The sequence below is a fragment of the Mauremys mutica genome, chromosome 11, assembly GCF_020497125.1.
Source record: "Mauremys mutica isolate MM-2020 ecotype Southern chromosome 11, ASM2049712v1, whole genome shotgun sequence".
Lineage (NCBI taxonomy): Eukaryota > Metazoa > Chordata > Testudines > Geoemydidae > Mauremys > Mauremys mutica.
The window spans coordinates 54,376,746-54,491,375 of NC_059082.1; the positions used below are offsets into that span (position 1 = coordinate 54,376,746).

Consider the following 114,630-nt stretch of genomic DNA (forward strand, 5'->3'; position numbering starts at 1 on the left):
CAAGCAGCCATACCCAGAACTGCTCTGAGGATTTGCCAGCTTGCTACGTCCTGGTCGTCTCCACTAAGAGAGGCCGATCGGTGGTTCTGTTTTTCATGTCCATGGCAGACAAGAGCAGGCAGCCCAACATGGGGCTGGTCACTGTCATGGATCTGTGTCTGGAGGAGACAAGGCAAAGGTCTTCTCTGGAGAGGCTGGTCCCGTCCTGTGCACTGAAGCTCTAAGGGTGATTGGGAGCTTTGAGTGGCAGCCTGCTCCTCCTGATTGTGAAAGCAAGTGGGCAAGAGTTGTGCCCTCTGCAGGCTGGATTGGTAATGCCTTCCTGTGCGGGGGAGGGAGGGAGGAAGGAGCCAGCCTCCTGCACAGCTCTGTTGTGTCAGTGGAGAGGGGAAACACATGGGCATGTTCTATATGGCAGAGCAGCGGTGTGAAGGCCCACCGGGCTGGCTAGCTCAGATTTCTCTGCCCATAACACCCCAGTGACCCACATGATGAAGCACCATTTATATGCATAAGTGAGGCCTTTGCATGTGGCCCAAGTTCTCTGAGACTGGTACAAACAGCAGAACACACCAGAGAAAGGCCCTGGAGCATCTTATACCAACAGCACAGGGGCAATGGAGGGCATCCGAAGGGAGGGGAAACAGATACACAGATTCTTAATAGTAACTAGAACTGGTGGGGAAAAAATCACCAACATATTGGAAAACGCTGTTTCATTTCAACTAAAATGTCATGGCTACATTTTGGCTACATTTTGTTTAGAAAAAAATGCCGGGGGGCAGGGGGACGAGTTCCTGCTTCAACACTTTTGGGAATGAAAAGTTTCAACTTTTCAGGTTAAATATGACTTTTTGTTTCAAAATGAGTGTATTAAAGACTTTAAAATCGAAACAAAACCAATGTATTTCATTCTGTGAACAATTTTGACGATTTTGTCCCAGATTTTGTGCCTGAGCCCAGCCTCCCCAGCACTTAGAGCAGAGCAGCTGCACCAGTGCTGAGCCAGAGTGTAGAAAAAACTAAAGCCAGAACAGTTTCTTTTGGGCTAGAGGAGCATCCTCATACAGTGCGGCATCCTCTCGGTGTGATCTGAGCTATGGTGCCTAGAACATGCCTCCCCATCCAGGGGCGGCTCTAGAAAATAGGCTGCCCCAAGCAGCCGTGCGCAGCGCCGCCCCTTCCCCGGTCCCGCGGCCGGTCCCCTCTTCGCGCGGCTCCGGCTGAGCTCCCGCAGGCATGCCTGCGGGAGCTCAACTGGAGCCGCGGGAAGAGGGGACCCGCCGCAGTCATGCCTGCGGCAGGTCCGCTCGTCCCGGGCTCCGGTGGACCTCCCGCAGGCATGCCTGCGGCAGGTCCACCGGAGCCAAATGCCGCCCCCCAGGGAAAGGGCCGCTCCACGCGCCTGCTTGGCGCGCTGGGGTCTAGAGCCGGCCCTGTCCCCATCGAGGTGTTGTCCCCCAGACCTCCCATGGGGCTCCACTTTGGAATCATAGAATATCAGGGTTGGAAGGGACCTCAGGAGGTCATCTAGTCCAACCCCCTGCTCAAAGCAAGACCAATCCCCCACTAAATCATCCCAGCCAGGGCTTTGTCAAGCCTGACCTTAAAAACCTCTAAGGATGGAGATTCCACTACCTCCCTAGGTAACCCATTCCAGTGCTTCACCACCCGCCTAGTGAAAAAGTTTTTCCTAATATCCAACCTAAACCTCCCCCACTGCAACTTGAGACCTTGTTGAACCTCATCAGATTTCTTTTGGCCGAATCCTCTAATTTGTGTAGGTCCCTCTGTATCCTATCCCTACCCTCCAGCGTATCTACCACGCCTCCCAGTTTAGTGTCATCTGCAAACTTGCTGAGGGTGCAGTCCACGCCATCCTCCAGATCATTAATGAAGATACTGAACAAAACCAGCCCCAGGACCAACCCTTGGGGCACTCCGCTTGATACCGGCTGCCAACTAGACATGGAGCCATTGATCACTACCCGTTGAGCCCGACAATCTAGCTAGCTTTCTATCCACCTTATAGTCCATTCATCCAGCCCATACTTCTTTAACTTGCCGGCAAGAATACTGTGGGAGACCGTATCAAAAGCTTTGCTAAAGTCAAAGAATAACATGTCCACTGCTTTCCCCTCATCCACCAAGTCTCTGTTATTCCAATCACATCATAATTCCCTGACTGTGCCAGGACTTCCAATTCTCCCTTCTTGTTTCCCAGGCTTCTTGCATTTGTGTATAGACCCTTAAAATAACTCACAGATCATCCTGCTTTCTCAGTCTGAGGCAGGAGTCCTCCCCTCTTGCACTCTCCTGCTCATGCTTCCTCCCGGTATCCTACTTCCCCACTTACGTCAGGGCTTTGGTCTCCTTCCCCCAGTGAACCTAGTTGAAAGCCCTCCTCACTAGGTTAGCCAGCCTGCTTGCGAAGATGCTCTTTCCTCTCTTGGTTAGGTGGAGCCTGTCTCTGCCTAGCACTCCTCCTTCTTGGAACATCATCCCATGGTCAAAGAATCCAAAGCCTTCTCTCCAACACCACCTGCGTAGCCATTCGTTGACTTCCACGATTCGATGGTCTCTACCCGAGCCTTTTCCTTGCACAGGGAGGATGGACGAGAACACCACTTGCGCCTCAAACTCCTTTATCCTTTTTCCCAGAGCCATGAGGTCTGCAGTGATCCGCTCAAGGTCATTCTTGGCAGTATCATTGGTGCCTATGTGGAGAAGCAGGAAGGGGTAGCGATCCGAGGGCTTGAGGAGTCTCGGCAGTCTCTCCGTCATATTGAGACCCCAACCCTCAAGATGGTAAGAAACGTGTGTGTGTGTGTGTGTGTGTGTACCTTGTACCTTGCCCCCGGTAAGCCTCAGCGTGTTTCGGTAGGATCTCCCCGCTGAGCCAGTGGCAAGGTCCTACGGTGCTGTAAGCCGGGGTAATCCTATGGACTCTGGCCACTAGACCATGCTGCCCTGTAACCAGGGGCAATTTTATGGACTCTGGCCACTAGGCCACTAGGCCATGCTGCCCAGCAACGAGGGGCAATTCTATAGACGCTGGTCACTAGGCCAGACTGCCCTGCAACGAGGGGCGTAAACCCTCACATGTAGTGGAGAATGTGGGCAGCGATTCAGGCCTATTGAAAGGTCCAGCGTAAGGGAGTTAAACCGGGGGAATCCCTCAAGCCTCACGATGGAGACGGAGAAGCTCCTAAAGCGGATGCTGGAAAAGCAGCAGGAGCAGGCAGCCCAACAGCAGCAGCAGAAGGTGCAGATGCTGCAGCAGATGGCCAGCCAGCAGCAGCTGCTGATAACCCAGCACCAAAAGCACCAGCAGCCACTCCTCCGGGAATTAGCGGCCCAGCAGCAGACGCAACAAGAGCGCCTGATGCAGCAGAAGGCCACGCTGTTACGCCCGGTGGGAGCCGCAGACGCCATACCTCCAGGGACCAGATCCAGGGAGACTCTGGGGGAACTGCCGGTACGTCTCACTAAGATGGGGCCAGAAGACGACCCAGAGGCGTTCTAAGTGATGTTCGAACAGGTAGCGACCGCCGCCAGGTGGCCCCCAGAACATTGGGCCACCCTACTAGCCCCCTATCTGACGGGACAGGCCCAGGCCTCCTATTGTAGCCTCGATCCCCGGGAGGCCCTAGAGTACCCCCGAGTAAGGCGGCCATATTGGACCATACCGGCATTAGTTTCACAGCTGTTATTCTCTGAATGTCAATTTCACTGAGCTGTTGCCAGGATTTCCCAGGGTCTGTGGCTCCAGGGCAGCCCTGCCATGTGGAATATCCCAGGGCTGGTGACCTCTGGGCTTCCAGACTTTTGGGCCAGCTGGCTCCCTGGGAATCGGATGGGCAACCTTAGGAGTCAGCTGATCTGGGAGTCTGAAGCCCTGGGTTCTTGGCACCACATGGTGGAGATGCCCTGGAGCCACGGCCCCTGTAAGCTGGTCCAAGACTTCCAGGCTCCCATCTCCATGGAGAACTGCAGAGCTGGGAGTCAAGCCCTGGCTAGTGTTGGGGCTCCCAAGGCTTCCTGGTGCCCTGTTCCATGGCAGGGAGCTTGATAGAGCTTTGCCAGCCCTGAGAGCCCTGGCTAGGACCCTGCCATGGAGAAAAGAGACCCATCCAGGGCTCTATGTGGCAGGGAGCCTTGGTAGCCGCAGGCTCCCCAGCCCTGTGGCAATCTTCACAGCAGGGCTGCTCCCAGCCGGAGCTGTGGACTCTGGAACCCAGAATGAAAGCAGGCTGCTAGGAAACCATCTGTAAACCTGACTGTGTTTTGGTGAAAGGTTTGTTGACCCTGTAATGAGTTTGACAGAACATTTTGCCCCCTCAGACTGGTTTTTTTCCTGACAAAACTGTTCTGAAAATTTCCAACTGTGCCTATTACCGAGTGCTAGAGGCTTTTTTGGAGCTAAAGATCCTGGTTTCCATCTCTGCTGATCATTGAAATGTCTGTGGCCATAGCTTGTTACAGTGTTTTCTCCCATCTGCCTTCCTGCCTGCACTTCTCAGTTTCTCTTCCTTGGCTGTTGTTTTGGTTTCTTGGACAGTGTATTAAGCTAAGATCAAGTGTAACTCTGCCAAGTGTTCAGGCTCAGTGAAGATACTGTGCAAAACACAGTTGTATTGAACTGTATTGCACAGATGATGCAGAAGAAAACTGTTGGGATAATTGATAACATTGCTGCTGGTGTGCGACCGGACTTGTACAGTAAGGCCGAGCAAAGGAGAATACGTCAAATGCCCTCAACTCTTCCAGCCAAGACATGAGCATTGTCTTTAGTCCTGGTTTTGTGTGTTCTGCTGGGCTCTTGACATGCCCTAACAATTACTTTCTGCTGGATTCAGTGAAGACCTGGTCTTGGGTTGCCGTACTGTACTAAAGGATCATGCACAACAATGGGACTGGAGTGTTGTTTAAGCACTGTAGACCTGGTTCTGAGCTGTTACACCAATATGAATCTGGAGTAACTCCACTGTCAGTGAAGTCCCTCCAGATTTACTTTCCGCCCCCTCGCAGGGGTGTTACTTTGGATTTACACCAATATAACAGATGTCAGAATCAGGCCCCCTATGTGTAGGATTTTCTGAAAGGTCTTGAAACTTGTTTTCATACTTTCAGAGACTGAAATGCCATTAGCTTTGTTTCTGGTGTAGTGTGATTAACGTCACTGAAATTACATCAGGAATGAATTTGGTCCATGATTATTTGAAGGAATTATGCCAGATATACACACAACACAAGCCACACATGAAGGAAGAAATTCTGTGCTCCTAAGTCAAGCAAACCTCCCGTTAACTCCAGCTAGAGGCCTGGTTGGGTAAGGCCTGCAGAAATGCACATGCACATCCCATAGGTGCGGTGTTCCACTTGATCTCCCTTGGGAACGTGTCCCTTTCATCTACCCCATGAAGCCCTTTGCTATACAGCCCTGTGTCAGGTGCGCTACTCTGGACCAGGCATTGCACGGCTCCCATTGACCCGAGTGCACACACACAACGAATGGAGGTTACACTGCATGAGACATGAGACACCGACCTGCATAAGACACGTACACTACAGGCACCCTCCCCGCGCGCCAGCAGGGGGAAGCCGCCAGACTACAACTCCCATGATGCAACGCTCCCGTGGGCTCGGCAGGCGCCGTAGCGCCTGTCACGTGAGCGGCGGCGCTGCCTGCCCCACGGGGTCACATGAGCAGCCCAGAGCCCGATGCGGAGCCGCCAGCGGCAGCTGCCCCTGCCGAGCGCCCCCGGCTCGGCCGCATGGCCAACGTCGCCAAGAAGGTGTCCTGGTCCGGCCGGGACCGCGACGAGGAGGACGAGCCCCCGGCCGCCGGGGAGGCCACCCCGCTGCTGAACGGCGCGGGCCCGGGGGCGGCGGGCGGCCCCCCGCACTCCCGGCCGGTGAGCGAGCGGGAACGGGGGCTTCGGGTCGTGGGGCTGGTGTCAGGGGCCGGGCGTTGTGGGGGGGCTGCCGGGGGCCTCGCTGAGGGGCGGGGAACAGGCAAGTCCAGGTCCGGTGCGGCCCTGGGGAGGCTGGGCTCGCTCTAGCTGGTGCCCCGCATCCTGCCGAGCTCGCCTGCGAGCAGGGAATGTCCAGTGAGCGCCAAGCTGAACTGTGTCTCTGCCTCTTGCCCCCGACCCATCCTTGCCTATTGGCTTCACCCAACCTATTGCCCGAGCTGTGCTCGGCTTATAAACCTCCGCGGTCTAGCCCTGCAGCCCCAGCCACACTTGTTGCAGCTACTTCTCCTCGGTTCTGGGAGCTGCTGTACATCGCAGAGCCTGCCGGAGCTCTGGCTAGGCTTCCTTCCCTGGAGTTCAGCCAGGGCCTGCACCGATCCCTCCTGGTGTAACCGAATGGAAGCACCTATAAATGGGTGAAATCTGGCAGAGCCCTGAGATGGGCCTTGAGCTGTACAGGCAGGGCTTGGACAAATGCTGGACCGTTGCAAAGACAGTGTAGATGGTGAAGTGACAAGGGTCCAGGGTGAAATAAATTCTCCTGGTGGCTTGTTTGGAGAACAGATGGTTGCTACAGGATCTATGCAGCCCTGAGGGTGGGGGAGCTTTACATCCTTAAGAGGGGATTTTGTGTTGAGTGAGTTTAGGGTGCAGAGAATTCATATGGGGAAGGAGGAAGGGTTAGCGATTGGGTTCTGCCTCCTTTCGTCTTGTTGGATTTCACCTCATGCGGTCTCCCTGGAGAGAGCTCCTTGAAGGTTTCCTTTAGTATTGGAACGTGTCTCCACAGCCTTCAGTGGAATTGGAGAGACCGGGAAGTACTTGGAGCAAGCAGTGAGTAACTGGACAGCATCAGTTAGGTGTCAAAATGATTTGGTGGGTAGCTGAGGTGAGGGACTGGCTTACTGGTGGCATGCAAGGTGCCTCATTTTGGGTTTCCAGGACTCCTGAATGTGCACTGACCTCTGCAAATGGGTGGGGATCTGAGCTTTGCTTCCTTAAGGCGGGCAAACTTTTTGGCCTGAGGGCCACATCTCAGTATGGAAATTGTATGGAGGGCCAGCTGGGGCAGGGGATTGGGGCGCATGGGGGTGGATGAGGGTTCCGGCTGTTGGTGCAGACTCTGGGGTGGGGCTGGGGATGAGGAGTTTGGGGTGCAGAAGGGTGCTCTGGGCTGGGATCAAAGGGTTTTGAGGGTAATTAGGGCTAGAGCAGGGGCAGGGGGTTGAGGGGCAGGGGTAGTTTGGGGTGCAGAATCTGGGCAGCGCTTATCTGAAGTGGCTCCTGGAAACAGCCACCCGTCCCCGCTCCAGCTCCCACGTGGAGGCGAGGCCATGCTGCTCTGTGTACTGCCCCGTCCTCAGACACTGCTCCTGCAGTTCCCATTGGCCATGGTTGCCGGCCACTGGGAGATGCAGAGCCGGCACTTGGGACGAGGGGAGCATGCGGAGCCCCCTGTCTGTCCCTGCTTCCAGGAGCCACGCTGAGCTGCTGCATGCGTGGAGTGGAGCAAGGTAAGCCCCGATCCTGCTCCCTGGCTGGATCAGGGCTTGGGGAAAGCTCCCAACCCTGCTCCCCAGTGGGAGCTCGAGGGCCAGAGGTCCGATGGGCTGGATGCAGCCCGCGGGCCGTAGTTTGCCCACCCCTGTTTCAGGGTCACTCTCTGTCATCCTTGGGAGACTGTACTCGGATTATTATTTAAGAGGGGGTATAGAATTCCTCGCTGCCTAAGATTTGGATCCATGTTCTCATTAGGGGTGCTCAGCCAGCGACGGTCTGAGCAGGGGGTGGGGAAATCAAGCAGAAATTGTGGAAATATCATGGTAGACATTCTCTTCCTTCCTCAGAGAAGAGAAACATTATGCCTTCAGTTACAGCACAGTCCTGAGTGCCTGTCACTATTCACTGATCAGTCTTGGACAGGTCAGTCTTTCTTGTGTCTGAGTCAACCAAACTGGATTAAAAAGCAGAACTTTACAGGTCACCAGATAGTGATCTGAGATTTCCTATTGCAGAGCGATACTGGAACAGAGCTGTAGTCAGGCTACGGATGACTAGGACAAACAGCAAGGAAAAACACAGCACATGGATCTGATTCATACAATGTGTTTCTCGTGTCACTGTGACAAGTGCCTAGCTGATCGCTGTACTTGGTGAGCACAGCTGATGAGACAGGCTGCTGACCCCCCAACAGGAGCAGTGTTGCTCTGAGGGGTTGCTATGGCATGGCAATGAAACAGATGGGGTGGGTGGAAGAGGAATACTTTCAGGAGCTACTAACCATTTCGTAGTGATGATCTTTATTAAATATAATGGCTACAGGAAATCTTCATTTCAAAGTCATGGTCTCTGCTGATGGGTAACCTGGGAATCTTTTGGCTGATCAGGGTGTGACCAGTAAGAAGTAGCAGGGTCTATAAGAGGGATCGGCAACCTTTGGCATGCAGCCCATCGGGGAAATCCGCTGGCGGGCCAGGACGGTTTGTTTACCTGCAGCGTTTGCAGGTTCGCCTAATCGCAGCTCCCACTGGCCGCAGTTCGCCGTTCCAGGCTAATGGGGGCTGTGGGAAGTGGAGGCCAGCATGTCCCTCGGCCCGCGCTGCTTTCTGCAGCCCCCATTGGCCTAGAACAGCGAACCACGGCCAGTGGGAGCTGCAGTCAGTTGAACCTGCGGACGCTGCATGTAAACAAACTGTCCCAGCCCACCAGCAGATGTCTCTGACGGGCCGCGTGCCAAAGATTGCCGATCCCTGGTCTATAAGTATGGAGAGTGAGACCAGTACGTTATGTACGACCCTTTTAATGGACTCCTTATCCTCCCCATTTCTGTTGGGCCCTGCCAGCTTTCCACAGCACTCTCAGCTGCAGGCCAGGAGCAATGAACTGGGGAGATTACCCCAGTTCTTACCTAAAAGCATATGTTTGTGTGGGAGTGACCTAGCAGGCTGGTTCTGGGCCTGTTCTCCAGGGTGAGGCAAGGGCTTGAGCAGCTGAGCACAGGAAAATCGAACGCTTTAAATGGCGACTCATTTAATTTCATGCAGCACATGGGGTAAAGGAAATACTGTCGTTTACTAAAGACACAATTAACTCCCATAAGATCTCCCAGAGGCCAGGAGCTATGTGGGATTAAAAGGGATGAGCTGTTTAGGGATATGCTTATCCATATAGTTATAGAATGAATATGCACATGTTGAATTCAAAGGAGATGAAACTCTTCTGTTTCAGAGCAAGAGCCATTCACTGACTGGCAGGATTAGGAAGATACTCTGTGAGCTGATTATTTCATAACCATCTTCTATGAAGCTTCTTGCATTCTCTTGAGGGCCCTGGTACTGGCAACCATCAGGAGGATACTGGGTGAGGGGGCCCTGGGGTCTGAACTGGCATGGTGGTTCCTATGTTCTACATCTCTGAGCACGTGCACACAATTCAGATTATATGAATATGCTCACAACGCTGAAACACTTGAATCTTGGGCACATCTCATCAGTTTGGCATTTTCAAGATACCTGAGAAGTGCTTGGACAGTTCAGCTGGATGTGCTTAACACCTGATACTAGGATAAAGGGATCTTTTTATAAAACACTCCTCTTGTTTCTCCTTCCTTGCCATTCACCTGGATCGGCTCAGATCTTTTTCCAAGCTAGCTCACAAATTGAATATTAACTGTTCAAACACGCTGATGCTCAGGCAGGAAACAATGTTTTACGTCAGGGGTAGGCAACTTATGGCATGGGTGCCGAAGGCGACACGCGAGCTGATTTTTCAGTAGCACTCACACTGCCTGGGTCCTGGCCACTGGTCCGGGGGGCTCTGCATTTTAAATAATTTTAAATGAAGCTTCTTAAACATTTTAAAAACCTTATTTACTTTACATATAACAATAGTTTAGTTATATATTATAGACTTGTAGAAAGAGACCTTCTAAGAACATTAAAATGTATTACTGGCATGTGAAACCTTAAATCAGAGTGAATGAATGAAGACTCGGCACACCGCTTCTGAAAGGTTGCCAACCCCTGTTTTACGTATTCTGAGAAATGCAGATCAAGAGCCTGCCTTCTATCCCCCATGGATAAAAGCAAACTTTATGGTGGTGGTGATTTGTCATGTGCCTGCTGTACCTTTCATTTTGTCTTTTTGCTTTTCTTGAGAGTAACTTTTTTGGGGAGGGGAGAAGGGTAGGTTGGCAGAGGGATTTGTCAAATGATGTGGGGGATGCTTGGTCCCGAATACTCAGCCTACCATGCAACAGATACAAAATTGTTGTATGAGTCTGTAGGCTGGTGGGATGCTGACATCTGTAGTAATCCGTGTATGCTTATTTTGATTAGCTGCATGCTTGTTTAGAAGCTCAGATAGCAAGATGTAAAATGTTGCAATCAGGGAATAGCACCAGAGGTCTTCCTGATGGCTATAATTAGAGGCATCCTGGATGTGTCTCCTCCAGGGGGAAGGAAGAAAGGTCTGTACCTGTATTAGAGAAAACAAAAATTCCTGACGAGTCTTGGAGTAGTTCATGCCTCGGACTGTTAGTCGTTAGGGTCAGGGGGGCTGGATAGTATACCTGCCTACTCACCTGTTGGGAGTGAGCGCTTAGCCTTGAAGCTGACTTCTTGAGTCTGCAGACAGTTTCAGGGTTGCTGCACATAATTTCCCAAAGTGATAATAACAAGACTCTGGTCAGTTTCACTTCAGCCTTGTAGGCAGCAGTGAAACAGCCAGGACCACTTCAGGTTTATGCTTCTGCTGAGGAGCGCTTTGGGGAGCAGCAGAGGCAGAACCTGGAGTATTTCCAGAGAGAGGGGCCCCAAAACTGGAGGAGGGGTTGAGTTTCGGATGACTGATCTCTTCACCTCATGGGTAGTTCTCAGGAGGTTGTGGGATTGGGGGTGGTTAGGAAGAATATAAAAACTACCATACTGGCTCAGAACAATTGTCTGTCAAGCCCAGCATCCTGTCTCCAGCATGACTTCATGGGGAATGTACAGAACAGGGCAGTTGAAGTGATTGACCCTGTCTTCCCCTTCTGGCTTTTGGCAGTTAGAGGTTCAAGGTTGCCCGAGCATGGTGGTATATCCTTGACCATTTTGGCTAGTAGCTATCGATAGACCTATCCTCTGGGAACTTATGTCGTTATTTTTTTTGAACGGTTAAGTTTTGGCCATCACAACATCCCATAGCAAGGAGTTCCACAGGTTAATATTGTGTTCCATTGGGTGGAAAAAAGTACTTCCTCCTCTTTGTATTAAAACTGATGCCTATTAATTTCATCAGCTGGCCTCTGGCTTTTGTATTGTGGGAAAGGGTAAATGACACTTCTCTAGTCACTCTTCTCACATCATTTTGTGATTTTTTTTTTGATTTTTTTTTTTGGTAGACCTCTGTCATGTCCCATCCCGCCCTCCACCCCCTTAGTCCTTTTCTAGGCTGAACAGCTGTCATCCTTTTAAAGGGCGAGACCTTGCCTTCCAGCAGCCAGAACAGGAATGGATTTGTCAGCTGTTTGATAACCAGAGACTGGTACCAAAGATACAGGCCCCTAGCATGGTCCAGGGGTAGCACCTTGGTACGAATTTAAGCATCCTGGCCCATTCTCAGCAGTCGCGGATGGCAGGAGTACAGGGCATCTCACAAGGTGTTGTGCACGGAGGCTAGGGCCGGGGCAGATATTCTTTTCATGTTGGCCTGTGGGTGGTAGGTTTCCGCTAAAGTCACTTGGCCTTGGGATTTGATACAAACTTTGGGGCCTGTCAGGACTGTAGCTTTGGGCTGCCTGTGATAGAAGCCCGCTAGCAAATGAAATATGGGCATCGTTACTTTTTCAGCTCGTATTTCAGCAATGGTAACACACTTTCCTGTAAAAATCATACGATTTCATAACTGCAGCTTTGCAAGGCAATTGCCATTCTCCTGCCATACCCATTCAGCATCTGACTAGGAACTCTAACTTAGCCTGAGTTTACAGGAAGGGCCCTGACGACTGAATCTTTATCTTGTCTCTCATAGACTCCACCAGTCTGTATGATGTCTGTGTGGTCATTCAAATTGGTGTATGGGACCACAGCTTCTTTTTAATGTTCTGCGTGATCCAGAGCCAGGCTGTTGGCATGTGATGCTACCGAGGATAAGGAAAGGAAATAATTCATGTCCTGTGACCCTTCTCTGGAAATAAAAAAAAAAAAAAACCCTTCCAGTAACATTTCCCAGGCAGTGGCCTAGTTTACTCATCAACAACAGAAGTTGAGTCAAATGCTTCTTGTTTGTGGTTCTTCAAAGCAAAGTTGGGAGCCTATAAAAAGTTTGCTGTGTAAACAGTCGTAGTGTTTGTTCTGTCAATGTTTTTGTTCATTAGTTCTGATTGAAGTCATGCCATTATTCACAGGCAGAGATTGCTTCATGGCTAGTCAGCCTGGAAGGTAGAACACGGGTAGGGTACCTACCATGCATGGTGCATATAATATAGTTTGGCTGAATATAGGCCATTTACTTCTGCCTAAATTGAATCTTGTGGATTCTGATTGTTGAGGGTTGTAACCCGTCTGCAGAGCGTAGGCCTCGCTAGTCTGCTCCCGGGTGAGTCAGTCCTTGCCAGGCAAGATGCTACTAGCTGTGTTGGTCTCCTTGCCAAGCAATACCACACTGGTTCAACTGTACTGTAATAGTGGGCCCTTTGTCATTGCTCATATGTCACCATAGACTGACCCCTGCAGCACGGCCAGTAGGGTAGGAAATTATTTTTGTGTGCTATTTACTGTATATTATAAACTTTAGCCAAACTTTTCTTTCCAATTAAAATTGTTACTCTGGGTTTGCTACAGGCCCTTTCAGAGAGGTTGTTTTCATAGCAATCAGCCGTTGGACCATGTCCCAGAATGATGTCGCCTGAGTCAGCTCTTTCTAGAACTTGCAATTAGAAATGAATGAACTGGCCACTCCGCTAGAAACTAGCAGCACCTTACTTGGCAAAATCAGCCAACTTCAGAAGACTGTGTAGTGAGTGTCTTTGTACCACTGAGCTGTGGCAGGAACTATCCCAGCTCTTCAGAGATGGTTACCAGGTGCAGTTGCTACAGTTATAAGGTACCACCCAACACTTCCTATGCAAGCCTATTTTAAACATGCTACAGAGAAAACATTAAAAAGCCTACCTGCATGCTAATCACCTTCCCAGGGATCAGCCCAACCCCAGCACGGGCTCTGATAGGAACCGTCCATCAAACCCCCACTGAAGGGAGATTCCTTAAGGTTACCTGTTCATCACAGCTTCAGCTCAGAACAAGCCCAAAGTTTTATGAGGCCTCCATAGGGCCCAGTCCTTCCTACCCTTCCCTAAGGACTGGTGCTCTGTGGAGCAGAAGGCCTGTCCCTTTGCAGAAGGCCCTGAGCCAGTTTAACACCAGGCTATTTATCCAAGAGTCCTTTGTTTGTGGGTTGGTCCGTGGAGAATCCAGTGTGAACCAGTATATGCACCTTTCCTGGGGGTGGCTTCAGAGGGCTGGTAAGCAGGGAAATCACATTAGTATCCCCATCCCTGCTAGAGACGGCACATCCAGTGCCACAATAACACACACAGCGCAAACCCCAACTTAATTCCATAAGGTTTGCCTAGGATATTACAGAATAGTGTCAGTCTTTTGCAGTAACAACCAGTGGTGACATCATACCATCCAAGTCGGTCATATTTGCTCTCCCCCACCTCTCTTGCAAACCTCTGTCCACATGCTGTTCAGGCTGATGGAAAAAGTCCAGTCTGGGCTTAGCACCACTCTAAGCATTACACTGCGCCTAGGCTAACCCAGAGGAGAATTCTTCTTCAGAGGGATCCTTTGGCCTTGGAGCCCCAAATGCTGAAGGATCTTCTCTCAATCTTCATCTGGCCAACGTGCCAGCTTTCAGTTTACGGGTTCACGTGCCAGTCATACATTTTAATGTTTTTAGAAGGTTTCTTTCTAGAAGTCTATAATATAGAACTAAACTACTGTTGTATGTAAAGTAAATAAGGTTTTTAAAATGTTTAAGAAACTTCATTTAAAATTAAATTAAAATGCGCGCGCGCGCACACACCCACCCCCCGGACTGGTGGCCAGGACCCGGGCAGTGTGAGTGCCACTGAAAATCAGCTCGAATGCCGCAGGTTGCCTACCCCTGGCATAGTCTTTCTAACCTCCGCTAAAGCCCCCTCTCCTTTACACTGTAAGCTCTTTAAGGCAAGGATTGCGTTGCCCTCTCTCTGTTCAGCACCTAGCCCAACAAGGCCTCAGTCCAGATCAGGGGCCTCTAGGTGTGACACTGATGTAAATGCTGCCCACATGCAGCCCAGCATGTTTGTTCCAAAGTCAAGCACTTAAAATGCCATATTTATGGCTGCCTTTGCAACCTGAGTTCTGTTCCCTGGGGGAGTCTAGCCTGTGCACTGAGTGAGGCAGGAGTTCTGTTAAAGACAAAATAGTATGTGATCATGTAACTAAAGACAGTCATAATGCATACATAGTGGTGGGGGAGTGTCAAATTAAAGCTACATGAACAACCTTTGTTAAAAGTAGATCTTGCATAACTTCTCTTCCTTTAAAAGAAAAGCGTTAAAAACTAACAACCTCCCCCATCAAGCATCAGCAGCAGGTTTGATCTACAGGACTGACTATATTAGCAACCTTTTCCTGCTGGTAGCTGTCCCTGGGCTGGGCTGCTGGTGCCATGTGCTGGGTCTAGGGGAGCCCCCAGCCTGTCGTTCTTTCTCCCCTCTGGGAGGTGGAGGGGAGTTGCTGCCCCATGTGATGCCCCTGGTGGAAAGAGAGAATGGGCTGCTGGGAAGATGTGCCGAGTCCAGGGAGGCATGTGGGAGGCCAAGTCCAGGGAGGCATGTGGGAGGCCCAGCTCTCTCTTCTCCCCTCCCACTGCTACAGCTCCCAGATTCCAGCGTAGTGGTGGCGTGGGCCCAGCTGTAGAATGTTCACATTCAGTTATTTTGGTAGGTTGCCAACATTTCCCTGGGGAAGCAAGCGAGAGAAGGAAAGAGTGACTTCAGTTCGTATCAGTGAGCACAGTGTCTGTCTCAGCCAAACCCAATGGAATCAAGAGAGAAAGGAAAAGCACTTCTGTAGCCTAGGGATTTTCTTCCAGCCAAATTTCAGTTTAAATACAGTTCAATTTATATCCTGGAAAGCAGGGACTTGAAAAGGATTTAGAGGTCATGGCGGACAAGCAGCTCAACAGGCACTCCCATTGTGATGCTGTGGCAAAAAGGGCTAAGGGGATCCTTGGAGGAGGGGTAGATAAAAATTGACTTAAACACTGAATACTTTTCCTTTTAAGTAACCTGATTAAAATTAAATTTGAAATTGACAGCTGGTTTTAAGGACTACACTTCACTCTGTTAAAATCATTTAAATAAAAGTCAGAGTCCCCAAATTTTAATTTAGTAAATGGTGCTGCTTTTTTAATTGTTTACTGGTTCCCAGGGAAACCATCTCATTTTCTTTGTCAACTCAGGCTTTATAAATGTCACGTTCTACTGATGTATATCAATTAATTTGTCTGTAGAATGGAGAAATTCTGGTATTTACATTTTTCCAAATGGAAATGACTGTCAGTTTCTATTGCCCAGAAAAACTTTTGCCTGAATTGCTTTTGGTTTCAGTTTAGCTAGCAACTGCAGAGAGCGAACAAGAGCGTCATTTGGACTAGTAGTTCATTAAGAGCTGGCTAAAAACGAGAGGGAATTGAACTAGCAGGAAAACTTGTTTTCATCTTTCAATGTATGAATACCACCAGGTTGGAGAGGATGAGTGAGATCTATTCAGCATAAAAACACGAAGGGCGTGGGGCAGATATTTCAAAGTTATTTAAGCACCAAAACATTTTGAACAAGGTACCTGGTAGGAATATAATTTCTATACTGTATCCTCTTGGTTAACCAAAAGTACCAATTTTTTTTAATAAAGACAACGTTTGGTTTCAATTCAGCATGTTTTAATGGTTAACCACCAATAAAAATGCACCTTTCTTTAGGAAAATTAACAAAGTGCAAATAAGAACATAAGAACGGCCATACTGGGTCAGACCAATGGTCCATCTAGCCCAGAGTCCTGTCTTCTGACAGTGGCCAATGCCAGGTGCCCCAGAGAGAATGAACAGAACAGGTAATCATCAAGTGGTCCATTCCCTGTTGCCCGTTTCCAGCTTCTGGCAAATGAGGCTAGGGACAAAACAAAATTTTAAATTGATTATATAAATTCAGATCTCCTCCTTGAAGACTGAATCATGATTAAAATGGATTTGACTCAATCTGGTCCTGCAGGTATATAATGAGTAAGAGTATGAACGTGATTTTTACCTCTGTGTATGGCATTGGCCAGACAAATGCTGGAATATTGCTTACAGTCCTGGTGTTTGCATTTTTAAAAAGGTGTTGAAAATTGCAGAGGGTGCAGAAAAGAGCCACAAAAATGATTTGAGGTCTGGAGAAAATGTATTACAGTGAGTGACTTACAGCTCAGTCTGTTTAGTTTATTACCAAAAAACCCTCAAAAAACGGAGCTGGTTGATGATGGTGTGGAAGCACCTTCCTGGGGAGAAAACACCAGGTATTAAAGGGCTCGTGCATCTAGTGAAGAAAAACGTACCAAGAACTAATGGCTGGAAGCTGAAGCCAGACAAATTTAGATGGAAATAATGGACACATTTTTAACAGGTCTGACAAAGTTCCTCCTCTGCCTGGGTGAGTCCTGTGCTTATTGGCGGATTTGCTCGCCTCAGAGATCTTCCCCTCTGGTGGAACCCACAGTCCAGGTTAACTCCTCCTGTGTCTGATCAGGAGTTGGGAGGTTTGGGGGGAATCTGGGCCCGCCCTCTACTCCGGGTTCCAGCCCAGGGCCCTGTGGATTGCAGCTGTCTATAGTGCCTCCTGTAACAGCTACATGGCAGCTACAACTCCCTGGGCTACTTCCCCATGGCCTCCTCCCAACACCTTCTTTATCCTCACCACAGGACCTTCCTCCTGGTGTCTGATAACACTTGTACTCCTCAGTCCTCCAGCAGCACTCGCACTCTCAGCTCCTTGCGCCTCTTGCTCCTAGCTCCTCACACATGCACCACAAACTGAAGTGAGCTCCTTTTTAAACCCAGGTGCCCTGATTAGCCTGCCTTGATTGGCTGCAGGTGTTCTAATCAGCCTGTCTGCCTTAATTGGTTCTAGCAGGTTCCTGATTACTCTAGTGCAGCCCCTGCTCTGGTCTCTCAGGGAACAGAAAACTACTCATCCAGTGACCAGTATATTTGCCCTCTACCAGACTCCTGTACCCCACTGGCCTGGGTCTGTCACACAGGATGATTAACCATTGGAAGAAGTGACCAAGGGAAGTGGCAGATTCTCCATCTTTAGATGTCTTCAGATCAACATTGGATGCCTTTCTGGAAGAGGCTTTGGTCAAACAAGGTCTTGGGCTCAACACTGGGGTAACTGGGTGAAATTCTGTGCCCTGTGACTTACAGGAAGTTAGGCTAGATGATCTAATGATCCCTTTTGGCCTTTATCTAGTCATCAAAGGCCTCGACCAGCAATGGAGGTGAGAACTTTTGTAAAAAGGTGACAAACATTTCTTGCCGTGGAAAGTGTTAGGCAACTGAAGTACAGGGGTTGCTACTGGCTCCCATGACCTGTGTTTTGGAGCGCCAAATTGAGTAACCATTTGAGATGATATAGGGGAATAAGCTAAAACTGGCTAGTCTTGGCTTCCTCCTCAAGTTTATTAAAATATTTTTGCTTGTGATGAGGCTTCTTGTTAAGGTTTCAAAGGCTTAAATAAATCTAGGCTCAATGACTAGGTGGTACTGGTGTGTGCGTGTGTGTACACATACACACAAAACATATTTTTAATGTATCCTATTTACATTCTAGAGATACACAAGCCCAGGGCTGGAGGAGTCAGGGCCTGCAGAGTAAACTCTCCTGGTGTGCAGAAGTGCGCTCCTGCTTCAGGTTAACGCTCCAGGCCTAGTGCCAGTTGGAGCGGTTGTTTAGATCCAGCCTTGTGAGCCACTGCATTGGTTTGGAATCCAGATGGGCAATTGCTTTGCTGTGTCAATATTAGGATCTCAAGCAGCGCCCTTCGGCGGGGGGGAAGGTAGGGCAAGTCTACACAGCAGCAGGGCGTGATTCAAGCTAACATGCTATAAATAGCAGTGGGGATGCTGCGGCTCGGTTGGAGACTCGTGCTAGCCTTGCAGGTGGGGTGGCTAGTTTAAGTCTGTCGCTCTGGGTTGGGGGGCTTGCTCCCAGCTGCAGTGTAGATGTGCCCTTAGTGGCTGGCAAGGGAGCCTGAGCGTACAGTCTTGCGATCCTGCTAACGAGCTGATTGCATCTTGGTTCCTGTCTGCTTGCAAACATGACCACGTTGCTTGGAGATTGAAGAGAAGTGAGGGACCTGCTTCTATCTGATAATGTGCATTTTGCGTGGCCAGCACTCTAAACCGACTTTGTCCCCCTCCCAAAGCTCGCAGAGAGGAGTGAGTTTCGTGGTCTGGGAATCTGAGCACTTTCGTGGTAGCTCCTCCTGGAGTGGGTGTGAATGTTAAAGGAGTCTGGGGAGGGCTGTGAAGGGAAGCGAGGGTGGCTCTTATGGGAAAGGTAAATTACAGGTCTGTCGCATCTTACGCTGGGGTTATGTTCCGCAGTCAGCGCGTAAAGCAAAAATCGCGTATAGTCAAAATTACATTGAGTGTAATGGTGGGCGGAATCGCCCGCACTACAGGTACAGTATTAAAATTGTTGTTTTTTTGTGTTTTTTTGTTTTTGCTGACCATGTAAAGCTGCAATTGCGCATGTTAAATGCCCATAAGATGCGACAGACCTGTACAGCGGTGGTGGGACAGGTCTGGCCCTAAGTTGGGTCTGACGAAACCAGCGCACAAAGAGCTGTTTGTGAAGTCAGGCAGTGCCACTTTCCCAGTGGCCTCTCAAGAGCTCCTCATGCTGCCGCCTTCTAGCCATGGAGACTCATCGCCTCACAAGGGATGACTTGACATCTAGCCCTGTGGCGTCATATCCAAACCAGCAGGGCTGCGGGATCTGGAGATGTGGAGTCAGTCTGGGTCCTGTTTGAGAGCAAGCTCCGTTTTGGCCTAGTTACACTTGTCTGGGCACCTCTCCCCCTTCGGGCCCTCATCTGCCTCTGCTCCTTTTGCAGCCGCTCACTGTGACCTGGCTGTAAAACGGGCATCGCCTCCTCTGTTCTAAAATGGGATCTTGCATCTCCTCTTCAAATACTTCTGATATAGGCAGGGAGAGCTTGGCCTGAGACCTTCGGAGAAAGAAGAAAGTGTCTTGTAGCCCCCTGTTCCTGTAGTCTCTGAACACCTCGCTGTCTATACGGGTATCTTTATACTACGAAATTAGGTTGAATTTATAGAAGTAGATTTTTTAGAAATTAATTTTATACAGTCGATTGTGTGTATCCCCACTTAAAACCATTAACTCGGCAGAGTGCGTCCATGGTACCGAGGCTAGCGTCGACTTCCAGAGCATTGCACTGTGGTAGCTATCCTACAGTTCCCTCAGTCTCCGCCACCCATTGGAATTCTGGGTTGAGATCCCAGTGCCTGATGGGCCGCTCAGCTCACCATCACCGTATGTCTCCTGGGTTCTGGCAGATGTGGCGCTGCATTGCTACACAGCAACAGCTCATTGCCTTTTGGCAGCAGACGATGCATTACGATTGGTAGCCATCGTCGTCATCTCCTGGGTGCTCTTTTAGCTGACCTCGGTGAGGTCGGTCAGGGGCGCCTGGACATAAATGGGACTGACTCCAGGTCATTCTCTTTTTAAGTTTCATCTCATGGAGATTCAGGGTATGGCTACACTGGCGAGTTGCAGCGCTGGAAAGCCTCCACCAGCGCTGCAATTAGTAAGTGGCCACACCTGCAGGGCACTTCCAGCGCTGCAACTCCCTGGCTGCAGTGCTGGCCGTACACCTCACTCAGCATGGGGAATAAGGATTCCAGCGCTGGTGCTGCAGCGCTGGTCATCAAGTGTGGCCACACACCAGCGCTGTGATTGGCCTCCAGGGTATAAGGATGTATCCCAGAATGCTTTTATAAATTACTCTTTGTTTTGTTATGCAGCCTCTCTTTGTTTTGTTATGAACGAGCTCCGATTGGAGCTCCGTTGCTTATCTAAAAAACAAACAGAGCTCCTGTTTGCTGTGATCATCTGTACCTGGCTGTAAACAATCAAATGAGAGGCAGGGAGGGAGTGAAACAGCGGGGAGTCGTGTTGGCTGCAGGCTGTTTGCAATTAAGAGTTAAGACTAAGGGGTCGGAAACATGTTCTGATTTTTCAATGCAGGAAGCTAAACACACAGTGTTGGCTCCAAAAATCCCCTCTCTCTTTCCCCCTGCTCCCTGTCACACTAGACCCCACTCCACCCCCCCTCTTTTGAAAAGCACGTTGTGGCCACTTGAATGCTGGGATAGCTGCCCATAATGCATCACTCCCAACAGCGCTGCAAATACTGCAAATGTGGCCACACACCAGCGCTGGTAGCTGTGAGTGTGGCCACACACCAGCGCTGGCCCTGCACAGCTGGATGACCAGCGCTGCAAACCGTAAGTGTAGCCATACCCTGTGTCCTGCCTGCAGTCGTACTGCACCGTCTTCTGGCGAGCACCCAGGAGACGAGGATGGCTAGCAGTCGTACTGCACCATCTGCTGCCAGCCTAAGATGTATAAGAAAGATGGAGTGGATCAAAACAAGAAAGAGACCAGATTTGTATTCATTTGCTCCCCGCTCCCTCCCTCTGTGAATAGTGGTGGGAGGGGTAGCTCAGTGGTTTGAGCATTGGCCTGCAAAACCCAGGGTTTTGAGTTCAATCCTTTAGGGGGCCATTCTGTGTGACAGTTGTGTGTTTTTCTCCTTGATGCAAACCCATCCCCTTTGTTGATTTTAATTCCCTGTGAGCCAAGTCGCCCCTCCCTCCATCAGAGCAATGGCAGACAATCGTTTTGTGCCTTTTTTCAGCACAGATGCCATAAGCATGGAGCCCGCTCAGATCCCCGCAGCAATTATGAGCACTGCAAACACCACACACATTATCTTGCAGTATATTCAGAACCAGAACCTGCAAAAGCAAAACCAGGCGAGGAGGCGACGGCAGCTCAGTGACAAGAGTGATGAGGACATAGACATGGACACAGACTTCTCTCAAAGTACGGGCCCTGGCAATGTGGACATCATGGTGTTAATGGGGCAGGTTCATGCTGTGGAACGCCAATTCTGGGCCCGTGAAACAAGCACAGACTGGTGGGACCACATAGTGTTGCATGTCTGGGACGATTCCCAGTGGCTGCGAAACTTTCACATGCGTAAGGGCACTTTCATGGAACTTTGTAACTTGCTCTCCCCTGCCCTGAAGCGCAAGAATGAGAGCAGCCCTCACAGTTGAGAATCGAGTGGCGATAGCCCTGTGGAAGCTTGCAACGCCAGACAGCTACCGGTCAGTTGGGCATCAATTTGGAGTGGGCAAATCTACTGTGAGGGCTGCTGGGATCCAAGTAGCCAACGCAATCAAAGAGTTGCTGATATCAAGGGTAGTGACTCTGGGACGTGTGCAGGTCATAGTGGATGGCTCTGCTGCAATGGGATTCCCTAACTGTGGTGGGGCGATAGAACCCATATCCCTATCTTGGCACCGGAGCATCAAGGCAGCGAGTACATAAACCGAAAGGGGTACTTTTCAATGCTGCTGCAAGCACTGGTGGATCACAAGAGACGTTTCACCAACATCAACATGGGGTGGCAGGGAAAGGTACATGACGCTCACGTCTTCAGGAACTCTGGCCTGTTTCAAAAGCTGCAGCAAGGAACTTTCTTCCCAGACCAGAAAATAACCATTGGGGATGTTGAAATGCCTATAGTTATCCTTGGGGACCCAGCCTACTCCTTAATGTCATGGCTCATGAAGTGGTACACAGGCAGCCTGGACAGTAGTCAGGAGCTGTTCAACTCTAGTCTGAGCAAGTGCAGAATGGTGGTAGAATGTGCATTTGGACGTTTAAAAGCGCTCTGGCGCAGTTTACTGACTCAGATAGACCTCAGCGAAACCAATATTCCCATTGTTATTACTGCTTGCTGTGTGCTCCACAGTATCTGTGAGAGTAAGGGGGAGACGTTTATGGCGGGGTGGGACGTTGAGGCAAATCTCTTGGCCGCTGATTACGCGCAGCCAGACACCAAGGCAGTTAGCAGAGTACAGGAGGGCGGGGTGTGCATCAGAAGCTTTGAAAACCAGTTTCATGACTGGCCAGGCTATGGTGTGAAAGTTCCGTTTGTTTCTCCTTGATGAAGGCCCCCCCACCCCTCCCCCGGCCTTGGTTCACTCTACTCCTTGTAAGCTAACCACCCTCCCCCCCCCTTTGATCACCGCTTACAGAGGCAATAAAGTCAATGTTGCTTCACATTCATGCATTCTTTATTAATTCATCACACAAATAGGGGGATAACTGCCAAGGTAACCTGGGAGGGGTGGGGAGGAGGGAAGGACAAGGCCACACTGCACTTTAAAACGTATTGAATGACGGCTTTCTGTTGCTTGGGCAGTCCAATGGGATGGAGTGGTTGGGTGCCTGGAGGCCCCCCCACCGTGTTCTTGGGCGTCTGGGTGAGGAGGCTATGGAACTTGGGGAGGAGGGCGGTTGGTTACACAGGGGCTGAAGCGGCGGTCTGTGCTCAAGCTGCCTTTCCTGAACCTCAACATACCAGAGCATATTAGTTTGTTCCTCCAGTAGCCTCAGCATTGCCTCTTGCCTTCTGTCACCAAGCCGATGCCACTTATCTTCAGCCCGCCACCTGTCCTCGTGTTCATATTGTGCTCTCCTGGACTCTGACATTGTCTGCCTCCACGCATTCTGCTGGGCTCTTTCAGTGTGGGAGGACTGCATGAGCTCAGAACATTTCATCGCGAGTGCGGTTTTTTCCGCTTTCTAATCTTCACTAGCCTCTGGGAAGGAGAAAATAGTGTGAGCGTTGAAACATTTGTAGCTGGTGGAGGGGGAAAAAAAGGAAGAGTGGTAGTTAAAAAGACACATTTTAGAGAACAGTGGGTAGACTCTTTCATGGCAAACCTTGCTGTTAACATTACATAGCACACGTGCTTTTGGTACAAGGTCGCATTTTGCCTCTTATTGAGGGTATGCCAGTTTGGTGTGAGAGATCATTCCTGCAGGGCCGGGCAACAGAATTCGGCTTGCAGGCAGCCATGGTAAGACAGAGTCTTTTGGCTTTGTTAACCTTCATAACATGTGGGAATGGTTTCAAACAGCAGCGCCCTCATTTCCCATACCAAGCAGCCGTTGGGCTGGCCATTTAAAATGGGTTGGCAGTTTAAAAGGAGGGGCTGCAGTTTTTGGGTTAACGTGCAGCACAAACCCAACTAACTCCTCTCCCCCCACACGTGCACACACAATTCTCTGGGATGATAGCTTCACCCCTTCCCCCACCGTGTGGCTAACAATGGGGAACATTTCTGTTCAGCCACAGGCAAACAGCCCAGCAGGAACAGGCACCTCTAAATTTCCCCTTAATAAAATCACCCTATTTCAACCAGGTGACCATGGTAGGTAAAGTGTCCTACCATGGAGTCCCTCCGCAGAAACCTTTTGCAAAGGCTTTGGGAGTACATCCAGGAAAGCTTTATGGAGATGTCCCTGGGGGATTTCCGCTCTATCCCCAGACATGTTAACAGACTTTTCCGGTAGCTGTACTGGCCGCGAATGCCAGGGCAAATTAATCATTAAACACGCTTGCTTTTAAACTATAATATTTACTAAGGTACACTCACCAGAGGTCCCTTCTCTGCCTGGCAGGTCCGGGAGGCAGCCTTGGGTGGGCTTGGGAGGTACTGACTCCAGGTCCAGGGTGAGAAACAGTTCCTGGCTGTTGGGGGAAATGATTTCTCTGCTTGCTTGCTGTGAACTATCTTCAGCCTGCTCCTCCTCCTCATCTTTCTCATCCCCAAAACCCACATCCCTGTTGCATGCTACTCCATTTACGGCGTCAAAGCATGGGGTGGAGTAGTTGTAGGGGCACCTCCTAGAATGGCATGCTGCTCATCATAGAAGTGGCATGTTTGGGGCTCTGACCTGGAGCGGCCGTTTGCCTCTCTGGTTTTTTGGTAGGCTTGCCTCAGCTCCTTAAGTTTCACATGGCACTGCTGTGGGTCCCTGTTATAGCCTCTGTCCTTCATGCCGTTGGAGATTTTTTCAAATGTTTGGGCATTTCGTCTTTTGGAACAGAGTTCTTATAGCACGGATTCGTCTCCCCATACATCAAACAGATCCAGTACCTCCCGTTCGGTTCATGCTGGGGCTCTTTTGCGAATCTGGGACTCCATCATGGTCACCTTTGCTGATGAGATCTGCACTCACCTGCAGATTGCCATGCTGGCCAAACAGGAAATGACATTGAAAAATGTGCAGGCCTTTTCCTGTCTACCTGGCCAGTGGATTGGAGTTGAGAGCGCTGTCCAGAGCGGTCACAATGGAGCACTCTGGGATAGCTCCCGGAGGCAATACTGTCGAATTGCGACCACACTACCCCAAATTTGACCCGGCAAGGTCGATTTCAGCACTAATCCCCTCGTCAGGGGAGGAGTACAGAAATAGATTTTAAGAGCCCTTTAAGTCGAAAAAACTGGCTTCGTCGTGTGTATGGGTGCAGGGTTAAATCGATGTAACGCTTCTAAATTTGACCTAAACTAATAGTGTAGACCAGGGCTAATGGAGCTATACACCCAACGCCTCCCATTTTACAGCAGGAGAAGGGCCTTCAGTTCCCCATGACTTGATTGCCTGGGCTATTGCAGTGAATCCTTTGAGACGAGTTGGAAGTGGCTGCCTCCCTGCAGTGGCCAGTTGCATGAAGTGTACATAATGACTAGTACTAGCCCGTTCCTGGTGACTGGTTCTCTCAGTCCAGCCGGAAAGACTGAGAGAGTCCAGTGTGCCTGCAGGCCCCTGCAGCTGCCTCTCTTCCCGCGTTCCAGAGGCTCCTGGCTGGCACAGGGGATGGCAGTTTCTTTGTTTGTCTTTGCCAGGCCATGCTAGTCCCCTGACCACAGGGATGGCTCCATCCTATGCTGTGGCTCACAATAGGCCTCTTGGACCGTCAGGGACGAGGTGGTGTGTGGAAAGGGGCAGATGTCAGCTCTGAGAAACCTCATTTCCATTAAATGTAAATTAAAATAACTCCAGTGTCTGATTGGCTAGTGCCCCCCACCCCCCTGCCAGGGTAGTGCTCCCCTCTGCAGGGCAAGGACACTCCAGATGCCGGCGCAGATGCTTTCAGCCCCAGCAAAAACAACGAGGAGTCTGGTGGCACCTTAACGACTAACAGATTTATTTGGGCATAAGCTTTAGTGGGTATAAAACCCACTTCTTCACCAACAAAGTATCCGTCCCAGCTTGGGAGCAGGACACCGCCGTCTCTAGTACTGCGTGCTGGGGCCCTTGAACACTGCAGCACCACTGCAGGCTAGGTTATAGGCCCAGCCTTGGCTCATGTTGTGTGACTGGAAGAAGTGCCCAGAATAGCTCTCAAACTCCTGTATTAGGCAACTCTGCTGACAGTGCTTGGTTCTGGGAACTTGCCCTGCAGAAGAACCGGTCCTCCCAGCTCACTCTGTCTGCTGAGAACACAGTGCTGAGAACGCACTGTGGTTCATCCCCGCCTGAGACGTGCCTAGGCAGCAAAGCATGGCTGTGGCAAACGCTCCCTGGACCTGGCTTTCTGTAGCCACTCTGGGAAACACCTTGTGCAGCTTCGGTTGCGCTCGGGCTGCAGGCTCAGCGCTGTCTCCTGCCTCCAGCTTGCTTGCTTCTCTATGTTGCTGTTTGCAAATAGCAGCATGTCCTCCTGGGCCTGAGCCAGCTAAAAGCTTTGGTGGGGATGAGATTAAATAGACTAATGTGCTCATTTCCTCTGGCCAGGAGTGGGTCATGTGGAGTAGAGGACAGAGCAAAATGCACAACAAACTACCTGTTTGTTGTTAACTGATCTCTTATTCCAGGCCAGGAAATAACTATTTCCTGATCATGACCAGAAGGTGTTCCCTGCAGTGCAGCTGCAGATTTTGCCCGGGCAGGCAGGTGTGTTTAGTTATGAGCTATGCAATGCCATTGAATTAGGGAAATCTTGGGTGAGGTGAGACGTGATCGGTGCCAGCATTCAGGAGGGAGGGAAGGTGGATTTGGGGAGCGATCGGTTAACGGCCAGTCTCTCCAAAGTAACTCAGAGCCACGAGGCACAAGCAGGTTTCACGTGGCTGTGGCACTTCCTCATTGGAGAGCCCCAGCGCACTGAACAATGTGGGTAGAAAGGCCTGTCTCTCCATGGTGACTGGGGATGAGGCATACATGGTTGGAGCGGCCCTCCCAGCAGGGAAATGTGCAGGGCAGGGCTGCACCTGGGGTTGTGTGATGCATGGGGAGAAAAGCCTCTTGCGCAGTGTCAGGTGTGCTGGCCCCAGTTCACTGGGCCAGCTCAGTGCAGCACAGGGGAGCTGCTTTGTCGCAACTGATGCAAGGTGTCCCCCAAAGCAGGCAGAGAGCAGTGCCTCCTGCCTGGCTGGAGCTGGCTGAAGCCTCAGGTGACAGCTCCTCTTGCCCGAGCTCCAGGGAAAGGAGCTGGAGGTGACATAGCTCCAGCATCCCTCCCTTGTGCTGCTCCTGCCTCTGATCTCTAGGGGGACTGCTGGATTTACCCTGGGATTTAACCAGGAAGTCTCCAAGTCTGGCTGCAGAGGGCCTTGCAGTCTTGCTGGGAGTGGAACAAGGGGTGTCCAGCCCCGTACACAGTAAAGAGCAACTCCCAGCTTCTGTCCCTGTGCTTGGGCAGCATTCTGGCAGTGGTGTGGGTTAGGAGACTGGCTGCAATAGGCGAATGAAAGGTCGCATGGAGGGAGAGGCCCTAGCTAAGATCAGCCCCTTCGTGCTGGGCTCTAGGTATCATGAGAGATCCAGACAGATGGCCCCTAACTCTCTGGGCCTCGCCGGCTGGCTGGTGGGTTGGTTGCTGCCAATGGCAGCATGCTCTTTTCTGCTCCATGAGACAGGCCGAGAGCTCACTATCAAGAAGCGTGCACAGGAGGTAACCCCTCCGGGCCTCAGAGAGACCCTTTCACAGCATGATACGGTGCAGTGTAAAATTGAACGCCCCCTTGCTGCAGCAAGTGGGCCATTTCCAGCTCCGGGCTCGTCTGCAGAGCTTTATCCATGATGCAAGGAAATGACCCAAAAGCAGCTCAGTTGTTCCTCCAGCAAACACAGCCGAGGAGCATTTGGCTTGTGGAGGGGAGTAATTTATCCAGCCTCTTGCAAGGGTAGACTCTTGTTAATAGTATTAGTAACAGCTGCTGACAGGGCTTCAAATTGCCTCCTGGGCCTGTCACCGCTGGCTAAGTGAGCCTAGCCCTGGGATGACCAAACTTTGCCCACCAAAGGGTTGCAACCAACTTGCCTAAGCCAGAGCAGGTTGCAGCTGCCATGTGGTCACTTTGAGGCAAGTCCAGAACCTGGTGTACCGACTTCCATCTTGACTGGCGTGGCTTCTGCATCACAAACTAGTGGCCCCTGTCAATATAGAACTCCATGGGTTGCATTAGGCCTGGGTCCTGCATTTGGCCGCCGTTGACCTAGAGCACGGGATGCCCCAGCTGGGCTGAGTGCGGCATGAACTTGAGGGCAGGCAGCTATCAACCTCACTTCCCTCCCTGCCCTGCCCCCCTTGCGTATGAGAGTCAGGAGGGCAAAGCGGGGGCACCCAGATGTCTCCCTTCTAGTGTCAGGGCTTGCTGACCTGTGGCCATGTGGACTATTTGTGCATTGACCTAGTTTTCCATTCTCCTGTCAGATTACCCATTTACCCTTTCTACGCCTCGGGAAGCTGAGCAGTGTGGATCTCGACGATGATGTACGCGAACTGGTGAGTGGCACAGAAAGGAGCAAACGTTCCCCTTCCTGGTAACCAAGGCCAGGCTGCAGCAGATGGCTCCTCGCAAAGCAGCAGCATGGGCCGTGGGAGGCAAACCCATTGCCAAGGGTCTGTCTTTCCATTATAAGTCTGCCTAACTTCTTCCTCTTCCCCACCAAAACCAGCTGCCTACTTCTTCCTGGAAACTATCTTGTGTGAGCCCCTGCCCCAGGAGGCGCCTCTTGGAAAACTTGGGGTCAGCGGACGACGTGTCTTGGAGAAATTAGTCTGTGTCTTTGACTCCCTCCCTCCCTGCCCATACCCCCTCTGAGCTCCCACGTGGCCACAGCCGGTGCTCCGGGCTCTGTTCGGAGCACTCACTCGACGGGTATGCGTAATGGGGGAGGGGGTGTCCCAAAGAAGGGGATGGAAGTCGCACTTGGTGCCCATGCGTGGCATTACCGAGTTGGACCGAATGGTGAGCACAACTGCGTGGGAGAGGAGCTCACGGCTGGTCAGAGAGCACCCGAGGCTGGAGCTCCAATCCGGCTCCATGGAAAACTCACTTTTGCTGTCTGACCCAGATCTCTGGATTGTAGGGCTGCTGCTGGACAGGCCATTCACGTGCCATGCTGTCACCCCCGGACGTGGTCAGCCTCCTGCACTCCCCTCTCACTCGCTAACCTCCCTATTCCCCACTGCTGAGCCATGGTCTTGTGTTCTCTTCAGTGTGTCCTTGCAGCTTTGCCCCCAAGCAAGAGCCACAGGCAAGAGCCGCATCCTCTGGCTCAGAGCATCCCCCGGGTGTATATGCAGAAGGTCCCTTCCATAGGTGGATCTCCCCCTCCCCTCCGACATGTACTTTCCATTTGGGGGGTGGGGGATAGCTCAGTGGCTTGAGCATTGGCCTGCTAAACCCAGGGTTGTGAGTTCAATCCCTGAGGGGGCCATTTGGGGAACTGGGGTAAAAATCTGGGGATTGGTCCTGCTTTGAGCAGGGGGTTGGACTAGATGACCTCCTGAGGTCCCTTCCAACCCTAATATTCTATGAAGGGGGCATTCAGCTGTCTGCTGACCATTGTCCTCCAAGCCTGGTCCTATCAACCTGTTAGTCCGGAAACTGGAGTCCATGTGGAGGGCAGGGGATGGGCACTGGGGTGCCAGGATTGGGCTTTGGGGCCCATTGTGCTGGGGGGATGCTCTGTGTGACTGGATTCTCATGGAAAATTCCTGCCCCCGGCTTCACCTTTGTGAGGGGCCGATCCTGGGCCTGGGGGTGGAAATCCGGTTCAGAACATACCCTGCTAATGGGAAAACAGCCCTCTAGGGACAAGAGGCACCCAAGCCCTGGCTGGGAGGCCATGGTCCGTCCAAGCCCCTCTGGGATCACAGTTATTATGTCTCCTCTCAGAGCAGTGGGTGCTCGCCTGGTTTCCCTTCCCCTCTCACATCCTGTATCTGACTTTTGCCTCCCTCAGCTCCTGGGCTTCCCCCTCCATTTCCGTTGGGTTGCTGTTTGTTTGTGTTACGGTGGCGCCAAATGAGGTCCCTCACAGACACCACAGGACCAGGGGCCCTGCCTGAAGAGTGGACAGGCTGAGTGGGCACTGAGTGGTCATTCCTTTCTGGCAGGCGTAACCCTATGTCGTGGGAGAAGCCCTGTCACCAGTGGCTGAATCTCTATTCTCCAGATGGATTCTGCGCTCTCTGTCTCTCACCAGTCAGATCCCATGGGCCAGAGAAGTGTCCCCCATCCCCTACCCCTTCATAAGCTGCCCCCAAGCTCCTCCAGAACCGCACATACCCCAGAGGGTGGGGCTGGCCCTCAGGGAGATCGATCTAGAGTAACCCTTATGCACCATTTCACGTGGCACCTCTGAGTGGGAGCCACTGTGAGCAGGCCTGGGGAGCAGGAGTGGGTGGATTGTGTTCACACTGCTACTGGAGCCTGAAGTGCCTCTAGACTCACTGGTGTTCAGGTTTGCTGAGCTACAGTGATCTGACGCTCAAACCCTTTTGTCTTTCTAGCTGCAGTGGTATGAACTAGGACACACGTTCTGTCTTCACTTCGGACTAAGGCTGCCTCATAGCCATTCTCTTGTCCTGTAGAAGGGCCTTGGTCACTCTCTTATTAGTTGTATTGCTGGTCCTCACCTGACATCTGGGCCCAGTTGTACTAGATACTGTACCAACACCTGTCCCTGCCCGGCAGCACTTGCAAACTCCCTAGAGGCAGGATACAAGTGAATGTAACAAATGGGGCAGGCAGGAGGATCAGAGTAACAGAGCTACGGTTCCCCTATGAGGTAGCAATTTCTTGCTCTCTGCAGCCCCGTGCTCCCTGCTGTGCGCTCTGTGGGGATCTGTAGGGCCCAGGACAACAGTGGAGCACTGGTAAATGGACCCCACCCCTTCCCTATGCACGCAATCGCTGTATCAACGAAAAAAATTGGAGCTATACCTATCTCCTAGAACTGGAAGGGACCTTGGAAGGTCATTGAGTCCAGCCCCCTGCCTTCACTAGCAGGACCAAGTACTGATTTTTGCCCCAGATCCCTAAGTGGCCCCCTCAAGGATTGAACTCAAAACCCTGGGTTTAGCAGGGCAATGCTCAAACCATTGAGCTATCCCTCCCCACTTCTTTGTGCTTTCCTGCCTGACTTTTCTCCAAACCCTCTGAAGCAAATGGAGTTCAAGCGTCTGCTCCTGAATCCCCCCAGATCTCAGTGCCTGGGAACAATGACCATTTCCATGAAAACTGCTTTGCACACCGTTGGTAACTTGCCAGGGGTGTCAGAGTCCTTGGAAGCATATCATCCGGCTGCTCTGTTTCCTCTTGCCCCCTTGTTCCCCAGCTAAAGCAGATCTCCCCTTCCCAGTGGGCACTCTAATTGGGAGCCTGCTTTGCTCTGAGGTGGAGGGAGACTTTCCTTGCCCTGGGAATGTGCCTGCCCTGTGCCAAACATCACCAGTGACCCCTCCAGACTTCGCTCGCATAAGTATCTCAGGCAAAGGTCTCGGTCACTGAGACCTGAACAAACGACGACGCTAAAGGCTTGAACTGTTCCTAAGAAACACTCCTGAGGGACCAGGCTGCATCAATTGCTATGAATGTGTAGCTATAATAGTGCAGCTCCCTTACCACCTCCATATTCTGGGCAAAGGAGTATGTTGGAGTAGCTGTAGCACCTCCACATCCAACGTGCCGCCCTTCCCAGCGTGCGGCGGCTAGGGGCAGGCGGCGTTGTAGAGAGGAGGGAGTGCCCTTCCCTGCCACAGGGCGTCCAGCCTCGAATCTCACCACACCAGGGGTGGCTTTGGTGCTGAGCATTTGAAAAGTTCCCCCTCTGCCTTCCTGGGTTAAGGGCGTCTCATTACGGAGTTGCCTTGCTACCGAGGGGTTTAACTCACATTTCCCCTGTGCTTAATGGGCGACTGGGGGGAGGTACAGCAGGGGTCCCCCTCTGCCTGATGAGTTGAGCAATAAAAGCTGTCAGCTCACCCATCCTGGAGGGTGTTTCTGGCTGTGGCGTCGAGGCCGTTCTCATAGCTCCGTGGGCAGAGTGGTGTTGGTATTGGTACGCTCATGCGGAGCCAGTCCCGTCCTCTTTAGTTCTGCAGGAAATCCCCCGGGATCAGACAGCATCTGCGCTGCGTTCCCAGCTCTCTGCGCAGGACTCTCAGTGCCTGAGGCAGTGGTGTGTCCTGCTTCATTAAGTAGACTCTGTTTATAGCCCATCAGAGTCAACAGCTGTAAAGAGGCTGCTTCATGGTGACATCTAGGACACTGGCGTGAACAGCCAGAGCAGATGCTGTCCTACCCCTGTCTCTGCCTGAAGCCCCTAGCAGTGAACAAACCCCCCCGTTGTCTTTGTGAAAGCTTCCTTGCAGAAGTTGGTAGCGGGAGCTGCGTGAAAGCCAGCGATGCGACCTGTTGATGCCGCCAGCAAGCACGCGTGCTGCGAGCACCCCAGCTGGTCCTTCGGAAGAGTAGCTGGGGCTGCAGCTTGGGGGTAGCTGCTGCAAATGACAAACTCCAGCAGCCCTGCTTTGAGGCAATGTCTTGGCTGATCTAACGCCTGATCTTTGCCTCCCCCAGGAAACGGAGGCCACTAACCAGTTTCCCAGTGAGATTCCTCACAACGAGAAGCTGCTCTCACTCAAGTATGAGGTAGGCACCCCAGGTGACATCTAGTTAGTTGGGATTAGAAGATTCTGGTTCATACAGATTTGAAAACTGGTGGCGCTCAAGCCAGCGAACGAGTGGTGCTGGGTGGGGGAGGAGGCAGTGGGGTTGAGGGGTTATAACCTGGTGCATGGAAAACCTCAGCACTGAGGCTGTTCTGGTGCTGCAGGGCAGGAAAGTCCCTGCGGGACAGCAGGACACCAGTCTCCAGAGTAATCTGTGGGGTTCCAGACAGTGTGGGCGGGTTTCAGCGGAGAAGAGTGCTGGGACTGGGGGCATGAGCACAGTGGGGGTGAAGTAGGTTTCGTTGGGAAGGGGTGGAGCAGAGCTGAATCCCCTGCTGTGTTACCCAGTGAAAGCATTTCCCGCTCCCTTAATCTAGAGCCTGGACTACGACAACTGCGAAAACCAGCTGTTCTTGGAGGAGGAGAGGCGGATCAACCACACGGTGAGTCTGGCTGTGCCCATAGCACCGGCCTGCCAGCCTGAGCCCTGCCGAGACTCTAGCCACCCCTGTGGAAACTGGTCAAATGTCACTGTGGGCCAATGGTCAGAGATGCGGCTTCTCAGCAGCATAACCCATTGCTTCTGGGAACAGCTTGCCCCAGGCCCCCCAAGAGGAGAGACTCTGCTCACTTAGCTCATGAGCCCACTCCGCTAAGTTTGGGGCCACTTCTAGCTGTGACCATGGCCTAATTAATGCCAGCTTGCTTGGGGGAGACCTGGCGTGGGACCCTCTGTCAGCAAGGGGGATTTTAAGGAAGGAAGCTGATCCAAAGGCCCTAACATCCAAAGTGGTGACATTAAATTCTGCAGTCACTGCGCGGGGATGCTACTGTTGCCGTCCCAGAAGGCGACTCCCCCTAACAAAAATGAAAGCAGGAAGGCCAGGTAGCGTGGCTAAATGCCTCAAGATCCAAACCAGGTCTCCTCCCAGACAAGACCTTGAAACCAACAGGAAGGAGCATGTGCCATGGCTGGGGATGTGTGAGGAGGCCTAAGGCCATTGGAAGAGCAAATAGCCAAACAGGGAAGAACAAGAAAGTCTTTTAAGTATTTCAGCAAGGAAACCTGCCAGAGTGAGCGGGGGTCTGCTGGCCCCCCGGGGAGTGACAGAAGTAAGGATAAGGGTACTGCAGAAAGGCAAAACCACGTCTTTGCATCAGCCTCCACCACAGAGGATGTTGAGGAGATAAGTGTCAAAACAGGATGCGCTATGGTACCGGCTGATAAGTAGGGCGCAGTGCTGCAGAGTAGCTCCTGCCCGCACTCCTAGGGAAGACCCACTCTCAACCTTCTGGCCATCATAGTTTCTATCCCATTGCATTTCTATGATGATGCTGTTCCATGAGTCGATGGTACATCCTTAGAAACATCCTGTGCAGGAACGCAGTTCTAATCCTGTAAGCGAAGGGACTGGAGTGTCGACTCTTCAGCTCAAACATCCAAGGAACGCTTGGGAGAGAAAACGTCTTTGTTAATACCAGTTTAGTGAACACAGACCGTTTTCAACGGTCTGAATGAAAATCCTTTCCCCTTCAGTGAATCGGGTATAATCCTACCAGCTGTCACCAGACTGCCAGGAAAAAGAGTAGAACAGACCAGAGCTTGTAATGTTCAAAAGAATAAATAAAACCCTTCCAGGCTGTAATTGTCCAGTATCAGAAGAGGGCATGTATCTGATCAGCTTTTCTCTGGGAGCTGCCCTGCCCTGAGTACTTTGTGCAGAACTAAATCACTATGGGAACGGCACTACTGAGTAAGTCGCGTTTCTTGGGGAAGGGGTGTGTGTGTGTTAAGGTGCATGACACCATCCTTCACCTTGTGGGTGTGTTTGGATAGCTAGAGCATGCTGTGCTCAGGAGCAGCCGAGGTCCTGGGGTACAGGAGTCTGATCTCTCTCTCACAGGCGTTCCGAACGGTGGAGATCAAGCGCTGGGTCATCTGTGCCATGATTGGGATTCTCACTGGCCTCGTTGCCTGCTTCATTGACATCGTGGTGGAGAAACTGGCTGGGCTGAAGTTCAGAGTCGTGAAAGACAGTATCCTTCGGCTGTGCCGCAGCTGGGAGAGCAAGTGATGTGGGGCAGGTGCGGACAGGGTATTGCAGTGCTCTCTGGGCGATGGAACAAGGGGCCGTCAGCACAGAAGTGAGCAGAGGAATTTACCCACCAGGGAACTCCCAAAGGAAATGTCTGTGTAGGGTCGTGTGTGTGTGTGTTGGCACTGAGTGAACTAACCCTGCAAGAACTCTGTCTGTGGAGTAAGCTGAATCTTTGGTTAGATCTGTGAATGCCCTGGGCCAAGAGTAGTGGATGCACATGTGATCCGTGTCAGGAGGGGAGGTTTGATCTCACAGTGGCCGTACCATAAGGAGTCCAGTGTGCTGTGAGTCCTGTCTCATTAGCTCCCGAGAAGCGAGGTTTCCCATAACAGACAGGCCTGCTGAGGGGCTCCCAACCCTGATGGGATTTGTCAAAGGCAGAGAGGTGCCTGACGGAATAATGTGATTGATTCCTGGCTGCTACCTGGAGAGTAAGGATGGGTCAACTCCATTACTCCCTCAGAATAGATAGTCCAGCCTACCATGGGTACCTTTCAGATGTTCTGCACAATTGATTCCTATCATGTTTGCTGCTTACTAAAGCGATTCATGGTCAGAGAGCAGTTCTGCTCTGCAAAACGGCAGCCCCTTGCTCTGCAGACCAGCCCCGTGTGCTTAGCGCTGGAGCTGCCGTGCTATTGACTGAAATGTCCAAAAACTGGAGCTATTGTAATTTAAAACCCGTGCCAGCATTCTTCACCCCGCGGTCTTCTGTCCCTGGTCGGAGGGGGGCGGGAAGAACTGCGGCCTAACTGACCTCACGCATCTTCAACAGAGTAGTGTAATACCCAGTTACCTAACCCCGTGGCAGGCCATGGCTACTCATTGGGCTGTGAGCGCTTCCGGGCAGGGACTGCCTCTTTTCTGTCCTTATGGCACCCAGCACTGTGGGCTGCCCCGTCTCAGTTGGGCCCTCCAGGAGTTGTTGTAGCAGCTACTTGGCGAAGCAGGCAGATCCACTCTGGGACTCTTCAGGATGAAAGTTGCTGTATAACGTGGCCTAAACACTTTGAAAAGGCAAGAACCCAGCTCGATTCTCCGCTCCTCGAGAGCAGGCCCTGGCAGTTAGGGAAAACCTTCTCGTTCAGATAGAACAAACTGGCTGGTGGGTCATTGAGAGCATAAACAAGGAGTCCCACCACGGCCTTGTTAGTGACTCTGCATAGTCACACTACACTTCAGCTGTTGTCCCAGCCCCGCACCGGTGCATCATGGTCTCTCGCTTTGGCCTTAAAGTGAAGGGCTAAAATCCGGCTGAATCGGAGATATCCCAGTCCCTGTTGGTGCAACACCCAGCAATGCCAGAGCTCAAGCATCTGGCTCCCTGCACCACTCAGCTGGGGAGAAGATGACCGGCAGAGGGGAGAGCTCAAGAATTAGCACTGGTGAAAATACAGCAGAAACACACCAGCCAAGTCACCTGCTTTCTGTATTAAAAGCTTCTTCACCAGGCTTGGTGCAGTGTGAAAATCCTTTAACTCTTTGATGCCTGGAGCCTGCACTTTCCCTTGTGATGTGTTCAAATTAAAGGTGCATTAGCGTGTTCGCAAACTGAATCACCGGGTGGTCAGAATTTACTGCTGTATTGCATGACACTTGTCAGGGAAGTTGTTTAAACACTTCCTTGAAAGATGTGCTGCTTTGTGTGTATGTGTTTGCCTTGCAGTGTGCGGCTGTCTCCCGTGAGATGGTGCAGTGGCAATGGGGGGAGGAGGCGGGTTCTCCAACTGGTGATATTTGAGGTTCTTGACTGTCCCTCCCAGATATTGACAAGTTCACCGAGAAGGGGGGGCTGTCCTTCTCCCTGTTACTTTGGGCCATTCTGAACTCGAGCGTGGTGATGGTTGGATCCGTTATTGTCGCTTTCATAGAGGTAAGAGTTAAGAACCAGCTGTGGGCAGGTTGGTTTGCTCACTTCCCCCTGCATCAGTTCTGCAGTGAAAGATGCAGACTCAACAGCCAGTTAAACATTCTAGTAAAATCCCCCTACTTGGGGGAGTGGGAAGTCACTTGCAGTTTCTTTGCCTGCATTTGCCTGTCTGTGCTCTGCTCCCCCTGCTGGAGCAGGTGGCTTCACAAATCATCTGGGCCTCAAAAATTCTTTACTGCAGGTAGTGCTCAAATTTCTGGTAAAGCAGACACACAGCTGCCATGGGCATGAGAGGAGATTGATGAGATTACATTGGAGGAGGATTATGCCGGCTGGAGATCCAGTGTTTTTTCTAAGAGGGAACGAAAATGCAAAAATTATAAAGCTCAGGGTTGTTTTGTTATTTCAAATGTTATTTATAACCATAATTCCTCTGTGGATTAGCACAGGGACGGAGTTGTTTTACTACTGCCAGGCAAGGATTTTTCCTGAAGGGCTCTACCTTCGTCCGGCAGTCGTAAGCGAGGCACTGTCTCTTTCCAGCGTGATCCTTTATTTGCTACATGCGCACAACCGTAGGTAACAGCATCCAACACGGCCGGTAGAAGGAGCACAGCCAATGGTCAGAGCACAGGGAGGTGAGGGGTTAAGGAGGGAGCTTTTGGGAACGCTGACGGTAACGGTTTGCCCACTGGACCAGATCCTCAGCTGGGGAGATGGTGCAGCTCCCCTGACATGAGTTGACCTGCACCCGTTTACACTAGTTCTGGTCTTGGCCAGTCTCTACATTTCCTGCATGTCCACGTGTTTAAGGATGAAAAGCTCTAGGCAGAACAATGCGCTTCTGAGACAAGCACACAGCAGCCCCCTTAAACTGCTGCCTGTCCGGAGGGGGCCTGTAATTGGGGAGTTATTGTGAAATGAAGGGAACAAATCACAGTAACAAGGCAGATGAGCAGCATCTCCAGTGGGGAATCAGGGTAACGGTACCTTAAAGCACAGTGGAGTCTGACTTGGCTGGTGTGCTAGACCTGTCTGCAGTGAGGAAGTTGAAGATAAACGTCCTGCCCTGTCTAAAGGGGGGGCAGGGCCTTTAGCCATGAGGCAGAACGGGTGCAGAAATAGAGGGTCACACGGCACTCATAGGCCCCCCGAAAGAGGCAGCCAGCTTTGCTCCTTGTCACACCCTCCCCTTTTGGAGCAGGTCCGGAATAACCTGGACTATGCATGGTGCTGCGGCTGTTACTCAGTGCTGACGTGTGCTGGCCCGTGCTCTTGGGGCAGTCCGGCTGCCGGCTGAGTGTTAATTCCCAAGTAGCATTGAACAGCAGCTTGGTCTAGCAGGAGCTCTCGCTTTCAGCTAGGCCGTCGCTCTCCCGTCAAAGCACTCGGCTCTTTCTATAGAATTAAAGGAAGCCAGGCAAATATAAACCCTGCTGCGGCCCTGCTCCCGTTCAGCCCCTCCACCAGAGGATCTGCTGAGCTGGCTGCAGTGGTTTCAGTATAGTCGTCCTCTCCTTGGAGTTGGTTTCTGGAGAACGTCTCCCGGGGCACGGCCTATTCCCTAGTTGCTTCTGAAGAGGGGAACCACCTCGTCTCCTATGAATCGATTCAGTCTACCCTGCTTCAGTACTCCTGGCAGGTCTGACTAGTCTCAGCCAATCGGGTTTTGCTTGAGGACACCTAACAAGTTACCCGTAAAAGCACAATAGAGACAATGCCAGAGGAATAATCTCTCCCTGAGATTCAGGGGGCTGATTGCAAGTCCCACTCCAGGGAAGGAGCGGCTGGCTAGACGGGGCCTTGCCTCTGGAACATGCCTGGCCAGCTGTCGGGGGTGGGGGGACGGGGTATGATCCGTACAGGAAGCAAGGCGCAGACTGCCCCAAAATAGCTGTCATGTTTTCCCCCTTGCCGGGGATAGGGTGCTGAAATAGTCAGGGAGTGGCCTCCGGCCCTTGCTGCCGTCTGGGATGACGGAAGCCACTGTGTAAGGGCTGATGCTAACAAACTCTCCATGTGCTTCTAGCCTGTAGCTGCCGGCAGCGGGATTCCCCAGATTAAGTGCTACCTCAATGGCGTGAAGGTTCCTCATGTCGTCCGCCTCAAGGTAAGACACTGGGTTTTGGTGCGAGTGCACTTGGCAGTCCCATGCCCCATCGTCCCTCCCCCACACCAGCGTGGTAAGGCAGACCAAGAGGCTGGCAGCATGCAGGAGCTAGGACTCCCCCCTCTGGCATTCACCAGCCTGGTCTGCCTCCACACCATGCCAGTGCCCTCGTGCGCTGCCAGCTCCCCGCGCTCGTCCTGGACGTGCACTCCTGTCCCAGCTCTGCGAGGACGTCCCTTGGCCTCCCATCTGCAGCTGATAGTGGCATCTTCTGAGGGGGAGGAAACTGGCCTGAGTCACCAGCTCATGACCCCAGCGGTCGCCATCCTGTCCAGCTTCGTGACTCATCTTGGGCAAGTCCCTTCACCTCCCTGGGGCTCTGTCTAATAAACACGCCAGTGCAGATCCCTTCGGGGCCGTCTGGGGCGAAGCGCTAGGTAACTGCCGTATCACTGCTGGTACTGACCGTACCCGGGGGGTGCGTGTGCATGCTTGTGTCTTGTAGCCTCCTGTGCTCTCAGCCCAGCGTAGGCTGCTGCTCTCCCACCCGCTCCCTTCCAGTGGCAGTCAGTCATCGCGTGCACCCGTTGGCAATGGGAATGTTGTCTAAAGGTGGTTTTTTCCGGTCTGCAGGCCCTACAAAGCACCCCAGGGGCTCAGAGTTAGCCATGAGGTCTCTCACACAGCAGAGCTTTGCAAAGTAAAACGGCTCCCCTGGGTTGGATCTGAGCACTCAGCAGGGCTCCAGCAGGCGCATGGGGGAAGCTGGTGCTGCGAGTACTTGCTAACTCCTGGATGCAGGGGGGGCAGTTACTGGACTGCCCAATCCTCTGTAATGACCGTAACTCCTGCCCTGCTGTTCCTCCAGAGAGCTGGCGCTCCGCGCTGGAGAGAGGCTGCTGCAGCAGAAGTTTAGATGTTGCAGCTGCAGCAGTGAAATAGCAAGCCATAGACAAGAGCCAAAGAACTCTTTGGCATCACTGGCTCGTGCTGCTATCACTGCTAGCTTGCTAGCTACCCACCTCACCTATTGCCTTGTGAGTGTGATTTCCAGGGGAAAGAGGCTGTAACCCCATCTTCCCCTTTGCTCTCTCCCAGGTACCTGGATTGCAGGGAGCAGCTGTGTCTGTTTTGGAGCTCTCTGCGTGTCTCTCATCAGCCTGGTGCTGAGAGTGACTGCCTCATGACTTGCTCTCTCTCCTGTGCTAATCAGGGACTCTCTCCTTGTTTTCCAGACCTTGGTGATCAAAGTCTGCGGGGTCATTCTGTCAGTGGTCGGAGGCCTGGCTGTCGGGAAGGTAATTTACCCAGGAAGTGAATCTAATTCAGCCACCTTCCCAAACTCGCTGTCAGTGTGTAGTCACCCCCTGTGCTGCACCCTGGCCCCGGGAGCTGCTGCTGTCACACTCGTGTGTCTAGCTCGAGCCTTTCTGATGCCTCAGTTATCACTAGCGTCTCAGAGTGGCTCCATCCTAAGCAGTTTGTTTCACGTTTATCCTGGGTCAATGACTTTGCCATTTTCCCCTTTGCTCTGATGCCTCTCATCAGTGGGCTGCCTTGAGGTGCCTCCCAGAACAGCAGGGCTTCTCAACCTTCCTTTCTGAGCCCCTGCGTCCGTCCGTCCGTCCGTCCCCCCCCCCCATGGTATAAAAACTTCATGGCCCAGCTGGGCCACAACTGTTTTTCCACATATAAAAGGCAGGGCCAGCGCTGGGGGGTAGCAAGCAGGGCAGATGCCTGGGGCCCCGTGCCACAGGGTGGCCCCACAAAGCTAAGTTGCTGAGGCTTCAGCCCTGGATGGTGGGGCTCAGAGCCCAGGGCTTCAGCTTTCTGTCCTGGGCCCTGGTGACTGTCAGTCCTGCTTGGTGGCCCCCCTAAAACCTGCTTGTGCCCCCCCCGAGGGGCTCCAGACCCCTGGTTGAGGACCACAGCAGTACAGCACCAGCAGTGTGCTGTGCTTTCCTGGGGGACTGGGGATCAGGGGACCCTGGGTAATGGCGATGTATCCCAATGATGTCTGCTGACCTGCCATGACTTGGAGGAGATGGGTAAGGGAGTCGCAGGCCCTGTGGCTTTCTGGTTCTTTCAGTATCATATTAGAGGCCATCTAGAGACTGAATCCTACAATGCTGTCACTGCACTGTTAGGTGGCCTTCCAGAGAGTCCTGCTGGGACAGAGGTGCAGTCACTGGTACAGTGTGGGGTTATGAATGGGGCTTGGGTCCACTCTGACACAATCTTGGGGATCCTCGGCATCGATAGAGACAGCACTTCAGGAGTTCACACCCCATGCTCTAGCCAGCGTAGTGGTTTGTCCAGATCTGCTGTATGTTATCTTTAGAGCCACTTGTTAGAGCTAGGAAGTACGGGAGTAAGGTGAGGTTTCCACTTCCTGCAAAGAAACCTCCCCTGCTGGAGCTGGGGCTGCTTCGGCTGTAGAATCCCCATGTGGCTGCCCTCCCTCGCAGGCTGTGCAGAGTGCCTTTGGAATCGAGCTGGGGGGTGGGCGGGATGCACAGAGTTCACACTCTGAATGCCCGTGTCTTCATGGCGAGGCTCCAAAAAGTGAAGCTGCCTTTCTCCTCTAACATCCACTTTCCTGCCTTCAGGAAGGGCCAATGATTCATTCTGGAGCGGTCATTGCAGCCGGGATCTCGCAAGGAAGGTCGACTTCTTTGAAGCGAGACTTTAAGGTTGGTTAGCTCGCTCCCAGGGTCTGACGGGGGTGGGTGGGTGTGTGTGTGTCCGCACACACTGGGGAAGGAGCTGTGGTTACTGGCTCATGACATCTTGGGAGGACACAAATCGATCTCTGGTCCAGTGGATAGAATCGATATAGTGAACTGCTCTTCACCTTCCTAGTGGGATCTAGGGCCAGCCAACTACCTCTGCTGAATCCAGAAGAGCCTGCCTTACTGAAAGGTGGGTAGGGTGGTGAGATGGAGATGGGCCTGCTGCAGGCACGAGTGCTGTGGACTTCCATGCAGACAAAGCTCTCGGTCTGCTGTGCTCCCCAGGGTGGCAGGGACCAGGAACCCTGCTCGAGCAGTCAGCGGCGGGAGGCTTGGAAGGAGTAATACTGGCCTATCCTGAAGGTGGCTCCATCCAATCCCATTTGCCCTAAACTATTCCAGTTGCAGTGCTCTCTGGGTACCTATCCCACAATTCCCAGCAGCAGTGCATTCTGGGGGGAGCTTGAAATGAATATATTCTCCCCCCACAGCGCCCACTGCATCTGTGGTGGGAGAAGGGTTGTGTGCGCTGGGGAGAGCACAGAGGAGCGGTGGAACGTCCCTCCCCTCTGGGTCCGGCATTGCTAGTGAGGAGGGCAGGGGGCAGTGCAAGGCAGACGGGCAGTGAGAGGCTCCCCACGTTGCTACACTTAATTCAATTGGCCGCTGATGTAACCGTCTAAGTGGTCTCAGCAGACTGAACACGCTGCCGCTGATCTGTATCAGGAAGCCAAAGCCTTGATGGCAACCCCGTGATGCTGCCGTCTGGGCTAGGCGGCCCTGGCGAAGGGGCCCGCTGGCTGGCACTGGTCCTGTGTGCGCTCTGTTCGCATTGGTATGTGAGGGGGACGTTGGCTTTGCGGCGGGGGGAGGAATCCAGCTCAGGTGGACGGATACATGCTAGCCCCGCTCGAGCTAACGCACTAAACATAGCTGTGCGGCTGCGGCATTGCAGGCGGCGGTTTGGCTAGCTGCCCGAGTGCATCATCAGGTGGGCAGCACAAGCTGCCACCGTGTGGCTGTGGCCACGCTGCTGTTTTTAGCACCCTGGCATGAGCAAAGTTAGCCTGTATCACCTCGCTGGAAAACACACTCCCGGCGGCTCTGTGACGTACCCCCCCAGGGCCACTGAGAACGGGTTCAGGCCCCCCCAGCAAGGGCGGACCGGCTAAACAGGGCCGGGAAAGCCGGGCCACGGGCCCCCTTCCAGACCGCCGGGCCCCAGTAATTTGTACTGGCTTCCCTCCCCCTCCCCCCTCGTCGGCCCTGTACCCGCCAGGGGAGCAGAGTGCACAGTGTGTCTGCTTTTATGGGTTCACATCCTGGCTGCGATGAGTCATGTGCTGCCAGGCAGTGTAATAAATTATTCCCGGGGTATAACACCCCTCCACGCAGCACGGGCAGCGGTACGGGGATAGCGCCGAGCAGCGTTCTCTGCCTGCTCTCCTCCCATGCAATGTCGGCTTGTTTTCTTCTCCATGTGGACGTTACGGGGGCGCTCTCGGGCTGCTAGCAGCCGGTAAAGCTGCTGTCCTTGTGTTGTTTCAGATCTTTGAGTACTTCCGCAGAGACACGGAGAAAAGGGACTTTGTCTCGGCCGGAGCAGCTGCTGGCGTCTCAGCCGCTTTTGGCGCCCCAGTTGGTAAGATGTCTTCTGATGCTGTGTGTACCCCTGCAGGCCAGACCCTGCCCCAGGCAGGACGCTCACCCCTCCCCCCGCTAGGGGCAGCTGGCAGAGATCTGAGTGACCCAGACTCGTGACTTTCCCAGCCCTCTTGTGATGGGTGGGTTAGTTAATCACGCTCAGAGAGGAAGTGATCTGTGCTGGATAGAGCTTGGAGCGGCAGCTTTGGGCGCTCTGCATGTTTGTTCTCGGGCAGTGCTTGAAACTGCTGCTTTCAGAGCCATGTTCCCATGTAGCGCGGCCAAACTAGAGAACAATGGCGGCTCTGGCCATCTGTCCCTCTGCTCCTGCCCATTGAGCTTGGTGGCAAACAAAAAAAGCAGCATGCAGGCTGCCTGCCTCTGCTGGGCTTCTGTCTGATGCCGAGGGGAGCCACTGGAGAGCAGAGAGAGGGAGCTGGGTCCTGACATGCAGATACAGCCAGAATGCCAGGCTACCACTTGGCCCTGTTACTGCTGAGTCCGTGAGCCAGCCAAGAGAAACCCGGACAGCGCCAGTGAAGCGGAGGGGGTCGTGCCTGTCGGTCACTACAGGAAAACCCGTGCGTGTTCCCTCCTCCGAAATCTAGGCGTAAAGTTGCGTGTTAAGGAATGAGTTAGTCTCCCAGAGAGCCGTCCCTGCCCCCCCCCAGCAGCCCGTATCCAGGGTGAACCCACGCCCAGCATTGCTGTTGCTCCCCGCTAAGTGACTGGGAAAGTGGCAGGGCGTAGGCTGAGCGCGGTCACCAAAGGGCACCAGGCTTTGTCCCCACAGCAAAGCCTTCCCACTGCCATGGAGGCAGGTGTCAGAATGCCCAGCATTTCTGTCTCTTTGCCGAAAGCGGCCGTGTGAGATGCTCCCCAAAAGCCTCCTGGCTCCAAGTGCGGTGGTGGCATGACCAAGGGCTGCTAGCATAGACGTGCATCTGCAGCTGTGACCCTCCCCAAGGCTTGGGCAGCCACTGGCCTGCTTCCAGGACTCAGGCTGCGGGGTGGGGGTCCGCTGTGTCATCAGCCACAGCCAGGTATCGGTCCCTAGTGTGGGTGTGAGGTCTCCAGCCCTGTGAAGCTGTGTCCCTTGTCTCTGCACACCCAAGGGGCAGGTTCCTTCCAGCCCATGTAACTGGGAGATCAGAACTCGCCCTGAAAGGCCCAGCCGCTCCTGGGCAGAGAGGTGGTAGCTACCCGAGCTGATCCATTACAATGGCCCCATGGCCTCTTGTGTCCTTAGGGGGAGTTCTTTTCAGCTTGGAAGAAGGTGCTTCCTTCTGGAATCAGTTCCTGACATGGAGAATCGTAAGTGTTAGCAGCCTGAGGCAGAGGCTGGGCAATTGGCTGGGCACCGGCTTCTGAAAAACTCAGCCGCCAGCTGGGGCTTTGACTGGGAGTTTCACTCGGGCCGGGGAGGGGCAGGATGCCTCGTTGAGCGAGGGGCCTGCGCTGGGTAGAGACGCCCCTGTCAGAAGGAGACTGTCGGGTGAATCTAGGCCTTGACTGGTGTAAGAGTCTGAGACCAAGATGGAGGATTCTGATGGTTCCTCACCCAGAGAAGCTGCTTGGAGTCCTGCAGTGGCCTGTGCTGGAGAGGTGGCAAGAGGGAGATGGGACATAAAGGGAACAGCACAGAAGAAGCGTGAGGCACTTGTGTATAAGCACAGAGCGCAAGGTGCTGCATGACCCCCAGGAAGCTATGGCTCCTGCCTATGGAGCTCACAGCGCAATAGACATGCTGATTCGGGCCACAGGTGCTGGTTGAGGGTGTGAACTAAATCCTGCCCCTCCCTGCTGAAAGAACACTTCGGGGAATGAGTGGGGCTGAAATAGGCCCCTGGCGGGTGGAGTGGGGTTTGGAGGGATGTGACGGCAGGCAGCCGAGGCGGCAGGTTGTCTCGTGCCATGATGCTTTCTTGCTTCTCTCTGCAGTTCTTTGCCTCCATGATCTCTACATTCACGCTGAACTCCATCCTGAGCTTTTACCACGGGAACCCCTGGGACCTCTCCAGCCCAGGTCTCATCAACTTTGGAAGGTTTGACAGCGAGGTAAAATTGCTGGCTTTGAGTTCGTGCTGTCACTGGGCAGGCACATGCCCTGTACCGGACCTGAAGGCAGCAGATGGGGCCATTCACTCCCCTTATGCCCTTCCCCTGAATGTTTGACAGTATGAGGCACCTCAGGTTGAGGGTGTCATGCTGGGGCAGGGGACTCTGCAAAGGCCTGATGCACCCAGATCCACACTTCCTGCCGAGCAGCCTCTTGGAAGCATTTGTCCAGCTGTTGCTGGGCTCTGGTTCTGGGAGCGCGGGTTCTGTGGGGCCTGGGAGTGAGAAGCCCTGCTGCAGCCATTGCTCTAGGCAGCTGCCAGCTGTAAAGGCCTTGAGCAGAGGCAGCGACTTGGCACCGAGCAAAGTGCTGTGCCGAAAGGTCTCCAAACTCATTTCTCCTTCTTTACAGAAACTGGGCTACACGTTCCAGGAAATTCCGATCTTCATTGTTATGGGAGTGGTTGGTAAGCTCGGTCTGCTCGTTCAATTGAGTTAACATCTCTGAATAATCCCCTGTCCTGAAAAGCTGCCTTAGCTCACTTCCTGGGGAGAACAGGAAAGACAGTAAAAAGTCAAAACCAGAGGGCCCTCGGGGAGCCTGCTGCTGCTTGATGCTTTCAAGGGCCACAGCTAGATTCTCTGGCCAATCTTGATCTTTGTTCTTCCCCCTTGCCGGGTAGGGTTGGGGTGTGGCAGAGCCTGTCAGGGTGACATTGGTCTGAGGTCTGGCCCCCTGAGCGGCTGGGGGAAGGAAACTGATGTTTTAGGCAAAACTCCCTGCCCACTATGAGTCTGTAGACAGGGTGTTTGGAACGTGAACCGTGTGAGAATTATTTTCTGATCACTGTTACTGTACAGCCCTCTCCTGCTGCGCTGGGCACAGCACACATCTAGAAATCTTTCTGTCAGCGGCAGCCTTGCCTGCCTCTGCCTCAGTTCTCTGTACAATCAGGTGGCTGCTAACAATCCACCACTGGATTTAACAAAATGACCAGAAGTGCAGGGAAACGCCAGGCTGGAGTCGGCGAGGAATTGCTGCTGACTTTCCTCGTAGATAACTTTTCCTCGTAGAAGCTTTACCCTTTGGATCAGACTGGACCCCAGCCAGGATGCTGATGTCACCTGCTTCTTTCACTGCCCTGGGGTCTGGATGGTGGTTGGATCTCCGACCTTCCGCCCACTACTCCCTGCTCAGAACAAAAACAGAAGTACTGTGGTCTCCAGTTGGCTGGCTGCTGTAAGGCAACAAACTCTTCTAATGCCGTGTTGTATCTCAGCATTGAAACACACGCGTTGGAACAATGAAAACTACCATCACCACAGCAACCCTGATGCAGCCATGTTGCACGTCCCAGTATACACTGGAAAATGTGGCAATTATAGTCTACGTTGGGCCTCTGAATAGCCTGATGTGCTGTTAAAATTCTCAGTTCTAATGTTGCATTAATGCGTCATGCTGATCTATGACCTTCGTGTTGGAGAAGTAAGATCGGGCTCAGGTGTTGATTTTCCTTTAGTGAAAAAATGAGAAATAAAGGGGGAGGCCAGGTGTGTGGATGGATCTTTCTCAAGGATGTGCGCTCGCTCTCATTCTTCTCTCCCACTTCAAAACAGTAGAGTTAAATTTTGACTCTTTCAATTTTGAAGTCTCCGTAAACTGGAGATTTGTGACCTTAGGGAGAAATGGCAGCAGCTTGTGCAGTTTCTTCTGTGACATTCAGCTTGCTCTCTTTTGTGGCTTGACACTGAGTATTACAGTAGGAAATTGCTGCTTTTCCCTGGAAGCTGCTGCTGTCAATGGCTTAAAAACGTTGTGCTATTGATAACATGTTGCTGACGAGGCCAGAGAACTGTCCAAAGGCACACTGAGTCAGGAGAAATCTTTGTCTTTTTTTCTTTCTTTCTTTCTTTTTTTTTAAAGACGTGTTTAACTCTTCATGAAGGAAAATCCTGAATGTGGCATAAAGGAATATTGGCTTCTTTCACATCAACTCAGGAAGTTTTCAGCTGTTTTCCCTCTTTCCTGCTTGCAGGTGGAATTCTCGGTGCGATATTCAATGCCTTGAATTACTGGTTAACCATGTTCCGAATCAGGTAAGAGCCCAAGAGGTGCTAAATAAAACGAAATCCCTCAGTATTATCATGGGTTGTGTTCAGGTTGGGGCCTCTTAACTGAACCAAAGGACGTTCCTTTCGTTCCTGTAGCCCTGCAGCTTCAGATCTGGTAAGTGACATGTGGTGTTAGCACGTGGTCACTCACAAAACTCAAGTGCTTAGAAGCAAGGAAGTGATAGCTAAGGATGCCATCGCTTTATAACGCACTAGAATCGACAGCTACTATCGCAAAGAAATCCATGTTTCATCACAACTGTAACTCTGACCCAAAGTAACTATCCCTTCCATCCAGGGCCGCCCAGAGGATTCAGGGGGCCTGGGGTCCTCGGCAGCAGGGGGCCCCCCGCTTTGGCGGCAATACGACAGCGGGGGGGGGTTTCTTCCGCTCCGGGACCCGCCGCCGAATTACCGCCGAAGACCCAGAGCGGAAGAAGCTCCAGGGGCCCGGGCCCTGCGAGAGTTTTCCGGCGCCCCCGGAGCGAGTGAAGGACCCTGCTTCAGAGGCCCCGAAAAACTCTTGTGGGGGCCCCTGCGGGTCCAGGGCCTGGGGCAAATTGCCCCACTTGCCCCCCCCTCCCCCCCCCGGGCGGCCCTGCTTCCATCATCTCCTAAAGCAGAGACCCTTCTGAGAAAGGAATCTTCTATTACATGTGCCCATTCACAGTACACTAATCCACCTAAAATACGTATCTAAATTCAATGACTCTCCCATGCTTTCCTATTGAACTGTGTATAACTACTGTTTTTTGAGACGCGTTGGATTTCTTTAGATTCAACTGACAACCTGTACGTATATTAACGGATGATGCAACTCCCATGTAACAGTATCTTTTTGAAGAAACACACAGATTCTGAAGGCTGAGGATCGACTAAAAGACTTTAGAACAAATCCATGGGTCAGAGTTCAGGTGATGCTGATCTGATGGATTTCTTTGTTCTGATGCAAATATTTATGTGGACAATGCGATTTTCATCTCTATCCATTCCTTTGCTGTTCAGTACTTGGGTTACGTACTATATAAATGCATTGGGGAACATTTTCAAAAGCTCAGGTCCCAGTGAGCTCCTAAATCACTAGATGCTTTTGAAACTGTCCCCATAGTCACTTTCCTTCAAAAATCAGTTAAAATGGCTACGCTTTCTGTGTTGGAATACCTCCCTCCCCACTCTTGGGACCTGGCTTCTCATTTATCCACCATAGCTCAGCTTTCACGAGCAATTAGTTCAGACAAATAACATCCCGTGCCTGCTGGGCAGATGAGGGAGTGCTTGTAGCTTTTGCAGATGGAACAGACGGGAGTTGAGGGATTCAGAGCAGACGGTACAGTCCGTGTTCGATGGTTCTGTGCACGTGTTCGTGGAGCCGGAAGTCTGCAGGACTGTTAAAAGTATAAAAGGCGATTTCCATGCAGCTCCTCGTTCGTACAGCCCCAGTAACATTCAGACGGCCTTCCACGGGGCAGGACAGCATCCAGGAGCAGAGCTGGGGAAGGGGATTGTTTACCTTCTGTGGACAACTTGGGGAGAGAGAGAAGAGAGCAACAAAAACGATCAAAGGTTTAGAAAACCTGAGCTATGAGGAAAGGTTAAAAATAGCAGGTGTGTTTAGCCTTGAGAAAAGACAACTGATGGGGGGAGGAGGGGAGGCTGATAAGTCTTCAAACATGCTAAGGGCTGTTATAAAGAGGACAGTGATTAATTGTTCTCTGTCCACTGAAGGTAGACAAGAAGTAATGGGCTTAATCTGCAGCAAAGGAGATTCAGATTAGGGTGGTAGGGAAAACGTTGTAACTAACTCTAAGGGTAGCTAAGCACTGGGACAGGTGACCAAGGGAAATTGTGGAATCCCCGTCACTGGAGGTTGCTAAGAACAGGTTGGGCAAACACCTGTTGGGGATGGTCTAGGTTTACTGGGTCCTGCCTCAGCGCAGGGGGCTGGACTAGATGAGCTCTCCTGTTGGGCTGGGAGGGACCTTGTCTGTGATTTGCCCCTTCATTTGGGCCTGTGAAATCCTGCTGCTTGTCTGGTTCCCACCCCTGGAAGGTGGCAGCCTGCACCAGCCACTTCCATACCCCCACGCCACCAGCAGTGGTTGCAACCAGTCTGAAGAACCAGCTGACCCGGGGGTGCTTCTGGGAAGCAGAGAACAGCCAGGAGGTTGCTCCCTGTTCACATGGCTTGTGTCTGACTCTGCAGGTACATCCACCGCCCGTGCCTGCAGGTGATCGAGGCCATGCTGGTGGCGGCTGTGACGGCAGCCGTGGGGTTTGTGATGATCTACTGCTCTAGCGATTGTCAACCCCTCCAAGGGGATTCCGTGGCCTATCCCTTGCAGGTAGGAAACATAGCTGTGAATCCCCTGTCCCATGCACAGTGTCTGTTCCTGACTGCCCCCTAGAGCTGGGTCGGGTCACAGCACAGCCAGGTGCTCAGAGCTCAGGGATTTTCCAGGCAGGATCTCTGTTGCCTGCCTTGGGAGCTGGCCTCAAAGGGTCCAGGCTAGGCCCAGGCATGGGGGAGGTCTCTGTAGCTTTTTGACAAGCCAGGGGGCTGCAAGCACTGAGGGAGGCAGGAGCGTCCCCTGAGATGGGCAGTGAATGAGACAGGGCTCCATACATGGCAGAGGAACTCTGCCCCAGGCAGGGCCTGAGCTTCCTGGGCTCCCATTATAGACAGTCTAGCAGTGCTGGGCAGGGTCACGCAGCGCACATTGAATGAGGCGAGGCTCTGCTGGGGAGGCATGATTCACAGAGTGTCTGGCCAGCAAGAGGGGTCTGGCAGGGTCTGGCCAGAGACTCTCAGTTTAAGGGACTACAATAAAGAAGCGGTTAAGTTCATCCAAACTGTTGCTGGAACATGCAATCTGCAAACCAAGCACTCAGTCGGAGAATCACAAAGGTAAGGTCACCTGTGCAGTCTGAACTCTGCCCCTTGTGCGGCGGCATGCCCAGAGTACCGCAAGATGGCATGTGTGTATCTCAGATTGCAGAGAGAGCTGTATGCTTGAGGGAATAGTGTGCGATCAGCTGATGGGACAAGACTGGGGTAGGGGGCTGAGATAAAGGTCTATGTGAGCTCATTGGCCTCAACACAGGTGTCTAATGGAATCTAGCTGGGATTTGATGATCCATCCTAGTGCACCAGCAGAAGTGAAGGCTTTGAAAATAACATGAGCGTTCACTGCACCACCTTGGTAAAGGGGCCACTGTGGATTTAAAGATCACCAGTCTCTGATAACGTATTGCCGACTGCTGTTAAGGGACATCTAAAACTACTAGGAATCTGTTAGTCTTTAAGGTGCACCGGACTCCTCCTTGTTTTTGCGGATACAGACTAACACGGCTACCCCCCGATACTTAAAACTACTAGAACGGCTAGAGACGGGAGAGAAATGTCTCACCACCCTTTCTGCTTTCCCTGCTCCCCTTTATAGCCAGTAAGTGTACCCCATTTGTGACAGTCGTTCAGCTAGTAAAGAGAAAGAGGAAAATGTGCCAAATTCTCAGCTAAATTTAGCTGGATTTCAACTTGATCATGACTCTCTACATTTCTGAGGTGGGTAACGCTGTACAGGTACTGAAGTGAGAGGCTAGGCCTAGTGTGCCCACCATTGCAACACCTAACTGATCTTGGAGTGTAAATCTTTTCAAAAGGGATTTAGGCATTCTTATTCCCAAGTGACTAAATCCCTTTTGAAAATATGTGGGCTCCCAAACCAGTGAGGCTTTGCACCGACGCATACAGAAATATCTAAATCCCTTTAAAATATTGGGCGTAAAGGTCTACCTAGCTGAACGCAAATGTACCTTGCTAGCAATGCCTGTGGCATGTGGCTCCATGAAACTCTGCACCTCTGCTAGTGGGGTGTATTTCACCAGGAGCCTCTTTCACTCCTGCCTTCTCGCTCTCTGCCGGCTCCTCTGTCCCCATGTGCCACACGTCCCGGCAGCGATCGTCGTGTGGATTCTGCCAGTTTTCACAAGCCAGCCTTTGTTTTTTCTCCCCAGCTGTTCTGTGCGGATGGAGAATATAACTCAATGGCCACCGCCTTCTTCAACACGCCTGAGAAGAGTGTCGTCAGCCTCTTTCACAACCCCCCAGGTCGGTTCTGGCTCGGCTGACAGGACGCTGAGCTGCAGGCAGAACGGGGCGGGGGCTTGGGGCTAGTGGCAAGTCCAGGGCAGCAGACCCAGAATTAGGAAGCAAGTCACGTTGCTCAGTTTGTGGTCAGACGTTCTTGTGTTAGCCCAGCCCTGCCACCCTGCCGGGTGAGCTCTGTTCAGTAATGCTCATAGGCTCAAGGGACCATTGCAATAATCTAGTCTGACCTCCTGCACATCACAGGCCACAAAACCTCACCCAGCCGCTCCTGTAATGGACCCTTTAACTTCCGGCTGAGTTACTGAACCCCTCAAATCATGGTTTAAAGACTTCAAGTTACAGAGAATTCACCATTTACCCTGAGCCCCTGTAAAAAGATCCTCCCTGCTGGCAAATAGCAACCCTCCGCAGAGCCTGCTGGGTGTGCAGGCTCCAGGGCTCTGCAGTGTGTAACACATTAATGGTGGTGGTGTCACGTAGGAGCCCTAGGGTGTGGACCAAGGCCCATTGTGCCGGGTGCTGTACAAACAGAACAAGGACAGTCCCGGCTATGCCCAGCACAGCTCCCCATCACAGGGAACGGGAGCAACCCACCGATCAGCCTGGGCCAGCTGGTGCTAGTGCAGAGCCATTCACGCTCGCAGTGACGTGCCCTCCATACCTCTTGGCAAAGCTTTAAGAGCAGAGGCAGCAGGAGCGCTTCATAGCGTTTACAAATACCCTGTTGTGAGACATCCTAAATCTTTCAGCCTGACCTCGTCGGAGGAACAGGGCCTTGCTTTGTTCGTACTCACTAATTCATAAAATGCAGTTGTTTGTGAGATGCCTGCCATTCACTAGCGTGAATCGGGTGATCTGCTCTTGAATATGCGTTGAAACAAACTAGTCTCCAGCCAGAGGTGACTACGTCAGGTCTGAGTAGGAGACCTGTGTCAGAAGACTTGTGCTTTTATGTCAATGGCTGATTTGGGGCTTTTAAAAGGCAAGGTCTGGATTTGGATCTGCAAAGTGGTATCAATGTTTTATTGGTCCCACAAAATTCCCCCCTCCCTTAGCCTGTGATAAGCACCCTGTCCGTGGGCACATGCGCTCAGACAGGCAGGATGAGAGCTGTGGTGTGTTAGATTGTGTATAGATGGGACCTTGACAAGGAGGCTGCAGTGTCCCATGAGCACTCGTGTTAACTATCAGCCAAGCATTTTCCATTCGCCGCCTTCGGTCTCTGTTCCAGCCGTTCTCCTTCGTGTGCTCGCTCCGAAAGCTGGAGTCTGTTCTGGAAATGTTCTTTGGCTGCTTCCTGTTTGCTAAGGTCTCTCTCCTCTGAATGACTTTCCCTTCTGGTCATGTTTGGAATGTGGATTTTACTTTTTGGGTTGTCTAGAAATGAAATCTCATTTCACAGTGCCCCGGAGAGTCCTGTCTGGGTTTGCGTTTCTCGGCTGACGTGATGCCTGGGTAACTTTAATTGAAAAGGCACAAGTTCCGCCTCTACCTCAGTACCAGCCGCTTGAATCTCATGCCTGGTCTTTCACTGACAGCTGATGCACAGAGATGGCTGTCCCTTGAGTGCACTGAACTGGCAACTCCAGCACTGGTTGCACTCGTTGATGGTGACTTTCCTATGGAGATAGGATGGGACCCAGAGGGCTTGTGGTGCTCCAGACCGTTCCCTCTCCTGGCTCAAACCTTGGTTGACAGCTGCTGTGGAAATGTTCAACGGGGACGGGGTTGGGGTGCTCACCTACTTGACATCGCCTGAGGATGCAGGTCCAGGGAGTGCTGGGTGGGGGGGACTTCAGGGCACTGCACAAGAGCCTCTACACAGGTGATGTCCAGTGAGGCAGCTGCAGTGTGGCTGGCAAGACTTCTGTGGCAGGTGGCATGCACAAGCAGCAGGGGGTGTCCCTGGTGAATATAGAGCAGGAAGGTTCATTGCTCTGCCTGGAAACAATCATGGCACAGCACTGTAAGGAACACGATACACCGGGTTGAATTGTCTTGGCTTCCGCAAAGGAAAACGAGGCCTCTCCAGTGGATTAGAATTCGTGGCCTTCTCCAGAACTGGCTGTGCTAGATTATCTGGGCTTTCCAAAGTCTTTGAAGTCCCTCGCAAGAGGCTGTTAAGGAGAGTACGTCCTCCAAGGGGAGGGTCAGAGTATCATCCTGGGGTAGAAACTGAGAAGCAGAAAGCCAATGAAACAATCGGTTTGAATTGTGGCCAAAGGCTACGGGGGTGGGCAGATCCTGGACTAGGCCTGGAGTTCAGTATGAAATTAACAACCTGGAAAGAGGAGTGAGCGGTGAGGGTGAGTCATAGAAAGGACGATTGAGAGACACGTAGAAGGGCCTGACCCTGCGAGGGGGAATGAGCAGCATGCGGGCGGGTGAACTGCTTGACAGCTGGTGGATAACCCGGTGGGAAGAGGAATCGGACCTGCTCCTACAAGTGTCTCAGTCTGAATTAACCCTGGCAGCTCACCGCAAACCTCTGCTCACGGGAGCAGAGATCAGTTTAGGAATGAGACCGAACCCCCTGAATGAGTGAGCTGCTCCCCAGCGTAACAGTGCCAGAACTGCTCAGCCCCGTCTGAAGGGGCAGTGAGCGGGGACAGGCGGGCACAGGGAGGAGCAATGAAGACTTTCCTGCAGAGCAGTGTTTCGTGAAGAGGTGAATCGGGTCTGGGAAAGGCCTCCTGGCTAACGAGTGGGGCGGGGGAGCATTCATGGGAGCCCTTTGTTCAGAGCAAGGGGATTTGGTGCTATTGAAAGGCAACGGGGATAAAATAGCTGCAAGGAAAGCACAAGTAACCTGCGGCGTCCCTGGCCAGAGAACATCGGGGCCAAGAGCAGAGCAGGGTTTGGAAAGGCCTGGCCCTTGTGTGGCCCACGAGAACAGCTGCAGTTACAGGATTTTTTAAAGGTTTTAGGGCTGTGAACCGTCCTGCTCCAGGGCATGAGCTGGCTGCAGGGTTCGGGGCAGGCTGTCGCAGGCTGGGGCTGCGTTCCAAGTACCTGCCTGCGGAGGGCTTGGCGATCGGAGCCAGCCAAGGGACGAGAGGGGGAAAGATCTCGTTCTTTGAGGGGAAATACCAATCTTCACTTGTGAGACGTCTGCAGTGGCTAGGTGGGTCCATCCTGCTGCCATGACCATTAATGGAGGGGGATTGGAGCAGGGTGGTGAGGAGCTTCACTGGATCCGGGGGATGGGGGAGGGTTGTACAATTGGTTCTGCCCTTTCTCAGCCCCCTCGGTGATGCTGTTCTCTAGGGTGTGCGATGACAGACTGATGCGCCTTGCTCTTCTGGTCTGACAGGCTGGTGTACGTTTGCAGGCGCCCATCCTCTCAGACCCACATCATGGCAGTAATGGGGGGGCTGCTAACGAGCTCTGAGGTGTGGAAGGGGTGAAACCAACCGCCTGGGCCTCTCCTCTTCTCCCCCTCCCCCGCAGGTTCTTACAATCCCATGACCCTGGGGATGTTCACCCTGATGTATTTCTTTCTGGCCTGTTGGACCTATGGGCTCACGGTGTCGGCAGGTGTCTTCATCCCTTCCCTGCTGATTGGAGCTGCCTGGGGGCGACTCTTTGGCATATCGTTGGCCTACCTGACCAGTGGAGCGGTGAGTTACCCCCGGGCGGGGAGGGAGCTCTGACCTCCAGAAACGGAGTGCTGACAGTGAAGCCATGTTTTGCTTGCAGATTTATTAGTGCTCCGTGTCTGGAGGTCAGCTGAGGAGCTGTGGGGGGCGGAGGTCGTGCTGGAGTTTTAGCTGGGTTAGTGGGTGAAGGAAGAAAGACAAGCTTAGATACTGCAAAATCCCAGCTAGAAAGGGAGTGGATCCTGCTTGCTGCCCTTCGCCGCCTCACCCAGCAGCAGCTCCTGAGCAAGCGCTATACAAGTCCTCCCGAGTGGCTAAGGCTCCCTGCAGAGCGTCCCCTGGGCAGTGCTTGCTGGAGCTTGGTGAGGCTGTTGTCAAGGGGCCTTTCCCGCTGTGCAGTGTATTGGATGCTCCAGCAGATGGGTGGCTGCGGCTTTTGTTGTCCGGCCTGTGGCTGGCACGTAAGGTGGCTGCCTCTGCCACTGTGGGGATACAAGTTGGATGGCTCTGTCCCACCCCATGTAACTCGCTATTCCTGTCTCTCCTGTTCAGATCTGGGCTGACCCCGGGAAGTACGCTCTGATGGGGGCCGCAGCGCAGCTGGGTGAGTTCGGCTCGCCATTAGGAAACGCCCGGTAGGAGGCGTTCGTTGCGTTCCATGGAGACTGGGCTGTGTCCGGATGTATCTCTGCTGGGAACATCTGGTAGAAAACCCAGCCTCTCTATGCTCGGAGTGCTGCTGGCCAGCCCCAGGCAGCGTGTCGGCAGCTGACTGCGGTGGGGGAAAAGCCTTTTGTTTAACGTTGAAAGGAATCGTGCACCTGGCATGTCAGGGGTTCAACTTGTCTTGTGAACTGGAGACTGAAGTGCAGCCGCTGGGAGGGGGGTGCTGTGAAGGGAGGGGCTGTTAATGGAGAGCAGGTCTCCCAGGACTGGCCTGGGCCTGTCTTGTTAGACGGCAGCTGGCGGCATGGCACAAAGCACCTGGTTACACACGTCAGACTTTGCAGTGCAGGCTTGTCTGTTCGCTGCCTGACCGTGTCCGGTGTGGAACCACAGAGCTCCCTTGGGTCCCCTCGCAGCCCATGGGTGGCTCCCCACAGAGCAGCACTGGCTGTGGGCACTGCCCCTCGCTCTGCGCTGCCCCTCGCTGCTGCTAATGTTAACTCCTAGCATGGACGAGCCCTGGGTCCAGCAGCAACCCAAAAAGCAGAGCTCTCCACACAGGCACTGAAGAGCCCTAGCAAACATGGCGTCATCCTGGGCTGCAGGTAGCTAGGCAGGGTACAGCCGACGTGAGCCAGCTGGTGCCCTTCCCTCCTGCTAGACTCTGTGCCTCCATTCCCCACCCACACACAACGCAGGCACTGCCCCACCCCATACACCCTTCGTGGAGCCATCTCTCCAGGCCAAACCCCAAGGCAGGGTCGTCCCCAGAGTTCAGGTACATGCAGCAGCCATGGGGGCCAGCTAACGCCCCAGCACAGGGGCTCAGAGCCTTTGTGGGACCCTCCCCTTGCTCTCCCTCCTGGTACCGCCAGCATGTGTGCCTCTCCCTCAGGTGGGATAGTGAGAATGACCCTGAGCCTGACCGTCATCATGATGGAAGCGACAGGCAACGTCACCTACGGATTCCCCATCATGTTGGCACTGATGACAGCTAAGATCGTGGGTGACTACTTCGTGGAGGTGAGCAGTCCAGGCTGTTTCCGTTCTGAATGAGGGCCAGCAGGCGAGGCAACGGCTGCAGGAGCCAGCGGCTGCTCTCTGGTTTGGGGCTGGATGCGAGTATGGGGCTGGTGGAGCTTTGGGAGCCTGCTGACTGGTCGTGGCTCGGCACCGCCACCTATTGAGGCAGCCTGGCTGGGCTTGCCCGGGGAGGCCACTTGATTGGTGGGGATGTTGGGGTCTTTGCCAAGCTCCATTAGCCTGAGTGGAGCAGAGTTAACACCTCCTTAATGGGCTGTGGCTAGTGACCCATCAGCTGAGCACTGAGGGGCTTTGGCAGCACTGCGTGTGGGAAGCCGAGGGACCAGACCAGGCTCGAGCAATTTGGAGGGCCCTTGCGGCCTGTGTCCATGTCATGCCTGCCCTGTGGCTGATTGCTTTGCCTCTCCTCCTGCTGCAGGGTCTGTATGACATGCACATCCAGCTGCAGAGCGTTCCTTTCCTGCACTGGGAGGCTCCAGTGACGTCTCACTCCCTCACAGCCAGGTAAATGAGCTGCCATTCTGCAGGGCTGCTAGGCCCCTGGCCACCTTCCTTGGATCCCTAGTGGCTGCATTGGACAGAACAGCCCCTGGCACCGCAGCGAGTGGGGCTGCAGTCTGGCAGGGGAGAGCAGGTGGAACTCCGTGCCCTGGGCTGCAGAGCTCCCAAGACTGGCTGCTAACAGAGCAAACCGCACAGGAGGCGTCTGCCAGTTCAAATTTCCAGTGCCGCTGGGTCTGAGAGCGTTGAACATGTCTACCAACGGATCTGGTGGGTCTGTCCATTCCCGCCTCACGTCAGTGCGGTGGCACCAGGACGAACCTGAGCTTTTTTACCACTTCTTGGGCAGTTTGATTAGAAAGGGAAGGGGATGGGGTGGCAAGGGGTCCTGGGATTGGGACTGATACAGGGCGCCCCACTGCCGGCCCCAGGGCCCCAGAGACAGAGCTCTGTACGGTCTGGTGGTGTCTGGATGTCAGCCCATTCTTGGTAGCCGAGTGATTGCTTCACAGCCCACTAGTGCAGGGGGTTGTATTCCCCATGGAGGGGGTCTGCCTCCCTGCCCTCCCCAGTGCTCAGCTCGGACTGGGGGCAGGAGTAAGAGTGGCATGGGGGCGGGGCCATCTGCATGGTACTCGCTGCGTGGGATCTGGGAAGTTCCTGTGGGTAGAAAGCTCCTGGGGGAGGAGAGGTGGTGCCGGGGCGGGGTGGAGCTGGGTTCTCAGTCACTGCTGCCCATCCGATGCCTGGGCTGTTCCACAAGGGCCCCCGGAGCTGCATCCGCTCGCTGGATAGTGCCTGGTCCTAGAGGTAGAGGCTGCCCCCTAGTGACAGGCGAAGGAAAGTAGCCGTCTGGAGCTGCTCTCGTCCAGAGGCAAACCCATAGAGACGGGTTTGTGCACGGAGCCTGCCAGGCCCTGGGGAGGGCAGATCACAGCGACGGCAGCTGTGCCACGCACGGACCCCTCCAGCTGCTCTCCTGTTTGTCCCGTTATGCTAGCTAATGTAGTGTTCGTTTGGGGGTTATTTGTGTCTGTGGTCAGATTGGCTGTGACCTTTTTCTGCAGCATGGGGCACCAGCTGGGATCTGGGCATGTCTCCCCAAACAAATTCCCTGCCTTGGCAGGGGTCCCGGGCACTGGTGGCACCTCAGCTCCTCCTGTTCTCTGCCTGTGCACACGACAGCTTAGTCTTCGGTCTAGCTAGGGTGTCTGGACTCAGCGCTGGGGTAGCTGCATCTGGCCCAGGCTGTGCAGGAGAGCAGACTAGATCCCCCGTCTGGCCTTAAACTCTGGGACACTCTGGAAGGCTGCTGCTAAGTGGCTGTCCTGGGCCGTAGCATGGGGAGAACGTAGGGAACTCGAAAGAAGCTGCAGACCCAAAGGCAGAACCTGGCCCGCCTAGCAAGTTTAAATAAGGTCCTCATGATAATGTGGGGACCAGGGCCCAGCCTGGGGTAGGGTGGGGAGTCGACTTTTGGCTGGTGTGGTGGGCACTGCCCTCTGTCTGGGCCGGGCAGCGCACTCCCCCGCACCGGTGGGGAAGAGGCTAGTCCCAGCCCGCTGTCACCTGGTGCTCTGTCCCCTGCAGGGAGGTGATGAGCGCGCCCGTGACCTGCCTCAGGAGGATTGAGAAGGTGGGGACAGTCGTGGACATCCTCAGCGACACATCATCCAACCACAACGGCTTTCCCGTGGTAGAGAGCAGCCCGGACCCCACGCAGGTGGGGCAAACCACTGGCCAGCCGCCGGCCCTGCCCCAGAACCGTGGGCTGCTGAAGTAACACCCACAATGGGGGTGGGGGTTGGGCCACTCTGCAGCGCTCGGGGTGCAGCCTGAACCACTGAATCGGGCCAACGTTTGGCTGCCAGTGCAGGGCCCCAGCCGGCTGGAGACCTGGCAGCTGCAGTGACGTCTCCCTGACCCTTGTGGGTGCTAGGGGGCCTTCACCAAGGCTCCTCCCATGTGCACACCGGCCCAGCCCCTGGGGTACCCTGGGTTCATGGGCACTGGCTGCTCCTGGCATGGTTCTCTGCACCCAGGTGCTCTCAGGCTGGAGGCTTCTCTGCCCTGCAGCTCCCAGCATTGCTGCTGCCACCGGTGAAGCCGACCCAGCGTGAGCAGTGATGGAGAGAGGCTGCTCTGTTCCCTGGGGCTGCAGGACCTTGCTGAGCTGGCTGGGGCTTGGTGTGGTCTCCAGGGGGACGGTCACGACTTCCCCCATCTCTAGCTAGGACTCCCCAGTGCCTCCTGCGCTGATGGGCCGTGTGACCTGCTCGCTGGCAGCCAGGAGCCAATGGGGTGGTATGAGGGTGACCCAAAGTGCCAGCACTGTTCAGAGGTGCCGTGGCCGGGCACGTGTGTCTTGGGGGGCCAGACACCAGGAGAACGACCCGCTCCCCAGCTAGCCCCGTGGTGCGTGTAGCAACATGTGTCCCATTGCCGAAGCCTTGGCAATGCACGGCCCTGCGTGCTAGCATCTTGCACCAGCTGGTACTGGGGAGCAAACCCTGACTCTCCATCAGAAACCGGCATTCCCTGCTGATCCCAGCCCCCAAGTTCCCCGTCTCCCCCCTTGCCCTTTCCTGGGGCACCCAGACGCTCTTTGTGCAGCCCCTGGGGACAGCGAACCAAGTTCTCCACCCCGCTCGTGCTGCATTGCTGCCGTATGGTGGCCTCTCGCCATCCCCAGGGCTGGACTCTGCGTGGCGTGTGCAGGCCGACAGCCGACCCTGGGGCTCTCGGCTCTGCATCCCCATAGGCCTGCCTGCTTGTAACCACGGGGCAATGAGCAGCCAGGGCCTGTCTCTGGCCCATCAGGCTGATTGCTGAGCTCTCCTCGGCCCCTGTCCACGCCCGGCATTCTCTCTTGCAGGTGGCGGGACTGCGAGGCCTGATCCTGCGCTCCCAGCTGATTGTTCTCCTGAAGCACAAGGTAAATGAATCCATGCGATCGGGAGCCTTTCTCCTCCCACGGGACTCGCTGTAACGGCCTGGACAGGCACCGTTGGATGTGTGACCCCTCTGTCCCTCTAGTGGGGTGCGTCCGGCCCAGCCCCTCTGCTGTCCTCTGCCCAGGGCTAGCTCAGGGAGGTGGCATCAGCCTGGTTCAGTGAACCAGGAACTGAACTCCCCTTCCCTGTCGTATTGCAGGGGCTAAGCTGTCCTTGCTGCCCAGGTACCACTGGGCGTGATGTCCGCCACTTCCTGTGGCAGCTCCTGGCTCTTCTCCCCCGCTGCTGTCGAGCAGGGCAGGCTGTAGCTAGGCAGGTCGCCAGCTCTCTGCCGGGGGGCTGCTGTTCCTACAAGTGGTGAAGGGTCCCCCTGACTCGCTGCCCAAGGGCGAGCCGGGCACGTCGGTGCCGTGTGGTGGACCCACCATCCACTAGGAAATGCTTGTGAGCACCATTCTGCACAAGGGAGACAATCCGCTGGCCAAACAGACTGGGAGCCTGGAGATCGGGGCTCTGTCCCCGGCTCTGCCAGCTCTGGGGCAAGTCCCTCTGCCCACCGCCTCCCTCGCAGGGGCTGCCGGCCTGCCTGCTGCGCCCCACGGCAGAAGAGCTGAATGCTGGGATGCAGTGAAGTGGCCTGGCCCTATGGGATGTTCCGGGGCGAAGGACGTTTCTCTGTTTGCTCCATTACGTTCTCGCCCCGTCAAGTGGCAGCTGCCCGGTTTTACCCCAGACTAACTGGATCTGCGCAGTGCTGGGATTCCGGCTGCCCGTGGACAGTTGCTGGCTGCTGCCAGTGGGCCTGCAGGAGCAGAGTGCGACCTGTCGGGGTGGGAGGCAGCTGATCTGCCAGGTCAGGACTCCTGGCTGGCTTGGAGCCACGGCACCTGTACCAAGGTCTCCCCTCTCCTAGGTCTTCGTGGAAAGAGCCAACCTGACCCTGGTTCAGAGGCGGCTGAAGCTGAAGGATTTCCGGGACGCCTACCCCCGCTTCCCCCCCATCCAGTCCATTCACGTCTCCCAGGACGAGCGCGAATGCATGATGGACCTGACTGAGTTCATGAACCCGTCGCCCTACACGGTGCCCCAGGTATGGCTCGCTGGGGGCAGGGCGTGGTGCTGCAGATCCACCTTTGGGAACGAGCCGGCGGGGACAGGGCGGGCTGAGTTGGGCCCACTCCAAATGGGAAGAAAACACCCCTCCCCCGGGGTGAGTGGGGCTCCCTGTCTCACAAAAGGTGGGGACAAGAGCCTATTACAAAGGGGCTGCTCAGTCCCCTAGGCCCTCCCGGGGGGCTGGCACCACAAGGGCAGTGCTCCCTGTTTGGCCCCATGACAGGCAGCGGCTGGCAACCTCCAGGGCTCTCTGACCTCCTGGCCTCGCTCTGGATTGCAGGAGGCGTCTCTGCCGAGGGTCTTCAAGCTGTTCCGGGCACTGGGCCTGCGGCACTTGGTGGTGGTGGATAATCACAATGAGGTGAGTGGCTGGCGGCTCTGGGGCAATGTAGCGCCCTGGTGAGTTCCCCCGGTTCCATATGGGGCAGCCGGCTGTGGCAGAGCCCCGTCACCACAGACACACATGCTGGGGTGAGCTGTGCGGGGCGCTCATTGGTCCCTCTGCCTCCCTTCCTGCAGGTGGTCGGGCTGGTGACCAGGAAGGATCTGGCGAGATACCGACTAGGAAAGGAAGGGCTGGAGGAACTGTCCCTGGCACAGACATGACGCTCCTGGGGCGGTTGCTTTGCCGTATTGAGCCCCGTTCCCCTGGAGGCGTCGGCAGGGAGCTGGTCCCCGCAGGCTGCCGCGCCACCCGGTGCATTCGGCACGAATGCCCAGCCCCTGATTGTGCGTCTTGTCCGTCGCCGTGTTCCCATTTTACTGGCTGCCTGTCCCCTGTGTCGGCTGGGCGTCGCTGCAGCCTCCTCTCCTGTCACCCGCGGGAGCAGGTGCTGGGCAGATTCCTGGTTTCTCCCCTCTGCACGCTGGGCCCTTGGAGCAGCTTTGAGGCTAGAGAGCACTGGGGTGGGGAAGCCGATCCCAGCCCCCTGGGGGAGCGTGAGCATGCTACGAAGCTGGGCAGCAGACATCCCCCGGCCGGCGCATTACAAGCCAGAGCCGCCTGCACACCCCACGCTGCCTCCTGGAATATGTGCTCCAGACTTCAGGAACCAGAATCATGTGGATCTGACCCAGTCTGCAGCCACCATTGACCAATGTCCATCCTGCCTGGGCTTCCTCTGCACCAAAGCCTTTACCCGGGACACAGGCCTGGGAGCTGGCAGGGCCTGGTCCAGTATCTTCTAGCAGGGACCTTGCCACGCAAAGCCTCCCTGGATCCACAGGCCACCAACTGGGGACCAGTGTCTTAATGCTGCCCACAACTGAGGTGGCTTTTAACCCTGCGTGCGAAGGGAGCAGCGTACCCCAATTCCACAGCCCCAGTCCTGCAGGGCTCCGATGACACGGACACACACAGACGACCGAGCAGACGGGCTGCCAGGGACTGGGTGCAACTGGCTCTGCCACGTGCTGCAGCCAGGCCCTATTTGGCTGACATGTCTGAGACCCTGGGCCAGCCCATGGGCACGGCCCCTCCTGGCACTGCCTGTGCTGTGCGTCTCAGACGCAGCCCCCGCCCTCCTCACGCCCTCTTGTCTCTCGCAGGCGCAAATCACCCTGGGCCCCTCCTGGGGAGGCTGAATGGCCTGGGGCCAGGGCTTGTTTGGATGCAGGCGATTGGTGAAGGATTCTCCCTGGGGCGTATGTACCGAGTGGGTGTTGGCGCCACAGGAAGGTACCCGGTGCCGAGTGCTGCCCAGCTGCGGGGCCGGGTAGGGTTGGACCCCATGCTGGGGACGGGAGGTTTCTCTCTGTAGAGCGCAGTAGTTATCAAAGGCCTTATACAACGACCGCCGTGGCCTCCAGCTGCAGCCAGTCCCAGGCACCCATGCAACTGCTAATGGGAAGTGCAGCATCTGGGCCCTCTTGGCCTGTTCCTGGAGAGCAGCCATCTCAGCAGAGCAGGGCTGCCCCCTCTGTCCAGTCTGTGCTGCCTTCCCTGGTCGCTGGGCGTCCTGTGCCTGGCTTCCCTTAGGCGGGGGGCTCCAGGGGATGGGGCAGGGGGCTGAAAGGAAGGGGGACCTGCCTCTTGAATATTTATGGGATGAAGTGATGCCATGTGGGACCCTGAAGAGGGGCATTTACAAACGATCCCCTGCTCCCAGAGAAGGGTTTGCCCCGGTCAGGCAGCCTCTGTCCCTAGCTCCTGTCCGTTCTGCCCGCTCTCCTGGGCTCCACTCAGTGCCGGCAGCACAGGCCTGAGGTGCAGCTCATGCTCCTGATGAGAGGGGGGTGGGTCCAAAATGCACAGAGACCATAAGAAATAAAATCACTGGAACCAAACCGCTGCTGCCGGATCTGCTTTTCCGTCTGCGCCCCGTCCCGGCCGCACGGCTCCTGGGCAGCCCGGTGAGATCTAACGGGGTCAGGCCGGGGCAGGGAGCAGTGTCCGGTTCGGGGGGACAGACGCAGGAAAGAAGAAACGGCTCTGCATGACTGGGGCTTAGAGTGAAGTCATCCTCACCTCCACCTCGCAGAGCTCAGCTCTTGCCCAGCAAGGATGCCCCGTGGCTATGGGGAAAGGCCGGGCCGGTGTGTGCGGAGCCGGGGCTGGCCAATCAGCACACCTGAGCTCGCCGCATGGCAGTCTCAGCCTCGTGCGAAGCCTTTACAAATTGGGGTGTGAAAGTCTGGCCTGAACTCACAGCTGCACTCAGTGCCAAGCAGTAAGTGAAAGATGCTGCTGGTGCCAGTTCCCAGAAGAGGCAGGGAATGTGACAGCAGAAAGTTCCGGGGCGCCAGCTCATCACTCTGCCCTGAGAGCCAGCTGCAGGTGGTGAGACAACAGGACAGCCAGATGCCATCTTGGCCCGCTTGGAGGTGGCAGAGGCTGCCTGCTGCAGGTCACCCATTGCTCCAGCCCACGGGTTCCTGGAGCAGCCTTGGGAGAGGAGGCCTCTGGTCAGTGCAAGCCTTGTTCCTGTGTCCCCTTCCACGGGCCCTGCTCCCCTGCGGGCACAGTCCTGGAGCTAGGACTTCACCCACTGCTAGAAATGAGAGCTAGTGACCAGCCCCTTGCAGCCATTGTAGAGCTGGTCTCCCCTGGCAGCAGGCTGTGCCTTGCCGGTAATGTAGAGACTGTTCATCAGCCAGTGTCTCACGCTGGAGTCTGAAATACCAGCCCCAGTGCGCATCTGTGTCCCAGTTACTCTGGGGTGGAGCAGTTTGTTCATGAGTAGCTTGCAGGTCACAGCCAAGGGCTCGGTCATCACCAGGTGGGGGGGGGGGGGGCTGGAGATTTTACACACCTGTGTCTACCAGAGGGCTGAGATCAGCCTCCCCAGAGCCCTTGGAAACAAGGTAGGATCTTTCCAACCGAGAGAACTTGCCCCCTCCAGGCCGAGTGGATTCCAGTGTCTCCTCGGAGAGCTGCTTTAAACACTCAGGGCTCAAGCCCGCTCGCGTTGTAGATGCAGACCTCGCACAGCCAGCTAGTGCTGCTCGGGCAAGCGTGTTCCTGTACCTCTGGGGCAGGATCGGGCTCTGAAGGGGGGCACGCAGGGCAATGGATGCCCTCCCTCTGGGACCCAAATAATGTTCTCTCAGAGCAGGCCACCATCTTCTCTGCCTCTCCTTTCACCTTGGTAACTGAATTTGTAAAAGGAGCAGTTGCAAACCCCAAGTGTCTGTTTTGGAAGCCTTGAGATTTTCTATAGGGAGATGACCCATGGGAGATATTTTTGTGCTGAAATAAAGGCTGTTTATACTTTTATCCCAGCATCGGCTCCTTTCTCTTGCCATATGGCATTGGTTGGGGCGAAAGGCCAAGGCCACACAGGCTGGGCAGCATTCGCCAGTGTGTACAGGGGCTTGTCCAGGCAGTCGGGCAAGGTGGGCGCTCAGGTGGAGGGTGAGGGCAGAGAGGCAGCTATGGAGTTCTGCTCCCAGACCGATGGGGCTGAGGTGAAAGTGTGTCTGCTGGGAACCTGTTTGTCCTGGGCCCTCCTGCCCCAGCTAAGGCAGCCGGCGATGGTCCCGTCTCTGGGAAGGAAGAGGGAGGAGTCCAGTGGAGAGGGTCCAGAAGGGCGCACATGGGCCAGTGTCTGGCTGGTGAGCATCATGCTGCCCCTCGGATCCCATCAGGACTCGTCAATGTGCGCTGAGGGTGTTACTGCCACTTGCAGCGGGGAGTTGGACATGCAGAGCTGCTGGGGCCTGGCTGACAGTGGGAGAGCGCTGGGTAGAGCAAGCCCCCCACCCTGGTGATACCCCTCAAGGAAACCAGTTGGGTGATGCCAAGGGCTGTGGCCAATCTGCAGGGTCCTTGCTTTGTGCCAGGCATCACCCACCCCCGGTGGTCAGGAAGGACAGTGCCCTTTCCACACTGCCCATTTAACCACTAGAGAAACAAACCTGGATGTACAACTGGAAACAATGTCCCATCCTTCCCGCTTGCCTCCCTGGTGATTAGAGAGGAATCCTATGGGGGGGGGGCAAATTTCAGCCCCCCCCCGGCTCGGCGCTGCCCTTTGTGCCTGGTGCACAGTGTAGTTAGGGGGCTGGTGATCTGGTTGGGGTCATCAGTGGTGCCAGGCTCAGCCCAGTCTGCCCTGTGGAACGCTGGCCAGGACAAGCCCCTACCAAGGGGGCCAGGACCGGCACCCCCCCATCCCCAGAAATGTGCCAGCAGTAGGATCCGTGCAACACCCCCCTTTCCCTTGGCATGTGGCAGGAAACTGCAGGAGGAGCCTGCCAGAGACTCAGCAAGGCACAAGGAGCCGCTGCAGAGACAGCTAACGCAGGGCGCTTGGGGCTTTCCCTGCCTAGTGCTCACTGGCAGCCTCACCACCACCCTGCTGCCCTCTGTTCTAGTGCCCCCCCTTCACCTTCATATCACTCCTGCTGCCACCTTACCCTCCTCCTTGTTCCTTTCCTGCCAGCTAATCCCCTCCAACCTAACCCGCACCTCCTACACCAGGTCCCAGCCAAGTGTTCACGCTGCAGCTATGGTCTGGCCCTACCGCTACCCTGCTTCTCTCTGCTCTAGTTAGACTGGAAGCTCTGCAGGGCTATGGCCATCTGCTACTGCATGTACAGGGCCTAGCGCCACGGCCCGGGTCCCTAGTCACTGCCATAATAAATGTGAGGATAGATTTATTCTCCCTAAACACTGCGAAGCTGGCTGCTCCTATGCGGGCTCCTATTGCTTCTCTCCCTTCCCTAGCTTTCCCTACCTTGGCATTTCCTGTCCAGCTGCCTTCATGCTGCCGCCTTCAATGGCTGTCTGGAAAGGAGAACAGGATCTGCAAGGCGATAATTAAGGCCAACGTGTAAACTTGCACAATCTCTCTCTACTAGCACACCCCAGTGACATTAAGGGGGCAGGCCCCCCACTCTGAGCTGTCAGTGCAGGCGGGCCGACAGCGCTGCATTGGCTTCACTTGGGCCCCGGAAGAGTTCATCCCAACCACAAGGGCTAGAAACTGATTTTTATTAAAACTCCAACTCAGCAGAATGTGCGTTGGCCTGCGGCCCCTAGGTACAGCAGTGGGGCTGGATCAGGCCTGGCGCTTGGGTCTCCAGCTCCCCGGCTATGGCACTTCTGTTGTTTGATGTTTTCAGGAGCAGAAGTTGCAGCTGGTGTTTTGTCACTTAAAATTGTAATGGCTCGTGTATGTGCCACTAGGGGGCAGCACTAATCGCTCACTCACTCTCAGTCTATGCCCACTTCGATTGCCTTGGATCATATTTGGAGCGGAGGGTTCCGTTTCGAAGGCCGTGCTGAGATTGCACTATTCCCATTTAATGACCGTCTCAGCTCTCCAAGGACGCACTCCCTCAGTGCACACGAGGACAGCAGCCGCATGGGGCTTTTGCTCTTGAACATGTGAGAACACTCTGCTTTCTTTTATACTTTTTGGTGCTGGAGCCCAACCTTTGCGATCTCTAGTGGCAGCCCCCAAGAACAGACTGGGAGTACTTCACACCTCAGTAATCGTAAGCCAGTTAAACGTAATGCAACACAGTGAAACAGATGGTTACAGCTCTCTGGGGGGTGTCACTTGTGGAAATGGTGAGGAGCGCAGACTGGCATGGTGCGAATGCCAGTGCACGGGATGGAGCAGCTCTTGCCATCCTCTCCCCAGCACCACGCAGTGGCGTCAGAGACCCAGTACCGTTGACTCCGGTACCCACAAGGGCGACACTGGCACCAGCGGCGTACCAGGCAGCAAGGGGCCTCCTCTGCCTTTCTGTCCCGCCCTCTCCCTTAGCCCAGGGCTTTGCCAGGGCTGTGTTTGTAGCCCCATTGGCTGGGCGGGCTGCTGAACCTAAGGGCTGTCAGCGCCACACCCTGGGGTTTCCCTTCCACACTCAGTGGAAATGGAGCCAGTACTGGACTTGGCACAGGGGCCCTCCTTGGCACCGGGAACCTCTTCAGTCCCCACATGGCCGGTGCTGCCAATGTTGCCATGGCAGCAGGCACCACTCTGAACTTTGGCACCGGTTGTCATGTCAGCACTGACGCTGATGTCAGGGTTGCTACTGCTCCTGGCCCCAGAAATGACAGAGGTGGTCTCAGTGCAGGTGGGACTGTCTCCATTAGCGGCACCAGCTCCTCGTCACTCTGGGGCTGAGTCAGACTAGCTGCTCGCACCTTCAGGGCTGGTCCCACCACTGCCCTCCAAAGCCTGGGACTCCTCTGTGTCCAAGTCAGGGTCTTACTTCTTCCACTCTCCATTGCCTGAGCGAGGGCCATTCATGGAGTGATGTGGGTACCAGGAGTGGCACTCATCTCGCAGTCAAGATGGGGGCCCCTGGCCACCAATGCCCTTTCCATACTAGTGGCCTCCATGGAATCTGTGGGCCACTGTGCTGTCACGGAGCTCCCACTCAAAACTGAGAGAGCCGGCCAGGGCCAGGTGATGGAGGTGATCATTGATCCATCACAGGTCCAGGTACCGGTGAACCTTTCTCCCAAGGAGCCCCCAAGAATGTCCCACCTGGGCCTGTCACCCTGGCCCTGGCACAGTTAACAGCCTCATCCTCCTCCCCAGACAATTCCATGGTGCCAGGCTCTTCCTCTCCATCAGTACTGGAGGATTTCAAGGCGTACCAGGACCTGTGGTGGCATGTGGCTGCTTCCCTGGTATCCAAGTGGAGTTCCTGCAGGAGAATACCCAAAAGTTAGTGGATATCCTTCAACCTTCTGCCCCTGGGTGAGTCTAACGATGCACTCCTTGAGCCTGCTAAGACCCACTGGAGCACACCAGCTTTGGTACCGCCTGCAGCTAAGCACATGCAGAAGTGCTACCTCATTCCCATGCATGGATTTGAGGGGTGGTTTTTTTCCCCATTTAGTTCCAAATTCCTCAGTAGTAACCATGGTGAACAACTGAGTCTGACAGGACAGGTCGCTCCCAACCTCAAAAGTGAACTCTGTTTCATTTGAACCAGGCCGTATATTTACCTGTGTTCTTTCCTGAGCCGCATTCATCTCCAGAGGAGCAGCATCTCCATACATGCCATGTCTAGTCTTCTGTCAGGGCAGGACTAACCCGGTTCATGCTTCACCTCGCCTGCTCATGTCATATGCAGAGCGTATGAAGAGTCACACGGGTCCTTCACAGATGAGCTCTAGATGGATAACATCCTGTATCGAGACTGCATGTGAAATAGCTTCCACTATGCCCCCTCAGTGGATTCAAACTCATTCAACAAGAGCGCAAGTGACATCAGAAGCGTTCCTCGGTGATGTCTCAGTATTGGACACTTGCTGGGCTGCTGTGCGGCCGTCCATAGATAGGTTTACAAACCATTACGCCATTACTGCATCTTCTAAGGTGGACACAGCCTTCAGGAAAGCGGTCCTGTGATCCTTGCTTGGGTGGACTCCAAGCCCTGCCTCCGGAGGGTGTACTGCTTGTGAGTCATCTACATGGAATACACGGCTGCATCTACTTGAAGAAGAAATGGTTACTTACTAACTGTAGCTCTTCGAGACGTAATGCACATGTGCGTTCTGCGACCCACCCTCCATCCCCTCTGCATTGGAGTTTCATCTCTGGGTGTTTGGTGCGATGGAACTGGTGGGAGGAGGGGGGACTGCATGGCCTCATGTAGCCAGGGGAGGAGCTACCATCTTGAGGTGCGAGCACTGCTCCCTACAGCTACTGCTAGGCAAATTCTCTGGTAAGCAGGTGCGCACACACACACACACACACACACACACACACACACACACACACACACACACACACACACACACACACACACACACACACACACACACACACACACACACACACACAGAGTTTCTTTCCTCACTGTCACCTCTTCCCTTGACCTGCAGCCCTGGGTCACGTCACCACCAGAGCTGGTCACTGGACTAGGCCTGCACCAAGCCCCGATCTCTGATCTCTCTGTTTCTGAGTTCCCCCTCTCTGATCATCTCCTGGTCTCCTTCACCATGGCCCAGCAGCCCCCTCCATTGTGCCCTGGCACTTGGCCTTTCCGTGACCTCCAGTCCATTGGAGCTGGTGACTTCTCGTCTGCTCTCAGCCCTCCCCTCCTTCCTTTCCATTCTCTCCATGTGGCTCCCTGGACTCTTTGGCCCCTCTCCCATTGTAAGGTCCAGCCCTGACTCACTCCCCCAGCCTGCCCTGGTGCTGCAAAGCAGCTCTGGTGTAACCCTGTTGCCAGGCTGGCTTCCTCCCCCAGTTCTGGCATCTTCCCTGTGAACCAGCTCCATTTCTCCATCCGAACTCCTGCCCACACCCATGATCCCAGCTGCCTTCTCGCTGCTCCTCAAGCCCTCCCCTTGCTGATTTCTTTCAAGAGAACTGAAAAGTGCACCAGGACCTTCCCATACACTTAGCTCACCCTCCCTTCCCCCATCCCCTCCCACACTCTTCTCCTTTCCCCTCTCCCCAGTGCAGAAGTATCTGTCTGACCCCACTAACCCTTCTGCTGGTCCCCGTGACCACATCCACCTCCAGATCTCCCTCGCACCCCCTCCCTTACTCCTCTCCTAACCACTCACTCCCCTCTGGCTCTTTCCCCTCACCATACAAACATGCTCTAGTTTCTCCCATCTTAAACCCCCACAGCCCGTTGACTTCACTTCTCTCTCCAGCCACTGCCCCATCCCCCTTTCAGCTCTAAGCCCATTGAGTGCACTATCTGCAATTGCTGTCTGAGGTTCCTCTCCTCCAATTCCATCCTGGACCCCATCCACCCGCCTTCCCAGCCTTCCCACTCCTCTCACCAAAGAATCTGCCTTCTTTCTAGCCAATGCTCAGAGCCATTGCGCCTGGGACACCATCACCCCAGCTCGTCCTGAAATCTTGTCCTCTTGGCTTCCCTGACTCTGCCCTCTCCTGGTTCCCCCTGGACCTCTCTGATGGCTCCTTCAGTGTGTTCTGTGGAGATTTCTTCTCAGCCCCTTTTCAGCTTGCTGGGAGGATTCCACAGGGCTGTCTCCTTGGGTACCTTTTTTCACTACAGCTCATCTCTGGGTCACCTCATCCAGCAACACAAATCCGACTCGCAGATCAGCCTCTCTGCTCCAGACCTGTCTCAGCCAGACCCATCTAGCCGTCAGCTCATGTTCACCGCAACCAAAAGAGAACTTCAGCTCTTTCATAGTTTCATAGATTGTAGGGCTGGAAGGGACCTCGAGAGGTCATCGAGTCCAGTCCCCTGCCCTCATGGCAGGACCATCCCTGAAAGACTAATTAATTTATCTCACCTACTCTTAAGTATCTCCAGAGATGGAGATTCCACAACCTCCCTAGGCAGTTTATTTCCAGTGTTTAACCACCCTGACAGGAACTTTTTCCTAATGTCCAACCTAAACCTCCCTTGCTGCAGTTTAAGCCCATTGCTTCTTGTTCTATCCTTAGAGGCTAAAGTGAACAAGTTTTCTCCCTCCTCCTGATGACACCCTTTAGATACCTGAAAACTGCTATCATGTCCCCTCAGTCTTCTCTTTTCCAAAGATGAGGAATATATGGTCCACGCTGGTCTTGACTTTGTATTGCAGAGAAGGAGACTGTACTCCCTAAACAATTGGGAGGACTGAAGAAGACTCCTGGGAACTCACTGCCCATGTCCATGCCCTGACCCAGCCTCTTTCTTGATCATTGTGAACACCACCACCAGCCTGCCCGGCACTCAGGCCTGTGACCTGGGCCTCATCGTCACCTTTGACCCCTCTCTCTCTGTTCACAGCCAGGATATAGCCACATCTTGTCAATTCTTTCTGCAAAACATCTCTAAGATAGGCCCCTCCTATCCCTTCACAGTGCTAACCTCCTGCCCAGGCTCGCAGTGGCTCGTGGCCCAATGATTGCTGTAGTTTTCTCTTACTCTGCTGCTGCAAAGATGGTTGTCCTTGCCCTCAGTGCTGGCTATGCCACCCCTCTGTTTGCATCCCTCCACCAGCTCCCCCTTCCTCCAGAGCACACCAGCCTCTCATGCAGGATGCCTTGTGATCCTCCAGGCACCGCCTGGCCTGCCCAGCACCCACAGGCTCCAAGGGCAGCAGCCAGCCAGCCCTGCCAGCCGCTGAGAGATGCCCCAGGCACAGCACCACAGAGGGAGAGTCACCAGGCCCATTGGAGGCAGGGAGCAGCCGGGGGCTTGCTGGGTGCAGCGACCTGGGGGTGGGGAGCAGCAGCTGAACCTATATCTCTGTTCAAGGGGTCTCCGTGGGGATAAGGAAACGCTGTGGCTTTGGGCTCAGCCCCCAGCTGGGTGAGCTCCATGGTGCTCTAAGCCACCTTTGCAGCTCCCTGATCCTGGGGCCAGCTAGAGACCAGTTTAGCTCTTAGCAGATCTTAGAGCAGCCTTAAGGCTGCAGCAGTTGCTAGAGACCATCTTGCCAGCCAGGGTAGTGCTCCAGGCCCACCCCCTTCCAGAGAGGCTGTGATGCAGAGAGGGGGTAGTCCTGGCTTTGCACTCCCCATGTGCACATAAAAGGCCTGACTTGCAGGATGCACCAGCTGGGGGTGCCGCACTGGAGCTCCCCAGTGACCTGGCCCAATCTCCAAAGTGGTGACGTGACCCCGTAGCTGAGGGGGTTCTAGAGCAGGCTTGTGTCTGCCCGCTTGCCACAACTCGCTCTCCTGATGACTTTGGCTTGTGACTACTGGAGCAAGTGCTACACGCATCAGTAAAAAGAACAGGAGTACTTGTGGCACCTTAAAGATTAACAAATTTATTTTAGCGTGAGCTGCAGCTCACTTCTTCAGATGCATAGAATGGAACACACAGACAGGAGATATTTATACATACAGAGAACATGAAAAGGTGGAAGTATGCATAACAACAGGAAAAGTCTAATCAATTGAGATGAGCTATCGTCAGCAGGAGGAAAAAAAACTTTTTGAAGTGATAATTAAGATAGCCCATAGAAGGTGTGAGGAGAACTTAACATAGGGAAATAGATTCAATTAGTGCTACTCTGAAACACGCATCAGTGTGTGTCAGGAGGTTCCCTGGGCTGTGACTCCCAGCACAGCCAGGGAAGCATTATGGGAGCCCAGCAGAGACATGGGGAGAGCTGGGGGTCCCCCCTCCAGTTCCCCTCCCTTGTTAGCGGGTGTACTCTCTCTGGTGCCAACGCTGCAGGAGGAATGTTAATGCAGGGAGTCGCTGAATATTTCTGAGACGCAGCCTCTCCAGGTCTGCAAATAGAGATGCTGGCCCTTTGCTCCCACTGCGAGCCCCGGCGGGCGGCACGGAGCAGGAGTGTTAGTACAAGCTTTTAGCATCCATAAACAACCCCCGAACGCACAGCTCTTATTTGCCAAGATAGCTCCGCTGCTGAGTATCCCTGGAGTTCCCCTCGCACTGTGCGCTGCAAAATCTGGGGGCTGGTTGCTAATGACAGACTGACCGCCCAGCTGAAGGGCTGGACTGGAAGCTGGGGGGCACCAGACCAGGGCATGTCCTAAAGGCCAGGGAGGGCAGAAGAGGGTGCATTGAAATTAGCACTAAATACAAGAAGCTGGGACTCAGCACAATCTGCTGCTCTCCTGCTTCCTCTCCCCCTGGAACTGGAAGCTTAGGGGCTGGTGTTCTGGGCAGATTTCCCGCTGTACTGAGTGCCATGCACAGGACAGTGCTACCCCTACTCTGCCTGTGCTGCTGGGAGCAGGTGCTGAGAGGCCTCCCGCTCCAGAACCACTCGGGCCCAACGTCAGCCTAGCCTGAGAAAGCGCAGTCCTGGCACCCAGATCTCAATTATGACCGCAAAGAAATCAGGGGCTGCAGCATGTGCTGATGATTACTCACTCACTCACTCACTCCTACCCATCTTCTGGCAGTATTCCCATGAAATCCTTGGCACTCGCTGGAGCCTGAGCTCTACTCGCCAGGAGTAAGGGAATCAGCAGGTGCCCTTAATGCTGGCTGGAGTTTCATGTGTCCTGCATTATAAAATGCACCCAATGGGGCATTCAGTTCCACAAGCGGATAATGAAGATGGAAAACGCTTTGCTGGAGCCCCCCCAGAGCCTGATGTTCGCCAACCCAGCACAAATGGCAATGGAAGCCTGCCTGTGTGTGCTCCTGAGTTCATCCATCCTCTGAGGTGTCTGAGGGTTTGTCTAGACCAGGGATGGGCAAACTTTTTGGCCCGAGGGCCACATCTGGGTATGGAAATTGTACGGCAGGCCATGAATGCTCATGAAATTGGGCATGGGGGTGAGGGCTCTGGCTGGGGGTGAGGGCTCTGGGGTGGGGCTGGGCATGAGGGGTTGGGGATGCAGGAGGGTGCTCTGGGCTGGGACCAAGGGGTTCAGAAGGCAGGAGGGGGGTCAGGGCAGGGGATTGGGGCATGGGGGGGTCAGGGTGCAGGCTCTGGGCCAGGGCCAGCTCCAGACCCCAGCGCGCCAAGCGCGCGCGTGGGGCGGCATTTTAATGGGAGGGCGGCAGGTGGGTCCGGCGCACCCTCCGCAGTCATGCCTGCGGGAGGTCCAACGGAGCCACGGGACAACCGGACCTCCCGCAGGCATGACTGCGGCGGGTGCGCTGGTCCCGCGGCTCGTGTGGACCTCTCGCAGGCACGACTGCGGAAGCTCCACCGTAGGCGCGGGACCAGCGGCACGTCTGCGGGAGGTCCCGCGGAGGCGCGGGACTGGCGCCCGGCAGCGCGAGCAGCGCGGCGCGCCGCCCTGCTTGGGGCGGCGGAATTCGTAGAGCCGCCCCTGCTTGGGGCGGCGCTTACCTCAAGCAGCTCCTGGAAGTACACAGAGGCGCAACCAGGCAGCTCAGTGCACTCCCCCATTCGCAGGCACTGCCCCGGCAGCTCCCATTGGCTGTGGTTCCTGCCCAATGGGAGCAGAGGGGGCAGTGCTTGGGGCAGGGGCAGTGTGCAGAGCCCCCTGGCTGCTCCTACACACAGGGGCTGGAGGCGGACATGCTCCAGGAGGAAGTTTGGGTGGGGGAGGGGACTCAGGGCTGGGGTTGTGGTGTGGGAGGAGGTTCAGGGTGCGGGCTCTGGGTGGCGCTTACCACAGGCAGCTCCTGGAAGCAGCTGGCATGTCTGGCTCCTAGGCTCAGGGACCAGGGGGCTCTGCATGCTGCCTTCACCCGCAGGCATCGCCCTGGCAGCTCCCATTGGTTGCGGTTCCCGACCAATGGGAGCTGCGGAGCCAGCGCTTAGCACACGGAGCCCCTGTGGCCGCTCCTGTGCCTAGGGGCCACAGGGACATGCTGGCCGCTTCCAGGAGCTGCACAGAGCCAGGGCAGGCAGGGAGCCTGCCTTAGCCCTGCTTTGCAGCCAACCGGACTTTCAGTGGCCTGGTCAGCAGTGCTGACTAGAACCGCCAGGGTCCCTTTTCGGTTGAAAAGCAGATGCCCGACAACCCTAAGGCAGCTCCCTCCACCCCAAGTCCTAGTGCAGCCTTGGCATGTTTACCGGGCTGTAGCTTGTCCAGGTGACTCCAGGAAGGGACACTAACATGCACCAGGACTAGCCACATGGCAGTAAGACCCACCTGCACCACGTCTGCACTCACAGTGTGAATGAGGCTGCTTAGTCAGTGTAAACACACCCCTTTCAGCAGTGAAGCCACAGCCTAGGGAGGCTGGGATCTGCTGGGGGTGGGGGATCGGGGTCCTACCCTTGCCTCCTGTCCCCACTGTGACCTATGGCAGGCAATGGGGGAGGGGTTTCTACTAGGGTCACATCCCTGCTCATTACACATTCCCCTGGTTATGCCCAGGTCACTCCATCACCACAGGCCGGAGCCAATGCCAGGCGAGCTCTCTCGCTGGTTGCTGGCAGCCTGGCCTGCAGGTTTGTGGGTGGCTCAGGGTGGGTGAGCCAAAGCACGCTCTTCCCCACAGTGAAGGGTGTAGCCATGCTGGCGGGTGGGCGGGGGCAGGGCTGCTGGATCTCAGCTGCCCTCCCCTGCACGGAGGGATGGTTTACCTAGTCTGGCAGGAGCTATTGACTCGCTGTGGAGGAGGGAGATAGGGGGTGTTCCTGGCAGATAAGAGGTTTGCTCAGAAGAAGACAAATGACTTTGTTTGTTGTTCTTCCCAATCACTGCCCCTGGGGGGGTGTCCCAGACATTCCTTCCAGGAGCCCCTACCCCCTCTGCTCTATGCTCCCCCATTAACCCCAGCGGGGCATGTGGCAGGAATCACCCACCCCCGGGCTGACCTGCAGGGCAGGGCTGGCCCTGGCACTGACACTCAGGAGTGGAGTGATGCCCACGGCCCTTGGCAGTTTCTTATCAGAGGAGGGAGTAAGGCAGAGAGCCCAGAGATAAACACATGGGGCCTCTCGCAGGGGCCAGTATGTGTGGGAGGAGGGGGACTGAGGGAACAACCTGGACGGCCTGGCTTGTCCTTTCCAAAGAGAGAGGGTCAGGCCTGGTGAACACAACCCAAGAACCCCTGCACAGAATGAGTGCCCGCTTCCCTGCAGCCAGCTGGCCACCTTACCTCTACCCAACCCCTCCAATGCCTTCCTGACTTGGACGGTGTCCAGTCCACAGTGCTCCCCCACCGCATCACAGCCCTCCTTGATCTCCCTCCAACCCCACCTGCACTCCTCACGGCCACTTGTGCCCCTGCTCCTCCCACTGTCTCTTTGTGCCTTCATTCAGCCTGCCTCTGTGCATGCACCCAGCTCCAGCTGCCCTCCACAAACCGCAGGCCCTTCCCTGAAGCAGTGACCCCTGGGGCTCCCCAGTCTTCTGCATTTCTGACCGTGCAAGGTAGCAAGCCGTGGCGCTCTGCTGACTCTGTGGTATGGTCACAGGAGCCGGCTCTGGGCTGGGCATGTCTCTGGCTTCATGTTTGTAACTAGAACCGAGCTCTGTTTTTCAGCTGAAGCTTTTTGGGAGCAAAAAATGCAGAGTGGGTGACACCGAAACGCTTCCCCAATTTGTGAGACAAGGTGGGGGAGGTAATATCTTTTCTTGGACCAACCTCTGGCGGTGAGAGAGAGAAGCTTTTGAGCTCCCCAGGGCTCTCCTTCTGGCCAGGTTCACCAAACTCTTCATCTAGGAAACAAACAAAAGTTTTGGATTTTTTTGTTTTTGTTTTTTTTTAAAAACAATTTTTTATTTCCAAATTTCCTTTCCTTTTGTTTTCAGAAATGTCAAAGCCCTTCAAACACGGTCAAAAGCAAATGCACCATTTCGTTCAGCACACAATGAAAATGTTTCTGACTCAGTCTGACCCGAAACAATTATTTGCTAATGTCTCGAAATTGCCACAGAATTGGAAAATCTATTCTTCACCAAGCTGTGTTCATAAGGGTTTGTGTACACAGGGAATGGTCTGGAATGGCTATTTCACACCACCTCCTGCTTGGCGCTTGTCCTCCACAGTAGATATTGGGCTTTAACTTCACACCCTACCTTCGTCTGGAATAGCTTCCCCCCAGACAGCCCTTACAGTACTTCAGAGCTGGTATTAGTACTGCTGCTAACCACCCTACAACTCTTCCAACTGCTAAATGGACTCAGACACTAAACTAAAAGCTGGCTGCTATTGATCAGTGCTCAAATGCCCACACACCAGCCAGCAACTCCATTGATAAAGAGCCGGCTCTGCTCTATAGAGAACCAGTGCAGGCTGGTAGCTCCCTCTCATCTAACCAATGATGATCCAAGATCCTTTGCCTGATGAGCCATTCAACAGCAGCTGGATGCGGGGCGGGGGCGGGGATCTTCAACAATTCACCAGCTCAGCTCAAGCCACCAGCGCGAGACAGCACTCTCCAGAGACGATCAGAATCGATCGTGTGAGCTCTGCAGGGCGCCGTGGGCTTGGCTCATCTTTGGGGGGCTCAGATGTCGCCTCCTTGATTGGGGAAAATACAAGTCATAACTTCCAGGCTCACCCACTCGTGGCACTAATAGTAGCAACCACTCAGAGCAGGTGCATAGTTCTTCATAGTCTGATGCCCCCTCTCCTTCCTTATGTACTTGGGCAGTGAAGTTAGCAGTGGGGCCATCTGAAGGATCACCACTGACATTAAAAGATCATCGCTATGACCCATTGATATGAATGGAAAAATTATCCCTCTCACAGCTGTTGGTTCAGGCTATCTGCAAACTCAGGCAGACACCCAATGGGACTGGGCCCTGCAGTCGACTCAGCCCTATACTCAGTAGCTGAACGTTGGCTGATGAGCCTGGCTTATTAACTCCACCTGGGACATGGAGGGGTAGGATCAGCTTCCTGGGGAGGGGACTAGGCCAGGGCAGATCTGGATGGAAACTCCAGGGACAACTACACCCAGGCAGTGACCTGCAGCCAAGCCTCAGACAGGTACTGAAGCTGGGTGTGTGTGTACTGCAAGGCCGGGACATGGCAAGTACTCTGCCTGCTCCATCAACAATGAATGCTCATTTCATACCCTGGACTCTGCCTGCTCCCTGAAGGGAGTGCTGTGGCTGGAGCCCTGTAGGAGCTCCTGCAGGCTCAGCATGAGACTCCGGGGGCTTCTGGAAGGTGATGCCACAGTATCGGCTCTCCAGCCTTGGACAGGGTGCACCATGTGCAAGGGGAGGGACTATGGCAATGACCCACCCCTCTCCCCTGCCTGCCCATGGGCACAAGAGAGAGAAGGTTCTAGCACCTTCCTGTCCCAGCCCCCCTGTGGTGTTTGGTACAGAACAGCTGACTTCCAGGACTCAGGGATTGGCCCTGTTCTGAGCAGAGCCAGCTGGGGCTCAGAGACTTGAAGGTCAGAAGGGACCATCAGGATCATCTCATCTGACCTCCTGCACATCGCAGGCCTCAGAACCTCACCCAGCCACTCCTGTAATAGACCCCTAACCTCCGTCCGAGTTACTGAACTCCTCAAATCATGGTTTAAAGACTTCAAGTTACAAAGAATCCACCATTTACACTAGTTTAAACCCCCAGGCCCCCCCGCTGCAGAGGAAGGTGAACCCCCCCCAGGGTCTCCGCCAGTCCTTTACTGGGTGGAGTTTGCTTGTATTTTCAAATCCCAAAGTGCCCAGGAGCAAGCTTCAGTTTTTTCACATTTATTCATCATTGGAAACGTGTCTTCCTGCTCCCCTTCCCCTGGCATGGGTGGGTGGGAGGTGTGGCACCCTACTGTGCCAACCAGCAGCCAAGCCACGGTTCCTGCTGTAAGGGCCAGACCCTTGGAGCAGGGAGTGATGGTTGCTCACAGCAGTCCTTGGGCGCTGGGCCTCTGCACTGCTCCTTGCTATGGGCATAAAGCAGCCCTATTCCTGCCCTGAGGACTCACAGCGGCCTGTGGATGATGATACGTGCCCCTCTCTGTGCTCTCTGGTGGGGAAGCGCTGTGTGCCGGGAGGCAGTCACACCCTCCCTGGAGATGAGGCTGCAGCCAGGAGCCCCTTAGGATCCTGCTTTCAGACCCTTCTGTCATCCACAGAGGACTACTGGCCCCAAAGCTGACAGAGAAGTGACCTGCTAGACTGGAGGTTAGTTCCCCATCTGATGCCCTGTGCTGGGGTGTCCTCCCCACACTGGCTGGGAACAGGGGCGGCTCCAGGCCCCAGCACACCAAGTGCGTGCTTGGGGCGGCATGCCGCGGGGGGCGCTCTGCCGGTCGCTGGGAGGGCGGCAGGCAGTGCTCCGGTGGACCTCCCGCAGGCGTACCTGCGGAGGGTCCGCTGGTCCTGCGGCTTCGGTGGAGCCGCGGGACCAGCGGACCCTCCGCAGGCACGCCTGCGGGAGGTCCACCAGAACCGCAGGACCGGCGACCGGCAGAGCGCCCCCCGCAGCATGCCGCCGTGCTTGGGATAGCAAAATGTCTAGAGCCGCCCCTGGCTGGGAGGGGCTGAGGCAAGCCAGGTCGGCAAATCAGCCAGTTAGGCTGCAAACTGGGGCAATTAAGGGTGGAGAAAGCCCTAATTAAGAGGAAGTTCACCTGAGCAGAGGTGGCCTGGGCTAGTATAAACCCAGGAGGCTGGCAGCAGCAGTAGCAAAGGTTGCTGGGAGAATGTTTGAGGTTACTGTCTGCATAGCAGAGTGGGATGATAGGAACCCAGGGAAAGTTGTCACCCCCCCTCCACCCTTGGGGGCATGTACCCTGAAGAAAGCAGGGGGAAGAAGAGAGTCGGTGGGAAGTAGCAAGGCTGGGGACTCAGCAGACTTTGGCTGTGTGTTGTAGGGTCCCTGGGCTGGGACCTGGAGTACTGGGCTGGCCCAAGTTCCCCTGCCCACCTCAGGGGCAGGGGCAGGGGCAGTGTGGGGGGTGGGTAGTGAACTGGAAGGCTGCCTGGGTTGCACTGGGAGTGATAGAGGCTGAAGGACTGTACCCCAGAGGGGGGAACACTGAGTGACCTGGCCCAGGGCTGAGTCATGAAGTGGCAGTAGAAGCTCCTGGAGTGAGAGAGACAGAGACTCTGCAGCTGCATGCCATAAGGGGCATTGGCCTCCTGGAGCTAATCCCCAGAATGGCCAGGAGGAGGCACCATCCTACAGTGAGTAGAGTACCCCCATCACACGCTGCCCCTCAAAACAAGAGGTGTTTGCTAACAGCAGGGGGGATGACTGGAAGGGTGGGAGCTGCTTGGGAGAGATTTAAAAGCCCCCACCCCCATTCCAGGAGAGCAGGATCTGGCTGCATGGGTGCTGGGCGAGTCTTTTTGGGAGGGAGGCACACACAACCTCCTGGGGCCAGCAACACATGTGACATTCCCCATCGGTGTGCTCTGGGAGAGGCCACTGCCTGAGAGGCCCCATGGGGGTGTGTTCCCTGGGCTGTTTCTTGTAGACAGAAGGTTTGTCTCATTGCTGAGAACTGCTTACAGTGCCCAGCGGGGGAGATGGTGCTGCCAGCCTCAGGGAGCAGGCAAAGGTGGCATAAGGCTTTCCTCTGCACTCCCTGCCCCATTTTAGAGCAGCCTATAGGCTGCTCTAACTTACACTGGCTGGAAAGGAGGGGCTGAAAACACAGTTGAGGCTCAGCATTGGGGAGTCCAGGCCACACCTACTTTCTTCAGCCACGCCCCCTTTAGCTGCTTCACCTGCATAGAGCCACTGTAGAGGATGCTTGTGGGCACCCAGAGCCAGAGAAGCTGGCCCTCCCTGGAGTCGAATGGGGAGTGAGAGCCTCCCCCCACAACCACACTGGAGTGTCTGCCTCCTCGTCCCCTCTGTTCACCTGCCCTGGAAGGGAAATGGGGGTGGTTTGGGTGTCCACGGTGAGACCCTCAGGCCTGATTCTCCTCAGCAGTACTGAGCGCCTGCAGGCCCCTCTCCCCTGACTGCCAGCGCAGTGAGCGCTCAGCACTGCCGGAGTACAGTGTGTCCGACGGGGCAGGGACGCACACCCCATCCCACCGGCCTCCAGCCCACAGTGCACAAGGAGCCGGACCCAAGCCTGAAATAAGTGGCACTAGGATTTGGCCCAGTCTGTGAGCTGCCCTTGGGGCCGGCCTCTGTCTCAGCGCCGTGGCCCCTCGTGTGTGGGATCAGAGGGCATTGCTGATACACACGCACTCAAAAGAAGCGTTTATTTGCCCTAGCCAGTGCCATTGCAATCTGAGGAAAATAAAATCAAACACCCCCATTGCCACAGCCCGGGTCTAGGTTGCTGGTAAATCCCAGGTGACGTGTCTCCCAACCCCCACCCATGGCATCAGAGCCCTGTCTCATAAAAAGGGAGTGAGCTTTATCATTAACCAGGGTGGCACATGGTGGGGATGCAACTATCAGATGGCAGCAGCTGCAGCCTGACACTGCCCAACATCCTTGCGGGATACACAGACGTGGATGGTTTTACAGGATGGGCACAAAGGCTGGTGCTGCAGCTGGGAGGGACTCAGAGCCTGCCTGGTTTAAGGGGTGAGAGCAGGCTATGGCCCATGGTGCATAGGCCAGGTGTCGGTGTGGGGGCTTGGTTCAGTCTGGAGTCAGAACTGCGGGTGGGCATGGTGCTCCCATCCAGAGCCAATCCTCAGCAGCACCTTATGGGCATGGAGCGTCTGTCCAGCACAGGGACTGGCTGGGTTCCCAGTTCCTCTGCCTCACAGCACACTGAACTGATCGGTTTCCATGGCCGGCCTGGCCAGCTCCCCGGCCAGCTCCCTGCCGGCGCTGGGCAGCTCCTGCCCGGGCTCTGAGGTCCAGTTGGCCAGGAGGTCGCTGAAGTCAGGCGGGTTTGTGTTGAGGATGCACAGGGGGCTGGGTGATGGTTCCTTCCAGAAGGACTGTGGCAGCTTCCTCTTGTGCATGGGCATGATGTGGGCATACTTCTTCTCCAGCCGCAGCTTCCTGCCATCAGCCGCCCTCCTCTTGAGAAAGCGGCGCAAGCCGTATTCAAAGAGCTCTGCTAATGGCCCCAGCTTCTGCGCCCCGTCCTTGTTACAGATGGACCTCCAGACCTGCTGGTCGAGCTGCCCCGGGGGTGGCACAGGGCCCTGGGCATCCTCATCGTCCAGCTCGCCACTCTGGGCAAGTCGCATCAGGTCTGCGTAGTACCGCTCCCGCCCCAGCCGGCGGGGAGAGAAGCAGTCCTCGTAGATGTTGCAGGAGTCGGGGTCCTCATCCTTGGCCTTCCTTCCAAAGTATCTCTGGATGTCACAGCTGATCAGCTCGGAGAACTTCAGGAGCTGCAGGGTCATTTCTGTGTCACTCTGGCTGCAACCAGCTGTGACTTTCTGCCCCTCTGTGCCAGGACTGTGACAAGGAGGGCTGTCCTCTTCCACATCGTAGTCCTCCTCCTCCTCCTCCTCCTCCTCTGACAGGTCTTGGAAGTCCATGTCCTGGGGAGGGGTGGGGTGGAGGAATGAGTGTTGAAAGGAAGTGGGCAGCCTGAACTCTGCCAGGTTCCTGATCACTCCTGCAGCCATCTTGCCTCGCTGTGTACGGACAGGTGCTGCTGGGCCGTGCAGTCACGCTGGAGGACACAAGGAAAAACGCATGGTTAGGGCTGTGCAGATGGGACCCGATGGAGGGCTAAGGCTGATGCAGTGATACTTCTGCTCCCCATTGTGTGTTAACTCCCCACCCCAGCCGTGTAGGTGCTTTCCTCCTGCGCAATGTCAGTGCCTCCCCTCTGAACTGCGGTGCTGAGAGGTGGAGGATCCTGCACTTGGTTCTCCATGTGCCTGGGGGCTGCCTGCCTGTCTGTCAGTTACGGTGGGAATGGCTCAAGCAGCTCTGTATTCATGCACCTCCCCCCGCAGTCTTGTTCTGCGCCCCTGCCTTTGCGCGCAGCCGGCCAGGCACGGTGGCTGAGGTGCGCTGCGGTCTGGGGCTAGTGCCTGTTCTCTACAGCTCAAAGGCGGTTGCTTTGCAGTATGGGATCGTGGTGACCCCGACTCCGTGACCGACACCCATAGCAGGGCCCCTGCCTGCTGGAAGCAGCTCTGGGGGCAGCAGTGCGGGTGTTACTAGAGCCCACAGGCTGTTGCCATGTGCGGAGCAGGTCAGATCCAGGATAACAGCTTTATTGCACAACTGGAGATGGGATTTATGCTGCTTAAGCAAACAAACAACCCCCCTAACATCTGCCGGGCCTGAGAAGCACAAGGCCAGCCAGCCGGGGGCAGGGAGAGTACCTGGTGTGCAGCTGGGCACATTTTCCACCCAGCAGCTTGGGGCATTCGTTGTCAGCAGGGTCTGGCAGGAGCAGGAGGCAGAGTCTCCCTCCTATGACCCAGGCCAGGGATCAGCCCCTGCTTTGGATCTCGGTCGCCCTGTGTCAATTGGGAGTAACTGGAGAGAACCCAGGGTAACAGATCAGCATCTCCCCTCTGTGTCTGCTTGCCCTGCCATCGTGGTCACCCCACGCCTCACCTAGGTGTGCTGAGGGGGTAGGGTGGGGTGGGGAGGGCATTCAGCTCTTGTACCATTAAGGCCCAGGCACAGCATGGGCTGGACCAGCCCCGGGAGAGCACTGGGAGGGAAGCACCGATTGCCCATGTGCAGCTGGAGCGCCTGCTTAGACCTGAGCACGGCCCAACCCACATCCCATAGCCAAAGCACTGGGATCTCAAATCCCCAGAGCTAGCCGACCCGGGGGGCGGGATTCTCAGACCCAGGGGCTGGGTTTGGCCCCGCTGGGGCTCAAGCCGAAGCTGCTCTGGCTCTGGCTCCTCCCAGTGCTGATGCCCATTTGATGGCTTTACACTGCCTGCCTGAGCCAGGGTGGGGTTGGAGTGGCTGCTGAGCTGCCAGGGGAGAAAGGCACAGGGCTGTGACCCTCCCACTTCCCCGATACAGCCCCAGAGAGCCGCACCGGGAAGGGCCACTCTCCAAGCATCCGAAAGTACATAACTGACCATCCCAGCCCTGGGAGGAGACTGCATGGTCTGTAGGCAGTTAGAGCAGGGCTTCTCAAACAGGGGTCACAGCTTGTGTCGGGAAAGCCCCTGGCGGGCCAGGCCGGTGTGTTTACCTGCCCCATCCGCAGGGCCGGCCGATCGCGGCTCCCACTGGCCGCGGTTCGCTGCTCCGGGCCAATGGGGGCTGCTGGAAGCGGCAGCCAGTAAGTCCCTCGGCCCACGCTGCTTCTAGCAGCTTCCATTGGCCCGGAGCAGCAAACCGCGGCCAGTGAGAGCCACAATCAGCTGGACCTGCAGAAGGGGCAGGTAAACAAACTGGCCCAGCCTGTCAGGCTTTCCCTACGCAAGCGGTGACCCCTGTTTGAGAAACCCTGATTTAGAGTCATGTCTATAGGGCCTTCCAATTCCAGTGGCACCACTAGGAACCTCCCTGTCCCTCTGGGACACGAGCTGCTGATCGGAAGGCAGGTGCATGGCCGGCGGTGGGTACTGAGGAAGCGCTGGTCTGTGGCAGGTGTAAGGAGCTGTACACAGCGTACTCCCCCCTGCGATCCCTGGCGCACCGTGCTGGTGACTTCCCCGCACAGCTGGGTGCTTCACTCCAGCCATGCGCTCCCCTCCCCAGCAGCTCTCCTAGGGAAGCTAGGGATCCATCTGCCCTATAGACACTCCCTCTCCCTCAGCCCGCCCGCTGGCTGCACTGGCTGGGGCTGTATCTCCAGGCCCTACGCTAGCAAACAGAAGCTCTGGAAGGGTGTGGGCACACAACAGGCATTCGTACTGCAGCATATACACCCCCACCACGCCCTGTCTGCGCTACAGCTCCGCTGCCACTGCCCCAGAACTAGCCACCCGGCCGGGGAGATACAGCTGGGGACCTGCAAGTGCTGACTCAGCCACTGGGGCACAGGTGTCTCCTGCTGGGCACCCCCCACTGGGGGCGCTGCTTGTGCTGCCCAGCTAGTCCTCCAGGCATGCTGCTGGTCCCAGGGCATGGCCCCCCTCCGCTCCTCCCCACAGGCCCAGCCCTTGCTGACAGTCACAGCCTGGCCCTGCACCTCCCCAGCCACATGCATGGGGCATGGCATTTACCAGTGCCTGGCTTCCTTCACCGGTGTAGAGAGCACCCATCCCCAGCTGCTTTATAGCTGCACCCCGAGCCCCCACCCTCAGATGCTGGAGCTCAGGGGCGGCTGCCCTTCCCTGCAGCCTGAACACCGCTGGGGGTAGAACATGCACAGCTCAGGGAAGGCACTGAAGCCCCACCCCAGGGTGGGGCAGGACAGGCAAGAGGCCAGTAATGCAGGTGGGCAGGGCCCCGTAGCAGGTGTTATGCAAGTGGGAGCCACCCCCCAGAACACCAGAGAGACCCGCCAGCATTCCCTCATTCCTTGCACTCACCTCCCTGAGCAAACCAAGCAGTGGGGGCTGGTGGCATCCCACCCAGCGGCAGGGCAAGACGTATGCGCCACAGTCCTGTGTCTAAGCTCACAGACTGGGGGCTGGGGAGCTCCACTGGGCCTGGTCCAGCCCCAGTAGCTGCTGCGTGCCCCTCCATGCCTAGATTCGGCATAGCTGCAGCTCCCCGTCCCCTGCAGGCTGGAATGCAAAGACAGCCGCAGAAGTGGGCTCCCTGCACCCAGCACAAGCTTCCTGCAGCCTGTCCCCTGCAGAGCAGCCCCCATTGGCTCACTGCCTTCAGGGCGCTCCATGCCCATTCAGTGTGGGGAGGCATTCCCATCATCAGGCAAAGATGCTAACAACTCTTTGCCCTTTCTGGAGAAGATCTTACAGCGCTTGGCAAACAGTCCCAGCACCTCAGCAGTGCCCTGGGAAACAGGCAACATTTCTATGTCCTTGGAGGAGAAACTGAGGACAAATCACTTGCCCTGTGCCTAGGTAGCTTCAGCTCCCCATCTCTTACCAGTACAGCACTCCCAATACAAAGAAAGGTAGGAGGGCCACAACAAACAGCAAGGCCCTAGGAGAGGAATTGATGGGTAGAGAGCCAGGTCTAGTGGCTAGAGCAGAGAACTGGGAATCAGGAATCCTAGGATCGATTCCCAGTTTTGCTAGTGCCTTGCCACGTGGTCTTGGGCAAGTCACGTCCCTGCTCTGTGCCTCAGTTTCCCCATGTGTAAAGCAGGGGTGACACTGCAGTAGCGTGCGAGGCACATTGTGCTCTGTGGATGGAAGATGCCAAAGAAGGGCAAAGTGTGACTGACACACACACAGCCCGCTGCCAAGTGGGCAGCCTCACCCCTTGTCCCCATGAATCCAAGGGCCGGGCCTGGCCGGCACACTGGCAGGACCATCCCATGCAGCGTGCAGGTGGGTGATGAGAGAGGATTTAGCAGGGGCTAGAGTAGTGTCCCAAGCTGCCCACATGGAGCAGGAGCTGGGTGGCTCTGGCTGGGAGCTGGGCAGGCTGCTCCACACTACTGCACCCTGCTGGGAGCCAGCTGGCTGGAGTCAGCCCAGGGCTCACCCCTGCACTGAATGGTGCTGCCCCGGGAGAACAGGGACCCATGGGTGTACTGAGGGAGGAGATGCTGGGGATGCCCCACTGTGGGGGTGAGTTCAGCTCCTGGATGGTGGATGCTACAGACAGATGCAGAATGGGCCTGAACCTGAGCTCCAGCTCCTGCACACCAGCACACTCCACTGATAGCAGGGGGTAGCTCTGACCTACGGCAAATGAGGGCCGGATCCTGCCCCACCAGTGCTGTCACCCAGCAGCCGCCCCCACCCGTGTCCTGGCCCAACGGCGTTTTCACGAGGGGATCATGCAGCGGGAAAGTCCAGCCAGCCCGGGAAAGCAGGGCTCATTCACACCAGCCCCTTCTCACCCACCTCCAACTGACCGCAGACAGCCCAGCCTTGCTGTCCCCAGACACCTCCCCCATCCAGCTGGGATCTCTCATCGGCAGGACCCACACGTGTTCTGCACCAGCACTGGGAATGCAGCGAGGCCAAAGGCTGGGGAGCACCGGGGGCTGAGCATGCCCAGGCAGAATGTCCCTTTTCTCCTTGGCCCGTTCAATGCACCCTGGGTGCCAGTCTCTGACCCCGGCTGTCCCTGGCAGCGCTCAGCTGCTGGGGAGAAAGGGGACCCAGGTGCTAAATAGGGAGTGGTTAGAAAGAAGACTCCAACTCCACAGCTTCTCTTGCAGCCAGGGCCGGCTTTACGCCGATTCCCCCAATTCCCCGGAATCGGGCCCCGTGCCGAAGAGGGCTCCGTGCCCGCACCTAAGGGGGCCCCGCTCTGGTGGTCTTTGGCGGCATTTTGGCAGCAGGGGGTCCGTTCCAGGGGTCTTTGGTGATATTTTGGTGGCGAGGGGTCCTTTGGTGCTGCAGAAGAACCGGAGCAGACCCCCCACCGCCAAAGTGCCACCGAAGCCCCGGACCACCGCCGAGGATTCCAGTTGGGCCCTGCAGGTCATAAAACCGGCCCTGCTTGCAGCTATGCATGGGGAAGGATACTTCTCGCCCCCCCAAGCGGTCAGCCTGAGGTGAAATGAGGCCAGCTTTGGGGCGCAAGCGACTGTAATGCCATCCTGGTGCCTTAACAAGCCAGGTGCCTCCTACCCAGTCCCCAGCCGCTGGGTGTCATCAGCACCAAGCCACTGTACTGCACCCTCCTCGCTGGAGCCTCAGCACTTACCTCGCTGCTGCAGCCGTGCCATGCGTAGCATCCCAGGCTCTCTCTCTCCCCTGGCCATCCCTCCACCTGGGGCTGAAGTATTTATAGTGGAGCTGGACTGACGGCTGGCAAATATTTGGTAGCTGTATTGTAATAGTAGACTCGGTAAACAGAGCTTTGGTTTGCTTTAGCGCCCAGCAACCAGAGAACACTGCAGCAAGGGAGCCAGTGGGACGGAAGATAGGGCTCACCTTAATGGTTGACTTCCCAGGGGATTTTCAAGTGTTGTTCCTGTAGATTCACCTATTAAATCTGCAGTCACAGCTGCCAAACCGCCCTGCACACTTGTGCAGAGGGCTCTTATCTCCGCTGCTGATTGGAGGCGAAATCAAGGTTTGTCAAACAGGCGTAAAATTAAATTTCATGCTATTTTGACTCCTGGAGTAGGCATCTTCTGAAGAACATAATGCTCATCAAACAAGCCCTGTGCAAATACTGGCCACACCGGGCAAGGGACATGCCCTAGATGGGGGCCTCCCCGTTAGAAACAGCCTCTCAAATCAGCTGCAGGACTCGAGACAGCCCAGCCGCCTGTGTGATCTGTTGTGTTCGTTTAGATGGAGTAAGGGGCCCACAGGTGCTAACACAACCCAGTCACTGTCCAACATTAACAGTGTTAAACAAGGTTTGGGGTTTGGCATACAGAGACCTTTGCCAGGGTGCAAACACGCCATTAAACAGCCTTTGAACCTTTTATTAAAAATACAGATGGAAAACCAGTAAAAGGGTCTGAAATGTAAAGTATGAAGAAAGGCTTTAATTTCAGCAACATCCTTAGCTGGCAAGTGTCTTTCAAAGAGAGAATCCCTTGTCTGGCGGTCTTTTCGTTGGTATTTTTGGGGAAAGGGAGTTCGCTGAGCCCACTGGAGTTGTCGTTGCTGTTAAAGTCCAGTTCTGTTTCCTAGAAGACAAAACAAGACACGCACTGGGGAGAGAGAAGAACAGCAGAGAGAAGATGCAGCTTTGGGCACTGCTATTGGCTTTCACGTGCAGCCTTAGTGCGGGAAAACACGGGCCATGCCCACAGCCTGATCAGTCACCCTGAGGGCTGGCAAATGGCTACCAGTGGCAAACTGTTTAGGGCATTGCTGTCAGCTTACAGCAGGGTTGCAAAACAGGCCGTCCCCCAGGAGATGGCTGCCGTGATGGTGAAGTTTGCTCCTTCCCCTCCTGTCTTCCAGTGTCATCACTGCCAGCTTTCCCTCCCAAAACCTCTTGGTAAGAAGGCACGGCCGGCGGAACAGCCCATCCCCTCAGGGTTATGTTCACTCATTAGGCCTAATTACTGACACACCAATTTTGCTCCATTGATTTCTGGCCCCGCACGTCTCGTTTCCCAGGCATGATCATAATACAGCTCTTGAATTATCATGAGGCCTTTTGGTTTAGACTAATTCAGCCCGTCTCCCTTTTGCCCGTCACCATTTGAATACATGGGTAGGCCCACTTATCACAGCAGAGCTACAGACACAGGGCTCCATTCATCTCTCCCTACACCAGGGCAGCTCCATTGATGTGACTGCGCTCACTCCAGAGTGGCAGGGAGCATCCTGCAGCCTTTCCAGACTTTCTAGACACTCCCAGTTTAACCAGATGAATCCCTGGGCATGGGGGCCGCGGTGGAAGTGCCAGGCTAGGCCCAGAGTCAGATCTCGGCTCCCCGGCTGCGAGCGACTCTCACCCTTTGCCATCACATTCCCACTGCCCGAGACACTGGCTCTGAAACATTCCAGATAAGAGCAAGGAACTCATACATCAGTTCTCTGCGCAAGAATCATTTCACTCCCAAATGCACCAAGGCTAATTAGCCGCTGAAATATTTCGCTAGCCTGCCCAGCTTGCGCCCACACAAGCTGGTGTGATCGGAAACCCAGGACTAATGGTTTAGTAAGTGATTTACTGGGAAAGCTCAGCCCCCAGTGTAATTGATTTATTGGTGAGAGTGGCTATTGTAAATCACAGATAAAAGCCTCATAATTTTATTTAGTAAACACCCAGCTGGAGAACACAGCAGCTTTGTTATCTGGCCTCGGCCTAGTCTTGTGTTGCAAACCCTCTGCTGGGGAACACCACCGCCCTCTGCTGGCAGGGCACAGCACAGCTCCAGAGTGGGCTGAATTCCTGGGGGACTCGGCCTCCTCCAGCAGCATGCTCCCTCGCTACAGCCCAGCCTAGGGACGCACAGGCCTTAATGAGCTGCCCTGACTGGGGAGCACAGCGGGCAGCCCCCCCCCCCCCCAGCCTCTTCTAAGAAGCAGCATGGCAGACAACCCGGACTCAGGAGGCCCCCGTGCCATGGCTGGACCAATATCCCCGTTGTGCAGATGGCAGCTGAGGCCCAGAGCGATGCAGGGACTTGCCCAGGTCACTCACGGAGCTTGTGCAGAGCCAGGAGCTGACCCCAGGTGCCCTGTCCCTTCCTCCACTGGTAGGGGATGTTCCCAGCATGGGGCAGCCTCCAGCGAGCAGCTTGACAAGCCGGGTGGGACCAGGTGCTGGCCAGCATAGCTCCTTTGGTGACAGTGGGGCCTGGCTGAAAGGTTCTGCAGCCCCATGGCCAGCCTGCGCCCTGTGATCCCAGGGGCACAGCCCTCACCAGGCCAGGGGAGGACAGGGCTGTAGGACGGCCTGGGAGCACACATGGTCTCTGCTTCCTGCAAGGCAAACTCCCTGCAGCCGCTACCCACAGGAACTGCTGCCTGCAGGGGTGGCACTAGCCTGGTGAAGCCAGCCAAAGCCAGCAGCCAGACAGACACACAGAGCTGGAGAGTCTAGGGAGCAGGGGCTGAGGCTGCAGGCACCAGCCTTATGGAGTGAGGCCTCCTGGGGCTGACTCTGCTTTTCTTCTCTCTTTCTTGCTCGTTGGTGTCATTCGACTTTCCCACCCGCCCTGTGGGTGAGCCAGGCTCTGGGCACCCCGAGAGGTGGGGAGGGCCCACAGTGCCGGATGGGTCTCTGCTCCCAGGCTGAGCCATGGCAGCGCGCTGCACAAGGGCGTCGAGGCTAAACGCCGGTACAGTTGAGGTGGCTCCGTGGAATCCAGCTGCACTCGTGGGACGGAAACGTCTCCTCGGACACAAACACATGGGTACAGTTAACACGCAGGCTGGCCTTGCGGCGTTGAGTGCCAGGATAAACCCTCAGAACCCCAGACAGACCCAGGGCTTGGGAAGTGGCTGTGAGGCTGGCAGGTCGCGGCCCCATTAAATGCTGATTGGGACTGACCTGAGGCCTCTGGCCAGACGAGGGCCATACCCAGTCTGTGCAGTGCCCTCCCTGCCTGTGCTGAGCCCCCGCAGCCACTGGGGCCTGACTCTGCAGCGACCCCGCTCTTTTGCGCTCCACCCCAGGGCAGGGTGCTATCCTGAGTGGGCAGTGGTTCATACCCCGGAGAGTAGCGGGGGGTCAGCCCCTCAGCGGGGAGCACAGGCCAGGAAGTGCAGCAGCTGAGGGAATCGCTGAGCTGCCTCCAACAGCTGGTGGGTTGTAAACAGCCCGAGAGGCCCACATAGTGGTGTTAGCAATGATTTCATGGGAGCAGGCCCCCTCCCTGGCTAACTTCCCGTCTGTCACTGATGAGCCCAATCATCCCCCACACCGGAGCAGGGAGCGCTCACCCCAGGACCCATGCCCAGGGGAGCAGCCTGCACACAGCTGTGACCTCACACGACAACACACACACAACCCTATTGCAAGGATCCACTCACACTGAGCACCAAACTGGAGAGCAAGGGGCCACTACACTCTCCCCTAGTGGGCAGAGCCAAATCTAGCCCACCTCCCTCGCCAGAAGTACCAGGGCAGGACAGGAAGTATAAAAGGAGAGCCCTGGAGCTCAGTTAGGGCTGAACCACTGGAGGGAGCAGACATCTCTTCCAGGGAGCTGAGCTGCCCTCTACAAGATCCCGGAGCAGCACCCTGCTTTTTGAGGAGACAAGATCCTGAGGAGGGGCTGAAGTGGCTGCCGCCTGACTGCGAGGTGATGAGACAGAGCCCCCAGCTCATCAGAGCACCAGCAACTAAGTAGGGTAGGATGTAGCCAAGGGGAACCAGACCTTGAGCTGGTTGAGCTGCCGGGAAGTGAGGTAGCGTGTTTCAGTGGTTTCCCTGCTGATCCAGTGGTGGGACCACTTGCCATTGCTAGTGCCCTGGGCTGGAATTTGGGGGAGTAGGATGGGCCCAGGTCCCCCTACCCCTTGTTGCCATCCCACACCTGGGGTGACTGCAGACTCATTCTAGGCCAAGAGATGCTGGGACTGCTGTCTGCTCCCGCCCAAAAGCTGTAGGATAAAGGGCCAGGGCTCCCCCATAGACTGTTGGTTACTGTGTGCCTGTAATGAGGTGGAATGGCCTCGCTCCCCACTCCAGAGCAAGGGACCACTATGCTTCCCAGGGGGTTAGGCATGTGCGCAGGGTCCCCCCACCTTTGCTGAGGCAGGGGTTGTGTTAGTTCCAAATATGCCCTCCCAGAGGGAGGCAGGGACCAGTCCCCGGGACTCAACTCCAGGGCATGCAGTCTGCCCTTAGGGTGGTGGGGTGATTTGCACCTGCCCTCAGAGATGCTGCAGCACCAGGGGCCCAGGCTGGAATGGCCCCACAGAGAGGTGCTCCTATCTGCTCTTCGCTTCCCCTTTATCGCCAGCCCCAAAAAGGCAAGAATCAGGGGTCTGGTTCCTCCAGGAAAGAGTTAACAAAGAACTGAATGGTGGTTTTTGGTCTGGCTGCCTGTTGAGCTGTCCCTGCTCACCCTCCTGCCTCCCAGCATGTCTGTGCGTGAACTTTGGTGCCAATTCTTGCACATTCATCATGACTAAGGCAATTTTGGCTCTGCCGCAGGCATGCTTGCAGCTGAGCTTAGGGCCCTATTGTGCTAGGTGCTGTACAAACCAAGGGAGAGACGAACCCACAAGCTAGTGCAAAGCAGAGATCGTGACATGGGAGCTTGAGCGATCACTCACCACTCTCATCCCATGCAGAGAGCTATTCCATAGGAACAGCGCTAGGCAGGACCCTTAAGCACAGCTTGAACCACAGACCTAACTATGTTAGCAGCAAAAGAAGGTTGTTATCCTGAGGCGGGGGAGAGAGCTCCTTCCTCTATGTGGTCGACTGGTGCCATGTGCTGGATTGGGGGTGCCCAGCCTGGCATCCTCTTCTCACCTCCCAGAGAGGCTGTCTGGTTCTGGCATTCCCAGTGCAGCATGCGCTGCTGCTGGGGCACCAGGAGCCTGGCTTTAGATTCACATCATCATGTTCCATTCTTTTGACAAGCTACAAAACCATTGCTGACAAAGCAACCAACCAGCAGGGAAAGGGCCCTTTTCAAAGGATTACATCTCTGCCACATCTGAACAGAAGTTCCCCGGACAAAGAAAAGGCAATTCTCTGGCCCCAGAGCTTCTCACTGCTGAATTTCAAAGGCCCTGCTGCTAACAACGGCGGCATTAGTGAGTATCTCAGAAAATACAAAATCACAAGAATCTTTTATAATGGAAAGTTTCTGGCAACCTAATTACAATCCAAGCTGCCCCTCTAATTAAGGGATATTCCCCTCTGCCATGTGTCAATAGCAGCAGTGAGGTTTGAATCTAATTATCAATCTAGAGGACCCTTTCTAAACAAATACAAGGCTTGGCTTGAGGCCCCATCCCCCACTGAGGCAAACTCCCACTCTTAGCTTCAGGGAGCTAAACAATCTCCCTTTCCAGGTACTTCCTGCACAAACAGGAGCCCCCTGGATCATTGTTACGTGGCACTGCAAGGAAAATGAGCACATCCAGGAAGTGAGAGGGCTATGCAGCCTCCTTGATCCCAGTCCTCACGTTGCCCTGCTTGCTGGGGGCCCACACTCTCAGGCAGGGCCAGCCCTAGGTTTTTTGCCGCCCTCAAGGAAAAAAATTTTGACTGCCCCCCACCCCAGCCCTGGGCTCTCACCCCTCCAACCTCCTTCTGCCCCAGCCCTGGGCTCTCTTCCCCGCCCCCACCTGTACCTCCTGCCACCCCAGCGATGGGCTTTCCCCCCCACACCCGCACCCCCTGCTGCCCAGTCCTGGGCTCCCTCTTCCCCCCCCCCAAACCCCTTGCTGCCCCAGCCCTGGGCTCCCCACCACCAGTGCTGACTCCGCCCACTCCCCCCTCACCTCCAGCCGGTCCGGTGCTGGCAGGCTCGGGGTAAGCAGCGAGGCTCCCAGGCCGTGCCTCAGCCCAGGGTCCCTCCAGCCAGGGGTCCCGCCTCCAGGATGGGCCAGAACCCGGGAGGGAAGAGCCAGAGGAGTGCCCTGGCAGGGGGCTGAAGAGCGAGGGCAGGGTAGCCCCAGAGGGAGTGGAGCCCCGGAGAGTGGGACGCAGGCCCCACATGGCAGTGCCCCACCCTCTATGGCCCCGCTGCTGCTTCTGGCCGTCCTGCCGCAGTCCCTGGGCGGCTCGGGCCACTTTGCCCAGCCCCGACTGTGGCACTGGAGGGCGGCTGCCCTGCGGCACCTGCAGGGGGCTCCATGTGCCCCGTGGGGTGGCCCTCAGCCTGAGTGTCCCCCGCTAGGAGCCTGCCCGGCCCAGCCACAAGGTGCAGCGCTGCTCCCCCGCGGCACAAACCGCAATGGCACCAGGGCTCCCCCTGCGCACGACATGCTGCTGCTGCCAGGGCCAGCTCTAGGCTTTTGCCACCAGAAGCACACAAAAAAAAAAAAAGATGGCCAGAATGCCGCCCTTGAAAATGTGCTGCCCCAAGCACATGCTTGGTTTGCTGATGCCTAGAGCCAGCCCTGCTCTCAGGCAGACACCCCCTTCCACCAATCCAAACAGGCTCAGCAGAGCTTGAGTGGGCACCAGAATGGAAACTTTGTACGCCTCACTATGTCAGCGCAGCCCCTCTAGACCAGTAGCTATATTGAACTGCAGCTGCTTGGTCCAGTCTTACAGAATCTACTCTGCATCCCCAGCCTAGACCCCAGAGTCCACACGGCTGAGGCAGCAACCACCATTCCAGAACAGGGTCCTCATCATCTTCCAGCAGTCCAGCCACAAAACTCTATTCCACACACAGGCCAAAATTTCTGGCTGAGAGATCCCCATACAGCAGAATCCTATTTCTTATAAAAATGTCCCCCTTCTAGTCCTTCTCTTACTGGTGTACTTGGTTGCATTACCCAACCAGACTCCGCTGACTCTTAGCTTGTGGTGACCTTCTTTCTGCAGGTTGTTCCTTTCAGACTTCTTCCCCCCACCAGATATGTTTACACACATCATCTAATACCAGAACGCACCAAACTCTGAACACTCAAGCATGAAACTCTGTACAGAAATGCACTGGGGTGAAATGCTACTATGTAAATGAGCCTGCCAGAGATGGCTTTTCCCCTTTCTCCCATAGAGGGCAGCAGAGTGGTCCAACCATCTCAGCCTTGTATCTCTAGGGGGTTACGGAGAAAATAACAAAGCAAGAAAGAACCAATGTCAAGTCCCCAGGAGAGAGAGCCCTGCTGGGGTGTCTCCTCCAAGCCAGGCTGCACCTGCCTTCCAATATTATGACCACTGCCCTCTGCAGATAGCAGGCTGCTGGACTGGTACAGCGTGCAGAAAACAAGATCCTATAAGGTACATAGCTGAGGAGAGCAGAGGAAGCCGTCCTCTGTCGCCCAGTCACAAAGGCCTGCGGCACTGTTCATGGCCTCCATTCTCTGTACCCTTCGCAGGGTGGCCCCCGCCCTGTGGGAGCACTTACTGTTGTCTTCTCCAAACATTCACGCTGGCAACCATCCTGCCGGAATAGCAGCCATCTAGCCCATTTGCCTGCTCAGCAAACATGATTAGTTCCAGCCAGATCCCAGCAGCAGCTGATAAGCCTTCATTATGGTCCCATGACGTCACTGTCGCTTTGCCTCCTTCTTGGGCTACAAATGCTGTGGGGACTATGGAGCCAACCTCTGCTATTTGTGCCCATGCCCTGTGGGACTGTTCTTGGCACCAGTCGATCCTGAGCATCCTGGAGCTGACCTTTGTGCTTCCACATCTGGAAATGCCTGAGCCCCCAACACTGAGAATTCCCCCCTTCATCAATACCCTCTACCCCTGCCACAGGGACCACGCCCCACCCCAGATGTGGTGCATTTCAAATGTAGGGCCTGTAACAGGCTGCCCCCGTTGTGTAGGGGGCTCCTCAGATCTGTACTAAGGTGCCCAGACTGGGCCCTGGCACATCTCGGGGTGTACCCATTTCTGTGTCCAAAGGCAAGAGCTGGAGGCCATATTAAAGTTCCCGAGTATGAAAATCAGCATGATCAAGCTCTGCGGAGGGCTCGGGGACCCCCCAGGAAGGATGATGCCAACTGACCAGAAGTGGCTGATTTAGGACATCACAGCCACTCTGCTGCAGTTGAAGAAGCTGCATGGGAACAGGGAGAGGGAGAAGTGATGCTGGTCCTGTGTGCAGAGCCCCTGATCTCCACCAGCCGCCTTTCTCTCCCCCGAGCAGGACCTGAAGGCTCCATCACCACTTGCAGCTGGGGGATGGCTCCCAGCCCAAGGAGCTGTACTCCCGCTAGATCTCACCAGGCTAGTGTGCTAAAAATAGTAGGGGAGCCACAGTACTGCAGGCAGCAGATAGTGGCACGTAGCCAGGGGGTTGCGGTGGGTTTGTACTTTGGATGACAAGTCCCTCTTGCCACTGCCCATGGGCCCGCAGCGACACTGCTATTCTCAGTGCACTAGTGCAGGGAGGTCTAAGCGTCTCCCAGTGAAGTAGTGATAAGGTACTTGCTCCTCGCCTCCCTCCCTGAGCAGCAGCCTCCCGGGCTGCCTGCAGGGAGCTTTTAGACAGCCAGGCCGTGGTTTGCAATGTGCAGAAGGCCCATGCTGATGCCCAGCAGCCCTCTCCCCACGACACTCTCAGCCCTTCCTACCCCCGTCACCAGAACTTTCCCCCTGAGTGGTTCTCAGGCATGTACTGGCCAGGACCGCCCCACTGAGGGGCGCAGCCCATGGCATCCTAGCCGCAGTCTCCAACGCAGGGCTCTCAGGAGGGTGCACATGGAGCACAGGACTGGAGTTGGAATCATGGTGTGGCACAACTGGGATTGGTGCTGGGCACAGGGGTGCTGCATTGCTGTGGCTGGGTCTAGGCATGGGGCCATGGCGTGGCTGAGCATGGGGCTGCAGTGCAGCTGTTGGGGCCAGGTCTGGGTACAGGGTCGCAGTGTGATTGGGGCTGGGCACGGGGCCATAGCACACCTGGGGCATTGTGAGCCATGGTTTAGGCCAGATTTTCAGAAGCTGTCACGTCGGGGGCTAAGAGGGACTGTGGTGGGTGCCCAGGAGACTTTGAAAAGGGCGTGTGGGTGGGCACAGAAGATGCTGTGTGCCCCGGGGAGGCTGGGGACAGGCCATGGTTACGGCATGGCCACTCACCTCACATTCTCAAAGCCCTGCCCAGACTCCCTGCCAGCTGCCGGGGCTGCCTCAGGCAGAGCTCAGCAAGCGGGCACAAGGGGTAACCCAGAGCCCCCAGCTGCAGCCCAGCTCATGGTGCTTCCAAAGGCAAGCAGCACATCGGGACCCCAGGAGCCTCTCTGCCTGGCTCCCCAGTCAGCCCCACCATCCTGGCTTCTGGCTCCTGCGGCCCTCAATCTATGCGAAAGGGACGGGGAATTCCCTCCAGGCCAGCCCCACACCTGGTGTGGTGGAGGGGCAGGGAGGGGCATTGCCTCACTGTCCCCATCTATAGGTCTGGGGTGGTCTCTTCCTCTGCCCACCCCCCCAACGCCCAGAGGCACACGTGCAAGGGACCGGAGTGAAGGCACCAGCGGGATCCAGGCACTGGATAAGCTGAGATGAGCTGCCCCACGGGGGGCGCCAGGGGCTGGACATGGAGCAGCCTCTCTGGCAGCCCTGTGGCACGGGGAGAGGAGTGTCCCCTGGAGGAGCCTTGCACACCCACCCTGTCCCATAGGCAGGGGGCTGACAGGCCCTTGGGCCTGCTGGGGCAGGACGGCGGAGGCCGACTCAGGGATAGCAGCCACCAGTCTATGCCTGCTGAGAGCATGGCAGCCATGGGATGGATCTGAAGGAACACAGGAGCTGGGTATGGGGGGAGCCTGCTCGCCTGAGGACAGAACAGCTGGGGGGAGAAGAGGCCTGGGTAAGAACATCCACTGGATGCCCCCTCGTCTGGTGTGATGGCTCCAGGGCCCTGCTTTCTCAGAGAGCCAATGCCACCCCCACCCCCACTCCACCCAAAAGCCTGCAGCAGACTGAAGTATCACAGCTCACAGGAGACTAGACTATCCCCTGCCACATGCAGAGCTCGGGGGGAACCAAGGTGCCCAGTGCCCAAAGGCGAGAGAGACCCAGATAATCCTGGCCCATGACCTGCACCCACATGCTGCAGAGGAAGGTGGGTGGGAAAAACAAACTAAACCAGTATATGGGGGGAATCCCTCCCTGACCCCTGTGGAGAGCTGAGGGGCTGAAGCTTTGCCTCTGGGCGAGGCGCCGGATGCTGGCTGCACAGCCAGGAGGGATTGCTCATGCCGGAGCTGGATGTGTGGCTGGTGGGGCAGAGTCATTGGGTAGCGATATATACGACTGATGTGCGCCAGTAACTGAGTCTGAGTTGGGATTAAGGCAGGAGCCCGCAGTGGCCTGGGCTCCCCAACCCCCACCTCTCGGCCAGTGGCTATGCTGGCTGTCCCCTGGAGGAGCCTGCTCTGCTGGGAGGGAACCTGTGTGGCCTCAACGCAAATGGATCTGGCTCCTCTGGAAACTCGGGGGCTCATGGCCAATACTGCCAGGCCCCCGGCGCCAGGAGAAGACGCACACTTGGGCTTTCAGCTCCCAGCACCCCACCGATCTGGTCACTGAAAGCCCGGAGTCTCCTCCACATTTCTAGGCCCCCCCCAGTCAAAGGAGTTTGAGGCCGTGGGCTTCATCAAGCCCAAAGTCTGGCTCTGGGGGAGGAGTGGCTGGGCTAGGGGGACATCTTGCAACCTGTTCCTCGTACAGGGTGTTTGATTAGACGCCTAGTTGGCTGTTCAATAATAAAGCACCCTGATGATGCAGTCAGGGAAGATGGAGCATATGTCCCAGCATATGCTTCTGCAGGATGGCCTCTTCTGCCTCCTCTTTCCAATCAAAACACAGCTCCCTGCCAACCTCGGCCTTATCACCCCATCAGGCTGGAAGCCTGAGCCCTGCTCTGGGCCCTGCCTGCTCCATCCCTTTGGGAGGATTCGGAGTCTCTGCTATTCTCACACCTCTTATTGATCTTCCTGCAGGAAAATCAATAGCCCAATATGTTAGCACTCCAGGGGAGCTGCAGGAAATGACAGCAGCCACTCAGCACAGCAGCACGGCGGCCCCCCCAAGCCATTAGAAGAACATTAGGCCCTCAGGCGAGACCTTTCTGTGTGCTTTGAGCTAATCAAAGCCAGGGGTTAGTTCATGTCCCTGCAGCAGGGAGGAGTGCTGGGAGGGCGCACCATGGAGCCACAAAGAGGCTTGGAGCTCCCCTCTGCCACGTCACAGGCCAGCCAATGCATTGCAACCCTGGCCCTGAGCCATGAGGCAAGGCCATTTGGCTTGATTCTCTTCTGGGAGCTGGAAAATCAAATGCACCAGGTGCATTTATAAACAGGGGTTAGGGCCTCACTGGCTGTGACTCACCCCAGCTCTGATGACTTCAGTGGTGCTACACCAGCAGGGGGTCTGCCCCACAGAAAGTCCTGAGCTCCAGAAACTCCCCCTTTAACTTGGCCCCTCGCTGCCCACCAGTGCCAAAAGCCTTCGAGACAGATCATATTGCCACCCTTGCTTGGCCTTAGAGACACCAGGACCCTCTCCTACCCTTGCATGGCCGCTGGCTCCTGCTGGGCCTGGGGAGCCAGGTGGCCCAAGGGGCAGGGAGGAGCTCATCAGCCAAGAGTTCACGCAGCCATTCTCCAGCCGGATGTGCTCCTTAGCCAGGGACACAAGGGCTCCATTCTGATTAATGGTCAGGTTATTGTGCTTCCACTTCCTTTTCCTCCTTCACCTGGCATGGTGACTGCAATGGCCTCGAGTGGTCAGAACCTCATCTGATATCTCATGTGCAGTTTGGCACCCTAGGCTGGGCATTGCTCAGGACTGACTCAAAGAAGCAACCTCTATTGAGCCCACGCCACTCACACCCTTTATAATGATGCTAATGTGGTGATGAGAAACAAAACAAATGTTAGAAGAACCAGGAAATACAGCATTAAAGTGAAACTGTCCATATAACACAGCCTTAACTCTGCCCTTGTGGGGTGACACTGCCCCTACAACATAACTCAGCCCTTATGGGGGTGAAACTGCTCCTACAACCTTAACTCTGCCCTCATAGGGATGGCAGCACCTTGTCTGATCGCTCTTCGGTGGGTGGTGAAATCTGACTACATGTGGCCTATGTGAGCAGCAGGACAGAGAGGGGTGGAGACTCCCTCCTGCTCTGCTAACTCTCCCATTGTGACTGTTCGGCTGGGACAAAGGGGAACCGCTCCCTTCCCAGCAACTGACCTGCGCCCACAAGAACCCGCCGGCTTGTCTAGAAAGAGCACCCTCTCCAGCAAAGCAGGAGAAGTTCACTGGATCCAAGGCTAGCTTAGGACTGGAGCTCAGAGCTCTGCTTCACTGGGTACCATCCCTACTGCTTTCCCCCTTGCCCTGCCCCAGGCATTGTTAGGGGCAGGGCCACCTTAAGAGGCTCCCAGCCCTGCCCACAGGAATCCATTGATGGGCGGTTCATGTCTGCAGCCCTATGCACAGAGTTACAGGTGAGCAAAACAAGCTATATGAATTTGCAAGCTGTGAGCACCTGGCACATAATGGGGAGCTGCAGCCTCAGAACCCTCCTTTTGATTTGCATGAAACTTGATAAAAAAAAATGACACAGGTACCACCCTAGTGGCAGTGATGGGGGGTTCACCCTGGCCCTGAGGGGGTTCAGCTGGCTCAGAAGGGGCCAATTAACCTTATAGGCTGCACCTGGGGGAGATCCAGGCTTGACTGATGAGGCTAATTGATGATGTAGCCCAGCTAGATGGGGGCAGGCTGAGTTTGTATAAAGCCAGGCAGTTGCAAATAGAAGAGGGCTGTGGGGAGAGAGGCTGCAGTTGCTGGAGGGAAGCCCAAGCCCACCTGCCCGGAAGGAAGGGTTTACCAGAGGCGCTGTGGGAAAGAAAGCATGTAGAAGGCAGAGTAGGAAGAAGTCCAGAGAAAGAGCGATGAGGTTGTGCAAACCTTTGCTGGTGCTCATTGGGTCCCTGGGCTGGAAGCTGGAGTAGCAGGTGGGCCCTGGGTCCCCCTACCAGCCTCTGGGAAGTGGCACAGGACTTCCTGTGAAGTCAGCATCCAGGTAGCTGGTCTGGTGAGATGCTGATACCTTAGAAGAGGGAAAACTATATAATGGCCTGGCCCGAGGACTGAGCCATGAAGAGAGAGTACCCCAAGCCCTGTGATGGAAGGGGGTGCTAGACCAGATGAGAGCTGATCACCCAGCCACCAGGGGGCGCTTCCAGTGGTGAGTGAAACCTGTTGCAGAGGTACCCTTCTAATTTTGAGCCCCATACATTGTTATGTACAGATTCTAGAGGAGAGTGATAAATAGGGCTCTGCCTGGGAACTGGCCTGGTTACCTATGGGGCAGCTGCCATGATAGACAGAGGCTTCATGTCCAGCTTGCCAGGGGCAGGGGAACTTGAGCTCACACCTGGATAATCTGTGCAAACGAAGGAACAGGCACCCATGTTTGCAGGAGCAGCTTCCATTTTTGGGTGCCCAGCCTTAAGGTGCTTGAACTGGATTTTCAGAACCATTGAGTGCTTGCTGCTGGCTCAGACTTGCCAGTCCCCAGCATTCACAGAGCATGACTCATGCCTCCCAGAATTACAGATGGACCTAACACCCAGGACACGTCTCCATTGGAGGTTCTTGGATTTGTCCTTTGTGCACACGCAGGCCCTGTGGTAATCAGGCTTCTCCTCACAGTGGGGTGGGGGGCTCAAAACTATCTACAAAGGAAAGCAGGATTGCTCCCCTAATCCAATCACGGCAGGACCCCGGGCTTTATGGTACAGACCAAATAGCAACAAAACTTGTGATAAAACACACATGAGCTGGCAGCCGGGCCCTCTCGCCACAACACGACCACTGCTGAGTGCAGGGCTCTCAAGCTGGGCAGCCACAAACTGAGGCAGCCAAAATCAGCAGCCACTTCAGAAACTGTCAGCCCTACCACCTACATGAATCCCAACAGCCACAACCTGTCAGACATGGGGAGGTGGAATGTGGGTGACCTCTAGTGGTCACCTTGTGACACAAGCATTACAGCTGCTCGGCCTCAGGGGGACACAGCCCTCCCTAGCTGGAGCAAGCTGTCCCAGCAACTCTTTGTCCCCTCCTGTGGGGTGCCATATGCCTGGGCCGTGTGGGGTCCAGCCAGAGCCGGTGCAACCATTTAGGCGACCTAGGCAGTCGCCTAGGGCACTGGGATTTGGGGGGCGCCATTTTCTTCGGCAGCGACTGCAGCAGCTGGATCTTTGGCCGCCCCGGTCACCGCTGGCATTTAGGTGGAGGGAGCTGGGGCAGGGGGGCACGGGGAGGGCCGCCTGCAGCAAGTAAGCGGGGGGGCAGCACGCAGGGGAACTCCCTGCCCCAGCTCACCCCTGCCCCGCCTCCTCCCTGAGCACGCCGTGGCTGCTTCACTTCTCCCGCCTCCCAGGCTTGCGGTGCCTAAGCTGATTGGCACCGCAAGCCTGGGAGGCGGGAGAAGTGAAGCAGTGACGGCGTGCTCAGGGTGCTTGTGCGCGGAGCAGGGGTGAGCTGGGGCGGGGGAGTGCCTCAGGGCGGAGGGGGGAGCTGCCGTGGGGGGAGAACGGGGGGCGGGGAGGGCGCAAGGTGGAAGTTTCACCTAGGGTGTGAAACGTCCATGCACCGGCCTGGGTCCAGCTCCTGCAGCCAGTCCCTAGTGGGTGTTTGAGAGCTTGCAGTATGGGTGCGCTGCCCCATGGGGCACAGATGAGCTGGGCTTTCCATGGCCACCTTGCTTGCTTCTGCTCATCCTTTGCCTCTGCCTGGAGCTGGTGCTCCCAGAACAGAGGGGAGACTGGGGAGGAGAGGCTGAGGGTTGCAGATCTAGGAAGGATCAGGGGAGGGGCCCCTGGCATGCAGAGGAAAGACAAACCCAAGAGAGATGAGGGTGAATTTCCAGAAGAGCCTCAGGGGCTGGCAAGACTGACTCCCACTTTCCCAAGTCACCGAGCAGCTTAGGAGATGGACTCACAGGCCCTGATCAGGGAACTGCCCCTTCTCATCCTCAACACACAGATCCTCCTGGGGAGCTGTGGGGTGGGAGGGGGCACACCCTCCTGGGGACCCACAGAGCTCTGTTAATTTTTCCCCATAAATATCTCTTTAGCCCTGGATCATTCCCGCAGCTCTGCCCAGGCAATGGTGGTGCCAATCTCATACCTAGGGCCCTACCAAATTCATGGTCCATTTTGGTCAATTTCATGGTTATAGGATTTTAAAAAGTCAGTTTCATGGTTTCAGAAATTTACATCTGACATTTCATGGTGTTGTAACTGTGGGAGTCCTGACCCAAAAGGGGACGGGCGGGGGGGTCGTAAAGCGTGTGTGTGTACACACGTGCGCTTCCATTGGTAAATTTGTAACCTGTGGCGTGAATCTGGTGTGTCTGCTGTGGTACTAAGCAGCTGAAGGCTCTGTATGTCAAACCCTGCACCTTGTTGAAAACTTTGTTGGACAGTGACAGGGTCATGTTAACACCTTCGACTCTTTAGGCCCAGATCTTCCATCTGAATTAATAGAAGAGGTCCCTCCTTTGCCCTGCCACTCCAAGAGCTTGGTTCCCTTCTGTCCTCCTCCCGCACACACATCAGGGTCCCCCATTCTCCCTACCATGCCAAGGGCTTGGGAAAGGGCTCCATGGCCAAGAAGGACCCAAAAACCCAGCCCCTCTTGGTTACAGCTAGTTGTTCTCACCCTGGCCGCATCCTGCTGCAAGAGGAGATCAGCCCTAGGCCACTATGGAGATTCTCCTGGGCTTGGGCATCTCAGTTGTCTAAGGAGAGAGAGAGATGCACTGCCAAGTGCCATCGGGACCTCACTGCAGACTCTGCAGTGACTTCCGTTCCGGCACTGGAGCATTGCCCAGCGCCGCTGCCTCCAGAGGGTAAAACCTCTTTCCCCTCCACCTGACCTGCTGCAGCACAGCCAGGTAGGGTTTCAGGCTGGGCTAGCAGGGCCTGGGGTGATTCCAGCCTGTGGGGTTGGGGGAGACCTGTGTTGCGGGCCCTGGAGCATTTGGGCACCTGCATTTCTCCAGTGTGTATATAGTCACTGTCCACAGTCTCACTGGTGTGCCCTCACTGGTCAGTGTTGCTGTCAAGCTGTACTGCAGTACACAAGCCTGAGTACCAACCTCAGGGCAGACTGTTAAGAGCCAGGGCACAAACCCTAAATTGGTTGTGAGTTCTGTACTTTGAATTCACCAACCAATTAAGTGTAAAGTCCTCAGGCACTAAACAGCCTTAAGAGAGAGGCACACACAGTATCCCTGGGCACTTTGATCTATCCTGGGCCCTGTCCTGCTCTGGAGCCACAAACAGCGGAGGAGCAGACAGCCGCTGTGTGTTCCCAACCCTCCTGGGTGCAGTGGGGCGCAGGCTTCCAGCTTCAGCCACAGGCTCTGACCTGGCCACAGGCTCTGACCTGGGGCTGCAGGCTTTGGCTGCACAGCGGTGCTCCCTGGCTGCAGGGCCCCGGCCACAGGGCTCCATCCCCTGTCCGCAGGGCTTCAGCCTCACCACCCCCCTCGTTGCCTCCTCACCCATCCACCCCATCACCCCGGCCCTTGGTGCCTCCCTACCCACCTCTCCAGCCAACACTTAATTTGTGCCTCAGTTGGACAGGGCTGAGTAAGTCTGCTGTGAAAAGTGATATTTGTAATCAGGGCTTTGGAGCTGTGCCCCGGTTCAACTCCAGCTCCAGGCAAAAACCTGCAGCTCCACTGCTCCGGAGCTGCTCTGTGTTCCAGCTCCGGGCTCTGCTCCAAAACCCTGTTTGTAACCCTTCTGCCAGGTGGAGCCAGCAGCAACAAGGGCCAGGTTCCTTTTCAACAATACAACACAAAACTGGCTTGAGCCCCCACCCAGTGACCTGGGACAATTACACTCCACCCCCTGGGAGCCTCTAAGAGGCAATACTTCCCTGCTTGCAAGCAAAGAGTTTGTGTAGCAAAAACTTTTAATAAAAGGAGGGAAGTAACTCAGCATTAATTTGGGAAAACACCACAACTAGGGTTCATAAACATAAACCATGAGCAAAAGACCCACCCCCAAGTAAGTTGGGCAGTGTCCTTTCCCCCTCAGGTTCTTAAGTCCAGCAACCCAAAAGTTCCTTTAACGTACCCATCCCTTCTCTGTACCGCACTCACAGTTGCTGTCCTTGGCCAGTGCAGCTCCAGAGTTCAGAGATTCATCTGCGGAGTTCACCTCCCACCCTGTGTGTGTGGGGGGGGGGGAGGGTAAGCAGGCACTTTACACGCTCCACTGTTTGGGCACTCGCTCATTGCCATAATGGCCAATTGCTGTGCCTCTCTGCAGGACTCTGCTCTGGCCTTCTCCACTGGCCACCCTGCTGGCCACTCGCCACGCCTCTCCGCCAGCCGCCTGGCTGGCCACTCGCCACGCCTCTCCACCAGCCACCCTGCTGGCCACTCACCAAGATATCTTCAAGGATCTCCACTTAACACAGCTCTTAGTGAATTCAGCTGTTAGTGGAGGAGCTTCACTACTGGTGCACACTGAGCAGTCTCATGCAATAGAGACACTGTCCCAAAGTAGACCTAGGTATCAGTGATTTCAGCTCTGCAGCATATAATAAAGCTGTCAATTGAATCTAAATTGGTTCTTGTATTATACCAGGGGTAAGCAACCTATGGCAAGCGTGCCGAAGGCTGATTTTCGGGGGCACTCACACTGCCTGGGTTCTGGCCACCGGTCCGGGGGGCTCTGCATTTTAATTTAATTTTAAATGAAGCTTCTTAAACATTTTAAAAACCTTATTTACTTTACATGCAACAATAGTTTAGTTCTATATTATAGACTTATAGAAAGACCTTCTAAAAACATTAAAATATATTACTGGCACATGAAACCTTAAATTAGAGTGAATAAATGAAGACTCGGCACAGCACTTCTGAAAGGCTGCTGACCCCTGTATTATACCATCGAGAGAGGAGGAGTGAAATGGTGTCTGGACATCTACACCAGTGCCTACCTTCCCTCATCTCATTGGGCTTTGGAACCCATGTCCCCTGCCCAGTGAGTCCCTCCATCAGGGTATGCCAGGTACAGTTTTGCTGCCCTTGGGTCACACAACCAGGATAACAACCCTTTATTACTCCTGCCCCAATAACAAGGCTCCTGGGGATCCAACACCAACCATAAGTGATTATTTGGCAAGCAGTCCCATCATGCTGAGCACCTAGCCAGGGTGGGTGTGTCCATGCAAACAAGATCAGCTCCTGAAGTCTTCTTCCACAGCTCACCACTAGATGTCAGGGGAGAGCTCATTCAGTCTCTGCTTATATACTTTTCACTGCCTCCCAGCTAAGTCTGCTGCTGTGAAAAGTGATATTAATATACAAATATCACTTTTCACAGAAGCAGACTTACTAACCAGCAAGTTAAAAAAAAAAAGGCAACCAAAAAAGCAAAAGGAACAACAAAAAAAGACAAGAAGCATCTTATTTGTGTTTCTATTCAGTTTAGATCCAGTAAAGGAGTGGTTCTCATCCAGGGGTACGCAGAGGTCTTCCAAGGGGTACCTCAACTAATCTATACATATGCCTAGGCCTAGTTTTACAACAGTTTTTATGTGAGATGAAACTTGGGGTACACAAGACAAAATCAAACTCCTGAAAGGGATATAGTAGTCTGCAAAGGTTGAGAACCACTGCAGTAAAGAATAGAAGCAACCATACATAATTTTTATTGAGTCTGCAAAATAACCTCTACATAAATAAATTACTAAGATTTGGACATGTATATGTGCATATTTATTTTTTTCCTAAAGTTAATTATTTTATGAAAAGTTATCATAGCAGCCACCAGCAAGAACTGGTAGCCACACACCGAGGCCACCAAAAACTTTGTTGTGAGAACCCCTGGCTGATGAGAGGACTTTACTTAGGGTGGCCATATTTCCCTATGCTGAATATAGAACACCTGGTAAAATTACTTGTATAATCCCATTCTAACCCCATGTGTCTCCTCTATTCCCCCCCACCCACACACACACACACACCAGGGGCCTCCCTTCTAACCCCACATGTCTCCTCTATTCCACCCCCCCCCCCCACCAGGGGGACTCCATTCTAACCCCAGATGTCTCCTCTATCCCCCGCCACACACACCAGGGGCCTTCATTCTAATCCCATGTGTGTTCTCTACCCTCTGCCCCCACCCCCCGCTTCCATTCTAGCTAGAGTTGTCAATTTTCTAACTGCACACAATTGAATACTATTGCCGTGCCCCTGCCCCACCCCTTCTCTGCGGACCCACCCCCACTCACTCCACACACATACACCCGTTGCTTGCTCTTCCCCACCCTCACTCACTTTTACTAGGCTGGGGCAGGGGGTTGGAGTGTGGGAGGGGGTTGTTAGCCTGTGACAGTTGGAACTAGGTTTTACTTTACAAGAAGACAGGCTATCTGCAGTGTTCTACCCCCTCCACATCTAGCATCAGTAATTGTGTAGTTAAGACAAAGGCAGATTGAGGTTGCAAACAGTCAGGTTATAGTTATTAAGAGTAACAATAACAGGCTAGGACCTCCTGCAAACTAAAAAAATACAGTAACAGCTTGGTTGTTAACACAAATGATGTAAATGAACCCAAAGCCCAAACCCTATACACAATGGGGTACACAGGACTAACCAAGAAGGACTATACCATATCTTGCAGACACTGGACAGGAGAACAGGGACAGGAACCAGGATCTCAGAGACAGGTGCCAGAAACAGGAACACTTCAGGAACAGGACCTCAGGAACTTCGGTGACAGGTAAAGCAGATCTTCAGTATGGTGTCTTCTGCTTTATATTCTTGATCTCGTTGTCCTGCATGCTGAATGCGAACGCTATCTCCTATGACGATGGAATAGGTGAGTGGCAGCAAGTTAAGGGAAAATTGGTAGATATTAGTGGTTCACCTCAAGTCCTAATCCCTCAGGGCTCTAGCTAATAGCAAGGCTGGTATTCTGTCTTCTATGCCTCACTGGGATGACCTGCTTTCACAGCATCCACAGACACACGGTGCTGTTCAGAGGGTGACACTCCCTTATATCCATACTCTGTTGCTAGGCAGATTCTACTGCCACAAGACACTACCTTTCCCGCCTTTTTCTTGTTTTGACACCAAACTTGAAAAGAGTGCCAAAAAGCTGAAGAAGGGGGGCCAAGATGGAGGACAAGTTGTCCTTTTACCAACTATGGACACTTAATAAATTGAACCTTTCCTACCCAACAGAGTGAGGACTCCAGCTGTGGGTGCTGGCTCTAGGATGGAGCCAGAAATGAGGGAGTCTGGGTGCAGGAGGGAGCTCCGGGTTGGGGTGCAGGAGGAGGTGAGGGCTCCAGCTGGGAGTGTGGGCTCTGGGGTGGGGCTGAGGGGTTTGGGGTGCAGGAGGTGGCTCTGGGCTGGGGTCAAGGGATTTGGAGTGCGGGAGCGGGCTCAGGGCTGGGGGTTGAGGTGTAGGAGGAGGTGCAAGCATCCCTAATTCTTAACCCCATGTTCCTCTTCTACCCTCCGCCCCGCCCCGCCACCAGAGACCGCCATTCTAATCCCATGTGCCTCCTTTACCTTCCCCGCCGCACCCAGGGCCTCCATTCTAACCAATGTGTCTCCTCTATTCTCCCCCCCACACATACCCAGGATCTCCATTCTAACCCCATGTATTTCCTCTATACTCCCCCCCCACACACACCAGGGGCCTCTATTCTAACCCCATGTGCCTCCTCTACTCTCCGCCCCCACCAGGAGCCTCCATTCTAACCCCATATGTCTCCTCTACCTCTCTTCCCCAGTACCAGGGGCCTCCATTCTAACCCCACGTGCCCCTCCAGCTGGGGGGGTGGGGTGTCAATGATCTGTGTAATAAGGGTAAATGCTCCAAGAGGGCAGGGCCAGGGGAGGCAATTGGAGCCACAAGCTGGACACAGGCCACTGCCGCCATTTTGCTGGGTGTTGCATGCTTGCCCTTTCCAGCACCACCATTTGGCAGGGTGGCTTGGGGTAGCTGTTCCATGAGATCTAGAGCTGGTGAGGCCATGGGGATAAGCCTGCCTGGTGTGGCAGACCAACGGGCTCGGTGCTTGGGGGGACCTCTCAGAGTCTGGTGCCATGGGTGGGTTCTGCCTCCTATTCCCTTCCCTCCCATAGCACATGCACCTATCTCCCCAGCTCGGGCCAGGTAGAAACAGCCTGGCCAAGGTGTTAGCCAAAAGGGCTCGTTTCCCCCTGGAGCTTACCTAATTACACCAAGGAGGCACGGAGACAGGAAGACAAGTACCACACCCTTTATTGATCGGTCAGCTGAGCGGGTGCTCTGATCGGCTAGTGCCAGAAGAGAGACACACCTTTCATGGCCAAGCGGCCTACCTTTATAGCCGGTAACAAACAACTTAGCCTACGTTTGTCTACGTCATTTGGTTGACCTATAGACCCTGTACATGTATCTATTAGGGGATAATTGGGTACGCAGGATACATATATCATTTTGTGGGGGTTACAAGAGACATACAGCTGTTGAGGATACATTTGTCATTCTGAAGGGGACACAAGATACATCCGTTGACCCTTTGTACTAGATACTTTGGATGCATACATGTGAACGCAGCTGCATACACTTGGGGAGCCAACATATACTTGGGGAGCCAAACAAAACTGATAAGCGAAATAGCTGACTTAGGTAGATACACGGCCTTCAGTCTAATGAGTTCTGTAAGCTTTCCAACACAGTTTGGACAAGCATAACATAACTTTGGTTTACTCAGGTCTAATACGGAAAGGCTTCATTAGCACTATGATTTTCCAACAACTCCCCCCTTTGAGAATACTCACCAAATCCTTTGGCTGAGTGTTCTCACACTTTGAGGCCAAAAAAAGCAATTAAGCTCTAGGGAGCTGGGGTCATTAATGAGGGGGTATTAAGTCCCACATGCATCCTTCCCATGGATCCGGCAGGATTCGGTATGTGGGAGCCACACCCACCCTAACCGGTCCAAATGCTTGGAAGGAGCACTGTAAATGTACACACGTCCACCCAGAAAGTGTCCAAGTATGTCTTCATGACCACAGATCAGATGGTACTCCTGATATGTCTGTAAGGGCAGTGGGTCAAGTCTGGTGCTCAAGATCACTTCAAATGGCCATCAGCTGGTCATCGAGGAAATCCTGAAATTTTAAACATACTAGATCCCACTGCAATGCCTTCCCAGCCTCAGTGATATTCAATACCATCTCTGTCAGTAACTTCTGGGTTATAGAACTAAGGGTGGAAATGACATGTAACTCACCAATTTCAGCCTATACTTGGGTTAGCTGAACTTCAGAAATAAGGCTAGTGGCCCTTTCTAGTCGGCCCAATTTCTTATTATGTTCTTGGCCTTTAAGAATATTCCAAATGGCTGCTACACTATTGGCCCCAGCCCACAGGGATCTGCCCAATTTCTTCTTTTTCCAGAGGAAATAACCCAGGCTCTTTGTTGTGCTAATCTAATGGCAGTCCCCTGTGAGCAATCTGGGTATGTAAAAGTGATCTGAAAACTGGATAAAGGCAATGTCATTTAAAATCCAATTAGAGAGGGCAATACATACTAAAGGATTTATCCAAAACACAGGGCGCAGCCTGTAGAATAAACCCCAAAATTCAATTAATACCACATTTCCAAACAGGATCCCACAAGTTTCTTCCTGCCAGTGTAGAATTTTTGTTTCTTTACCAGGGTCAGTTCTCAATGTCCTTTTTAGTCAGGAATTCCTGGACTTTGGCAATGTCAGTGGAGTGAGCGTTCCTTCTCCTTTCCCAAAACAATTGTAGTTTAGCATTCTACAGGGGAGAGATTATCAGCACATCACCCTGTAATGGTTTTTGATTCTTCTAGAAAAGTTCAAAGGCACAGTAGGTCTGTCAGTGGACAAGGGAGAGGTTAGCTAGCACGTCACCTTGTCCTTTTTCCCTGCTGTCCAGAAGGCACAGTGGAGCTAGAAGAAGGAATAGGCTAATCGTCAGTAGGAGAATTCTCCTGATGTAGAGGGGTCTTTTTGCAGTGAGAATCATGGGTCCAAGCAATCAGTCTTTGGCACATCACAGCGGTGTTGGTAATCAGCAGGACTCAATAAGGGCCTTTCCAGTGTGGAGCCAAAGCAGTCTTCGTTGGTGGACCTGTACATTGATCCGGTCTCCAGGTTCCATGGAGTGGCAGGGCTGCTAGGGTCTTCGGGTAGTGCGTCTTTACCTGTGTAAAAAGGAAACCTAACACATTGCATTAGTGTCTTTGCAGATTTTACAGCTGGTTGGGCATATTCAAGCCCCCCTTTTCTGGTTGTTAGCCAAGTGTCCTTGAACGAAGTCAGTGGTTTTTTTGTTTTGTTTTTTTTTTGGACTGAGCTTGCTAATTAAAGTTTTTCTCAGTTAACTCGTTCTTTTTCCTTTTCCCCTTTTTTGCTTTTTTTTTTTTTTTTTTTTTTTTAACCTACAAAGGAAACTTTTACTTTTTTACTTATACACCTTTTGTTAACAATGAACACATACACATTGCTGTTATACAGTACATTAGTCTTATTATTTAATGTATGCCACATATACCCTTCTACTAACATAACCTTATTACAGAGCTTTGGAACAACAAGCCAGGACAAGCACACCCACTTTGATGAGTTTATTTAATACAACCTCTAGTTCAATAGCTTCCCACCATCCCCAGCCCTCTGGCTAGAAGTTTGAGGTAGCCAGAAGGATGCCATGCACAATATGGGGAGTGCGTTAACTTTTCATGTCCTCGCTTCCAAAGACTGTTAGTATGCAAATTTTAACAACAATTTTCAATTAAAAGATTTGGCCAATGTAGTTTCTTTCTCTTAAGAAAATATATTAGACTTTAATAGATCACATTTTTCTGATGTATCCAAACACTTTGTATTTTAAGTTGAACAAAACAAATATCTGCATTTCAATTCAAGCCTTCTGCTTTATTTCAAACCAGACCATCCCATGAAAATATTAATCACAACAATTTGGCTACAAGACAAACACCACAAGACAGAACATAGAACACAAAACTTAATTTTTACTCTGCCAGTAAATCACGATACGTTGAATGCTGTTCAGCTGGCATTAGTTTTCTTTGATTATCTGAAAGACCAAAACAGAGGTCTACCCCTTCTGGGCAGTCAATTATTGCTTAAAATATACAAATACCCTTGTTGATTTCAGGCAAAACAAGGGAATTACCCCATATTGTCTTATATGTGTTTCATAGACAGCCCAGATTTCAGTGGCCTCTACCTTATCAGTTAGATAATTTGCATTAATACAGATGCTTTCTGGCTTGCTTTTTACTTTTAACTCCTGCTTTTAAACACTGAAAGAAAACATCACCATTTATAGTGCCTTAGAGCCTAATAAATTTTCATTTACATAGCACTGTATACATTCTTCAGCTAATTCAACAAAATTGTTCATAGCCAAATGATTGCAATCTAATAATTTCTTTGCCTGAATTTATTTACAAACATTTAAAAAAAAAAAACACCAAGAACTTTTCTCTTTAGCATTTTTACAAAGTTCAACTACTATTCCCTCCAGCAACTACAGAGTTAACTTTTCACTCTCCTTCAGATCACTTGCTCTTTCCTTATATCACTTGCTTGGCTCCCAACAGCCACTTACCAATTCAAATCGCCATTCCAAATATCCTCCTGAGTATTTGAAATCCCCATGCTTACACTCACTTACTTCTTCCTTCCACGAGACCCTCAAAAGTTTCCAACCTGTTCTCCAAGCTCTCTGTCTGTTGCCTGGCCGCCTGGGCCCGATCCTTTTTTTTTTTTTTGCTGAACCGTTTCTTTCATGGGCTTCTGCCCCCACCCTTCTGGTCTTTTCCCTAAAACATTTTATTCACAAGACTACCCGAGTCCTCCCGTGTGAGGCTCGCCACCTGGGCAAAACGCATGGCCCACTGGCGTTTAACTATTTAATTGCCTCTTGTAGCAAACACACTGCTGTTCCGGCGTATGCTGAGCACAAATGGTTAAATTTTAACAAGTCCCTAAAGGACTGGTACTTGCTTAGCCAGGGCTTCCTTGTATAACTGGAAGTCCTGTCTCAAGGCCTGCAACTTGGCCTGGCGCAGGTTTGAGTTGCTGCCTGGTTCATGATCTATGCTCTTAATTGCTTAATTCCAGTTATCAAATACACATTTTTTTTCCTTTTCTCCAACTACTCTATTGCCCAGTCCTGCTACGACTGGGGGTAGATTCACCTGCCACCCTTCCTGGTCAACCAGGGTGGAGAGAGGAATGCTAAACCCTTCTCCAGTTCTCAGACTTACTGCAGCTGAGAATGGGCACACCTTTAATTATGCAATCCTCAACATATAACACCAACAGAACCAAACAAAACAAACATAAAACAACAAGGGTAAAACAAATAGATGGTGTAAATTCTACAGGGTTCCCCCATTCTCTATTGCTCACCAAACTGTGACAAATTTCTGTTACCAATTTATGCCTCATGTCAGGTGATCAAACTGACACTGCAGGACGTTGCAGGAGGATAGAGAAAATACACCATATAACCAAATTTTAAAGCTTCATTAAAATGATAAAACAACAATGGAGAGTGTTGGGAATGCTTCCACATCACTCATAAAAAATACGAATGCCCCATACTTACACATATCCAGACTGGCCACGTCTGTATATAACATTCAGAAAAGGGGAATAGGTGGACGGGAGATTATCCTGTATACAGCTTGTTCAGAATTTCCAACATGCTTCCGCTCTTGGGAAGGCTGTTCTTTTACACCCTGGAATCTCCTGCGGTGTCTCTTTCAGAGATTCTAGTCCAGGTCAGCTACCTCTGGCTTCTCCAGTGTCACCAAGCCACACCAGCACCGGCATCCGTCACAAAGTCAGACTGTTGGATCTCACCAAACAGTTAAGCTTTGCAAATGTAATCTCAGTTCTGTAACTTGTACTGCCTTTGGTTTGCTTGACCTTGAGCATAAAACAACTTTCTCTTTTTATCTCTGGGCGAAGCTGAGTTTTAAATTAACCCGTTTCTAGACAAATTGCTCACACTGTGTCAGAGGCTTTTCTTTGGTGATTAAAAGCTCCTCTGAGATATATGATCTTATCTAGATTAAAGGTCCCTTTTAATGGGCATTGTTTAGATGGATCTTCACGCGTATAAAGATTCCAATTCTCTAAATACCTGCAGGTTTTAGAACCATAATGTACGTACATATAATATGCTGGGGTACCCTTAGGGGGTGAGGTGGAATGTTTAGACTGTCCCTTACCCACACGGAAAAGAAGGGGGGGAGAGAAGATGGGTTCACACGCTCCTAGACCTGGTTACAGTTTTGGCTTCCAGCATACCAATAGAACAAGAAACAAAAGTACCCCTACCAAAAAGAAAAGCCAGCCCTGGGGCTGCTCTAAGTCCCAGTAATTGTTCAGCACGGCCCACGGACTCGTGGAGTTAATGGAATTATTCATTAGCCGTGTCTGAACCTAGGTACCTTAACCAGAAAGCTTTTACCCACACACCTTCCTATTTGTGGGTTCCTTTACCATTAGGGGCCCAAGGTCCCAACCCGCACTTCGGGGGCGTTAATCCTCAAACCCAGGAGGTAACGCACTTACCACGCCCGGAGTGGCCACGTCTGGCAGGTGGACTCCCCTCTTCTGGTACTGTCTTGCCTCCGTGTCGGCTGGAGTTCTCTGTGGAGGGGGCGTAGCCGTCCCGGCCGATTGCGGCGACCCGGAGCTTGAGCAAACCAATAGCTCAAGGTGGCCACTCTCCTGAGCCGTCCTCGGCCGCCGGTCAGCGCCCCCAACAGGGAGAGAAGTCCCGGCGTGGAGTCGCCATTTTGTTAGCCAAAAGGGCTCGTTTCCCCCTGGAGCTTACCTAATTACACCAAGGAGGCACGGAGACAGGAAGACAAGTACCACACCCTTTATTGATCGGTCAGCTGAGCGGGTGCTCTGATCGGCTAGTGCCAGAAGAGAGACACACCTTTCATGGCCAAGCGGCCTACCTTTATAGCCGGTAACAAACAACTTAGCCTACGTTTGTCTACGTCATTTGGTTGACCTATAGACCCTGTACATGTATCTATTAGGGGATAATTGGGTACGCAGGATACATATATCAT

General features: G+C 54.4%; 2 protein-coding genes across 3 annotated transcripts; one reads left to right on the forward strand and one right to left on the reverse strand.

Annotated features, from left to right (window-relative positions):
• The first annotated feature begins 5,693 nt into the window (after window positions 1–5,693).
• On the forward strand, window positions 5,694–61,720 carry CLCN7 (chloride voltage-gated channel 7). The gene is made up of 25 exons (XM_044979349.1): window positions 5,694–5,918; window positions 27,884–27,955; window positions 32,043–32,114; window positions 32,512–32,577; window positions 34,039–34,171; window positions 35,997–36,106; window positions 38,133–38,213; window positions 39,449–39,511; window positions 40,823–40,906; window positions 42,494–42,587; window positions 43,839–43,903; window positions 44,531–44,647; window positions 45,060–45,114; window positions 46,684–46,744; window positions 48,963–49,101; window positions 50,774–50,867; window positions 54,318–54,487; window positions 55,019–55,070; window positions 56,028–56,155; window positions 56,595–56,680; window positions 58,268–58,400; window positions 59,553–59,612; window positions 60,545–60,721; window positions 61,028–61,108; window positions 61,267–61,720. The coding sequence occupies exons 1-25, from the start codon at window positions 5,706–5,708 to the stop codon at window positions 61,351–61,353; spliced, it is 2,493 nt and encodes an 830-aa protein (XP_044835284.1). The 5' UTR covers window positions 5,694–5,705; the 3' UTR covers window positions 61,354–61,720.
• Window positions 61,721–80,427: 18,707 nt separating this feature from the next.
• On the reverse strand, window positions 80,428–87,253 carry PERCC1 (proline and glutamate rich with coiled coil 1). 2 transcript variants are annotated; one of them, XM_044980711.1, is made up of 3 exons: window positions 87,118–87,247; window positions 82,728–82,884; window positions 80,428–82,063 (listed from the first exon to the last, which is right to left on the reverse strand). In XM_044980711.1, exon 3 carries the CDS (start codon window positions 82,014–82,016, stop codon window positions 81,192–81,194), a length of 825 nt encoding a protein of 274 aa, XP_044836646.1. In that variant the 5' UTR covers window positions 82,017–82,063; window positions 82,728–82,884; window positions 87,118–87,247; the 3' UTR covers window positions 80,428–81,191. The 2 variants fall into 2 exon arrangements, with proteins under 2 accessions (XP_044836646.1, XP_044836645.1); XM_044980710.1 differs by lacking the exon at window positions 82,728–82,884 and having other exon boundaries at window positions 80,429–82,063; window positions 87,118–87,253.
• Between the last annotated feature and the right edge of the window lie 27,377 nt (window positions 87,254–114,630).

Excerpts from the sequence above, each read along its gene's own strand:
- CLCN7 (XM_044979349.1), top strand. The coding sequence starts at position 5,706 with ATGAGCAGCCCAGAGCCCGATGCGGAGCCGCCAGCGGCAGCTGCCCCT. Across the intron at positions 44,648-45,059 it reads TTGGAAGGTTTGACAGCGAG|AAACTGGGCTACACGTTCCA; the intron begins GTAAAATTGCTG and ends CCTTCTTTACAG. Across the intron at positions 59,613-60,544 it reads TTGTTCTCCTGAAGCACAAG|GTCTTCGTGGAAAGAGCCAA; the intron begins GTAAATGAATCC and ends CCCCTCTCCTAG.
- PERCC1 (XM_044980711.1), bottom strand. The coding sequence starts at position 82,016 with ATGGCTGCAGGAGTGATCAGGAACCTGGCAGAGTTCAGGCTGCCCACT.